Genomic DNA, 121,896 nt, shown 5'->3' with positions numbered 1-121,896 from the left:
TTGCCCAGGGCCACCAAAATTCTAAAGACGTCACTGCAATGTTTGTGATAATATCATCAAAATAAATAGTAAAAACCGGACCACCGGACTATGACACTGTCCCACAATCAGCTAAGACAACTACCCACACACTGTCCTTTTAGACCAGCCCTTGGGGCACTGCCTGATTGCCTTGTAGGCCAGTGTTTCCCAAACTGTAGGTCTGGTAGAACCAATTTTTGGTGGGTTGTGAAAGTCCAATCAATAAAAAAAGATGCCTGTAAAATCTATATTTATCTGGTAACATTCACTGCACTTCAAAGACAGATGTCAAATGCCAGGCTTAGTCTTCTGACAAATTTCGGGCTATTTTTATAGCATGGGGTTTGATGTTTACAAACTCCTCTCACTTTGTAGTCAGAGAAAGAAAAGTAAAGTGAGTTATGTGACAATCTTGCTGGGTAATAGGGAGTGTGAGAGGAAAGGCTGTAGGATGTAATTTTTTATAACGCAACAAAATGTAAATACCTGTAGAGAGCTAGAAAATTAAAAACGAAGCACTTTGTTTTGTAATTCTGAAGTATGATGGAAACAAAGCTTTTAATAGGATCAAAACTAATCAAGACACTTTACTTGGTGATGCACAATTGATAAATATTCACTGAAATCTACTTTCCACACATTATCATGTGTGTGCAACATAATTTTAACCTACTGCAGCTGCCCCCCCCCCCCCCCCAGCACCGTGGGGGATGCGGGGGCTGTGTTACGCCCCTGCCAGACACAGTGAGCCATGTTGTTTGCCACAGTATAAACCATGTTGCTTTCAGACCCACACTGCTGTCACGAGCTGTGTTAGCCTCATTTTGCATTTTTTAAGATTATAAATACTCGCAAGCAACGTGCACAAACATCCGCTCTTTTTTTTGTAAATTCAGCCTTCTTATCAAAAATAATGTCTTCTTCTAATCTCGGTTCACGGTGCCAGGTATTGTCTGTGGAGAAGAGCCGGACACATATTTCCTGGTTTTACCAGATATGCATTACATTTTGACAAAACAGATTTTTTTTTCATATCCGCGTTTCCCCAATCCCTTAGCATTTAAGATAAACAGGAGGTACGTTGGGTTTTAATCAATCTTTGACGCTCCTTCCAGCAGTGAGGCAGAGGGGAGCAAAGCCTAAGGCTGTTGCCTTGGAACGCTATTACAGACTGTAAACCAGAGCCCGTGAGTACTCTTGGGTTTAAAACTCTCACTGTGTCACGCTTTATTTACGCCAGTTATGATACTTTAAATTCGTATAGCATGAAACAGCCACTAATGTTGCAATATAGCGCTCACACTATCTGCAGTGAGGGATTGCAGAAGGAGCTGAATGCTTGCTAGGCAATGTGTGTTGTTGTAGAGTGACCTAAGTGGGGAGAGTCTGGCGGGGCATGTGAGGTCTTGACATCATCTGGTCGTGGGTCAAAGATCATACATTTGCTGTGATCATGGTATGCGTAGAGATGTGTGTAGAGGTATTTGAGACGATTAGTGCAACTTTCATCCATGTGCATGTTAAGGGTGTGTAAAATTTGCATTTGAGTAATTTCACGAAATTTCAGTAAAGCTAAGCGAAATTTCCAAAATGCAAGTTTTTAGTGTTAAGTGCGTCTGCCTGTCAGAAATTGACGTGAGAATGACCTTTGAGCTAAAAAAAAAAATAGTGCAAGAAGCACAAGTACTGTGAACAAGAGTCACTCAGGTTTTACATTTTCCCGTTGTTCTCATGCTCCCCGTAGGATTCTTTACCCGCACATCTTCCAGTTATGCCATGTGGTATAATGGCATAATTTCACGTAAAAAAAATAATGCGAAATGCAATGAAATGTAATTGAAATTTTATTTTACCTGGGCCTTATTGATGTGCCACATACCTGCGCGAAAGATCTGTGTGAGTGGTAGCTTCAGCCTGCTCCTTTTAGTGCTCTGGTCCAATCTGAGGAGTTGGTGCCCCCCCTCTACGGATCCGTGTGCTCCACAAACGACAGGAAAAACACACATCAAGAAATGTACAGACATCTTGAGTGGATGGGCTTATGAGATCCCGACATAATGGTGACGGTGCCACCTTGGACAATCCATTGACTCCTAAATAGAAGATGTATGTTCCCACATAGAGACAGAGCGAAGGTGCAGTCCAAGGCCGCTGTTGACACATCCGTAGATGTTCTTCTGCTTCACCCAGAAGCTGTGACATTGCAACCCCAAGAAATTAATCAATGATCCAGGATAATGGACTTTTGATTTGACGAAGATAAGATTAAGGTGCAATCCAAGGAAAAACTAGTGACAGGCTTCAAGAAGAGGTCTTGGGGTCAACCCGGATGCGGATTTGATGTAAGACAAGGAAACCTATAAATTCCTCAGTAAAGATTTTGGAGGGACACCAAAAGTGTAGAAGGCCCCTACTAACCAGTGCTGGTGAGATTTAGGAACACTTGTGAAAGGAATGTATTTAAATAAACAGAAAAATAGCGAGCCTTGGGGGGAAGGTCAAGTTAAAATCGAGAGGGTAAAAAAGCCAAATCACATTGAACAATGCCATTCACTCTTACAAGTAGCAGAGATGCCTCATGTGTGGCTGAGGCACCATTTTGCAATTCAAGGAGACACAGTCACTATATGCACAAGTAGAGCAAGCATAAAGATATGCTGGCCCATTCTATGCCTGAATATTTTGAGCACACTTTCAGCTAGCTTTGTATTGCATGAACGTATTTCCCCTTGTCCCAACCAACCCCCCGCCATCCCTATATCCTTAAACTGCAGGTTTAAAACTACCCGCATCCCCACTGCTCGAGGTGCCTGTCGCCCCCGCATCCCCCAATAGTGAACCTTACCAAACTTTAATGTGCAGGTACTCCATCCAATCCCCAATGGAAGGAGCGTTGTGAAGATGGTAGGGTATGTGGCAGAGCAACAATGGAACAAGTCTATTTTGCACTAAATGTTTTGCTTATTAAGCAATGAACCTAAGTGATTTTGGTCTACTTTTCACAAATTAAAGATGGAATAAAATACTTAAGCCCTGGAATCCATTTTTAAGTAAATACCAAAAATATTGGAGCTGAATTTGCTGCATTTTGCTCAATGCTTTCTGTATGACTGAAACAACTATTTTCTCCTTGTGATGTAAACAGCAAAAATGCCGCTCAGTTGTCATTGTGTATACCAACGCTTCATGTTTTTATAAAAATTCAGCACAACAACTATACATTAGTATTGAATTCATCAGTGGAGTAGCTTATTTTTCCGACAATTTACAGGTCGCTTTTTAAACGCTCTAATTAACCCTCAATGTTCTTTACCTAACGTTAAATGATGTTCTGTTGAAGTGAAGATTTTGCTATTTTGCCACCATTTGTTCTTAATTTTATCGAGGATAATTCTAACACCCCTTGTGGAGTTAAGACTTGATTGATACAAAGAAATGCTATGTAATATTTTATTAGTACCCCTTCATAACACCTGGTCCTGTAGCCAATTTATATTAACATTTTAAATTAAAATGCCACAATGGTAAATCCACCGCTCCGATTTGCTTTTTGTTTTTTGCAGAACAAAAATAATGGCCAATTACATTTTTGCTGAAAATCACTGTTGCTGAAAAGTGCTCCCATTGTATTGTCTGAAGAACATTTGGCAAAACAATCCCCCACCAATAGTATTGGGATCTGTAAATATGGAGACCGATTCAAAAAATGCATTTGTGACATGTAATGGAGTATTTCAACAGTACTTTCATGTACTACAAAATGCTATTCATAAATCTACAGCTGGACCTCTCCTATCTTTTCTGTGTGGAGACGTCCAATAAAGAGGCAGAGATCTCTACACACAAAGGTAAACGTTTACATAGTTAATGTGGGAGGGACAAGAAAGAGAAAATGGGGAAAACGTACTAAATGGGAAGGATTCAGAGAAATTTACGGAAGGTTTAGAGAGGGACATGCTAATACAAACACCCACAAAAGGTTAAGGCGATTCCAATTCATAAACTACACCTCTAAAGATACTACTGCCCTAGATATGTAAAAACAACTATCTGATGGTGTTGCCCTGACGCTGTGGCGAACTCTGGGACCCATTTAAAACTTATCTGCAGCTCCTTGCTGTAGCTCTGGCTGCTCCTGGACCCATTTTCTCCCACCGTCGCCTTGCTGAAATCGCGGCCGCCGAGTGGAGACAACTACACACCCCAGCCTCCCCTGCTCCGGTGGGCCAATCAGGTGACGTTATTCACGCGCCCGGAGGCGCTTTAAATTTCTGCATACCTCCGGGGAAGCGGGTGTTGCCCTGACGCTGTGGCGAACTCTGGGACCCATTTAAAACTTATCTGCAGCTCCTTGCTGTAGCTCTGGCTGCTCCTGGACCCATTTTCTCCCGCCGTCGCCTTGCTGAAATCGCGGCCGCCGAGTGGAGACAACTACACACCCCAGCCTCCCCTGCTCCGGTGGGCCAATCAGGTGACGTTATTCACGCGCCCGGAGGCGCTTTAAATTTCTGCATACCTCCGGGGGAGCGGGTGTTGCCCTGACGCTGTGGCGAACTCTGGGACCCATTTAAAACTTATCTGCAGCTCCTTGCTGTAGCTCTGGCTGCTCCTGGACCCATTTTCTCCCGCCGTCGCCTTGCTGAAATCGCGGCCGCCGAGTGGAGACAACTACACACCCCAGCCTCCCCTGCTCCGGTGGGCCAATCAGGTGACGTTATTCACGCGCCCGGAGGCGCTTTAAATTTCTGCATACCTCCGGGGGAGCGGGTGTTGCCCTGACGCTGTGGCGAACTCTGGGACCCATTTAAAACTTATCTGCAGCTCCTTGCTGTAGCTCTGGCTGCTCCTGGACCCATTTTCTCCCGCCGTCGCCTTGCTGAAATCGCGGCCGCCGAGTGGAGACAACTACACACCCCAGCCTCCCCTGCTCCGGTGGGCCAATCAGGTGACGTTATTCACGCGCCCGGAGGCGTTTTAAATTTCTGCATACCTCCGGGGGAGCGGGTGTTGCCCTGACGCTGTGGCGAACTCTGGGACCCATTTAAAACTTATCTGCAGCTCCTTGCTGTAGCTCTAGCTGCTCCTGGACCCATTTTCTCCCGCCGTCGCCTTGCTGAAATCGCGGCCGCCGAGTGGAGACAACTACACACCCCAGCCTCCCCTGCTCCAGTGGGCCAATCAGGTGACGTTATTCACGCGCCCGGAGGCGCTTTAAATTTCTGCATACCTCCGGGGGAGCGGGTGTTGCCCTGACGCTGTGGCGAACTCTGGGACCCATTTAAAACTTATCTGCAGCTCCTTGCTGTAGCTCTGGCTGCTCCTGGACCCATTTTCTCCCGCCGTCGCCTTGCTGAAATCGCGGCCGCCGAGTGGAGACAACTACACACCCCAGCCTCCCCTGCTCCGGTGGGCCAATCAGGTGACGTTATTCACGCGCCCGGAGGCGCTTTAAATTTCTGCATACCTCCCGCGTCGCGGGACAGCGCGCGGGCAGTGCCGGGCTAAGCCCGGGCAAAGGGCGGGCCCTCTGTGGCCCTCAGAGGCTCGAGGAGACTGGACTGGGCCTATCTATTTATCGATTGTGTTAAAATATTTTTTATTATTTGTATTATATTTTTCTGGTGTGCACATTCTCCTTGTGATTAGGAACCCTTCGTCACTCTCCCTCAAATATTTCATCTTTTTTTAATTTTAACATATATTTATTGTATTCTTTTGGGGTTATAGTACTTTGTTATATAAAGATGTCAGCCAAAAAACTACGGTCCGGGAGAGTAATAGGGGATAGGGTCTGTATAATGTCAAAACCCATTTCCCCTAGCAACAGATCTTCTAGTAATTTGCTACTAAAGGGTCAGTCCCTGCTGCCTCAATTTTGGGAGAAGACGGTATCTAGCAGGGGGAAAAAAGATCAGTCAGACATCCCTCCTCCTGAAGATCCCTTCCCACCGCCATCCGATAGGTCAGGAAATAATGGGGATGTTTCTTTTTATCCTAAGACTGGGCAGCAAACCAATGCGCCTGCCGTCTCTGCAGAGTTTCCCCTTGCTGACCCCATTGGAGGTCCACAATTAATGACGGACAGTAAGGGAGTTTCTCAGTTGTCAAGTATTGACCTGGAGCTCTGTGGTCGATACTTAGCTGACGGTCCTTTGAATTTACCTGAAGTGATTAAACCCCCGACTGGTGTGTCTTCCTCTGGTCTCTTTCTTTTTAGTAGTACCCCTTCTCTAAAATTGCCAGATATTTTTTCTCAGTCTAATTTTTCCATGAGTCCACTGCTTAATTTATCTGACACTGGTCATAAGGGTCTACTCGGTTATGATAAAGTGGAAAAACCGATTTCTGAATCCTTGATCGCATTGGAACATCTGCTGGCATCCATCCTACAGTTATTGAGTAAATTTGTGGGAAGTTCCGATTGCATTCTGGAATCAGTCACCCAGATACTAAAAGCTTTAGTGTTAAAAGCTCCGGAAAAGGTTCCTGATGTTGTTTCTAAAGTAAGCCCTCTGGGGCATGAGTTGGGTAGCGTGCTCTTAAATGAAAATGAAAACTCAGTTCAAAATAAGCCCCCTGTAGCTCCCATTTTACCCGTATCTAATTGCGCAAAGCTTTGCGACCTTGAAATTGAAGAAGAAATCATTGAGGTTGCTGCTCCAAATCTTGAAAGAGAACTATTTTCAATCTTTTTACCTGAATCAAAGGGATCAGGGGGGGTTGAAAAGGGAAAAATTAGAAAACAAAGAAAGAATCTAGGAAAAAAGAGGAAACCAATCCGTAGATTCAGAAAGAAAAAGCAGAAACAAATCATTTTTGAGGATTCCCAGGTCTTAGACTCTAAGTTCCAAATGACGGGAGAATTAATGTGCAAGGAGGTGGTTTCCCATTCTTCTGATATCTTAAAGCTCTCAGTCCCGGGCACAGAAATTATTTCTGATTGCCCTGGGAATGGTCCCCCATCGGATGTAGGGAGATGGGCAACTCCCCTGCCCGAGGTAGAATCGCCTGGGCGGTCTGTAGCTCTTGATCCTTTTGCCCCCGTTTTTCCTGCTTTGGATGTGGGAGAGGTACGGCCCCAGCATTTGCCCTCAAAAATTCCTGAAGTCTATGTAGATACATTTACAGTAGATTTTTTACCCTTATTTGATTCAGACTTATCCCTAAATAGAGCATGGCTACTCAAATATTTTAAGGATATTGAGAGCCTAAAATTGATTCAATCTAATGATATTGATTTAGTCTCTATATTGGGAACAGCGTCCGCTCCCTTTGTTAGGGTAAAATTCTATTCTAAACTTATATTAAACCTTATTCTACAACAGGCCGAGAGTTTTCAGTGTAGGGGAATTGATGTTTTACCTGTTCTCCCCTTTGGGAGAAATTGTTTCCCTCCAAATAGACTTTCTCAGCAGGGCAATGGTCAAGATACTCTCTTTTCCCTATATGATGAATTAAAGATTTCTGTTTCAAAAAATACACGCCGGGTGACTCAGGTAAAGCCAGTTTCGCTTACCCAGAATATTCCCCCAAACAATGAAAATTCTCAGTAGAATTGGTTGCCTGGGGTTTTGTCTACTAAAACTTTAGACAATCCTAAGCTTTTTCAACATCTTTAGCAATAGTTTAAAAGTAATCTCTTGGAATGCTGCTGGTATTCATAATAATGCTGAGAAATTACAGTATTTATTCTCTATGAAAGCTAGCATTATTTGCCTCCAAGAGACCTGGTGTTCTAGTAGTTTATATGCAGGAAAAGACTATTTTGTCCTCGAGGCAAGGGCATTACCTTCAAAGAAAGGGCATGCAAAAGGTGGTCTTGCGTGCCTCTTGTCAAATAGATTGAAATGGAATTTTACACATTATGTTGATCCAAAGAATCTCTTTCAGGCAGTGACCCTCTGCTCGCAATCAAGTTGGGGTACCAATACTTCATTAGTAATAATAAATGTATATATTCCCCCGGATGAATGTTTTAATATTTTATTGAAGCAAGTCTTTTCATACATTAAACAGCTAAAAAAGCTAGATCCATCCCCCCATGTACTGTTAGTTGGCGATTTTAATTGTAAGGTTTCCAACACTAGTTTAGAGTTATTCAGAAATAAATGTAAAGAAGAAGCCTACCTTATCCCTCAGATTCTCTTCCCTAATAAAATTAAAACTAATAAAAGAGGGAAGTTGTTATTGGAAGAACTTTCTGCAACTGAGGGGATAATAGTGAATGGTAGGCTTCCCTCCGATTTTCCTGCTAACTATACTCATAGATCCCCCTTCAGTCAGTCAATCTTGGATTATGTAATTATTGACTATGATGTCTTTTCTCTAGTAAAAGATCTGGTAGTCTTACCGACATTATTTAGTGATCACAACGTGATCACTATAGATTTGTCTTTATTTTTTCCAAATTCTGACTCATGGCATCTTAATAGCGATATATTTAATTTTCATAAGAATACTGGAAGATGTTTCTGGAATTTTAAAGCCAGGAAGGGTCTGAAGTGTATTTTAGGAAAAACTATCCTAGAATTGATCTATTGGCAGGGTTCTGAACTGACTCATTTCGAGGATTTTATGAAGGAGGTTATTCGAGTTGCTAATAGATCCTCCTTTTCCAAAAAGAGGAGCTTTGTTCCCAGTTCGCTGATCCCTTTAAATAAGGCAATAAACAGGTTAGTGCGGGAACAATTTCTGTGTAGATCTACTGAATTAAAAAACAAAATATATTTGTTAAAAAGAAGGAGAAGTCGCATCAAGAAGAAACTTAAAAAGGAAAAAGAGGATTCTCTTTGGATCAGATTAAGGGAGGCGGTTGTTCATGGCAATACTAGAAAATGTTGGTCTCTCATCGGAGAGGGTTGTGGAGCTAGAGTCAGCCCTCATCCTATTCCTATTGCCGAATCATTATGGGTGTCGTTTATCTCCGCCCTTTATTCTGGGAATGGCGTAACATTTGAAGGTGAGTGCTCCTTAGAAGCTCCGAGAGATGTTGAGCTTTCTATTGAAGCCCCTTCAGAGAAAACCATTGAAATGGCTATTAAGGATATGCGTTCCTCTGGAGCTATGGGGCCCGATGAACTTCCCATTTCGATACTAAAGTTAGATCCTGTTCTATGGAGTAAAATCCTCTTTCCTTTATTTAGTGCTTGCTTTTCAAGTAAGACTGTGCCATCCTCTTGGAAGGGGAGCATTTTGGTGCCCCTGTTCAAGAAGGGCGATAGGAATAATCCAATGAACTATCGTCAGATAGCTCTCCTTGATGCTATTGGAAAAGTCTTTTCCAAATGCCTTCTAGCTTTAATCACTGATTGGGTCGAGGCGAATCAGATTTTGCCTCTTGAACAAACGGGCTACCGCAAAGGGCATAGTACTTTGGATAACCTTACAGCCCTGCAGGTTATCCTGGACAAATACGTAAGAGTTCGGGGTGGAGGAGTCTATGCGGCTTTTATTGATTTCTCTACAGCATTCGACAAAGTGGATCGTCCTCTGCTGTGGAGAAAGCTAGCTATATTAGGTATGCCCCCTCTTCTATTAGACCTAGTACGATCTCTACATTCGGACACTTGGTGTCGAGTGTTACAGGGTGGAGAAAGGGGACTCTCGTGTGCTATTCGCTCCACTAATGGTTTAAAACAAGGTTGTCTTCTGGCTCCTCTGTTGTTCTCCCTGTATATTGCTGATCTTCCAAACTCGCTCGCATCTTGTGTTGGTATAGCCCCGGTAGTGGGGGGTTATACTATAGCCTGCCTTTTATATGCTGACGATATTTTAATTTTAGATTTAACTCCTAAAGGCTTAGCTAATCGTCTGCAGGCTTTACATGATTTTGCTGAGTCCCACTTTTTGAAGATAAATGCCTCAAAAAGTAAAATTATGTGCATCACAGGGAGGAAAAAATCCAAATCTGAGAATTATGGTTGGTCAGTAGGTGGGCAGAAATTAGAAGTGGTTAAATCATATACCTTTTTAGGAAGAATTGTTTCAGCAAACCTGAGCGAGAGGCAACACATTGATAACAACTCTCGTAAAGCCCTGTCTCAAGGCAAAAGCTTGAGTTCTCTTTATTCCGCTACAGGGAGAAGACATTTTGCTCTTTTATTAGAGGTTTATAAGGCAAAAATCCCCTCAACCCTCCTATACGGAATAGAATTGATGGATTTAAAACACTGGGGCTTCCTTCATATGATTGAAGGAAAATTATTAAGGTCTTTAACCACCCTGAATTCTGCTTGCTCTACAGCTGCTCTTAGACTAGAATTTGGTCTGCGTAGCAGTTGGGTACAGGGCCTGTCTGCATTAGTACGTTGGGTCGCCAGCCTTGCCAGAGGAGAAATGGGGACTTTGAGATCCCTTCTCAAGAGAGAATTATTGGGAAGTTTTAAAGAGCACTCTCAAATTGTTAAGAATTTCAGAAAGGCAGTGGCACTTCTTGAATTAGATGAGAGTTCTATTTTTATTATTCCTTCTTCCCAACTAAAATCTCTTTTGAAGCAGGCTTCTTGGTCTCTTTGCTTCAGGAGGGATAACGAATCCATGATAGCTAAGAAGCGAAGTGCCCTACTGTGTAATACTTACTCTAGGAAGTTTGTTCAACCTTATGTATTTTGGAATTTAACACATGGTATTCGGAGATTTTGGTTTCTTTTGAGGCAAGATTTATTGCCGCTTAATTCCCTCTTGGCTAAATGGTATGGGTCTTCCCCCCTATGTAATCTCTGTAATATGTCAGCACAGGATCGTACTCATGTATTGTTTATTTGTCCTGCTTTACGTTTACTTCGTTTAAGGTGGTTAAAATCAATTTGTCTACAATTAGGAATCCTTGATGCGAATTCCTTTTTAAAAGCTTTATATACCCCTCCCAATGAAATGTTTTGCTTCAATATTTTTAACTTTTTTAAAGGTTTTTTAGATATTTATTGATGAAATGAGGAGGATTGTGTCATAGTATGCCCTTTTTGATGGAGAATGTTGTAATTGTTTATTTTTTCTTTTTATGATGGAATATGTATATGTATTTTGTGTATTTTGTTTGTGTGGCCCTCTTTGTAGTGCCAAAACATAATAAATAAATTGAATTGAATTGAATGTAAAAACAAATGTAAATGGTCTCCAACCCATCCTTAAAGTAAATCAGTAACCACACATGGCCAGTGACAAGTGCTGCAAAACACTTCCAAAGAAAACAATTGAGGCAGGAAAATAAATGACACACCTATAGACCTAGGGGTCGATTACGATACAGTTGGGAAAGGCTCAGAACGGCATTCGGTTCGTCGGAATCCAGTGGCAGCTCCTTGAGGGAGTGCTACAGGGCGGTGGGGCGGGCAGGGGAGGAGCAGGGTTGGGGGTAGTAAACTCCGGCATACGGCCGAATGTAGTCTCCAATCTAAAACATTCTGACCATCAAAGGCAACATACACCTTACCTCATATACATGTCTTAGAAACTTAGAGTTGTGGTAAAATATCCTAACGTATCTATTCTCTTCGAAATATACCCACAAACATTAATTTAACATTAGGCTCCATCTATTGTTTTTTCCAATGCTGACTGAAATACACATCAGAAACAATATTAAAAGTGTACTGAAATCCACCATAACATCCACTTTCTTGCTTCCTATTTAAATTATACATTTGGGAGGTTTATAATGGTTTTCCGCCAAATGATAATAGCATCTGAAATATCCACACTAATTTCTTGCTCTGCGTTGGTAGATCTGGTTTCTAGATTGGAATCCACATGAATACTCTATTCTATGACACACTCCTCAAACTCACCCACATAATCTTCAACCTTACTTCATTGAGGAACCTCAACTTTCAATCCAAGAACCATGTTGTCATTAGAATCTTCAAGAACAGCCAAGTCAAGTCAAGTCAAGAGATACTTTATTTCGAATTTAGTATATAAATTCATAAAAAGTCACATACATACAAAATTAAAAATCACAGACCAGTTAAAAAGAAGTAAAGTACCATTGACAATTTAGCAATCCATATCCGCTCTTGATTTCATAGTAGATTTTAAAAAACGGACAATAAAATATATACAGTCCATATGCAATAATTGTAAGAACATTAAAGCAGGTTTAACCTGGGTAAACTTCATTTTCTTCAGCATTGGTGTCAGGTAAGTTTTCCTTGGGACAGAGTAAAAGTTGCAAAAAAACATAAAATGTGTTAAGTTTTGTGGAGACTGCCCATCACACCCACATACCGGTGACATCTGTCCCCGGTGACTCATTTTAGGTCTAGCCAGTAGGAGATGAAATGTATTGCATCTAAATCTAGTTAATAAAATTTTTTCATGGGTTGTGAGAGTAGTCAGTAGGTAGGGTTCAGCAGTATGGGTGGTTATTAGGGCTATATGTGATCGGACACTGGGTTTAGTAAGCTCAATCTCTTCCCTTCCCTGTGTCCTATAATTCAAAAAGAGGGATTTGACCATTTGAATATCTTTTTTGTGGATCTCTTCAGGTTTGGAAAACAAGGAACCCCTTCCTATTGATTCGAATCCCTGTTTGATATAAGAAAACCACGGGATCCGTGCCTTGTTCTCCAGAGCCAGACAATCCCTAAGTATTTCATGGGTCAAGGGTATGTCTTGGTTAAGCCAACATTGAAGCCAGAAGGTCATGGGACTCATTGCTAACTGGTCAGCTATATAAGGTACACCAAGTTCTTCGTGGACCACCAAGTTAGAAGTACTTGATGGAACACATAAGAGTCTTTTTAAGAACTTGTTTTCCTCGACCTGTAAGGGGTTTATCTCAGCACGTCCCCATAACTCGCTACCATAGGTAGCTATGGCAACGCTTTTTGCTCTATATACATTAAGCATGGCCCCTGTTGGTTTCTTCCCTATTTTGGAGGCAAAGTTAAAGATTGCTGCATTTGCCCGGACCATCTCCCCCCTTTTTTTGTGTATGACGGCATCCCACTTTAATTTGTCGTCGAATAATACTCCCAGATAAGAGAAAACCCTAGTATTGGGTATTAAATCTCCCCCTGTTTTGAAAATAAAGGTCCTCCCTGGTCGTTTGCCCAAGCTCATGATATAGGACTTTGTACTGTTTATTTTCAGGTCTAGCTTGGTCATAAACCCGTGGAAGGAGTTTAGTAGGGTCTGGAGCCCATTTTCAGTTCTAGACAAAAGTACAGCATCATCCGCGTACAGCAGGACAGGGATACCCCTTCCCGCTGCACGCGGAAAATCTGCACCAGTCTCTACCAGGGTCCTCTCAAGATCGTTGATATAGAAGTTAAATAAAAATGGAGCCATAATACAACCCTGCCTAACACCTTTCCTGATGGGAAAGTCAGATGTAACTTTTAAATCCTTCACGTACCTGACATTTGCTCGTGTTGAAGAATGCAGATCCCGTAAAAAGTTGATCAGCCCCACGTCAACCCCTCTCGCCTCCATGGCCACCCAAAGCTTTGATCTATTGACACAATCAAAAGCTGATGAGAGGTCCATGAAGGCGAGATGGAGCGAACCAGTTTTCACCACAGTGTATTTATTGAGTAATAGGTACAGGTTAAGACACTGTGTAGTGGTCGAGCTTCCTGCGTGGAAACCGTACTGGCAGTCTGTTAAGATCTTGTTTTCAACCGCCCAATCCTTCAGCCTGGTTAGAATGGCACGCCCCATTACCTTCACGACCGAGTCTATAAGTGATATTGGTCTATAGCAGCTCGTGTCGTTTCTATCCCCTTTTTTAAATACCGGCACTATGGTGGATAATGCCCAGCTACTTAAACAGCCTTCTGTGGCTGCCGCATTAAATACCGGGCAAAGAATAGTTGCCCAAAAATGGGGATCTGATTTATATAGATCTGAGGGAATCCCATCAGGCCCTGGAGCTTTATTACTGGTCAGGCCCATTATTCCATCCAAAATCTCCGATTCAGTGAATGTTATGGCAGGCGTGGCTCTACAGCTCACTCTACTATCATTAAGATCAATCGAGCAGTCAAACATTGTTTTGAAATGATTGATCCAGTCACTTTCTCCAATGTGAGCCACCAGTCCATCACCTCCCACTTGTTGAAATAAGGGACCATTTACAATCTTCCAGAATCTTGTACTGTCTTTTAATTTGCTGCTATCTATTAATTCTTCCCAGGCCTCTTCTTTTAATGACGATTTACGTAACGCTAGGGTATCCCTGTACGACTTCCTCAAATTGCGTACCGCTACAGGGTCTCTGGGCTTTTTTGTAAGTGCTTCTTTTAGTAGTCTAGCAGCTTTTGATCAGTTTTTATCAAACCATTTGGGGCCATAGTTACCATTTTGACCAGAGTTTGTTAACAGTAGTTCAGATACTTTTGTGGATAAACTGCCAAAAGCATCAAGGATGGATCTTGCCGTTGTTCCTACGGTTTTACAGGTGTCAATTTCTTCCAGGCAATGGATCTTTACGTTTTCGTTAAAAATGCTGGGCAATATTTGGGTCCACTTTAACCTCCTTTTCCCATCAGTGGGTCTTAATACTCCTATGGTTGATTTAGAGCCTATAGAATCAAACAATATACCACCAAGGTAAACCGACAACGGATTATGGTCGCTAAATTCATTAATTAAGATAGTAAAATCCCCTAAATGGGGAGTTAAGGCAGATGAAATTAAGATATAATCAATAAAAGTACCAGTCCCTTTGCCTATGAAGGTAGGAGTGGTATACAGTGTGGACGGGCTCATGTGAGACATAACTGACCCCATATCAAATTCACACAGCAAGTCATTTAATTCATCACCGTGTGTTGTGTGCTCAAAGTGAAAACCAGATATTAGTGGGCAGCCTAAATTTGCTAGACAAGTGATAGAGGGATTCCCACATGGGTGAATATTGAAGTCCCCTGTGATAATCAGATTATGTAGGATATTGGCCATGTATTTTCTTATAAATGTGGCCAGGGACTTGATATTTCCTCCTTCTTCTACTGTAGAAGGGGAATTGTAAAAATGTATTATCCCCCACTCTGCGTGTCCCTTCCTTAGAGTAATTGCTAGGATTCCGGGATGAGGATGAGTAATCATACGCACCTCGCATTTAATGTCTAATGAGACATATGTTACGAGACCTCCCTTGGGCCTGCCACTGGCCGAAGGAGAGGCCGAAAGAAAAAAGGTCTGATAACCATCTAGATAGTAATTATTATCCATATCCCATGTTTCCTGCAAGTTAATGATCCTATACTGGGTAACAAACGCAATCCAGCGAGGATCGTTACTCTTCCTGGCCAGCCCAGCAATATTCCAGGATAGAATGTTCTTTTTATGGGCCGAAAAATTATCAGTTACATTTTCTCTACTTTGTGCCTGTATAGGAATTTGGGAATCTATTTTGTCTGGAGCCTGAGAAGTTAGCCAGTCACACTCCTCGATGTCTGATAGAGGCTGAAATCTATTCCTTATCTCTAATCCTTGAGGAAGAGGGGGGTTAACCCTGTTCCACAAATGTGGAAGTCGATTATTTGATTGGCCAAAAAAATTCTGTCTTGTGATGTCCCTTAATTGTGTAGAATCTTTCCTATTATTATCAAGTCTGTGTGACCACGGTTCCTAAGGATAGAAGTATCTAAGGGACAAAATCTCTATGTTAGAGCCGGAACCCGAATAGCCCATTTGAAATTCCTGTAGGATTTTTTTGGTGGTGTGTGGGTTATCGAAGTTCAAAACAATACAATCACCGTCATAAGATTTAGTCCTTTTGCCTATCCATTTAATTCTACGGGCCATAATTATGAATCTATTAACATCCTGCCCCCTATATATATTGTTACTAAACCATTGATTCAGTTTGTTTTTAAGTTGATCAAAGTCTTCTGTGACCCCTTCCTTCAGCTGGGGGACATTACCTAGGATCACAGTATAAGGTGCGGACTCCCATGGTAGATCAATCGAATGGGGTCCCTGCGGATGATAATCGGGAGGTGTCCGTTCCTGGCTGATCATAAAATTATCAGTGGTACTATGGTGTTTATTAGATTCCTATGGTCCCTGAATAGGTCTAGCTTCAGTCAATGAAGGAGGTTGAACGGCTATGTTAGTTGGAACCTCACTTCTCACTACCGAATCAATCTTATGAGCCTTAGAATTGCCACTTGAAGATACCTCTTCACTGGTATTTGGAGCAATATCTACTCTGCTGTCAGATTTCCCCCCACTGTTCCTCTCTATAGTTGCTAGTCTGTCCTCTATACTTATAAGCTTTTTTAGGATCGGATCCAAAAGCTTTTGCAGTAGCCTTTCTAGAGTTTCAGAGTAGCCCTCGTGTATCTGATTACCCTCAATAACTTTCTTAGTTACCTGTCCCACCCCGATATTGTTGGAAAGGTCAGTAATTACATTGCCTGTTACCCCGCCCTCATTTCCATGTGCACCCACTGGCTTGTATTCCCTTTTTCCCTTCTTTCTGGGGTTTGGTGCCTTGGCTGTTTTATTTTTACCCTGTTTTCCCCTGGTGATCATCCCTTTATCCACAGTTGCTGCTTCCTCAACCTCAGGTATATCCGTCTCCTCATGAGACATCGATATAATAGGCGAGGACCCCTCAGTAGCACCTAAATCTGATAATAAGAGGAGTTCTGGTGTAGCTGATAGCCTGTTCGTAGAGTTAAGGGGTTCTAAAGAAAGTCTGCGTTCTGTATCCAGGATCTCCTGAGTCAGTACTGAGTTAGCCCTTGATAAAAATGCATCCAGGGTATCCACCACCCTATTACCCAAGGTACCCTTGGCTTTGTTCATTTTGATTACAGGGAGCAAACGTTTCGAACAACGGAATTTAAGGGTACAAAAATGATCAATATATGGGCTAACAGTCCAGCACAGATGAAAACAGTACCTTTAATTATTGTTGGATCTCTTCAATGGCACTCATGTAAGACACTCCAGCCAAATAACGTGGCCCAGCCCAGCCTATTCCGGGCTATGACGGGCAAGGACGGGCCCGCCCTTGGCCCGGGCTTCGCCCGGGCGCTGCCCGCGCGCGTCCCGCGCTGCGGGAGGCGCTCCGATGATTTAAATGCCTCCAGGTGCAGTTGTCCGGCGCGTCACCCTCGCAGGGGCCTCTGGGGGCTGTAGTTGTTTTAGAGCGAGTGCCGTTCCCCTCACGGCAGCGCTACTGCTGGTAGGTGGCAGAATCAGGGTGGGGGCCACAGGACTTGAAGTGCAGCCTGCCGGTGGGCTTATGGTGATGCGTGAAACCTCCGGTGCCTCTGAAGCGCGTCCCGCACTGCGGGAGGCGCTCCGATGATTTAAATGCCTCCAGGTGCAGTTGACCGGCGCGTGACCCTCGCAGGGGCCTCTGGGGGCTGTAGTTGTTTTAGAGCGAGTGCCGTTCCCCTCACGGCAGCGCTACTGCTGGTAGGTGGCAGAATCAGGGTGGGGGCCACAGGACTTGAAGTGCAGCCTGCCGGTGGGCTTATGATGATGCGTGAAACCTCCGGTGCCTCTGAAGCGCGTCCCGCACTGCGGAAGGCGCTCCGATGATTTAAATGCCTCCAGGTGCAGTTGACCGGCGCGTCACCCTCGCAGGGGCCTCTGGGGGCTGTAGTTGTTTTAGAGCGAGTGCCGTTCCCCTCACGGCAGCGCTACTGCTGGTAGGTGGCAGAATCAGGGTGGGGGCCACAGGACTTGAAGTGCAGCCTGCCGGTGGGCTTATGGTGATGCGTGAAACCTCCGGTGCCTCTGAAGCGCAAGAACAGCCTTTTCCTGCTCAAATAAACTTTCTAAGCTCTTAAATACCACTTCTTACACACATACACATAGGAGAAATTACCTAGTTGACCTCTTTTAAAGCATTAGTGGTTGTAACAAGGCATTGCTTTCAGGACAATACATGAAATTTGGAACCACAGAAAGTACACATATTTTTTAAATCAGTATAGGTCAGTGCTCTGTGGCAGGCCCTTGAAAGTGACCCCTTCTCGAATTATGGTAAATATATGAAGTCTTCACTACAAGAAACACATACAAGACTTTTGGCATCTAAACTTACAGTACACAGCGTTCTGCAGTTCCATCAATAAATCTGCTAGATTGCACTCCCTTATTGACGATAAGTATAAATTCACTGCTCGATCCCACGCTTGGATGACATTACAATCGTATGACACCTTAAAACAAGTAGCATTGCTTAGCACGACCTACCCAGCACATCTAAAGGGTAAACTGTTGCCCATCAGGCTTGGGGTCCTGCCATCTCTGGCTGATCAAACAATATGGAAACACAAAGGCTCTAAATTGTGCAGATTATGTGATGCCCCAAAGTAACATTATGCATCAGGTTTGCATATATCCAGCGTTAGAGAAGCAACGGAATTTACTGCTGAAATCCCTATTCGACAAACAGGGGATTCGAACTTGTCGGTTGGCCATTATAAAGTGTCTCAATTCTACAGATCCCCAGATTAATTGTAAACTATTGTGATTCCCGGCACCACATTGAAAATTAACCTCTGGAACAGTATAAACTGCTGAGACTTTGGGTGAGTTCGCCGCGCATTCGAGCTTCAGCAACCAAGTTACCAAGACGTCTAACACATTCTGGCACTTCAGGTTCAACTGGTTGAGCAAGAGATGATATTTTTCTAGGTACTTTTATTCTATAAAGATTGTCCAGTTTTTTCTTTTTTTATTTTCTAAATGTATACTAAGAATCTTTTAAATGTGGTTAAAATCAACTTTTAGTGCTTTTCAGCACTTTACCAACAGGCACAAAGGGGCATATCAGCAACGAGGCGATATAAAATTATCGCCGCTTTTACGTCCGTTTTCGGGAGAAAAGCGGCGATAATTTTATTGCCTAATTAGCAAGGTCACGCTATCACGTGAAACCTTGCATTAGCGTCCGGATTCTTAACGCCCAGCTTTGCATCTCTAATGAGATGCAAAGTGGGCGTTCCTGACCTGACATGACTGGAGAAACGTCGCTAAGCGACATTTCTCCTATCATCAAGCCCCACGCTATGAAGCATAGCGGCAAGAAAAGTAGCGATAACCCCTGTTTCCCTACTTTCCTTATGCCTGCTTCAGGACTGACTGAGCAATGATATCCTATGGAAGGTGGATATCATGGCTAAGTATGTGAGGCCCTATCATCATGCTAACGCCAAACTTCGTGAGATTATCGCTGGGTTTCCAGCGATAATCTCACGTTTGGCAGTTAGCGCTAGGATCTTTATCGCTTTTGAGATAAGCGTTGCTAATAGCACGCTATCTCAGCGATAAAAATCGACGCTAGCCGGCGATAATTATCCTAGCGCTAAGTGCGCTTAGCTGTAATTATCGCCGGTTGTTGCTGATATACCCCTAAATCGGGTGGCCCTCTTGACATAGAGCATATTACGACTTCAATCCAAGCTGACTCCTGTGGACTTCTACATTTATTTTAAATATTTTATTGCTGAGCATATCCTGGAATTGTACAGTTTTAAACACTAGTCAGGCTTAGCCAAAATGAAATAGAAATGCATCGTATGCCATTCGGCGTTGTTTTAATGTGTTTATCCTTTTGCATTTTTGAACATGCAATGGTTTTAATTAACTATGCATGACAAGCAAATAAATAAATAACTATAGGGTACATTCGAATTTTTGCCCTTGTATCTGTCTGTTTTAAATTCATGAGAATTATTCCAAGAGACGGCTACCACTTCACTGTTCACTGAATCCACATTCAGGGTTTTAAAAGAAGCAATTTGTTGCTCAATACCCTCGACAGTGGCAAATGGTTTCCAGTAATTTGGGATTACGAGAACCCAAAAGCGGCTCCTGAATCTTCTCGTTGGAGCACTGGCGTAATGAAACTTGGAGGGGCCTCCCTGCAAGGTGCGTGGAGGGGCCCCCTCTGAGCTCAGTCAGGAGCTCTCCGGCCAGAGTGCTGTGCTGAGGGGCCCCCCTGGAGCTTGGGGCCCCCCCGCACCGTGGGCGCTACGGGGGCCTGTGTTACGCCTCTGTGTTGGAGCATCTATTGATTATCTGATCCCTGATATACATATCCTTATTGGCACTAAGTCACATTTATCAGCCAGAACCCTGAGTGGCCTGCATATGAATCTATTAACTCATTAACAAGTTGGTGACATGCCTAAAAATTCAATCTCTCTATAAGTATCTGGTGGTCTTCTGTAAAAGGTACTTTACACTTATCCATGGCCTCTGTAAAGCAATCATAATCTCTATGAACAACTTCTTGCAGAACTGGCAGAGTAGGCATATGTTAAAAATTATTTTCATCCCTGATAGCAAGTAAATTCAATAACATGAACTTTTCTGTTAGAGTCAAAAGAGTTGCTGTCAGGAGCAAGCATTTAATTTTTAGCCAAGCTAATGCACTTTTCCCATATCACAGAGGGTGTTCTGGGCTCACTGAGAAATGTATGGTTCACGAGCACTCTGTGCTGCAAACAGACCAAAGAAAAATGCAGATACATTGTTTTGTGGTTAAATAAAGGAAGAACATTCAGAGCATTGACTGTGGCTCTGGAAGAAAGACTACTTGCAAAGATACAGCAGAACACTGAGATTGGCCTCACACAATGCTGAGAATGGTCAAATAATGATCTTATTTAAAAGGAAATGGCACAAAAATGTGCCTGTAAAAGTGTGGTGCAGGCAAGATTTTCTTTAAAAGTTTCTGTATCCACCACAAATGTTTGACAGAGAAGACCAGCAGGTGAATCCAATGCTAAGCAAGGGAGGAGAGAAAAAAGCTAGGATACATCCACCTATCTAAACATGTCCCACCAAAAGGTATCCTATTATACAAGGTATAAGGCTTGGCCCTAACAAGTCAAAATTATTTCATATTTGTTTGTTAGACCCATACACATTCTATTGGTGGCATACTTTATCATCGGGTCTCATCCTGGTCCCTAAAATCCAGGATGTGCTTGACCATGTTCCTGAGAGCACTTTGGATAGTCTCCAGTTGCGGTCTTCGAATAAGATTAACTCAGAACACAGAGGTATCCCTTTATTTGTGGTGTTCCTGGTATGATTAAAATATAAAGGAGAGGGACTATGGAGATAATACATACAAGTGGACATGTTTCAGTCCTAAATTATAATGGACACATGGGCCCCAGGCTTTCATCAGGACTGGATGAGCTATATGCCACGTAAAAATGTCATTTACAGATGTCAGTTAACCTAACACTATCCTGTCAGGACAAATGCACAACATGTTACATAAATAGCATGCAATGGGCAGAGTCACCCTTTGCCCCCTGGGACCTGTAAGCGATTAAAAACAATGGACTTGTGATGGGTCAAGCTTTGTACACAGTCGTGCACGTCCGTAATCACACCATCACTTAGCAAAACAGCACCTTTAAGAACTCTATGTGAATATTTGATGTTGGAACCAACCAACACAAGAGCTTCACAGACATACACACCACACAATCAAATACGAACATGTGTTTTGATGTTATCTGTAATCAATGATCTGTGAAACATGTAGGATGCAGTATCATATTCAATAATCACACACAAGCAACCTACCCTGGGTTGTCAGGCTAATATGCTACATGGGAGGAGTGGGGGCATGCCCCAGTATTTAAACACTAAATTGGTTAGGTCAGAAGACACGTAGTGGAGAGAAAGATAAGGCAGAATAAGATAAGGCAGAATAATAAACAGTTAGCCAGAACTTGTACCTTCCACCATGCCCCTATCTCAGAATCCATCCATTCTACCTATTTCATCAAGGGTGTCAGATCACCTGTAACACCTACTTGGGCCTCGTCGCTTCCCCGACGATAACAGGGAATGGAAAAGCCAGTCGTTTTAACCCCGTGGTCAGAAAAACGCGGGAGATTATAAACGCCATCATGCTATTGTGCTTCATGGGAAATTAAGTCCGAGTGAAATGCGCTGAACGGCAAGTGTGCAGGAGACAAAAAATTAAATCTATGTTACTACACATGTACATAGATATTCTCTATTAAAGAAATTCCGACTTGAAAGTGTCAACAGGTACTCAATGCATAATGTGATGGCGCGTGACACGGTATATCGATAGCCACTATGCCTTGGTATACTGTGTTGTCATGCTAGTGCGAGTTCGCACATGCGCATTACCTCAACTGGGCTTCAGAAATTGAGCACACCTGTCTGGAAGGCCATCGTTGGACTTCACTGAGCATTCCGCTGCGTGGCCTTCACTGTGGGAGAAACCATGGAGCAGGTGGGGGTGCGAAGAAAGCAGTCCTTGCTGGTCGATGGGCAGGGCTTGAGTCAGTGGCGCAGAATCTGCCCAGAGTTGCTCCTTAATGCTGAGTACGCAGGCAAAGGCAGTGCCGGGTCTGAGACGAGGCTGAAAGAGAAGCAGTGATGAAGGGGATATAGATAGCTAGAGATGGCACAGCAATTCTGATAATAAAACAGGTGCGACAATGCTCAGGAGCTGGGCAATGTCCAGTGGGCTCTAGAGAGGAAGATACTACGGGAATCAACTCATTGCAAAAATGTGGTATGAATGACAACATATATAAAGTAAGGCAGACATTAAGCACAGCAAATAAAAGCAGCAAGGTTAAATGCCACAAAGTATCTTGTTAATGGTCAGATCTAACAGCCTTCTTTCTGGAACCACAAATCTCTGGAGGTTTGCTAGATATGCCTTCCGCCTGCGATGGTTTTGTGGATCAGCATTTGTTGAGTTATGGCTATGAGGAAAATAGGGCTCCACTCGATTTTGATTCATGCACGCAATGCGAGGACCAAGGTGCCTTTATAGTTTAATGTCCTGATTGCCTGAGTGCATGTCCCGCGTATGCCCATGAGCCAAGCAAATTGTCCCTTAGATACCACAAGAACTGATTAAACCTATGGAGATGTCACTGAGAGGGTCTTGCTTGGCATAGTTTGACTCGATCAGGCAAGGAAGACCTTTCTGAAGAGCTGCTCCTTACATCCATGTTTTCTGCCTGTCATTTCGATTAGGATGTATGTCTGGACTTGTCCTGTTTTCAATGTGACACTTTTTTCAGGTATACATGTGTTTGTCTTGCAGTGTCTTTGTCAGTCTGCGTGCATGTGCTGTTCAAATGGCCAATTGCCCCAGTTTTGCGGCCCCTGATGGCCATTGCCAAAGCTGTGTCGACATGTGGCAGGATGTTACTGCAACATGAGCAAAGTTCAGCTCCTCACTGAATACTTTCCAGGACATAACTATTGAATATGGCCAATGTAATGCATTGCAATTCATGTTCCACGGCTTTTAATAATCTTACTGTTATGCATATCTTTTATGATCTTATTGATCGAAATAAAGATTTTTGAATGAATGAATATGGCATAACACGTCACCGGCACTCTCTTGCTTCCTGTGGCGAGTGATCACTTCTGCCTGACCAGCAGCTCTTTCAATATAAAGAATATATTCTATTTTTTTATGAAGTGTGAGGACTCGCACCCAGTGGCCATCCAAAATGTCATTTCTCCCCTCACAGTGTTTGATGAAGTGGCCTGACATGCTATGCTCCACAATGTGTATTTGCAAACCTCTCAGACACTTCTGATTTTCAATGCCCAGCGCATCAGTATGGGTCTCGAAGTCCTTAACCTCTTCAGTGCCCATGACGAGATAGTCTCGTCATGGAGCACGGTCGCGCTGTGCCCATGACGAGACTAACTCGTCATGAACCCCACCCACTAATGTAACGCCCGGCACAGGAGGGGGAAAGGGCGTGGCACAGAAGGGGTTAATCCAGCAGAACCATCGCAGAATTATCAATGGTGAAAAGTGGAGGGACACACAGGGCTAATATTCAGAGCCAACAAGAGACGTGAGCAAAGGAGCAGCTGAAGCAGAATGTAACATCATTAGACTTACTGTACAAATGTACGTTTCCATGTGAGTCTTGTGTGAGTTAAGATCGCCCTCTGATCACATCTCACTATGCAGCAAAAAACTAAGCAGCTGCAGGAGAGGTGAAGTGCCTGTGGACCAGTGGCGGCTCCCCTGCTATGGTGGAGGAGAGTTGCCCCATTCCTTTCAAGCAGTGTGAGAGGAGGAAACATAAAATGATAATAACTTTCAGTTATTATCATATTATGTTTGTGCTGCTTTGCGGGCAGGCGGGTGGGCGTGGCTACTCTGCTCTCGGAGCAGGGCAGGGGAGGAGAGGTTTGCCCACGCCTAAGTTCGCAATGACTCTTTGGTCGACCCTCTGGGGCTGCCCAAACCAGTCATGCACACTTTCCTCGTTCTCCATGCAGGCTGCATTACAACCTGCATGGAGAACATGCCCAGGCCCCAATTCCCTGGTTGAGCGTCAAACCAGGGCGCTGAAAACCAATCACAAAGCTGCATTGCAGTGTTGTGATTGGTCAGGGAAGCCTGGGTGCCTACCAATCACAACTCTGCATTGCAGCATTGTGATTGGTCAGTGGGGTCTGGCTGTGCTTTCTGTTCCTCAACGAGAGCAGGAGCAGAAACACAGGACCCGGAGGGAAGGTAAGCGAATAACATTTTTAAAAAAAATTCTGCTCATCCTCAGGCGACCTCCCATCTCTGCAGTCCCCCCCCCCCCCCCACCCCAGGGCCCGCCCTGACACTCGCGAGCCTTGCCAGCCGCCACTGCTGTGGACTCATGGAGAGGGACTGCCTCTTCACCAGGGGAATGTTGAAGACACAAAAGATGTTGAGTGCAGGAACACAAACGGTATGTTTTAACCTTGTTCAGTTGAACCTCCAAATACAGGGTGATAAATTAGGAACCTTTAACTTGAATGACTCCAATTGCATTCACAGTGTTATGTGGCCTCAAATAAATGAAGTACTTCAGCCGAGGCAGTGAGCTGGTTCCATGTTAGGCTATTACTGACTTCATATCCGGTCGTCTCTGAGCGGGCACATTGAAAGTGTCATCGAGCACGTCAAAAGTGATGCTCTGCCCAGGAGACATTACAGGTTTTAGTTTTTGATCTCTCTACTATAAGTATGCATGTCGCACATCATTCAGAGCGGTCTCTGGACAGACAGGGGCAACTGGTTCACAACATTGGTGGTTGATGTTGTTTGCTTTTGGTGTCCTGGGATCCGTCCTCTTATGGGTTTGCAAACTGGGCCAGGTAATTTAATTATTTACGCACTTTGCTCAAGAAGTGACGGCAAGCAGTCATAGGTTTTCAGGGAGGCATTTAGGAAGGAGAGACTCAGAACTCAACAGTCAATTAATGGGTACAATAATTGACTGTTCAGCCCAGTGCTTCTCTTAATTAAAAAAAAAAAAGGAACTTTATTAATACAACAAAAGTAAATCATGCACACTAGGGTTTCAGCTAGAGGGTTCTACAATGTAAACTACTGGGTCCTAGCCTACTTCTACAGTTTACACACCACCAACAACGTGAATCCAGTAGGAATGAAAAGAGGCATGATCGGGCACTCACGAACTTGTAGTTCAGTTAGTTATGTGTCTTGAGTAAAAATAATCATCTTTCTTGTGACTCATTATTCTCTAATGAGTGCGAGATTAACTTTCTGAGTCCACGACATAGTCCATCAGTCTATCATTTCAAGCCTCATGTTACCTAATCGCTGAGATGCAATTTAGCATGGAGCTTTCTGGTGTGCACTTGGTGGTTGGATGGTCCTTGCCTCAGCCAGTGGGATCAAGGCTGTGGGTAACAGCCCCATCTCTTACATCTCACTGCTGGAGAATAACAGCACAAAGGGCCTCAGCAGGCACCCCATGTTTTCAGCAGTTGTGGCTTCCAGGTCAGTGGGAAACCTCCACTACCACAGTGTTGATAGGCTTTTCAGGCCATGTAGAACATCAGGGGCAGCAGAACTGGTCCCTCTGGTAATGTTGCAGTCATGTTGAATGGGCGGGTATCACATGGAGGTTGCCAATACATCACACAATTCATCGAATGAACCACACAGGAAGGTTTGGCTACACCTCACCCCCACTGCCTCTGGATGACACCAGTTACACTCCTGGTCTTATCAGCTCTTGGGTTGCTCGACACTGTGGAAACACAGCTGTTCTTCACCTCTGGACTGTCTGTCCTCCTGCAATGCGAGGCACACTCCCTTCTCTGAGCAGCCAGACAGACTTCTAGGCATTAGGCAGACTCATAGCTCTCCAGCAATTTACTTAGACTTCAGGTGATGTTCTCTCATCTCCTGAACGCTGGTAGTCAGGCAGACACCATCCCTGAATCATAGCAGCTCTTCAGGGACACTGCAGAGCACCCCCTTCCTTTGAGCTGAAATATTATGGGATGGTTTGGGTCATACATGTATATGTATTTGCATATAGCATACGTTGATTCACTGCTCGACGTCTAGAAGCCAGATTGGGGTGGTTCCTTTTCAAATAACTTTTTCTGGCTACAGTGCAGTCACAGACTTTGTGGGAGGTGGTGGCTTTCACAGCAAATATTTAATATGCCAGCTCCAGGGAAGAGTCTTCAAACCAGTAGCCCAATGCAGTAGGAAAACTCTGAACCTGGCTATCATCAGCATTCCAGAAGCATCACTTAGGGGAAGATAGAACAGACAGGCCCTTCTAAAAAACCTTTCTCCTCTAACAACAGGATCTGCTGACTAACTCACCTCATCTACTATCAACCAATGGGCATTGCTGAGGAATGGCTTATCAGCAATACCCTGCTAAAAGCCATCATGTCATTTCTATGGGTAGACCTGTCTCCATCCCTCACACTTAAATTTCTGTGTGTCCTCCCTTCACCTCAAGGTCTATAGGCAAGACATGTCCACTCTCTGGAGAAGCTATACTCGAACCTTCATTTTGTGCCAGTGACAACTGAAAATTGATCCAGCTGATCTCAGCACCATACTCTCACCACATCACATACTACCAACCATGTCTCGCACACTCATATTCGACATGCAAACAGGATGTCAGATCAAGGGTTTGGTTACTACATATCAATGGAACTTTATAGGAATGGCTCATTATGCACCACACTCCACCAGAACCAGGAGCAAGATGTGTTCAGGACTGCAATGCACAAACACGTAGGCTGCTGTTGCAACTTTATGTTAACAAGGCAGGACATGGACAGTAGTCCTTCAACCTAGAGGTCAAGCTTGGTGTGTCCTTCCTGGTCAGAGAAAGGGTTCTGGGAATCAGAATTATTAGACACGAGCCTGGACCTCAAAGCAAAGGCTAGATTGAAGTGTTAGCTGCCCCAAAGAAAAACTCATTATACCAGTTTTACATGCAATCGTGTTGCTCAGGTTAGGAGACATTCCTACCCCAACAATGCTATAATGTCTTTCCTCTTTTATGAGCAGCTTTATGTGTGAGAATTATTGCTTTAAATTTGAACCTAAAACCCATGTTTGCTAAAGTTTTAAACATTGAGATGCTTCAGATACAGGAGTGGGAGCTCTATGTGATTAGCAAATTCACTGGGACAATCAATCTTTCTGGGCGTTTCTTCAAGGCAAGCCTCCTCTGTTTTTTACCAGATTTCCACTTACAGTGATATCAACCAGTTTGGTCGCAGCAATGAGAAGGAGTAGTGCATGGCATGGGGTCACTTAGCTTTCTCAGCTGAATACTGTGACAAAGGAGCAGATTCCTGGCTGGATATTCAGAATAATGATGTCCCTTTCATGAAGTATATTGGACCGGGTTGCTAAATGATATTAGAACATTGGAATGTTGAGGCTCCATTGATGACAATGGAGTGCTCTGCACTTCTAATGGCTGGTTGAAGACCCGAGCATCAACATTCCAATGTTATTTCACAGCTGTTGCTGTGAACAAAGGCCTCACGGAGCCCAAAGGGATTTCAACGCTCTCAGGCTCTGTGAGGCCTTTGATTTACTAATTACAACATTCTACTCTCTAGAGGTGGAATGTTCTAATAGCCTTACAGCCCTCCGTAGCAGGCTATACCTTCCATAAAAGGCTGCTCCCTTGTGAAATGGGCTCGCTTTCGGTTCAGGTTGTTAACACTGGAGCGGGTTTTTAATGGCTGGTATAGCCCGCTATGTATGGCTTCAAGGCTATATTGACAACCACTGGAAGGTCCTTAGAGAATGATGTACAGCGAAGAGATCTTTGTTTTGTCGCATGTGACTCCCAGTACCAACCAACCATACTAAACAATCTGCCCTCCTTGCAATAAATAGCTCATTTAGGGGGGAAAGTATGCAAACACAACATCATCATGACCCAGCTACATGGCTTTTTTGGCAAACAGAATCTTGAGATAATGTTTCAACTTCATAATTAATTGCCTATGGAAAATACCTCTAGCAACTAAAGGGAATTTAGTTTACATGATGTGTGGCGTTGGTTGTGTGTGGGGGACTGGCGCTCAATTTTGGGGACTGAGATGAATTTAAAATATCTTTTTTATTTAGGAAAATCTGAACACATAAAACGCATGGATTATCGCCACCAATATTCTGTTTCATTTTTTTTTACATTTCTCTCCTCCCGATGTCTTTCTTGTATGATGAGATGCAGAGAGACTTCTTTTGATCAAGAAGTGTAGGTTTCCATGTTGATGGATAAACGGATGAACGTTTGAGAAAGAAACAAGTTAATTTATCTAGCTGTATGTTTGGTGAAGTAGATCCATTTCTTAATGTGTAAAAAAGAAACAGTAAATGCAGAGACTTATCTTTGTTTGACTCTTTCATGCTTGCCTTTCTGCCTTTTACTCTCTTGTTCTGCTTGGGTCAAAGGCTGATGATGAAAAATAAGTCCTGGTTCTCAAAAATGAGTGCCACTGCCTGTCATCTGCAAGAACTAACACTAATTAAAGTCATACTAGAACACGACATTGCTGTGCTTAATTTATAAAACAGAAGTTCCAGGGCCCTCGTTGGGAGGCTCCTGCAGCTTGCATCACACATTGCCCCTGCCAGCGCTTCCAATGGCAGTACCAACACAATTACTAATCATCACACTCTTAACAGAGTGACAATTCGGCCTACTCTAGGCCCCCAAAGCTATACGAAAGGCTTGGGCGGCAGTCAATAGTCATATTTAACAGCGCCACCATGTGGCAGACTGATACAAGCCCAGGTGTTGACAATTAAGTGCCTGTACTGAGCACTGGAAACCACCGGCTCAAATTAAGCACTGCGACATTGTGATGAACGTGCGATAATGACTGTGATATGACCATGTATAACGCGTAGATGAGTTCAGGCATTGAGTTTGTCATGCATCTGATCTTGGATGTAAGGTTGTAGTTACATCATCATGCTCCAAAAGGTCCCTTTGATGAATTTGATGAATTTGCAATTTCTTTGATTCCTTGCAGGTCTATTAGGATAAACCAACCATGAATGTTTTGCTTTCCATTTATATCTTCACGTTGGGAGTCTCACGCTTCACAGCAGCCATGACTGACCCAAAGAGTAACTTAGAAAGCACAAACAGCTGCCCAGTGATTGCATGCGGCACCCCTGGAAACAACGGCCTACCTGGCAGAGACGGGAGAGATGGCAAGGAAGGTGCCAAAGGAGAGAAAGGAGAACCAGGTACTGCATGTCAAGATGCTCCTTTCATTTTGTCCACACATATGGTCTACTTTTCAACATAATCTGCTCATCGAGATGTGAATACCTACAAGATGCCACAGTGCTTCCAAAACTACTTTTTACTGAAAGGTGGTAGGTTTCACTGCTAATAAAATCTTTGGCTTTTCAGGCGTCAAATAAATGATGAAGCAGTAGCCACAGCATTAAATATGGCACTATGACATTTAACAAATAAAAATGTGACATTAGATACATCATCCAACAGTTCTTCTCACACAAGTTCGAAATCAAAATGTTTATTTACGAAGCAAGTTGCATTATTGCATTTGAAGATTTGGAGGGAGAATCAGATAACTGTACTTTTGTACATGTTGCAAAATTAGAAACGATCAGTTTTAAAAACAGACTTGGGGCAGGGGTTTGTGACGTTAATGGAGGTTTAACGCCATGCCAACTGGTTCATATTCCATCCCACCAATCAGAAGCAAACGTTTGCAAGATGTTCCAAGTCAAAATGGCAGGTTCTGAGGTGACCAAACTCTAGTGCCACCAGCATTGAAAAACATGGCAGTAGAGAGCATTCAAAGACGGCTAACCATTGCAGACTTCCATAATGACATTCATCATTTGTGCCTGGATAGCAGAGCTTTAGGACAACCATGTAGCTGCCTTTAGCGATTATAGCTGGACTATGTATTCATTATGGCTTATACCCGGGTGACCATCATATCAAAGTCGCTCGTTTGATTGTCTTATTTATTTTAACCAAGACTAGGAAACTCCACATAATCAAGGAAATAACAAATATCTTATTCTTGTTAATTCGAACCCTTCAACTGCCATTCATATGTGAATGGGTACTGATCAGTTCTTCAAGGTCCATAACATGTATTAATAATAAATACATGCCAGATTGTTTATTGTTTGCTTTGAGTAATTACTTTTATGTTGCTTAATTTCTGCAACCCACTTTGTTGACCATCATTTTTCAGGTGACTTTGTTTACAGATGCATGAACATTGAAGGGAACTACACACAGAATTTGAAGGCACTTTTAGGAGAATGTGTTCCTTTTTATTCCATAGCTTGCTAATAGACAGTTGGCCTGTTGTCCGGATTACGACCTCCAGTGGATTTTGACCTCCAGTGCTAGATCATTCTAGATTAAAGGAGGAAATCATTGGATTAAGCACTTACATATTCTTTTATATCACTTTAAATTCCTGAATACCTCCAGCAAAACTGTCAGCTTTAGGGTAGTCTTCTCCCAAGCAAGTTATCTTACTCCTTCATCATTGCTGATCTTGTTTTTGTTGGCTTTAGTACTCTGTTCACTTTACCACTCTCAACCAGTGCTAAAATGTGAGTGGTCATACATAAAACATGGTAACATTTTCTTACATCCAATTGGCACATTTCATTTACTTGCAAGTTCCTAGTATAGTGTTACTACATGTATCCACGTAGTATACATTGAATGCTACTACTGGGCCTGCAGCACATATTGTAATACCCACTTAAGTTGCCCTTCAATCATGTCTCAGGCCTGCCACGGCAGTCTGTCTGTGCAGTTTTAAACTGTCATTCCAACCTGGCAAAATAAATAAACAATTTTCCAGGCCTAAACCTTTCATTTTGATACATATAAGTCATCCCTAGGGTAGATCCTAAACAGCTCTTAGGGAAAGGTGCGTGTATTTAGAAAAGTTGGACATGTACTATTAAGTTTTACATGTCCTGGTAGTGAAAAATACCTAAATTCGTTTTTCAATATGGCGAGGCCTACCTCTCCCATGAAATAACACTGGGTTCCTTATTACATTTAATAAGTGACAACCTACAATTAGAAGCAGGTAGTAATGTCGAATTTGGTATCTAAAGAATTGTAATTTAAAACCCTCTTCAATGGTAACGTTAGATTTTATGTCACAATCCTGAAAAAGCCACTGTTAGAAATTTGGCATTTTCTTGTCCTAACAATTTGGTGCCTGTATTCTGGTCCACATGACTAAGTGTAACTGGCTGCTGGTCTTTGTGTATTGCTCACAGACTGTGATAAAAAGGGGGAATAGGTGTTGGCAAGATGGGCCTTGGTTGACTTGATGGGAAGGAGTTGTCATCTACCACATTTGCACATCAGGGAGACTCTGTCCAAACACACTCACAAAACGTTTGACACTAATCTTTTGTGCCCCCAGATAAGCTGGGGCTAGGGCAGAGAGACAGGAAATTTCTCACAAAAGGGGGTGGAAACCTCCAGATCCTTCTCCTACTTTAAAGTAGGTATTAATAGTGGACCCTCAGACACAACTCTTCAGTCCACCTCTGGACCTGTGGAATACTCAGAAGGACTATTGTGCTGATCTGCAAGAAGGGCTGCTACTCTGCTGCCCTGCTGCCAGAGTGAGAAGGACTGGACCTACATCTAGAACTCAGTACCACCAGAGTAACTCCAAGGGCAATCTGCCTGGCCTCCTCATCAGACCAACAGGGACTGAGAAGGCTCCACACACCTTGAACCCAACAACTGGACTGGCCCCTTAACAATGTTTTTGGAGCACACATGCACTTCTATGATTCAATTATGTATGTAGGAAACAAAAATCAACACAATTCAGTTGTTCTCTTCTTTAATGTCATCAAATTCCAATCCCTTACGCCAACGCGTTTCGCCGTGGTAGGGATAACCTACGGCTTCTCAGGGCTGGAAATAATACAAAGTAAGCATTTGTAATCACATCCTGTAGCACCTTCTATAAGTGCCATAGAGCCCATATTTTGACAACCTCATGCAAAGGACCATTCAAGCCTACAGCCAGTGCAACAGATTTCTACACAAGCCCAAATTAAAATGGTCGTCCCTTCCTTATTTTAACACATAATTTAAAGTCACATTTAATACATAACAAGAAGTTCAACATTTCACTTATTCCTTACATCCAGTTCATTGTGATATTGTGGTCATACTATTAAGTCCCATGCCTAAACCAAAGTGTTTTTATGTCTATATAGCCCACGTGAATAATATATAAGAACACGTCATATGACACCGGTACCTTAGAGTTTCTCAAATACGTTTCTGTTAAATCAGAGCAAAATAAAGTCTCTTGTTATTCCAGAGTGCGTGAGGCAAAGGTTTATCAGTGCAAAATACTTAATCAATAACCCCCACATTTTTAACAATAACTCCTACCTCATTAAGGGCATATATCTGTCTTACATCCAATTACTTTATTCCTTTTAAAATCGAAATTTTCCGTGATAAGATCAAGCTCCAAATCTAGATAAACAAGTAACATTCTGTTTAGTGCATTACATTTTAAACCTTACTAGCCAAAATTAAAGTCAATCAGATGATCAAATTGCCATTCCCTTACCTTCCAAAATTAATAGTTATGGCGTAACTTGATCCCAAGTCCGTTATGTAAGTGTCTCATCGACCAAAATTGCTGTAATCTCCAGTCCGCTCATAAATATTGTTCAAAATCTGAAACACAAACCCAAAACAACCAGATTTTGGAGGCTGCCCTCACTAATTAACGTAAGGCAATGTATTTCATAATTAAAGGTTGAAGTATCCCTACCGTTTTATTTCAAAACCCAATACAGCCCAGTGAAATGTCAAGCCGCCATCACTTTCTCTCCCGACTCCTAGCGGGAAGAATAGATACTGAAAGGTCAAGTTACCGTTACAGTATCATGTTAAGGAATTAAAAAGCAACTGAAGAAAAAGAGTTGAGGAACCCCTCTTTTCCTCTTACCTCTCTGTGTCTCTGTATCTCTGTGGGCATTGTGGGATGTGCAAGTGTGCCAAAGATAAAACTAAGCAATTTCAGATTAACAATGGCAAAGTATATGACATACTAACTAATATAACCTGCAGTACCAAATATGTCATTTATATAATTGAATGTAAATGTACCAAAATATATGTAGGAAGTACTATACGAATGTTAAAAGAACATATGAGTGAATATTTAAGAGCAATTAAATAGAATGACATACGGTATCCCATTGCAGAGCACGTACACAATTGCACAACCCAGGATGACAAAAAAGTTTTAGATTCTTTGGAATTGAGCATATTAAAACTGACCCACGGGGTGGAAATAGAGAACTCATGTTGCGGAGGCACGAGGCAAGGTGGATCATGCGTTTAAGAGCCGTAGAAGACGGCTTAAACTTCGATCAGGAACTACAATACTTTTTGGGAGAGTGAACAAGGTTGATTATGAATAATGACATTAAACAGATTACATATTGATTCTGGTGACATTGAGACTTACACTCTAATTAGCAGAATTTATAGAATAGTGTGCTACTGCATGGCGGTTTAAACAATCTGATAAATAATGAGCATTAAAATAAGGGAGCTTTTGATTGTGTAATGTGATCAACGCACGATTTGCTTGGAATCAATGAGTAGCAGATGTAAAAAGTTATATGGCGGTCTGCGAGATGAAGCTATGGCATTTGGTTATAAAATATTGAATATGCTGCCCATTTCCTAAATTGGTTGTAGAGAATTGATGATCGTTTATAAGTGAGGTGGAGTTACCTACAATTATGGAACAGGTCGCAGACAATTTGTAATCATTGGTGCATGAGGTGAAGTTACCCATAATTATGGATCGCTAGAAATGTTGTTATCAAAGATCTTTATATATATAAAAGGATTCATTTGGAATGAGGAACCAATTAACATTATAATGGTTCTAATGGAACTGTCTACAGACTACCATGAATGCGTTTGAACACTAGGTTTAGATCGCTCTGAAAACAAATGGGGGCTGGATGAGTCCGCTTTTAGTTTCTGATAAAGATTATTTTACCATGAACCCGGAAGACGGCTGGTCCTCGCTTGTACTCGTGTGCAGAGATACAGAGACACGAAGAGGTAAGAGGAAATAGGGGTTCCTCAACTCTTTTTCTTTAGTTGCACTTTAATTCATTAACATGATACCGTAACGGTAACTTGACCTTTCGGTATCTATTCTTCCCGCTAGGAGTCGGGAGAGAAAGTGACGGCGGCTTGACATTTCACTGGGTTGTATTGGGTTTTGAAATAAAACGGTAGGGATACTTCAACCTTTAATTATGAAATACATTGCCTTACGATAATTAGTGAGGGCAGCTTCCAAAATCTGGTTGTTTTGGGTTTGTGTTTCAGATTTTGAACAATATTTATAAGCGGACTGGACATTACAGCAATTTTGGTCGATGAGACACTTACATAGCGGACTTGGGATCAAGTTACGCCATAAGTATTAATTTTGGAAGGTAAGGGAATGGCGATTTGATAGTCTGATTGACTTTAATTTCAGCTAGTAAGGTTTAAAATTTAAGGCACTAAACAGAATGTTACTTGTTTATCTAGATTTGGAGCTTGTTCTTATCACGGAAAATGTTGGTTTTAAAAGGAATAAAGTAATTGGATGTAAGACGGATATATGCCCTTAATGAGGTAGGAGTTATTGTTGAAAATGTGGGGGTTATTGATTAAGGTTTTTGCACTGATAAACCTTTGCCTCGCGCACTCTGGAATAACAAGAGACTTTATTTTGCTCTGATTTAACAGAAACGTATTTGAGAAACTCTAAGGTACCGGCGTCATATGACGTGTTCTTATATATTATTCACGTGGGCTATATAGACATAAAAACACTTTGGTTTAGGCATGGGACTTAATAGTATGACCACAATATCACAATGAACTGGATGTAAGGAATAAGTGAAATGTTGAACTTCTTGTTATGTATTAAATGTGACTTTAAATTATGTGTTAAAATAAGGAAGGGACGACCATTTTAATTTGGGCTTGTGTAGAAATCTGTTGCACTGGCTGTAGGCTTGAATTGTCCTTTGCATGAGGTTGTCAAAACATGGGCTCTATGGCACTTATGCAAAGTGCTACAGGATGTGATTACAAATGCTTACTTTGTATTATTTCCAGCCATGAGGAAGCCGTAGGTTATCCCTACCACGGCAAAACGCGTTGGCGTAAGGGATTGGAATTTGATGACATTAAAGAAGAGAACAACAAGAGCCCAACTGAATTTTGTTGATTGTTGTTTCTTACATACATAATTGAATCATAGAAGTGCATGTGTGCTCCAAAAACATTGTTAAAGTATTGTTCAATAGTTTGATTGAGTTTATGGAAGTAGGGTGTTCTCTTCACCCTGTTTTGGATGCACCAGGAGTTATCATTATTCTTTGCAGTGAATTAAGTGTAAATTACTATATGAGCGCCAGTATATCCTGTACACCCAACAGTATTTATTGGGAACTGGACTCGCCCCCATGGAGCCATTCCAGTCCTAGACCATAGGAAGTGGGTCTGAAGGTGCTTATCCAGCCCAGCTGTTGTCCCTTTGGGCAGAACCAATGAAGCACAACACATCGTTTCACAGCCTCACTTCAGAACTGCTGGAGCGAGATTCATCTCCAATGAAGGATCTCACTGCTCCTCTGAACTTCCGCTGCATGACACAACTCGATGCAGGACCTCACATCACAGCCCCGCAGCTCCTCTGAGCCACCCCTGCACAATGCGCCTCGACGCAGGCCCTCTCGTTGCAGCCCCACAGCCCATTGGAATCACTACGCTTGGCAACTCAGATTTAAGTGAGTTTGTTCAGCAAGCCTAACCTGGTTCCTGCACCAGCCCGTGCTCCACTGCGGTCGGCCTGAACTTGTTATTTTGTCCCGGACCAGCAAAACCACAGTTGCTGTTTCTGCATCCAAGCAATGTTTTCACTGAAATCTTTAAAATTACATATCTCTGGTTCAACTAATTGAATTTTTGTCGTTTTGGTGTCAAATAATTTATTATATTTTACTCTATGATTCTAAATTGGTGTGTGAATTTACTGTTTGAGATACTACATAAATACTTTACACATTGCTTCTAAGTTAAGCCTGACTGCTTCGTGCTGAACTACAAGAGGGTTAGGCACAGGTTAAAATGGGTTTTGCTTGCGTTACCACCCTAACAAGAATTGTGGTTGCTGCTAGTGTAGGGTTTCATTCAACTCAACCAGTAACCCAATTTCCTACAAAAACGAAATATATTTATGTCAAACTTTTTTAAAGAAAGAAACACACCTTTATTTTTGGGTGAATTAAAAGCCTATGTTGGGCACCCATAGGTAATATTTTCCAGATCAGTACATATAAAATCTTTGGCTTTGCATTCTATTGGTAAATTGGAAATCCTTTTGAAAGAATGCATCCAGGAGAAAATACATGCAGTCGGTGTGTCTTAGCACTGTATTTGAGTGATTGGGTAACACTTTTATAACCACACGCACCGGTGAAAAACTTGTCAATAGGAGGCAAAAAGCTGCTGGGCCTGGAGGTGGGCCATGCACATCCAAACCCCTGGCAGGAGTCAGTAGTATTCACACATCTGCACAACAACTTACTGAAACAGGCTCCACGTGAGTCCAAAATCAGTATGGAAATGAGAGCCATGTGTAAAGGCAGAACATTTCCATTCAGCACAGACCCAGCACTGTAACCAGAGCTTGAAGACATGCCATTCAAATAACTATACATGCATTGTGGGCCTTGCAGTTTGATGGTCCATGTGCAAAAGAAAATACAACTCTTCCTACTGTTTAGAGATGACATATACCTATCCAGAAAGAAGACAGAGATGCACCTATCAAAATGTATGAACTCCATGAATGACACACAAACAAATTAGTGTGATGCCATCCAGATATAATACTAACTACTGCCTTGTCATATAGAGAGCACAATAAAAGAGGAGGAAGATAAAGGCAACATGCAGTCCAAAGATGAGACAGTAGACATGAGCACATATTCACTACAGCATCCATGACCACACCACATGGAAAATATACTTCACCCCTAGTTAAAAGTGTGAAGGGTAGGCCAGAATCACCACAATGACGATCACCGCTTCAAGGACACAAACGCCACTGATGTTATGTTTCCAGCATCAGAGGCAAATGAGGATGCCGAGGGCTGTCATCAAGGCATGGGCCATGAGGCTAGAATGTGGTATAGTGAATCAGAGAGATACACCATCCATAAGGTTCTTCGTGTTTAAGTGGGATCTATGCTACCTGTGCAGCATCATTAGTTGCTGGCTAAACGTAAGAGAGATGAAGCAAGGAGAGGACCATCAAAGAGGGCTTTCTGGTGGTCCCAGAAAGACACCAGCCACTAGCCACACAAGACCTCTAATCAAGACACTTTGCTTGGTGATGTGAAAGTGATAAATATTCACTATAATCCGATTTCCACACATATTTATTTCTGCGCGCCATATGTTTTATCAGTAAAACTGGATGTTTGTGCAAATTTAGTGGCCATTTCAATGGAAAAGTTGCTGTCTGTAAATAACAGTGCGTTACAAAACCAGTGCTCCGAAATGCACACTAGGCTACATACTGCACCCTAACCGCTCTCCTGCCGAACAGGCGTGGCAAATTTGCTCTACTTTTTTTTGTATGACGTTTAAGTCTTTCACAATCCTGATGACTTCAGTGATGCAACAATAATGGCAGCAACCCCATTCTGAAGATTGCTCCAGCACCACTGCAATGGTGGTGCTGCAAAACGTTCATGAAGCAGACACAGACTGCTGACAGCACTCCTGTAGCATCCACAGAAGTGGCAGTTAGATTGGGGGCGAGGGGCTGACGTGATCCCATATCTCATGAATATTAATTTGCTTTGGGCTGCAAAGGGGCTAAATGAGGGCTTGGGCCCCCTTGAAGTTTTGGGGACCCACTGCGCTGCAGGGACCTGTGTTACGCCCCTGGCAGTAAGGAGAGCGTGAAGGTGCTATTGCTGAATCAGGAGCAGAGAGGATAGGAGTACACAAGGACAAAAAAATACAGAAGAAGTAAGAAAAACAGAAAAAATATGTAATAAATGACATTTGTTTAATGTGTTGAATTTACTCTCAGTTTAATAATGAAGGAGTAGTATTTAGGACCGGTTAATATTTTTTTTCCATTATATATGCGATTCTTAAATAAACAGAAAGGAGTTGGTTAAAATTCTACCTCATATTAAAAATGGTGTTGGTTATTCTTTTTTGTATGAACTTCCCTTTCCTGCTCTTAGGCATTCTTGTACCTCTGTGTGTATGATGGGAGCAAAGAGGAAGCTTTCATCCTCAAAGTCATCATTGTCTGGGCCTATTTGTAGGCCACTTGTGTGGTCGGGTAATACAAGGCAGAGCACAGACAGTGGTTTTACAGCAGATCTAAAGCACTTATAGTAATGCTCCCCAACTTTTGTGAAGACACTAGAATCAGTATTGCAGGAAGACTCTACCACAGAACGTGTTTTTTGTGTACAAGGTTGCACCTCTCCATTAGTGACTGTAGATGCAGGTATGGTGTCAGGCACAATTGGAGATTGGCATACACACAGTCACCTACAAGTTAAATTCTTTCATTAGACATGTATTTTATCTCTTAATGCATCATATTAAGAGGTTGCAGCATGATCAATTACCTATTAATCACCAATCTATGAGCTCTTCTCTTGCCGCGGCAGTCTCGCCAATCATATTGCAGTCTCAAGACCACCACAACCCCGCCAGGGAATGGCAGTTGTCTGGTGACTGCGACAGGGCAATGGTGGTCCGACTGACCACCAACACTGCGCTGCGTGAGTCTGGTGGTCCGTGGACTGCCAGACTTGTAATCAAGCCCTATGTCCGTGATTGCCTTCCTTAAAGGAAAAGGGTTTGCACTAAAAATAGAAATGTTTTCTTTTTATTCTGTTGTTTGTTTTGAGTGTTGGCAGTGGATCTGTGAACCACTACTTACTCCTGAACATTTTTCTTTTTAATTCAAAAAGAACACCTAACCTGAATTAAATAGCTCACTGGAAAAGATGGGTTTCAAGCATTTTGTAACCTTTACTACCAAGATAAGTTTCTTTATCACAGTGGAAATTCATTCCATCACTGAAATTCAATGGCCTGGAACATCTATCTTTCTAATGCCTCCCTCTTAAAACTATAAGAGTAAAGCCACTCGTTATCCTTCATACTTAAGTTATGACTAGGAATACTAGGCTTCAGTTTGCTATTATAGCGATCTTAGCCCACAATGGAAGGTTTTATGAATCATCACTAGGGCCTAGAACATCTTACTGCCTGCAATAAGATGTCATCACAGCCTTCAGATAGTTGAGCAGATGTGTTCCTCACCACTAGAGTGCTCCAAGGGAGATAGTTCCTACACAGATCTGAGCTGTAAAAATCAACAACTCCTTTTACCTACAACAGTTGGAAGTAGTACTGGAGAAATATTTTAATTACAAGGTCTGTAAATTGAAAAACTGAAGAAAAATGTAAATAATAATTGGAAAACAAACAATTCAGCACATTTTCCTAAAAACAGCATAAGCAGTAGTAATAATTGCAAGACCAAAAGAGAAGATCTTTAGTACCTGTAACCTAAAAACAATACATTTTTCAGACCTTATTTGAAAGAGACAACAAATAACTAAAGTTTCTACGAGCATGGTATCACTACAATCTCCATCCCATTACAACCTCAAAATATCCGTTATAATACAAGTATCCCTCACATGTGCCGTACACTAAAAGCAAAGTACACACTAACCTGTTTCTAATGTCAGTTAACAAATACATCTCCAAACAATAATTTACATTTAACATTACTAAAACAAACTTTAGCCAAGCTAATTAATTTAAACACATATAAAATTAAAGTTTCCTTACCTGATTCAATGAAATAGGATCCTGGCACCACATCTCTCGATGTCCACTGCACAATTACATAAATAAAAAGCTTAAAACAAAATATTAAAATCTCTGTGACGTATATAAAAGTTTTAAAAATACAAACAATATTTAATAATAAGTACCTCAACTGTATTTTGAATAATTCAGTGACAAAAGAAAATATGTTAATGTTTTTTCTATTCATACTGGAGTTAATTTTGATGTTTAAAATATATATTTTTTTTTTGTAGCGAGGATTGAATTACTTTTTACCTTTCTGACTTCAGTCCCACAAACATTGGACAAAGTGCATAAATGGCAATGGCGCATTAAACCATTATAACTCCAGGTCACAAACATTGGGCAGAGTGTGAAAACGAGGTGATAAAGTGCTACGTTAACACGTTAACTCCTGTTTCACATGCATTGGGGGACGTACAAGCATTGTTTTGGGTGGGGGGAGTTAAACTTTTCTATTCTAAGAACTGTCCCACAAAAATGAGGAAAGTCCATAAAAGAGGAGGGAGGGGGCAATTCACTATTCTAATTCCAGCTCCACTGACACTGTAGAACTTGCAAAAATTGAGGAGATCAAATTTACTATTCTAATTCCTGTCATCCATACATTAGGGTTAATGGCAAAGATTTGGGAAAGGGGTTACAATATGCAAGTCTGACATCAGTCCCACAAACATTGGAAAACATGCCTAATTTGGGAAGGGGTCAGATACTATTTTAACATCAATCCCACAGACATTGAGAAAAAAACAAATTTTGTGGCTGGAGACATGAAAACAAATTCTCTTAAATCATAAGCCAAATACAATTTTCAAAACATTTTGCAGCACAGATAATAGTTTTTCACACAAAATCAGAAGCACAAAATGTTTATCAAAATACTTTTTAAAACCAAAACCTAAAAACAAAAGTTTGAATAAGGAATGTAAAAACATTATGTTGATAAAAAATGTGATTAAAAAATTAAAAGTAACAAAACACAGCAATTACATTTGAAACCTCACACAAAATACAATTACTCCAGCAGTAAAACACTACCCACAGAATCCTCAATCGAGCACCAAACAGCTGGTAATCAAAGAATATGCCCCAAGATAAATTAATCACAGTACCTAAAACATAACTAAATTAATTTAATGAAATAAAAAAAGAATACAAAATTACATATTACGTAAGAGAGAATTACAACATTTACGCCCACCCCAGTTATGTTTTGTTGAACCTTTGCGAAATTCAGTGGGAAGTTACACAACGCTTTGCAAACAATCTATTTTGATCTCACCCTGATTATAGAGATGTAACTCAGCTATCCCTAAATTACCTCTACCTTTTCAAAATATCAGTACTAGATTGTCCAGTGACCTAGACACACCAAATATTTAGCATCATTAGATAAGGTGAGCTCATTAAAATGCAATTGATACTCCATCTACAAATTGCCATTACACTAACAGTATTTTAACTGTTTTTGTTTCAGGTTTGCAAGGATTGAGGGGTATCCAAGGTCCCCCAGGAAAGGCTGGGCCTCAAGGAAACCCCGGTTCCAGAGGTGCAGCAGGCCAGAAAGGAGACCTTGGGCTACCTGGGCAAAAGGGAGAGAAAGGGGATTTCACTAGTTTAGGTAAGTGTCCTCCAATTATAAAGCACAGCATCAACATGTGGAATGGTTGTGTCCTAGAGATAGGTGTGAAATTGTACGCAATGAAAGGTCAAAGTGGTTGTGTTCTCATCAGGGTTATGTTTGTACTACTACAACCAAGTATAATCGATGTGGAATAGTTGCTTCTTAATCAAGGATGGATGTTCAATTGTAGTTTAGAAAGGTTGTATTTTCTTTTGGGATACTGTGTAGTACATTGGTTATGATTGCTTGTGGACAGTTTTAAGCATATACAGTGGAATATCACAACGTAATTTAGTTATGTATTGAGCAAACACAGTTTGGTGGAAACGGGAGGCATATCCAACCCACGTAGAACATTTTTGATGGATGCTAGCTATTCATGATAACTGCCTCTCATGAGGAGGCCTGGCAAGGTACTGTACAAGCACTGTGCAGTGGGAGAGCATTTTATGAATGAATAAATGAAATCATTAATTTAAACTTATTTGTTATTTACCTAGTTGCATGTATTTTAATTGCTTTCTATAGTGGTTTCTTTTGACCAGAAGCCACTTTGCAGCACTTCTGGTTTGACATCTATTCAGTTGTTTTTTTCAGCTAATTACCAGCAAGTTTTCAGAAGTAGGCAGACAACGGAGATGAGGGTGTTTTTGTCTCTGTAAGCTGTTCTGCAAAGGTGGATTTACAGACTTTCAGGGTGTCGGAAGTTATCTCCCTTAGAAGGGGAAATGTCCCAAGTGGAATTAGGGTAGTTGTAGAATGTTTCTGTGAGGAAGTTTAGACTCACAACTCTTTTGAAGACTGTACATTTTGGTTGATTCCTCTGATCTAGTCAGAGCTTGTTCCACAGGGGCACCAAATCATTTGCCTGTGTTGGTCTTCCAGCTAATTATATTTCCTTTTCTTAATGTTATGTTCTTTTTCGGTATGTAGTGTGGTGTCAACTGCTGCTTCTTTCACTGCACACATAGAGCAAGCAGACGCAAATAAAATCTGACTACAATAGGGTTTTTGTGCATCATGATTTTAAAAAGTAGACTGAGTAACAGTCTGTGCTATATCTGGAAAGGAAATCACTGTATATAGAACAGAAACCACTGACAGGAATTAAAGTCCATATAGCATACATGAAGACTTTAGGCCTAATTTATAATTTGGTGGACAGAACATTGTTCCGCCAGGAGAATGGAGCAAATTACTCCAACTCCATGGCAGAGGGATCGCCCGCCAAATTTATAGATGATCCCCAAGCAAGCCGTAATTTATAATGCATTGGCAGGATCCATTGCGACATCGGAGAAATTATAGTGGTGATCAAGTAGGTCCTTCTGTAGCTAAACATATAGTCCCCTACATCTAAATTGGACAGGCGGATCATTATGTTGAGGGTAGGTATCATCTGTCACCGTTGCGATGGAGTATACATACCACCAACATTTAAACTAGTTAGCCGAAGACCTGAGCACACAAACATGTGCAAGATTTCCAATTTCATTAATTATTTCAAAACATATATGGGCAATCTTGGCCGTCTTTATTTTTGTTTCTTTATTTAGCCAACACGTATTTCGTTGTGCAAGGATTATCACATGACTTCTTCAGGGCTTCTTGGTTTATTGGCTATTCAAAATATTCAACCTGGCTTCTTGTTCTACTTTCGTACCGGTGCAGTTCCAGTTTGGGGGTCGATTCCGATCCTGGATTTTTTTTTCCCGTACGAATCGTATCCGTATTTTTTTTACATACGAATTGTACATCTCCCGTACAAACGGCGAAGTACGATTCGTACGTGGAAACTACATACGAATCGCCTCAGGAACAGTCTACGAGACGTCCCCGGACAGTTTTACTTACAACTCGTAAAACTGAAGTCCGAGCGCGCAAGTACGATCCGTACCGCCCGTCCGTAAACACAAACGCATGGAAAAGGCCCCGTACGGAGCGAACTTTGTACGACCCCTACCCCGAGTACACTTGCGCCCGGGGTACGAGTCATACGGCCCCCCCAGCCTCCCACCCCTCCCACGTACATCCGCACCGTACCCCCCACCCCCCATATGTACGGACCGTACCCCAGGCATACCCCAATCCTCGCCTATGTACGGTCCGTACATACGCGAGGATTGGGTACGCCTGGGGTACGGTCCGTACATACGCGGGTGGGGGGTACGCCTGGGGTACGGTGCGGACATACGCGGGTGGGGGGTACGCCTGGGGTACGGTGCGGACATACGCGGGTGGGGGGTATGCCTGGGGTACGGTCCGTACATACGCGGGTGGGGGTACGCCTGGGGTACGGTGCGGACATACGTGGGTGGGGGGTACACCTGGGGTACGGTGCGGACATACGTGGGTGGGGGGTACGCCTGGGGTACGGTCCGTACATACGCGGGTGGGGGGTATGCCTGGGGTACGGTGCGGACATACGCGGGTGGGGGTATGCCTGGGGTATGGTGCGGACATACGCGGGTGGGGGTACACCTGGGGTATGGTCCATACATACGCGGGTGGGTGGTACGCCTGGGGTAAAGTGCGGACATACGCGGGTGGGGGTTACGCCTGGGGTATGGTGCTGACATACGCGGGTGGGGGGTACGGTCCGTACATATGGGGGTGGGGGGTACGGTCCATACGTACAGGGGGTGGAGGGTACAGTCCGTACATATGCCATGTTGGGGTACGCACCTTACATGATGACACGTACGATGTGGGTGATGGCGTGTACGTCACGTAGCGGGCCCCCTTTTCCTCGTGCATTGCAGCGTACTTAGCTTTTCCGGCACTTTTTGGCTCCCGTAAAAATATAGCCGTGCGGAGTGCTGTAGGTACGAATTGTACTTGCTGGTTAGTAAAACGCTGCCTGACTCGGTGCGGACGTCGCGTACGCGCTGTCCAGGGTCAGAATTGTATGTATTTTTTTGCCGTATGGTGTTTTTTATGATTCATACGTAAATGGTATTTCTGTACGAATCGTACTTGCTGGTTTGTACGCTGGAATTCCCGGGTACGAGTCGTACGGAGAAAATGCTCCGTACGACCATTCGTACCTGGGTTTTACAGGAGCGGAATAGGCACCTTGGTCTTATAGTCCTTATTTGTCGTTTGTCCGTCTTGATCATTTTAACTACATTTGCGCGATGTACCATATCAGGTGATACACATTTCTGCAGGCAATTATTCGTTTAATCCGACCGTCGTTTTATATTCTGTAAAGCGGAACATTTATAATAGGCTCTTAGGGCCTTTATTTTTTATTTTTTTAAATCCTGAAATGTGATTGTAAATAAAAAATTAATTCTCCCCTTGCCATGGGGTCTCCCATGACCTGGGAATCATTATTACCCTGTGACAGCCCTGCACCAAACTGCAAAATGCATTGGCAGGAACCGTCGTGATGGTGGTTCCTGTCAATTCAGTATTAATGATCGGCTGCTTGGCGGTCATTTATACATTTTGTCGGTGATCCCTCTCCCATGGGGACAGAGTAATGGCAGATTTCCTTTGAACAAATGCTATATTCCTTTAAAAGTAGGCCATTGTTCTATGACAGACTCCTGATCCAGGCATTATAGTTAAAGAAATGTCTCAAACTTAGAGCTCTAATCAAAGAAGAACGTGAGAGTATAGCAGGATGAGATTATTTCTTTTATACAATTATTTTGGGTGCAGTGAAGTTGTTTGGAGCACTTCATGGTGCAACGACATTACAGCAGTGTCCGAGAAGAACCCCTAGCTGATCTCCATGCTTTGCTCACCATAAGTGCTCTAGAGAAAGATATTTTCAACTTCTTTCTTTCCTGGATTTGTCCATAGCCAATTTCACCAAATGACTGACTTTTCTTTGATACACAAGCTATTGGAGAGGATTGCAACAGGTTATCAAAAAAGTTAATTCGATGTCTGGTAAAACTTTCAAGCCTTTATGACTAGAGGGGAAGAGGTTACCTTCATGCATCAAACACATGCTTTTCCTGGAAGGTACTTAATGTTTGCATTAGAAACTTCCTTGTTTTTTAAGTATTGCTGGAGATGTTTCCACATTATTCATATTCAGTCCGTCATGAAATTGACCTGCTATAATTGAAAGGGAATTTTTGTCAATAAAATGCTCAGCGAGGGATTAAAGGAGCTCTGCGCCCAGAGTAAGTTCTGGCTGTACTCATATAGCTGTCACATTTCATTGGATATTCTCTCAGGTACATTGGTGTGTTTCCTAAGATGACCCAGTCAGAAATGTTGCCTAAATAGACAGCACTAAAGAAGTAATCGTGACTATATTAAAATGCATTCGTGAAAGTTTATCCTGCAATTCACTGCCTGCTGTCACGGGTTTTCTGGAATGGACATGGGTGCCTGCAATGAGCATTTGCAAACAAAAGGGCATATCATCAAGGCGATGCGATAAAATTATCGCCGCTTTAGCGTTAATTTTATTGCCCTATCAGCATGGACACGCTAACGCGTGAATCCATGCCTTAGCGCCTGTTTCCTGAACGCCCAGCTTTGCATCTCTAATGAGATGCAAAGTGGGCGTTCCTCCCCAAAATAACTGGAGAAATGTCGCTAACCGACATTTCTCCAATTATCAATGGGCACGCTAGCAAGCATAGCGATAAAAAAAGTAGCGTTAACCGCGGTTATCTCTACTTTCCTTACGCCTGCTTTTAGTTTGACTTAGCCATGATATCCAATGGAAGGTGGATATCATGGTTAAGTCTGCCCTGCCCTATCAACAACGTAGCTCCAAACGTTGTGCGATTATCGCTGGAATCCCAACGATAATTGCACATTTGGCAGCTAACTCGGTTATTTTTATCGCTCTGGAGATAAGCGTCGCTGATAGCGCGCTATCTCTGTGATAAAAACAAGCGATAGCCGGCGATAATTATCCTAGCGCTTAGCGATAATTATCGCCGGTTGTTGATTATATGCCCCAAAGCTTGCTGTGGTTATCTCCTAACCCACAGTGAGAAAAAAAAGTCACAAACACCTCATACTGAAAAAGCATATTATGACATGGAGCTCCAAGTGAAAATGCATGTTATTATGACAATAGGTTCTTTAAAGGATCTTCCACAGAAAGTCTAGAAAACCTTTAGATGACTTAATAAATACCTATGGAATCTGCTCAATGTGACATGTCAGCCTGGTAGAAAATCTGCAAAAATAACAGAGTCTAAAGAGAACGCTACCCATAATAAGGGCAAAAGTTCAGGAAAAGTTATCCCATAGGAAATCACTTCTGCCTATATAACAAATTACAAATTGATTTTACTACTTTTACTTGCAGATGCTACCTATCATGCTTAGCAATAGATGTGGTCAATCAAACCTCAAAATAGCACTAGTTAATTTACTGTTGAAAAAATATACATGAGGATCATTAGGACCATTCATATTTTATGCCAATCTGCAACTCTGCTTTATACAACTCAAAGCTCCTTGAACATGGGCTAAGAGGATAGTTGAAATCACTCACTAATAATCTATTAGATGAACTACAAAGGTGACTACAGACATCATGGATGACTTAGGTGGGTGGGAATGTGACTGTGGTATCAGAGCACAGATCTCACTGTATCTAATAGCTGCTTCCAATGTTTATAATGGCATCTCTGATGTTGGCTTTCGCTACCTAGCTTGTTCAGTATTGCCCACTTGGTTAGCTTGGTTGACTTGAATTCTTCATGGAGGAGCCAGACCTCTAGCCATATCCACATTTAATCTTGTATGATAACACCAGACGGTGGGATTTGCTGGGAGCATTACTGTGACCTCTGCTATTTAGCTTCTATATGCACCTTTAATGGAGCATATGTGAAACATCTAGTATTCTTTGTTACTACTACAAAGATGATTTGTAGGTGATATTTAAAAATCTCACCTATATAATTAAGGATCAAGGCCAGACTTTCGGCCTGTTTCCTTTTACTTCACAAATTGACAGTATTAAATTAGTTGAAACATAAGGCTTTTGAAACCGAATTCATGGTGGTTGGGTATTTCCAGGTATCTGGCCAGCAGAGATTTTGTTAGTAGACTTAGGACCTTCTCGTGTATCAGTGCTGAAAGTGAAGAACGTTGGAGTCTGGAAGGACTCCAGACTTAGTTGTATGTCAGTTGCATATCAGAATATTGAGTTCAAATATATTGTCATAATAAATAATACTAGATATCAAAATATCCTGAGTCTGAAGGTAACTATATGTAGATATCCAGAGCCTTGTTATGCTTAACTCCACATCTTTGAGCATTGAAAATATATATATAGTTTACTAGGTAGTTATAGTTAGGACCATGTTTCCATAGATAAGTGTTTTTTTACTTGCCTATATCTTTGTTTGATGAATCTTCACGAAATTTTCCCCAAAAGCTGTGCAAGTACTTCTTGTAGTGCTTGGTAAGTTTTGATGCAATCCATCAAGCAGGGGCCGAGAAAAAGGGGCTGAAAATAAGTATATTTCCCATCTTAATGCCCTTTGGAGCTTTAGACACAATTGCAGCCTGAATCGCTGGACAGAATTGCACCAATTTTGGCAGAAAGCTAGCTTTTGGCACACAGATTGTGCTTTTTGTTATTTGGATATCTGTGGCCACAGCTAATATGTGAATAATAATGAGCTCGTGTGGAAAAATGCAGAGCTCTGATTGGCTGCCAACAATTCAACCAGGAAGGGTTGGTTGCCATCTTTGGACTCTGCTTCAGACGAGCCCCACAACAAAGTGGGGGGAAAAAGAAAAAGGGGCAGGGTAGGAATACCCTGATCCCCAGGCCTTGGGGTTCCCATGGAACTCCGCCATGTACTAAAAACATTTTTTTTAATCCACAGCAATTTTAGCAAAATATTTGCAAATATAAACGAGCACTGCTTCCGCGCCTGTTTTCATTGTAGTCCCAGGGTGGGCCAGGTCCTGGGGGCATGCAGGGTTTATTAAAAAAAATAGAGGGAGGCACACAGACCCCCCCCCGCGCCCCAGGAACCATTACCTCCCCAGGGATTAAAATAAAATGCTTAGCGGGCCGCACAGACGTTCCGAGACCCGGGGACCAGCCCCTCCTCTGGGCTAAATTAATTATGGTGTGGAGGGTCATGCGGACCCCCCTCCTGTCTCCCATAGAGGGTCACCTCCCATGGCTTTCTTGTTTTTTAAAGAAGGAGGGGGGGCACGCGGCCCCTCCTCCCAGGCCATTCTCTGCCCGAGGACCACCACCTCCCCGGACCAGGCCTGTGGAAGTTCAAGGAAGGGGCTCCCCTCCAGAAGCTAATATTGACCCTGGGGATCGCCATTCCCCCCAGGACTGGCGCCTGCTATGTCCTGGGGTGCACACCCAAGGACAAAGTTGTTTGCTGTGACAGCTCCTTGTATATAATATGGCGTTGTTGCCGGTAAACTGTACAGTCGAGAAAGGCACGAGCCGAAACACGTCCTGTTTCCTTGAACCCGGTGAAATAAAAAACGTGTTTGTCACCATCCATGAGTGTGGCATCTTCCATTCTCTGAGAGTATGAGCTTGATTGATTCCGTGGACCCACCACCCCGTCTTTGACTGCACCCGCCCCTGAGTGCTCACGTACGTCCATGGTGGACCTGAGCCTGGATATATAAATATATATGACAACGTGATTGTACGCCAATCAGACAAAGGCGGGAATATTGTCCTGTGTATGTAGAAGAAGCACTAACCCATTTGAATGACCGATCATGTTATAAAAGGATTGATTGGAAAGTGGTCAAAACAGCATGGAGTGATTTTTTCACCAAATTATTATCATGAAAAAGTGCAGGGCTGCTCAGTGTTGATGAATTTAAATTTTTAAAAGTGAACCATCCAGTCATCCCGGTTTTCTATCTAATTCCAAAAATCCACAAGGATGCAACCAAACCCCCTGGTAGGCCAATTATTTCGGCTAGAAGCAGCATCATGGAGAAAACGTCACTATATATTGACTACTTTTTACAAGAACATGTGAAGCGGTTGCCTTCCTATTTACAGGAAATGAGGGACTTCCTGAGGAAAATTGAGAACATAGAATGGCAGGAGGACTACTTACTGATCACTCTTGACGTAACTGCCCTGTATACCAGTATACATCATCGAGACGGGATAAAGGCAGTTGAACATTTTCTGAGAACTCAACCACTTTGTATGATGAATCACAGTAAAATGATTCTGGAAATTATTTCCATCTGTTTAAACAATAACTACTTCTTGTTTCAGAACTTAATCTTTCAACAGATGAGAGGCGTGGCAATGGGGGCTTCCTTTTCCCCAAGCTATGCTTGTTTAAATATGGGCATGTGGGAAGAACAAGTCCTCAATACCCGATTCATGAAAGTCATGTCTGAGAATATTATCGTTCGGTATCGTTAGATTGACGATTTATTCTTAATCTGGAAGGGTTGAGAACCAGCGGCAGTGAATTTTATTCAGGAAATTAATGTTAACCAACTGAATTTACAATTCACAGCCCAGATAAGTCAGAAATCCGTCAACTTCCTAGACGTAGAAGTCTTTATTCTGAATGGTAGTCTTGAGACCAAACTGCATCGCAAAGCAACAGCCGGGTACACGGTGCTTCATGCCACCAGCCACCATCCCGAACATCTCATCCGCAGTATACCCTACGGTGAGACGCTGCGCATCAGGCGAATTTGCAGTTTAGATGACGATTGTTGGTCAGCCCAAGGCGAAAGCAAAATGAGATTTTAAGCAAGGGGTTACACATCAGCAGTGATTGACAAGGCAAATTTGAAAACCAGAGCCATACCTAGACCTAAAGCCTTGTGCCACAGTGCTGATACCAAGATAGACAACACTCTCCCCACAACCTCAACAGACCCACCGAGACTAATAATAACATTTAGTCGCCAACAGGGAGTCCTACACAACATTTTCAAGAAAAGCTGGGCACTTATACAGAATGACCAGGTGATAGGTGACTTAATGACAGATGCCCCTAATATCACCTTTCGGAAAGCTCGCTCCATGAGTGACATGCTTGTGAAAAGCAGTCCAGAAATTGGCACTAAGAGTAACTGGCTGCAAACCACTAAAGGGTTTATCATATGTTCCACCTGCAAAGCCTGTAAACTAGGAAAAAGTACCACGACATACAGGTCCCCGTTTTCTGAAGTTCCCCAAAAAATAACTAAGAAGATAACCTGCAACACTGATTTTGTAGTGTATGTGCTGGAGTGTACGTGTGGCCTGCAATATATTGGTAGCACCAAGTTGCAGACTCACAAACGTATACTCCAGCACATGAGGGCCATCAGCAACCAAGATGCTTCTTACCCAGTAGCTAGGCATTTTAAAGATATTCATGACAGTAGCTTGGAACATCTCAGCTACTTCGTCATTCATACCATCCCACCGCTTAGACGTGGGGGGATCGGGAAGCACTACTGAGGAAACTAGAGACACAATACATTCTCGAGCTTGATTCTAAGACACCGAATGGACTGAATTCAAGCAAAGATTTTTTTACGTGTCTGTGAGTCAGGTCTCAATGCAGTTTACTGTAACAGCTTCAGTGCATATACCATTAAAACCAGTCAAACTAGATGTCATGCCTTCTCGAGACATGTACAGAATATTTTGTTATCAAGTAATTTTATCAATACAATATTTTTAATTTTAGCACGAGCACTTTTTCAGGCAACAGTCATAGGATTCACACACTGAGAACAATAAAATATGAAAATTAATGATGACGTTATGGAAATCAACCCATCTTAAGATGAGATTTTAGACATTTATGTTGTAATAAATTTCTAAGGGTTCCTGATTTCTTGATCACTATATTTATTCTTTAAAGAGGATAATTTTAGGATTTTTCTATCATTTTTTAACATTTATGATGATATTAAATAAATGTTTTAGCAGAATTTTAGGCAAATAGTATACAGAGGGTTTAATCGATGTATGACCTTTCTGAACAATGTTCCTTCAGTAGTTCAATGATTTAATGAACATGATACAATTTTTTGTCCTAATCATGCCTAGATTACCTTTAAGCTGATCGTTCCCCTTTTTTCTTTTTTTTGTTGTTGTTTTTTTTTGTAACCCTGGGTGGCCTAGGCTATATAGCAATATATCAAAGTAGCATATATGCAAGCAAATTCTTCCAAGAGGTCAACCACATTTACATCTAGGTACCATTGGGACAATTATTCGAATAAGGAATACCATGGTAAATGATTTAGGTACAACACACAGTGACACAGGCAAACCCTAACCCGGTCTAGTATGATTTATTTCTTATGGTACCATACACCCATTAGGGTTTTATTAGATATCTCTGTACACAGGTCCCATTGGCAAAATGGACGAAATCTAGACACTACCTGTCTTTTTAGGCAGTGATTTACCTCCATGTCACACGGGTTAGTAGTTTTATTTAATTAATGTCTGCCATTGCTGTATAACTCATATTGATTATACAGTTGAACATATTGTTGCTGCTATTTTTCCGAAGTCAATTATACACTAAACGCATTGGTGCTCAAAAATTGTGGATACATAACATGTAAGATTTTAGCTTAATGATGTTTTTACCAGATCTGATTTTTTAAGGCAGAGGCCGTAAATACACAGACCCATATTTATATATTTTTATGCAGTTATAGATTTGTTAGATATTTTATCGGTTTGCTCCCTTTAACCTGGATGTATTCCTCACAAGAAATTTGTTTACAGCCATTTATGCAAACATGCTACGAATATGGGCCATCATAAGTTCATAAATGTTCAGTACTTTTTGCATTAGGCAGTTACATGTATGGTACAACATTATGTTGTGTGATGTTTTCTATGTCTGTTGGCCTTTCCGGGCACGTGATATTGCACTGGCACTTTAAAAATCAGGCTTCCCCTAACAGCGTCATGTGATCAAGGTCTCGAGTGGGCCGAAACGCGTCATGCGTAGGTGCGTTACTGTTGGACTGAATAAAGTATTGCACTAATTGATGGGTCCGTGTTCGTCTTTGCATGAGGATTAAGCGATTATATACATATACATGAGAGAGAGAGAGAGAGAGAGAGAGAGAGAGAGAAAGAGAGAGAGAGAGAGAGAGAGAGAGAGAGAGAGAGAGAGATGTACTCAACAAAAGAAAGGTTAAAGTGACTTCAATTGTATGGATGCAAAAGTATTACAATTTCACATTTGAATTCCACAATTTATTTCCCCAAAATATTTCTTGCCCTACTGAATGAGCTGAAATGTGTAAATCTTCGTTTTGAACCTATAAGGGCTACATTGATACTATCTTACTGCTAACAAACACTTGTGATTGCATATAAACATCATATTTACAAAAACACCGTGTCCTAATCATATATTTTTATCCACAGATCTTGACCTACTTAAGAGACAAATGAGTGCTATGAATTTACTGCTGAATGTATTGCGGGATGCCTCCACCAAGCTGAAGAAAGGTGAAAATAGTACTTAAAATCGGAGACTGTTCCATGTATTTCATTTATTTAGTTTTAGCAATATTCAGTAAAATACAGGGTGCACGATCACTAAATCATTTCTTGATATATTCAAAAAACATTTTGTTATTCAGTATACTTTTTCCAACTCGAAAAATAGATTCTGCAACTCATACTGAATCACAATTTTGAAGGGTAGTGAAATAGGTATTCCTTTCAATTTCTGAGTCGGTTTGTTATGTATTAATGGTTTGTGTATAAAATTTCTGTCTCAAACTACTGATCTGTTACAGACTCCCAAGTTGGGTTGGTAACTGATCGCGCAACAAACACAGCCCACTCATGTACATCATAGCAGAAAAGGCCACTTTATTTAGGACAGTTGAAGTTTTACCCAATCGCATAACTATATACAGTATGACATCATGAAATAAATTGCATTTCCCCCAAACCCCCCAAACTTTATTCCAACAATTCAATCAAAACTTAATTTAATACACCCCATTTCATTGTTTACCCCAACTTCTCTCTTCTCTCTTCCCCACCCCCCTTGTTCAGACATTTCCCCCCACCCCTATGAGTGGGTAAGACTGCTCCTGACTTACCCCCCGCCTTAAATGACAACAGGAAAAATTGGGAAACTTCAATGCCGTCCTAGAGTGGCAAGCAACTGTATCCGATTTTTATAGATAGATATATCTTCAGAGGCGGAATAGATGCACTATGTATTGATTTGACTACCGCCCCTGTGCTACCTATTTGTATTTTTGACTAAATCTATTCTTTATTATCAGCATTATCTAATTTTTGCATCAGTTTGGCATACCTTTCCAGACCATTATGATTAGGTTTTTTTCGGACGTTTTGAGACTTAATCTGTTGATATTATTAGTCTGTCTTCCATTTTCACTGCATTTTGGTGTTGTCCCTCTATTTATTTTGTCGTCATAATGCGATGCATCATGTGATCAAGCTCCCTGCGTGGAGCGAAACGCGTCATGGAGGACACTGGTCCTGTGATTTATTGACATTTATTTTGGGAAAAATAAACTACCTGCTTCACCCACTTCTTGCTGTTGTGGGACCCTGTCATTTTTCTCGGAGGAAGAGAGGTCCGTACCTTCATTTCTGCTGAAGTAAAGAGCAGAGAGAGATTGTTTCTACATATATATATATATATCTATATGCCGTAGAGAATGCACCATCCCGTCTAAAGTGGGAGCCACTGAGGTTGATATCCAACGGCCTCTCTATGTGGGGCACGAACATTTGGATCTAGGAAGCGCCCACCTGCCGGGGCTCATCTACGGGCCTCGCACGCACCAACAGAATATTCACAAGCAATTGTTCAGGACCACATCTCCCAGAACACTCAGCGTTGACTCATGCAGAGCGGTCCATAGAGGGCACGCTATCTTTGTGTATTTAACCGGGAGAGACTGGACTAAGCTTGTTTTCCTTTCCCACAAGCCTTTGAAGAAGAAAGATAATTTCGAAACGCGTCGGCAGAAGTGGGAGATGGCTGTGAAAGGGAGCAGGCTGGTGTCTTCCGTACCACTAATAAAGGGCTTAATGTTCGTGTTCGAGTGATTCTTAATCTTTTGGTGCAAGCAGGAGCAGGATATTTTTGCGGCGGCCATGCCGTAGAGAATGCACCATCCCGTCTAAAGTGGGAGCCACTGAGGTTGATATCCAACGGCCTCTCTATGTGGGGCACGAACATTTGGATCTAGGAAGCGCCCACCTGCCGGGGCTCATCTACGGGCCTCGCACGCACCAACAGAATATTCACAAGCAATTGTTCAGGACCACTTCTCCCAGAACACTCAGCGTTGACTCATGCAGAGCAGTCCATAGAGGGCGCGCTATCTTTGTGTATTTAACCGGGAGAGACTGGACTAAGCTTGTTTTCCTTTCCCACAAGCCTTTGAAGAAGAAAGATAATTTCGAAACGCGTCGGCAGAAGTGGGAGATGGCTGTGAAAGGGAGCAGGCTGGTGTCTTCCGTACCACTAATAAAGGGCTTAATGTTCGTGTTCGAGTGATTCTTAATCTTTTGGTGCAAGCAGGAGCAGGATATTTTTGCGGCGGCCATGCCGTAGAGAATGCACCATCCCGTCTAAAGTGGGAGCCACTGAGGTTGATATCCAACGGCCTCTCTATGTGGGGCACGAACATTTGGATCTAGGAAGCGCCCACCTGCCGGGGCTCATCTACGGGCCTCGCACGCACCAACAGAATATTCACAAGCAATTGTTCAGGACCACATCTCCCAGAACACTCAGCGTTGACTCATGCAGAGCGGTCCATAGAGGGCGCGCTATCTTTGTGTATTTAACCGGGAGAGACTGGACTAAGCTTGTTTTCCTTTCCCACAAGCCTTTGAAGAAGAAAGATAATTTCGAAACGCGTCGGCAGAAGTGGGAGATGGCTGTGAAAGGGAGCAGGCTGGTGTCTTCCGTACCACTAATAAAGGGCTTAATGTTCGTGTTCGAGTGATTCTTAATCTTTTGGTGCAAGCAGGAGCAGGATATTTTTGCGGCGGCCATGCCGTAGAGAATGCACCATCCCGTCTAAAGTGGGAGCCACTGAGGTTGATATCCAACGGCCTCTCTATGTGGGGCACGAACATTTGGATCTAGGAAGCGCCCACCTGCCGGGGCTCATCTACGGGCCTCGCACGCACCAACAGAATATCCACAAGCAATTGTTCAGGACCACATCTCCCAGAACACTCAGCGTTGACTCATGCAGAGCGGTCCATAGAGGGCGCGCTATCTTTGTGTATTTAACCGGGAGAGACTGGACTAAGCTTGTTTTCCTTTCCCACAAGCCTTTGAAGAAGAAAGATAATTTCGAAACGCGTCGGCAGAAGTGGGAGATGGCTGTGAAAGGGAGCAGGCTGGTGTCTTCTGTACCACTAATAAAGGGCTTAATGTTCGTGTTCGAGTGATTCTTAATCTTTTGGTGCAAGCAGGAGCAGGATATTTTTGCGGCGGCCATGCCGTAGAGAATGCACCATCCCGTCTAAAGTGGGAGCCACTGAGGTTGATATCCAACGGCCTCTCTATGTGGGGCACGAACATTTGGATCTAGGAAGCGCCCACCTGCCGGGGCTCATCTACGGGCCTCGCACGCACCAACAGAATATTCACAAGCAATTGTTCAGGACCACATCTCCCAGAACACTCAGCGTTGACTCATGCAGAGCGGTCCATAGAGGGCGCGCTATCTTTGTGTATTTAACCGGGAGAGACTGGACTAAGCTTGTTTTCCTTTCCCACAAGCCTTTGAAGAAGAAAGATAATTTCGAAACGCGTCGGCAGAAGTGGGAGATGGCTGTGAAAGGGAGCAGGCTGGTGTCTTCCGTACCACTAATAAAGGGCTTAATGTTCGTGTTCGAGTGATTCTTAATCTTTTGGTGCAAGCAGGAGCAGGATATTTTTGCGGCGGCCATGCCGTAGAGAATGCACCATCCCGTCTAAAGTGGGAGCCACTGAGGTTGATATCCAACGGCCTCTCTATGTGGGGCACGAACATTTGGATCTAGGAAGCGCCCACCTGCCGGGGCTCATCTACGGGCCTCGCACGCACCAACAGAATATTCACAAGCAATTGTTCAGGACCACATCTCCCAGAACACTCAGCGTTGACTCATGCAGAGCGGTCCATAGAGGGCGCGCTATCTTTGTGTATTTAACCGGGAGAGACTGGACTAAGCTTGTTTTCCTTTCCCACAAGCCTTTGAAGAAGAAAGATAATTTCGAAACGCGTCGGCAGAAGTGGGAGATGGCTGTGAAAGGGAGCAGGCTGGTGTCTTCCGTACCACTAATAAAGGGCTTAATGTTCGTGTTCGAGTGATTCTTAATCTTTTGGTGCAAGCAGGAGCAGGATATATATATATATATATATATATATATATATATATATATATATATATATATATATATATATATATATATATATATATATATATATATATATATATATTCACTTAAAAACCATAGGTTTCACTCATGTTATAGTTAGGTGGATATTTCACTCGTAAAAAACCAATGAAATTCCCCCGTTATAGTTAGTTCAGATAACTATAACTCGCGCGCCCGCAATGCACTGCTGATGACGTCACATATTACATCACTCATGACATGGTCAGTGATATCACTCATGACATCACTGATGACATCATCCTTGTGATAGAGTGGCAGTCGCGCGAGTTATAGTTATCTGAACTAACTATAACGGGGGAATTTCATTGGTTTTTTACGAGTGAAATATCCACCTAACTATAACATGTGTGAAACCTATTGTTTTTTAAGTGAATTTGCAAGGTTTTTTAAATGCTAATTCCTAACTATAACGTGTATGAAACCTATGGTTTTTTCAGTGAATTTGTACGTTTTTTTAAATGCTAAGTTATGTATGTATCCTTCAGGGACCCCCTGACAAAGGCTAGGGGGTCAGGAACTCTCTACCCTGCCCCCTTTTCACGTTCGTCACCTTCCTTTTTCACTCTCGCACTGAAAACAAACAAAATGGCGGCCGACACTTCCTGATTTCGACCGATTCGAACGTTGACTAACATGTAACCACCAATCAGAATTACGCTCGCACACGTTAGGGTGCTCGCACGGTGCGCGCATGGTGCGCGCACGGTACGCGCTTATAGATATTTATATGCTTTTAAATGCTATCTTCTCAGGAACTACTGAACAGATTGACACCAGACCTGCAAAAGGCACTTCCCTGACCTGAGGACTACCTCTCTGCCAAATTTCAAGTAATTCTGTTGAGCCGTTCGGGCTGTACCTTCGACTAAAGGTCCTATGGGAAAATGCATGGGGAAAACGCGTTTTGGGACCCCCCTTTTTTCTCGGCCCCCACTTGACGAATCGCCCCGAGACTTTCAGGGTAGGAGCTGAGCGGAGCACCCCATTAGTTTTGAAAATTTCGCGAGGATTCGTCAACCGGCGCCAAAGTTATTCAAAATAGAATTTTCAGATTTCCTATGGAAACACGGTCCTAACTATAACTATCTACTGGCGACCGCCAGTAGATAATATATATATATATATATATACAACTAAGGGAGGGAGGGTGGGACAATGGGAAAAAACAGCTGCGACACACTCCGGGCACCTGCGCCGCAAACGTCCTCCCGCTAGCCTGCTTCTGACTACGCCTCCTGAATCCCTTTCCCTGCCTAATTACCTACACCTGCCCTTCGCACGGCCGCCCTAATTGCGCGAAACAGCCCAGGCGGAGACCAGCTCGCGCCCTGCTCCACCTGGGTTCCCATTCGGCAGCAAAGTCAGCAAAGTGTAACGTGCTGAATTAATATTAATTAGACAGGCCATTCTGCAGTTTTCCTGCAATTCTTTAGCTGGTGAATCGAGTTATTAGTCTGTTTGCAAAATAAAATAGTGAAAGCAAAAGGTAGGTGAACAATTTTATAATGATTTTTGTGATCAGTTTGTACATACCTCTTATCGCAAATTCACAAAAATTAATTTGCCTTTTGGTTTTTGCAGGTATGAAATTACGCACGCGCAAACCCCTTGCTGGATTACAAGCTTTGTGATGTATACAGTTTAATTTCATCACAAACCCCGGCGAACTTTGCACATCAAAATCAGAGAAGTTGTTTCAAATCGAAATAAAACTGGTTATATTCAAATTGTAAATCAGTTACACTTCAGCATGCATATAGAGATTTCCATGCCGTAGGGCGAATTTTTACAGATTATCATTAGATTGGCTTTATTGGTTAAAGTGAAACCCCGCTAGAGAACTGAAGCCTAGAGGGCTACTTTTAGTTGGGCTGGATGGAGGGATCATCTACTACCGATTGTGGACTAAAGCCATGTTGGAACATCAATAATTAGCTTCTAGAGAGGTATATAATTTGCACTACCAAATGCTCCTGGACAAACTCAGACTCACGTTTTTCACTCTGTACAATATGGGACTGGCATGAGCACATTTTCCAGGGCTACTTATAGATCCCAGCCCACTACTGTTACAAATATCACAAAGTTTCGACATGTTAGTGTCCTGATTTAAAATATTTTTTTTAAGTTACACTTCTACTTGGAAAATATCATTAAATGCTGAAGTACAGTTGCTTTATGGGTTGAAGACTTAAATAGTCAAACTCAACCTTGAATCAGCTTCACTTAGAAGGGCTTTGAAACACAGCATTTACCCTTTGCCACTTATTTATTTCTCTAAAATGATCAAGTGCATTATAGAGTAATTTGATGAGCAATAGCTTGGTGGATGTCATCAGTGGCATCATCAATGATGTCCTTTGAGAAGTCATCAGTGATGTCATTTAACTTGTCATGAGTGATGTAACGTGAGTTCACAGGCAGTGCATGGCGGGGTGCAAGGTATAGTCATCTAACTGAACTATAACTGGCAAAGTTCATAGTTTTTTTTGGGTTATCAAGCACTCGTTTTTAACTCATTTCAACACCTAACTATACATTACATTAACCATTCTCTTTTTGAACCAAATTTCTAGGGTTTAATAATGTAAGCTAAGATCTTATTACTATACTGCTGCCCGTGACCCCCACAGCCTGCCCTATGTTCTCCATGTGCCTACCCCTGTCCCTCCTTCCTTCCTTGGTCTATTTTACTGACCCTGTCCATGCTGGCCTGTTCACCATGGTCAAATTGCCGCCCCTTCCCCTCTTTTGCCTGCTTTCTGTCCACCATTTGCATGCCCCTGCCCCATTCCTCCAGCCCTCTAGGCCTCTATACACAGCTACTGGCCCTGCACATGCTAGCATTCCCTATGTGGTCAGCTGGCTGCCTCTGATCCTGCACCCCTCCTCCATCCCTTTGTTTTCTTTATACATGCCCCTGCCCCTTCATGCTATCCATGGTCTTTTGTGCTGCCCATTCTCAGTAGTCAGCATGCTGCCGTCTTTTATCTACCCTTCTTTTTCCAAATCTGTATGCTTCTCCCTCCCACACTCCTGCCCTGAGTGGTCTTTTGATACTGCCCCTCCTGTTTGCCCTTTGTGCTTAGCCTTCTGCCCCTACCCACAGCGTCCGTGACCTCTGTTGCTTGAGTCCATGCCCCTGCTCTATGCCTCCTGCATGGTCTGATGTGCTGTTAGTGCCCCTCATGCTTCCCATCCTTGACTAGCCCTTGTCCCCTCCACTTGCCCTAGTTGTACAATTCCATGCCCTTCATGGTCTATTGAGTATCCACTGCCTCTCCTGCCTGCGAGGTCTGTTGTGCTGCTGTGTACCTCCCGCTTGCCCTTTGTGCTTAACTTGCTTCCATCTGCCTGCCTTCGGTGGAAGGAATTCATGCCCTTGCCCCATCCCTGGTGCATTGTCTGATGTGCTGTCACTGCCCCTCCTGCTTACCCTTCTTGGTTAGCATATTGTCCCTGTCCATGCCCTTTCCCCTGTCCGAGTCCATGTCCTTGCCTCCCTCCTACCCTCCATGGCCCGGTGATCTGCCAATTTCCCTCCTGCCTGCCCTTTGTGGGCCATTGTGCTGCCATTGCCTTCCCACCTACCCAGAATGGTCAGTTGCTGTCACTGTTCCTGCCCTCTATATCCATCATCTGAGTTCATACCTATATCCCCTCTCTTCTGCCCTCCATGGTCCTTTGTGCAGCTCCTCCCTCCTGCCCTCCATGGTCTGTTGCTGCCATTGACACTCCTGTCTGGCCTACGTGATTTGTTGCTCCTCCTGCCTACTATAGATGCTCAGCTTGCGGCCCCTGCTCCTGCCCTCTTCCCCCTGCCCTCTGTTCTCTCAGACCAGTCCCTACATTCTCCTTTCTACCCACTCTATGGTCCTTTTGCATGTCCCAACGCCCCTCTATTGCTCATCATGGTCCAATGTGCTGCCTCTAACCCTCCAGCCAGCCATAAGTGGTCTGTTACTCTGGCACTGTCCATCCCACTGCTCTGCATTGTCAATTTACTGCCCCTGATTCCTCCCTCATCCCTTCTGTTGTCAGTGGGCTTTCCCCTGTGCCTCCATTGTGCTTCCACTGCCACCCCATCTGCCCTCCATGATCAACTTGCTGCTCCAGCCCCTTCCCAATTTCCTTCATATGCAGTTCCTGCCCACTCCCTCCTGCCCTCCATGCTCTGTTGTACTGCCACTGTCCCTCCTGCTTGCCCTACATATTCTGTTTGCTGCCCTTGTGGCTGTGCCCCCTACCACCCATTGTCCTTGTGCATGCCCCGGTCACCTTTCTCCATATATCAATGGTTTGTTGTGCTATCACTGCCCCTTCCATCTGCCATTTGTGGACATCTTGTTGCTCCTGCCACTGCCCCTTCCCTCTCCCCCTAACTGTCAAAAACAGGCTTTCCCTACAATGCATTTCAAATGGTACCATGTCCAGAGTCTTATAAAAGCTGCTATAACATGTCCATTTTATGGGTAGTCAGATGCCCTGGGGTCAGGGTGAGCTCACCCTGTCCTCTTATATATTTCTTTTAATTCATTTTCAGGACACAGGTGTGATTTCCATTTTTGCTCCCATAGGCCGAAATGGTTAAAAGCGTTTACACCAAATTTAACTTAAAAGATTAACTTTTCACAGAAAGTGTGCTTTTTTTGCTTGGTGAAAATCCATTAGGTTGGTTTTGAGATATTAATTTGTTTTTTTTAAAACAAATAGAACAGACTTTAAACGGTTGGCACTTTTATATATCTCTGCCATTTAAACTCGTTAATCAATCCAGTCAATCAAATTTTCTAATTTTAACTTAAGACAATGTGATTAGCTGGATTAGGGCTGAAAATGTTGAAACTCACAAGTCAACTATGGCTCACGACTTTATCACTGAGCAAAAACAAAATGGACACAGCTATCTGCGGCAAACCCCAAATGTAGCCAACCACAGGGCATCGATGAGGAGGACCCACATACCTGGAAAATCAAAAGCTACCATTAATAAAGTGCCGTTTTTGGTGCACAACTCACATGCTAAAGTGGCTTTGAAAGCTTCTTTTAGGTGCTAGGTTCAACTGCCATTTTGCTCCTGACTTGTGAGTTATTTGTGACTCGGGAGTTGTAGGCATTGTAATTAACAAAAAACAGAAACAATGCCGAACACACTAAAATAAGTGCCTGGCTTAGCTTTAAAGGTAGGAGGTAGGGGTCCATTGTATACAGCATGGGTTGGGCAGCCACTGCAGACGAGGTTCAAGGCTTGTCTTCAAGTAACCCATGCTGTTCCTGCCTGAAGGTCTTGCACACTATGGGGCCGATTCCGATTTAGGACGGAAGGGCTCCGAACGATGGTTGGAGCCCTTCCGACCGAATCGGAACGTCTCGGCCGGATTCCTTTCTGACTGAGCCATTCTGATGGGCTCGGTCGGAAAGGAATCCGACTCGGAATTCCGGATGGCGGACGACAGGCTCAGAGAGCCCGTCCGCCGTCCGGAAATCCCTCAGTACTCCCCCGGCTGCCTCTTTACGACCGAGAGAGTACGATGGCAGTTTTTCACTGCCTTTTCGTGCCGGTCTTTCCGGTCCGAAAAGGCAGTCGGAAACTGTCTTTGGGGCCCCCAGTTGCCCACATGGGTGCGAGGCTGCCGAATGGCTGCCTGGGGGCACCTATGGTGCCCCTCTGTGGATCCCTGCACCCGGTGGCAGGCACCTTGGGGTGCCGGCCACAGGGTGCAGGGATGAACTTCACCCCTGCTTTTCACAATGCAAGCATGCATTCCGCTAGAATGCAAGCTTGCATTGTGAAGTATACGAGTGCGACAGAACAGGGTTCGGTCGCATCGTACTCGCAGGGCCGTAACCGACGACAGCAGGTCGGTTGGTTACGGGTCCTGACCGATGTCGGACGGACCTGAGTCCGTCCGACATCGGAATCGGCCCCTCTGAGTTGGGGAACCATCACAGATTGGGCGTAGGTTCTAGCCACAAAAATAGATTAGCCACCTTCACCTCCTCTCACATCCAGGCAATAAACCGAAGACCCCCGAATGCTCCCCACATGCTTTAAATTAAATAAGAAATAAAAAGAGATTCATTTTACCCGAACACCCAAAATGTAGGCCAGATTCTTTGGTAATGAGACAGGTACCAAGGTCCCTGGGTGCCAATACTAGGGTCAGAGAACAGTAATTCCTGAAGAGGATTCACAGACAGGGCAAGCTTCATGCCAAATACCACAAACCCAGGGCGAGCTTTACCAACCGATCTATCAGCATTGGGCGCTCATGGTCATGAACTTGTAACTGCCCCTGGAAGGAGAGGCATAGGTTAGTGAAGCTTGCCCTCAATTCACAGGTCCTAGGTTTGTGGTACCACACAAGGATCCACAAATTAGATAAAACAATAAAAAAAACATGGTCTGGCCAAGGATCAAGCTCCTATGTGTAGTGGGGTTTGAGAATCTATTGCAGGTCGCACATAGACATGGCCAGATGCCAGGACTTGTGGCCATCCCATGCTGTGCATTGAAGTAAGTTACAAAGGAAACATGGAATTCACTGAAAAAACCACAATTAAAAACTAAATATATCTCAGAATCATATGCGCAAAACTCCTGAAATTCGCCAGTTAGGCTTAGCAACAGACACAATACACAAGATAATGTGCATCAACCATAATTAAAACTGTATATTGCCAATAAAGCAGAAACAAAAGAGAGCTATCAAGAGAAAAATATGAGTTATGGTGCAAGTTAGGGCATGCGATGTGCTCATTGCCAATGATAGGTTTCAAATTGTAGTGGTTTTGCCTGTTTGAGCAAGAGCCATACCTCTGTTTTTGGCTGTGGTTCTGTTGCTAACTATGAATATACCTATATATGCATGGATTGCAACCTCAGCTCTAATTGGGAAATAAATATATTCTCATTAAAGTTATGAGTTTAGGAGTACTATAATATAGCCTTATAGCCCGCCGTAGCGGGCTATACCGGCTATTAAAGGCCCGCTGCAGCGTTAAAGGCCCGAGCCGAAGGCGAGGGACTTTAACAAAAGCAGCGGGACTTTAATAGCGGTATAGCCCTGCTACGAAGGGCTATAAGGCTATTAGAACATTCTGCCACTAGAGGGCAGAATGTTCTAATAAATGAAACAAAGGCTTCTCGAAGCTCGAGGGGATTTAAATCCCCTCGAGCTTCGAGAGGCTTTTGTAAAACATTGGAATGTTGCTCTGCGGGCCTTTACCGGCCCGTAGAAGCATGGAGCACTCCATTGTCTACAATGGAGTGCTCCACATTCCAATGTTCTAATATCACTTATTGTTACAGCATTCCTGTTCCATTAATATGCATTGCCATTGATAATTTGACCACATGTGTTACTTATTGTATTGTGACTTGATGATGACTCCGTATTTCATGGCTGCACCTCTTTGTGGGTTTATCTTAAAAAAAAAAAAACAATATTCAGATCAATCTGTCATGTTCCCATTACATGGCAAGCCAGCTGGAATTGAGCAATTTCGCAGCGAGTGCTTGGGCCGCACCAGCAGAAAAACTAGATCTGAAGGGTGGGCTGCAGCTGGAGCAGCAGAGGTGGCTCTGATGCGGGGCCAGCTTTGGCCCTGCTGGCGCCCGGTGAAACAATGTTTGTTGGCACCCCCCAATGACCACCCCCACCATGGATTTCCTCACTACCACCCTTTAACAATGCCCCTCAAATGTCCATAACCACTCTCTTTCAGATGCATTTAATTCGTTTTATAGCTCCACTCACACCAGTGTAGGGTGTAAGAGCACTTTACAGAATACAGACACACAACACAAAGACATTCAAACATACATGCATAAATCAGTGTATAGGAAATGTTACATAAGACAGAGGACTACAGGATGTGGGAGTCACATGTTATCTATACTGGTAGGCAGTATAGTTTGAGTGTTTGGCCTGGAGAAGCACAAACTCAAAATTGAAAACATAACACTAGGGCTGGGGGTTCTCTTCAATAATAAGAATTGAGTTCTACTCAAATAAACCCTTTTTGCAACACTAGGATAATGAAAGACTGGGGAACAAATCATAATGCTCTAAACTAGTAAACAGTCTAAATAGCGAGTTTAAACTATCGAGTGGACAGAATATTGACTGTCAAAAATATAGTGGTACAGCATATCGATATTCAGGTAAGAAGTATCGTTGGTCATAATATCGAAGTCAGTAATATTGACCGTCATAATATCGTTGTTGAAACTATCATTTTTTTTAGGGTTTTAAATGTTAGTATATGTATTAAAAGTATATATTATTTTTGTAATGTATTTTATGTTCAAATATTTTTGCGTATTTTAGCTCTGTAGCGGGTTGTGGGTTTATAGGGGAATAGGGTGGGAAGCAATTTAATTATCATATGTTAATTAGGATTTTTTTAAATTAATTATTATATGTTAATTAATTTTTGCGTGATTTTATTCTGTAGTGGGTTGTGGGTTTATAGGAGAATAGGGTGGAAAGTAATTTGGTTTCAATTATTTTAATTAAAACATTAGGTAATTAATATTTTTGTATTTAATAATTGATATTGTTAAAGGTGTTAATTAATTAATTATTAAATAATTATACATGTATTGATAATAATTAATAATTTATTGGCAAATCTGTTAATTGTGTTAAAGTTATTAATTAGTTATTAATTTGATATTAATAATTAATTTGTTGATATGTTAATTGTGTACTTTTTTTAGGAGTGTGTTGAGGGTTGATAGGAGAGTAGGGTGGGAAGTAATTTAGGGCCCGATTAGAATCGCGGGCAGACTTCAATCCGCCCACCACCCTAGCGGTGCTGGGACAGACCGCCAGCGGTGCAGCAGTCCCGCACCACTGATTAGGATGCCACCGCCACCCTGGTGGTCGCATTCTGTATATTTAACATTGTGGAGGGTGCTGCTGTAAGCAGCACCCGCCGCAGTGCCAAAATGGCATGCTGTACTTTGCCATGCACAACGTGGCAATATAGGGGGGTACCAATTCCCGCCGGCCTTTCCATGGCGGCATCGCCGCCATGGAATGGTCTTGACCTCAATGCATCCTAATATGGATGGCGGTGCCAGCTAGGCACCACCACCATATTAGGGGCCAATTCCGGCCGGGCAGCAATTGTAACGATTGCCGACCTGCGGAAAAACAGCAGACGCACTTTGCGTCCTCCGTAAAACCCCCGCCATAGTAATATGGTGGGGGTTTCACTCGTTACGATGTCGTGACGGTCGCCACCGCCGGCTCGGTGGTGGCGAATGTCATGACATCTTAATGAGCCCCTTAATTATTATTTTTTTTTAAATGTATTTATATATAATATTTTTTTTAGGTTATTTTATAGTGTTAATTGTGTGAAATAATTTATATTTGATGGTTATTAATTGTATCTTTAATTGTTATTACTTAAGTAATTAATTGATAATGAATTATGTTAATTGATTAATATTTTACAATTAATGGTGACGTTTATAGGGGAATATGGTGGGAGATAAATTAATTTTTTAAAATTCATAATTGTTAATTTTATTTATTTATTTATTTATTTAGATGGTTTTGTATAGCGCGAACAAGACCGTTGTGGGTATCAGAGCGCTTCACATATTAGACATAGGAAAAAATGTGTACATATAAATACAGTGTTATGTGTATACAAGGTACATAATACTGAGAAATGCAAATAGCTATAGTTCAAGTGAATTTGGACATGAGAATCGATTTCACTTTTTTTTAAAAAGCCATTGATGGATTGAGTCTCGTTTCTGGGGGTAGGGCATTCCATATCCTGGGGGCCATTCCTGAGAAGGTACGATTGTACGTTTTTTTCTTGGAGAAACGTTGCGGTTTCAGTAAAAGCTTGTTAGAACTCCTGGTAGATCTGTTACCACCTGATAATACCAGTTTTTCGGCTAGGTACCTAGGGGTTTTGTGGTGTAGTGCCTTATGAGTCATACAGGCGATTTTTAACTGGATCCTGGCCTCAAAAGGTAGCCAGTTTAGGACATGTAGGTCAGGGGAGATGTGGCAGTTTCTTTTAGTGCCTGTAACGAGTCTGGCGGCTGTATTGATTGATGCTCTGAGAGGGGCGGTCGTTGCCTTGGGGAGACCACAGAGAGCGACGCTCCCATAGTCAACTCTGGGAATTACTAGGGATTGAACTGCCTGTTTGAAGTCCATTGCGGGAATGAAGGGTTTCAATTTTCTCAGTGTGTTGATCTGAAAGTTTGCTCCTTTTGTTGCAGCGCTGATGTGCTTCTGCATGTTTAGCTAATTATCCAGGGTTATTCCTAGAGATTTAGCGGAGTCAATGATGAAAGGTTGACCGTCGAGTGCAGTTAGGTGCTTCATCCACTCACGGATGGTCGTTGTTTGGTTGGGGGGAGCGATTAGGAGGAATTCTGTTTTTAGTGTGTTTAGCTTTAGATGATTCTTAGCTAGCCATGTCTGTGTCTTTTGGAGCGATGAGTTCAGGGACTTAATGTCGTCAAGAGATTGGATCTTAATGTAGAGTTGTGTGTCATTTGCGTACATGTGATATTGGATATTTTCGAGGCTGAGAAGCTCTGTGAGTGGTTCCATAAACTGATTGAAGAGTGTCGGGGAGAGGGAAGAGCCCTGGGGAACTCCCAAGGTGACTGGGGTAGGGTTGGATAAAGATTGGTTGATCTTGAATCTTTGTGTTCTGTTTTGGAGGAAGGAAGTGAACCAGTTTAACACTGTTCCGGATATCCCCATTCTAAGCTTCAGGAGGTTCAGTAGATTGTCATGTTTGACAGTGTCGAACGCTGAAGAGAGGTCAAGTAGGATTAGCAAGCATGCTTTGTTTTGGTCCAGTATTTGTAACGTGTCATCAATTATGTGGGTCATAGCTGATTCGGTACTATGCCCTGATCGAAAGCCTGATTGGAATTGGTCGAGCAGGTTGAAGTGGTCTATGTGCTTACTAAGCTGCATGTAGACACATTTGTCGAGTAGTTTGGCCAAGGTTGAGATATTGGATATTGGGCGATAGTTGTTTAGGTCTGATGGGTCCGCTGAAACTTTCTTAAGGATGGGGGTTACCTGACCGGCTTTGAGGATGTGAGGAATGGTTCCTTGCAAGAGAGAGGAATTTATGATTCTAGCCCATAGGGGCACTAGCAGTGGCATGAAGGTTTTTGAGTGGGATGCTGGAAGGGGGTCTGTGAAATGATTGGAAGGATTCAGAGTGGTGAGCGTGTTTAGGATAGTTTTTTCGGTGTAGAGGTTGAAGGTAGTCCAGGAGGCATTGTTCTTGAGGTTGTGTATTATGGGACAGTTAAGCGGGGTACTTGGTGAGGACTGTGAGGGGATTGTGTGTGTATCGGTAATGGATAATAGATCATTAAGTAGGTCTGTCTTTAATTTGTCAGTCTTTGTTGTGAAAAAGGAGGCAAGATCCTCACAGTTGGGGAATGAATCTGGATCGGCTTGGGGGGAGTGGGGGCCACCCTTAGACTGAGTATTGATTATTTCGAACAATTTTTTGGGGCGATTCTTGGCTTGGTCTAGTTGTACACCTATGAAATCAGCTTTTGAGCGTTGAATCCTTCTGTAGTAGGCATTTCTGATACATCTTAGTAGTTTGAGGTGGGCAGTGGATGGGGCTGTTCTCCATTGTCTTTCAATCGCTCTCAGTGCTCTTCTGTCTTCATTTAGTCTACCATCATACCAGGGGTTTGAATTCTTTTTGATGACTCTTTTTAATTGTAATGGGGCTAAGGTGTCAAGAACCCTGTTCATAGAGTTAAACTAGTGATTGGCCAGATCCTGTACATCGTTTGATCCATCCGGAGCTGGCGTGAGGATGCGACTAGCAGATGCAAGGTCGGCCGGATTAATGTTTTCTAGGTTCCTCTTCCAGATTTTCATTCTCGTCGGTTGGTCAGAGAGTAGTTTAACTACTTCCTTGATATGGAAAGTGATAATGTAGTGGTCAGACCAGTCGCATGGGAGAATCGATTCTAGCTGGGTAGAGTCTGCTTTGGAAATTACTAGATCAAGGATTGAGCCTTTTCCGTGGGTGGGGCTGTCACATATTTGGGACAAGTTGAGGTCGGATAGGAAAAGTTTGAAGCTATTGACCTCTGGATCGTCAGGATCGTTCCAGTGGAGGTTGAAGTCACCCAGGAAGATCTGTGTATTTTGTTGTCCTACATTTGTCGCTATGATGTCCATCATGTGCTCGATGAAGGTGAGGTTGTTGCCCGGAGGATGGTAGATAGAGTGTAGTGAGCAAAGTGGCTTGTTATTGCTCGTAAAGTGTAGGCAGAGGTATTCACATGATGAGAGCACCGGGGTGTTTGCGCGTCTTACCGAAAGGTTGTTCCTATGGATGAATTAATGTTAATTATATTGCAGGAGTGGGAATACTAAATGAATCCCCTATGCTATCCAACACTTTCCCTACTGTTACACTTGGTGGAGTGGGAATAGTAAATTATTCCCACCCGCTATCCAACACTTTCCCTACTCTTGCACTCACAGGAGTGGGAATAGTAATTTTTACCCACCCGCTAGCCAACACTTTCCCTACTGTTGCACTCGGTGGAGTGGGAGTAGTAATTTTTACATATCCGCTATCCAAAAGTTTCCCTACTATTACACTCATTGGAGTGGGAATAGTAATTTTTACCCACCCGTTATCCAACACTTTCCCTACTGTTACACTTGTTGGAGTGGGAATAGTAATTTTTACCCTCCCACTATCCAACACTTTCCCTACTGTTGCACTCACTGGAGTGGGAATAGTAATTTTTACCCTCCTGACATCGAGCACTTTCCCTACTGTTACACTTGGTGGTGTGGGAATAGAAAATTATTCCCACACGCTATCCAACACTTTCCCTACTGTTGCACTTGCTGAAGTGGGAATAGTAATTTTTACCCACCCGCTTTCCATCACTTTCCATACTGTTGCACTCACTGGAGTGGGAATAGTAATTTTTACACTCCCGCTATCCAACACTTTCCTTACTGTTACACTTGGTGGAGTGGGAATAGTAAATTATTCCCACCCGCTATCCAACACTTTCCCTACTCTTGCACTCACTGGAGTGGGAATAGTAATTTTTACCCACCCGCTAGCCAACACTTTCCCTACTGTTGCACTCGGTGGAGTGGGAGTAGTAATTTTTACATATCCGCTATCCAAAAGTTTCCCTACTATTACACTCATTGGAGTGGGAATAGTAATTTTTACCCACCCGTTATCCAACACTTTCCCTACTGTTACACTTGTTGGAGTGGGAATAGTAATTTTTACCCTCCCACTATCCAACACTTTCCCTACTGTTGCACTCACTGGAGTGGGAATAGTAATTTTTACCCTCCTGCCATCGAGCACTTTCCCTACTGTTACACTTGGTGGTGTGGGAATAGTAAATTATTCCCATACGCTATCCAACACTTTCCCTACTGTTGCACTTGCTGAAGTGGGAATTGTAATTTTTACCCACCCGCTTTCCATCACTTTCCCTACTGTTGCACTCACTGGAGTGGGAATAGTAATTTTTACACTCCCGCTATCCAACACTTTCCTTACTGTTACACTTGGTGGTGTGGGAATAGTAAATTATTCCCACTTGCTATCCAACACTTTCCCTACTGATGCACTCTCTGGAGTGGAAATAGTAATTTTTACCCACCCACTATCCAACTCTTTCCCTACTGTTACACTTGTTGGAGTCGGAATATTAATTTTATCCCCTACGCTATGCAATGTTTTCCTTAATGTTATAATTAATGTAGTGTGAAAAAGTATTTAAAAAAATAATAATAATTTTAATAATTTAATATATTATCTATAAAATTATTTTTTATATTTATATTACAGGGTTATTTAGATATATATGTAATTATTATTTAAAATTATGGTTTTAACATTTTATAATTGCATTTAATAATTAATTATTAATTTTATTACGTTGATATATATATTGGAAAAAAATATGCATGTTTAATATTCTTTTCCTTTACGTTTATTATTTATTAAAAAATTTTTTTAAATAGATAATTCTAACTAGGTTTTATTTAATTATATTTATAATGTTATTATTTTTATATTATTGTTAAGACATTTAAGAAAATATATATTTTAATCAACTATATTTTTAAGAACGATATTTTGGTTTCGATATTTTGGTACTTACCTTTATGGAGATAGGAAGTTGATATTTTGTCCATCGATATTTTGGACACGATATTCTACTACCTCGATATTATGACTGACGATATTATGTCAGTGATCCCTCTAAACTATGCCTTGCTGTTTGCATGCAGCTCTTTTATGACAGTTAATTGCTCACTGTCCTAAGTTAGAATTCTAACTTAGACGCTTCAAGTAACTAAATGATCTCTCTGACACAAGCAGTACCCAGTGACCCATTTACATTATATGCACTTTGTGATGTGCATAGTACATATTCTTTGCAACAGTTATTTTAACCCTCTGTGCCACCTTATGAGGAGTCAAAACTTCTACTAGACAAAACTGCAATCTCTCTCCAGAAAGAACATTAATCACCGGAGTTATTTCGAAATTTTTATTGTTGAACGAAACTTGCTGGAGGCCATCCCGAAGCAGCAGGTGTTTTTAGAACCATAAAACACATGCAAACACAGCGCCCCCACCCGAAGTTAATGCCCAGTGCAGTGGCACCAGTGCCACCACCCTAGAGCCGGCCCTGCTCTGATGCCCAAAAGGTTTGGTATCCTACCTACCAAACCTTATATGTCCCCCATTCTCTTTCTCGCAATAATTAATGCCTATATCTCTTCTTTCTTTCAGCCATCCTGTTAAACAATGGAAGGAGTGTAGGAGAAAAGTTATTTGTGACCAATCATCGCGAACTCAACTATGAAGCAGCAAAAGTGATGTGTACAAATGCAGGAGGTTCCCTCGCCTCACCCAGGAATGCTGCAGAGAATGATGCTATCAAGGAAATACTTGCCCAGACGGAGAAAATAGCTTTTCTAGGGATAAATGACCTCCGCACCGAAGGCAGTTTCAGATACCCTAGCGGAGAGGCAATCAGCTACTCCAACTGGAGTCCAAGAGAACCAAATGATGAAAACGGGATTGAGGACTGTGTGGAGATGTACAGCAGTGGCAAATGGAATGACAAGTCGTGTGGGGAGAGACGACTGGTTATTTGTGAATTTTAAATTCTATTTTTTCTGTCATTTATTTCTGCAAAGAAAGAATATTTTACTAATTTGTCAAACTTTCAATTGTTCATTTTACTCTCATTCAAACTTTACGAAATTAACCATTTGAAGGTTATTCATACCTGCTGCTACAATACTACTAACAGCAGAAATGTAAAGATTTCCGTTTCTGCCAATAACAATAAAAAGAAATCATAGATAAATATGCCTATCTATTTTTGTTTTCACATTTTTGGGTGTCAATTAAAAATCATCATTCCCTTCAGTAAAGTATGTGTTTTTGTATACCAAGAGTTGTGATAATGGACTTAACTCCTAGGGGTCAGAAATTGCACCTAAGTAGAACTTAACTTAACTGCATGGGAATCGTACTCGTAAAATGTACGCATTGGAGTGCAATGGGAATCTATAACTCTCACAAGTTTCCTTGCGTACTCATGGAATCCTTTATAAATAGAGCTATAGTATGGACCACAGAAAATGTAACTTTGGATTTTTTTGTTTATTGCAAGTTTAAAATAATGGACAAGTGCACAATTATGGCCCCAGTGATTAGTACTTAATAGTACATTTGTAGCCCTTACCTTAATTTGAACTCCTGCACTTCAAACCAATCAGCCTCTAGGATCTATATTGAAGCAGGAGGGTGGTTGCATGAACCAAAGAGACCTGTGAAGGAGACTTTAAATTCCTTGTGTAAACTTCATTCTCAAGAGGAACTTTTATACTGACATAAGTATGACGAGTTTTTAGACCAGGCATCTCCCCAATCCTGTCAATGATTCATAGTTCCTTGCCTATGAATAGATATAGTGCATCTGAATTTGAGTGATAACATAGAGGGCATTCCTGAGGGTTATCTGGGCATTTGTAATGATCTTGTTGATCAGCCTGACTACTTGTAAGCGGTTTCCATTTCTTCCCAGATATTTGTTACACAACTCTGATCATTCAAACTTTGTATATTACTGGAACAATCCAGTCACCTGTCTCCAAATTCAGAATCCAGTCACCAGTCTCAGCCCTTACGCAGGAGTAGGTTTGGGAACACCTTCATAGACCATAGGGACTTCCTTTAGATTATTCAATTTATTTGGGATGACATTTTCTAAAATATCAGCACCACGTATTATTAGGGGTGACCTTCTAATTTCACCTGTCCCTCAATATATTTACATAGAACATAAGCTTCATGCAGGTGGTAAAACGTAAGAATCTCCTTCGGACCCGAGTTTCTATTACAGGAAAATGTAATAACTTAAGTATGAAGAATTTATCTACTGAAATGTTCAACTTCTCCAACATCACCACATTTTAACAGGATCTGTATCATCTAGTTTTTGAGCACATGGTAAAAACTACAGGTCATCAATGCAGCTAACCTTGCCAGGTAGAAATAGGTTAAGGGTGAGTGGTGCAAGGGTGCAAGGGTGCCTCTCTGCTTAATATTCTTTTTCACTTTAAACATGGTTATTTCCCCATAGAGAGTAATGTCAATTTTCTTCAATTGTACAAGCACAGGCAAACCTAAGTACGCCCCATAGGGCAGTATATTTAGGTAAGATCAAGTACCAGTTCACAGAAACATGATCCTGGGAAAGCTTTAGCAATCCTGTGTAACGGTGGTACTCTTTACCAGCATATACCGTTTTTTGGCAAGGTTTTAAATACTTACTAATTCCTCTAAAAACAATGCAGGCTTACTGTGGATTCCATTTTCTAATATGACTCTTTCTAAGAGGATCATACCAGTCCATTCCAAAAGCAGTTTTCCAGAAACATCTAACAAAAACATTGGGAGAAAATATGTGTTGTTCTTCCCTTTTAGACAGCAATCATTGATCTGCTGCTACTTGAGTTTAGGATAATATTTATACCCACAATGAGCATTGCTACCTCTCCCAATGTAGGAATCAATTGAGCTGGATGCAACACCTAGAAGTACATATGAACCAAATGAACAGTGCCTGCTGACCCTTCTGCACAGCTCTAATCTATCTTAGGAATTGCCATTTGTTAAGGTGAGGCAAAACTGCATCTTGCGAATTTCAAGGTTTATCTTCTCAGTACTGAATAATACATTTGTTAAGTCCTCTGTTTAAAGGCCCTTCATGACCATTTTCCAAAGTGTGAGAAAGTCTTTATCCTGGACTGAAATGTATACTCTGTCCTAAGGGGTTTAACTCGTTCCGTGCTCATGACGGAACCACGCCGTCATGAGCCACGGTTGCCGTGTGCTCATGACGGAGTGGTTCCGTCATGCTGCGGCCGTTGGCGTCCGCGCCGCCCACGCGGCGCTAATTCCCCGCCTGTGCGGGCGATTAGCACTGTGGGCGGAGTCATGACGGAACCACTCCGTCATGAGCACAGCCCAACCGTGGCTCATGACGGAGTGGCTCCGTCATGAGCACCGCGCCACCGCGCTGCCCCCCCGCACCCCCAGCGCTGCGGCGGAATTTCCGCCGCAGCGAAGGGGTTAATTGTATCTAGCTTGCATCTCACACTCATGTGCTGTTTTATTACCTGACAAGCTATTCCCTTACTAAGGGTTCTATTAGAATGGCGGTCAGAAAATCACCCGACCGCCATGGTAGCGGGAAAAGCCCGCCCGCAAGGACTGCGGCATAACCGCCGGTCCAATTAGGATGCTCCGCAGGCGAAATCCGACCCGGCGGTCGGATTCTGGTGATTAACATTGTGGCTGTTGCTGTTGCCAGCAGCACCACCGCAGTGTGAAAAGGAGCATGTCATGCATGTCACTGCACTGTGTGGTAGGCGCTGCACAGTGCCTGCCACGTGGTACAGGGACATGTAGGGGGGTACCATGGGTACCCCCAGTGCATCCTCACACCCCCAACACATTGGGGCCCGCAATGGCCCCCAGAATATGTCTCTGCATGCCTTTTCATGGCGGTTCCACTGCAGCGGAAAGGCTGGCTAACATCGACATCATAATCATGCTGTGGTGCTTGGCCCTGATCCGCAACAATTGTAGCGGTCCAGCTCCACCTGCCAGGCAAGCGGGCAGACTGCAACCGTCGGAAAAGTGGCCGGCGGAAAATCACAACGCGGCGGTCATGACCACGATGCTAATCGGAGCCGCGGTTTTCCGGGTTTCTATGGTGGGCGGATGGCCACCGCCGGTCTGGCGGTTGCACTGCCAGATCGGCGGCGGCCATCCGCCCGCCATCCTAATAGACCCCTTAGATCTTATAAAGGGTCTACGTAGTTCCTATGTAGCTGTAGATCTTATATAGTTTGCCCAACCTTCATTTATTATCTGTGCATAATAATATAACCCTGCCATCCCCAGAGGAGTTCGCCTGAACCTATCACCTGTGTAGATGCGGGTGCTATGAACTCACTAGTAATGTATATCTTGTTTGAGAGGGTTAATTATCCCTCTCAAACAATGTTTGAGAGAAAGATTATGAAAAAATGTGTCACACGTAATTTTTACCACACTATTTTCAAAATGTATTGGCTTTTACAGGTGGTGTGCAAGAGAACCTTCTCAAATAACCCAATGCAAGATTATTTGCCTGGAGAAGCAAATCGTGCAGGTACATTTAGGAAAATTGTGTTTTGAAGGATGGCTGAGTCAAGTATCCCAAAACTCATTCAGCTCTGAAAGCAGCCAGCTGTTCTCCAGCCTCAGGTTGTTTTCTTTCCCAAATTGCCAATCCAATCTAGATAACTGGTGCATACACTGAAGAGGTTTGGTACAGTCAACTGTGCATTCACCCAACCTGCACCAACATTGCTAACATGAACACATAGTTTTCTTCTTTCAAGGACATATTGTCAATCATTTGAAAACCACAAAATGTTGATTTTTCAGGCCAAAAATTAGAGCTATTTTCATTTCCAATTGGGGTATTAAGTTAGTAGTTAGGTGAAGAAGAAAACACACATGTAATCCCTTGTTATGCAAAACAAACTTCCATCAATAGTAAAGGATTATCCAAACTGAATTATTACAGTACGGATGGTTACTTTATTGTACCTTACAGCCTATTTAATATATCGTTTCACACTGGTGAAATGTGCCAGGTCCACAGGAGGCAGGAGAATTTAATTTATAAAATGTTGTAATTTTATAGTCATGAGGGAATAAGATTTCTACATTGATGTTCACACAATGCAAGAAGACCTTTACCTTAAAACAGTCTAATATCAAGTGTAACAGTATTTTTTATGTGCACACATGAACAGAAGTAGCATGCATATGGAATTTAAAGCACTACCACAATTTTAAACAGTAACTTAGAAAAGAAGAAAAGAAAACAGGAAGGAAACAGAACGAGGAAGTTAGTCGAGGCTTTGTGTTGCGTTCATCAAATTAGGATCACTCTGAGAGGCATATTTTCAAGCCCCTATCGCCACAAGAGTGTCACTTTTTATGACGCTCCAGTTGCATAGCAGCATTTCCCATATTTACATGGTGGTACTAAGCATTTAGCGTGCCTTAACGCCTCCTTGTAAATATGCCCCTTTACGCCGAAGTCCTCTGCAGCAAAGAGGGTTGCATTGGGAGTTGCAGTGGGCGCTCCACCGCAACACCCATTGCTTCTTGACGCTGCCCTAGATTTACAACGCTGGGGTAGCACCAAAAACTAACACCAGGGAAAACCTGGTTTTAAGATTGTAATACTAGAAGAAATTATTCATTTATTCTCGTTTTTTGCTCTTTCTATGTGTGTTGTGTTCTGCAGCACTCATAGAAAGAGCAAATCACTAAAACTGATTGTTTATGTGCAGGAAGGTGTCGCTTCCTGCACATAAACAATCTCCCCTGCATTGCAGGCACCATTGCAACATGGAGGCAGGGTGCGTGCGCTGTCGCTAGGCAGCTTTTTTAGCGCGATCGCTACAGGAAACACAGGCGTATGACGTATTCTTGTGAATAAAGTGCATGTCTGTAATTTTAAAAAAGCTCAGCGTTTCAAAATTTGGCATAGTACCAGGCTTAATGTTTTGTAAATATGCTCCTGAATATTTTTTATAACCGTGTTGATCCATACATCTTTAATTGTATTTGTGAATTTTCACAAATGTAATCCAAATACCAATACATTTATGAAAATGACCCCCTAGGTAGCAACAATGGTTTCTTTGGAATGATCAGACATTTTAACATCAATCTGCTTCTTCATACATATTAGAACACATATTAGTTATGTGCCTACTGGGTTTGTAAGCAATCAATAAAAATATGTTTGTAATTTTATTATGCAGTGGGCATTATTGAAATGTTTAATGGGCTAATTATACCACAAAATAAAATTTCCAAAAATGTTTGTCTTTCATTGGTATTGTTGCAAATGACAGCACAGTGGGGAAAGAACTTTATGATTGATGAGCATGTGCTTTGCAACCTGCAGATCACATATCCAACATACTGTTACGATGAAAAGTAGTGAAAATGTTAACAAGCATTGGTAAAGTCAACAGATCCATCTTTAATGTGCTAACGTATGAAAAAACAGGCGTACACAAATGTTGTTTGCATGCATGATCACACTCAAGGCACACCAATAAGCTTCCACTGTTTTTATGTGTGTTCCAATAGAAATCAAAGTATATTGTTTATGTTGGTTTGATGGTTTCCTACATATAATTCGGTTATTATGGGGAAGAAAGTACTATATTAACGACCAGAGAGACCAGACCAGACAGTTATGTATCCCCACTATTTCTATAAAGTTTGTGACACAGCAGATATTTAAAACGTTTGAATGGTGGATGCACATCTTAGATTATCCCTATTCCCTCAAAAAAACAAGCCAACAAATGAAAATTGCTTCAGGCCAATCCCTCAGGCTTAGGAATCATCAAGGCCTAACAGAGAGCTTGCTCGCTTCTCCTTCGCACTTGCTGTTTAACACCTATGGGCAACATGTACAAAGCTTTTTTGAGGTCGCAATCAGCTCATCTTCAAAAAAGCTTTTTTGATGTACAAAAGTCAAATCGCGCATCAGTAACTTTGCTATACCCTACTTAGTTGGATTTGCATGTATTCCAGCCCTGTTGCCTCTAGCTGCTCAGCCAGACTGTGAATTGGTTACGGAATGTTGGTGTGTCTGTGATGCGTGGAATGCATGGGTGCCTGAGTGGATGAGTGGTGACAGTTAGAGATGGGCTGAGCAGCTAGGCAGGCTGCTCCTGGTGGGGCTGGTACCACACTAGGCTGGCTGGAGTCAAGAGTGATGTAATCTGGACATAAGACTAAATAAAGAAGACTTAAATATACATCCTGGCTCCTGGTATCTACCTTCATAGGACACAACAAACTTGTTACCAAATCACAATTTGGGTTTGCAATTCAGTATTTGAAAGGAACATGTTTAGGGCATCCCCATGGACTAACTGCGTATTCTTAACAGGCTAAATTTTAATTTAATCAAGATCCTATCATTTTGCATGTATAATTAATAATATATTTTCCACAGATATTGCGATATACCCTATATGTCATACTATGGTTTCTATTGCTTGTTTGAGCTACATATTTGTCGCAACACGTTTGTATTTATTTAAATTACCTAGAACTTAACAAACACTAAAAAACAGATAGTCCAAAAGCAACAACAAACCACAGAATATTGGCAAACTAATTCCCCTTCTGCCTGACTGTTAACAAACTCAGAAATTCTAATTGTTCACCTTACAGGCGATACAGGTAAGTAGAGAGAGGAAAAAGGTATTAGAAACAAGCTATGGAAAAGCTAGGAGGTCTGGGGTTGGTCGCCAGCCTTTTGATTTAAGCAGTTCCTGTTTTCTTCTTTCATGGATTTTGCAAAGTGTTATTGTTGGGGAAGATGCCATACCCTCATCATTCAAGATAGCACTGAGTAAAGTAAAAGATATTTTTTTAGTCAAAAATAGCACACATTCCCATAGTAGTCCCTGGCACTAAAGAGTACTACATTGTGTGTGGATGTACTCATGAAAGGGAAGCACGTTGTTTCTCACAGTGAAGTAGGACAATGGCGGAAGTGGCCTCTACTTGGAATAAAAATGTGAATGACACAATAGACTAATGGATGAAGTCTTGCAGAAAACCCCTGTTGATAACTTTGTTACATAAATAGTTTTTGTAAAATCAAAAGTTCAAACTAACAAATAAAGTAAAATAAGCCACTCAGTCTGGTGCTGGCTGCTAGCTTCTTGCATTTGTTAATGCTTTTATGCAATAGTTTTTATAAAACTGACAGAGGGCTGGATAGATTGATAGATAGATAGATAGATAGATAGATAGATAGATAGATAGATAGATAGATAGATAGATAGATAGATAGATAGATAGATAGATAGATAGATAGATAGATAGATAGATAGATAGATAGATAGATAGATAGATAGATATATAGATAGATAGATAGATCATATTCAATTTGTTATATAATAGCTAAATGCCTATATAAGCAGACATACAAGTGCACTGAACCAAAGTAGATCTCTGACCATGTGATAATGTCTCTGTCTGTTCTGTTTCTGATCTGTGCATACCAATATTTTGTTTGTTAGCACTTCAGACGTATGACCCAGGTGGTGCCCCACACATACACTGTACATTGTGCGGGATATTTCAAATGATTGCTTAACCTTTGTATATGATGTGAAGGTGCTGGAATATATGTTAGGTTTGTGGTTTTCACAATATTACGATTCTGTAAACCAAGGTTGGTGCTCTATTGTGTGTATGACATGTTCTGTTTTACTCTTGCTGAAGAGAAGTGTTACATGTCATGTATGCCTGGCTTGGCGTGGACCCTCATTACTGTCATCATTTTCCTGCACATTGTACACTTGTTGCTTGAATGAAATGCTAATAAAGAAATGTTTATACTAAAAAGAGTGTAAACTAGAAAGAAATGCAAGCAGGATGTTCAATTTAAATTGTTTTACAAATATGGTTGTAGTCCTCAATTAAAATATATACAGGAGTGCAGTTATTAATTAATTTCATTGTATGTATTCTAAAAAGAGAATCACTCTATAAAGAATAGATTCAAATGGACACAATCAGGCATACTGTGAAAAAGCAGCAAGCAGAAAACAAGCATAGGTCTGGCGTTTGCCAACAGTCTTTTAGCAATTATTGTATTGTTTTGTCATGGTTTCTGCAAAACTTTATTGTTTAGTAAACTGCTAGGCCCTCATGAAACCTAAAAAACTAAAAATAATGGCTACACTAAAAAGTGTTTTCTTGTCTCAAATAAGTACACATTATCACTGTGGTACATCTGGCACTGAAGGGAACATTCAATTGTGTGGATGTGCTCCTTGTGAAAGGGCAGCGTGCCGTAACATATTGAAGTAAGTCAATAGCTGAAGTGGGCTGACATTGCCCGGAGATAGACGGTGGAGTGGGTGGAAGAAAAATGTCAATGTCACAATCACAGACTAATGGGTGAAGTCTGGTTGAAAACCCTTTATAAGCAACTGTGTTAAATTTTGTAAAATCAAAAGTTCTTGGCTAACACAAAACCAAAAAATAATATTTCTGACATTGGTTGCGAACCTCGCCTTTGAGAAAGAAGGCAAGAAAGAATTAAAGAAAGAAGGCAAAGAAGGAAAAGAAGAAGGAAAGCAAAGCAAACAAAAAAGGCAGGATGACAGAAAAAAAGGAACGACAAAGTGCAAAAAAGGAATAGAGGCAAAAAGTAAAGAAGGAATGGAGGGAAGCAAAAGGATGGGAGAAGGCAAAAGGGAACTAAAGCAAGAAAGAAGGAACGAGGAAAAAGAAAGAATTAAAAAAAGAAAGAAAGTTGGAAAGAAAGAAAGAAAGAAAGAAAGAAAGAAAGAAAGAAAGAAAGAAAGAAAGAAAGAAAGAAAGAATACATAGAGAAAAATTTAAGAAAGATGGCAACTGAAAATAAGAATGAACGAAAGAAGTGAAGCTGGAAAGAAAAAAGGAAAGAAGGTAAAAAGAATGAAAAAGGGTAAGAAGGCAAAAAGAATGAAAGAAGAAGGAAAGAATGCAAAAAATAGAAAAGACAGCAAAAAGAAACAAACAAATGAAAAGGAAAAAAGTAAAGAAGGCAAGAAAGATGGAAGAAAGTAAAGAAGGAAATAAAAACCAATGAAGGCAAAAAAGAAATGAAGGAAAGAAGGGCAACATTAAGGAAAGGAGGCAAAAAGAAAGAAGGAGGGAAAAAAGAAGGAAACAAAAAAGGAAAGTAGGCAAAAAAGTAAAAGAAAGATAGGAAGAAGAAAATAAGGCACATGAAAAAAGAAGAAAAAGTTAGCAAGAAGGAAAGATGAGAAAGAAGAAGGGATGAATGAAGGGGAAAAAATGAAAGGAAAGAAGGCAAAAAAGAACAAAAAAGAAAAAATAGGAAGAATGTAGGAAGATAAAAAGGAAAGGAAAGAAGAAAACCAAGCAGGAAAAAAGGCAACATAGGTAAAAAAGAAAAAAGAAGGAAAGAAGGTGAAAAGGAAAAACAGAAAAAAAGAAGGAAAGAAAGAAAAAAGAAAGAGAGAGAGAGAAAGAGAAAAGAATGAAAGAAATAAAGAAAGACAGAAAGCAAGGAAGAAAAAAGAAAACGAAAGAAAAAAGGAAACAAAGAAGATGGAAAGAAAGAAGGAAAAAGAGTTCACAGTATAAAATATTGGATACTAAAACCTAAATTACATCCCACCTATGTTTAAGTAGAACTGTTACAAGTGTACTGCAAATTAAACGCCATAAAATTTGATTTTCTTCCTGGGCAAAGTTTATCAAAGGATGTTGGTGAACCGGAGTCCAGGAACACAATATGGCATGCTGTGAAATAGCAGCAATCCACTTCAAAAGGAATTTACAACAGCATTGGAAGGAGACATGATCTCTTAAAGCTGGAATGTACCCTGTGCTCACTTTGAATGCATCCTACTATAGCATCATGCAACAATGGCACTAAAGGGAACTTCTTCTTGCGATGTGCACCTTGTGAAAGAGCAAAATCAGTCCCTGAAATTGAGGTTAACCAAAGGCTTAAGTAGGCTGAACCATTGCTCCATGCTGTATGCTGTAGTGAATGGAAGCAAATGGGAATGACACAACAGACCAAAGGGTGAAGGGAGGCGGCTGAAAAACACCTTAAAGTAAGTATATTATACATATTACTTTAGTAATATCCAAAGGTCTTGGCTGACGCCAAACCTAAACAGACGGCTTCAAAAGGAATTGACAACATCATTAGCATGAGGCAGGAACCATGAAGCTGGAATGTGTGTCCTGTACTGTGAGAAGCTGATCGAAAGTGTCCTGCTGTCATATCAGACTCTAAACACAAAGGCAGTAACTAAAGTAATAATTAAGTACAAACAAAAACACTGGCACTGAAGAGAACTACCTTTCGTGTGAATGTGCTTCTTGTGAAAGAGCAAAGTGCAATCAAAGTGAGGTCAGCTAGAGTCTGAAATAGGTTGACTCACTGTCCCTTGCTGACTGCTGTAGTGAGTGTGAGCACAATGTGAATCACACAACAAAAGACCAATGGCTGCAGAGAGCTGGTTGAAGTCCCCTTTTTCCGGTAATTCCTCGCACTCCTGCCTGTGTCATTTGTAATGCATACACTTCTAAAACGTTCACAAGCAGTGACCTTAGACCTGAAATTCAGTTATACTGGGAGTTCCAGGAGAACCTTATCATGTGAAGCGGCGCCTATTAATAATTGTGCTAGGAAGACATCAGGACCAAGCTGATAAGAGATTGGGGCCTGTTGGCAACTAAAAAACAAAATACTATTATCAGCCCAAATATTAGATTCAGTAGGTTTCTTTCTGCTTAGCTGCACGTGGAGTGAATTGACTGTCTGGTGATATTTTCTTTTTGAAATGCTCTCTTTATTTTTTTCCTTCTTCCTTCTTGTTTGCTAAAATGTGATTTTTTTTGTCTTATTTTTTTACTTTTTTACAAACAACAGAGTTTTATTGTTAAAGCTCAAAAATGCAATATTTTCCAGAGTCTAACGCATGCAGGGATATGGTGAGAGAGTGAAGAGAGGAGTCGTTCCTCAGCTATGCTTCACTGCTGAGGCAGGCTCACCCAAACTCTCTAGGAGCCTTGCTATTTCAAGAAATCGATTAGAATACATCCCGAAACAAAATTCTTGGCCAGAAAAAACAGTGGTAACATGTAAACAGGTGGAGCAACTTTGGCAATTAAAACTACTTCATCAGGCCTTCAAAAGAGCTTTGAACAAACAAGTGAAGCATCTCTCGTGGCACAAAGATAAAACCAAGGTCAGACTTCGCAATCATGAATGGATGATCATCAATACATACAAGGGCCCAACTGGACATTCATACATGGATGCCTTCCTAAGAAACCACGTAAAAGTGCTCCACGCAAGGTTTGGGCTACTTCCTTCACTTGACGCTGTTCCAAAGTGGCACCAATATTCAGAGCACAAGGGGTGCAGTCTGTGCCTGTGCCCCTGGGAGGACTTCCTGCACTTATTATGCATAGGTAAAGATCTATTACATTGGCCTAAATTGTACCTCCGAAATATCTTCACCGCCCACAGAATCGGGTCCTGTAGCCAAGAAATGTTGTTCTGCCTGAAGATGTCGACTTCTCAAAATGATGGCATGCTTTGCAAAATTTCTCTCATAAGCAGACTCTCTTAGTGAAAGGTCCTCAAACATACACGTGGCATTCCAGAATGAAGCCTGATCACAACCCCTCGCGCATGATCGACCCCCTCCCTCTCTCTTGTATGGAACTAGAACTTGATATCTTCCAAAAGCACCGCACTTGAAACCAACCCATACTACAAAGCACTCCAAAGAAATTAAGCATCCTGACCCAGGCTCCAACACAAAGGGTATCCCTTGGGAATTTACCCCGTCAGATCCTGCTGGGTCCCGGCAGCCAATTTCCTACCCGCCCCACACCCTCCCCAGTTGGGCGGTTACATCCATGTGGATTTTTTTTTAACAATCAGTTTTCCCGGTGAGACTTTCTTTGCCTACCTGGAATTTGTGAGCTATATTAGCTTGAGAGCACTTCTGGACTAAGTAATATGGCTCCTTATTATGAATGAATTCGCCAAAGTTAAAAAGTGTTTGATTTGATTTGTCAACTGCACACATGTTTGAATCCGGGTGAGGGCGGTGCAGCCTATTATAGTTCTCGAGATCGAAGCACTGCTAACATGAAAGTGGGCAACCATGACACCAACTCTTTATAGCATTTAGCAACTTCAAACATCCCCATTAAGTGCACTATGAAAAGCAGGTTGTAGTTAGGACTATTGGGCCTGATTTATGAAGGTTGTCCTATGACTTAAAAGGGCCTTCAGACTTTCTTAACAGTGAACAATCATTCTTTAGCCAGTCCCCATATTTCGCTGCTATAATGACAATATTGTAGGGATGTGAGCAATCCGAGATCTGGAAGAAAACACTGACCAGGCTTAATGGATTTAATGGTCCTCATAGCAGAAGACATAAGACAACTTTCATGTGCAAACTGCATCTATTTCCTAGTATGTCACTGAATTCAAAGCTAGGAACTTAGGCCTGTGGGTTACTGCACCTGCTGCACCAATATATGAGAAGTACAGATTTCACAACAATTCTGAGTTTATAAAATGAACAGCATTGTGTTGGATCACATTTTTTGTGGATTCTGCGTGAACCAAACACAGTACAAATGTATCAGATTCAAAGGGCGCCTTGCTTATATCATTTGTACTTACTGTAAAGTTTCAATACATACATCTGTGTTAGAAATTGGGTTAACTGGTTGATTGGGGTGTGGGCCCTGGTCGAGAAGCATCCACAATCCTTGTCAGGGTAAGGCACAACCAAAGCCCAAATGTACCAGTGATCAACCCAGCCGCGGTCTGTGCAGTAACAGCGTTGGGCAGTGGGGCCAGGTGGGGGCATTTCAAGGGACGATGCAGAGGGAAAATTAAATAAATAATGAATTTTCCCTCTGCATCATCTGTCGGAATCCCCCCCCACCTGAACCACTGCCCCACCTCTGTTACCTGCACGGACCGCGGCTGGCTCAACCTTCTGGTAGCTTGGCATGGAGCAGCCAGGTTTAACTTAGAGGCAATGTGTGCAGTAGCGGCCCGTCCCCAGTCAAAGTGCCGGGGCGGGCCGTGCCGGAGGAGGGAGAGGGACGTGGGTAGGGGGATTCAGGGGAGAAAAAACGAAAGTAAATAAATATAAAAACGAATGCCGTCTCCCGCCGCATTGCGGTCTTTCTGTATCTTGGCACAGGCTCCCAGACTGCACTGTGGCCAATCCCGACGCTGCATGAAAGCAACATCAGGATTGACCTGAGCGCCAGCAAAATGCACTCCCAGGCAGACTGGAAGCCTGTGCCTGCTCTCTCCAGCCCCAGAAACGTAGCTGGGGCAGGAGAGAGCTTCACCGTGCATAAGGGTTTGGCCAGTCTGAGTTGGCCGGCCAAACCCTCATGCGCGGGAGTGCTCACCACACCCCCACCAGCAGTGTCATCACCTGGACCCACACCCAAGACGTGTCAGAGCCCTGGGGGTGGGTCCAGGGGATTTAAAAAAAAAATTATAATCTAACAGGTTTAATACCCATTTTATTATTGCTTTTAGTTGCTGCTGGTGGAGGGGGGGGGGCTGCTCTCCTCCGCTCTAATGGAGCAGCCGCTGCTGAATGTGCAAAGTATTTGTGCAACACTTCAAACTGTAAACAGTGAAAACACCACACAAAATGACCCCACACCAAGTTAGAAAAATAGATTCTATTTTAATAAATAAAAAATGACATAAATGACAAAAATCCAATCAGTAGGAATTTTTCAAGGATAATCTGTAAAATAGCACCTAAAAGCATAAAGGGCCAACCTGGGATGTCTGGTCACGCTGGAATGGGTCAGAAGTTCAAGCCGACTGCAATGGATCGTGGATCGGAAATAGTCCCAGATTAGTTCAGCTGAAGGTTTACCTTAGGTTTTGTGGGAAGAGTCCTGTTTGTGTTGAAGAGGACTGCAGGGAGCAAGGAGACTGCAGCTGGAGGCTGTCAGCTTGTTGTGAAGAGCAGGATGGGCATTGTGAATGGGCAGGCTGGTGTTTCGCTCTGGCGGTTCTCTGGGCAGCGAATGCTGTTGTGCGAAGAGATTGGCTGGTGCGACTCTCGCCAATTTTCAGTGTGAGCGGCATAGTTCCAGTGAAAAAAAGCAGGGTTATGAAAAGCCCAAAAGCTTGAATAAGAGCCTGCTGAACAACACCAAGATTGCTGAACCACACCAAGATTACAACACCTGACGGACACGTCTAGGAGTCAGGAACGCATTGAAGATGGTTCCAGGAGCTATGGGGTGCCTGTATGTCCCTGAGGCTCAAATCAGGAGGCCAGCAGACTAGCCCTTTGAGTCACTCCGCGGTCCTGGGTTCAAGATGGAGTCGCAGGCTTCTTCCACAGGCAAGTGGCAGCAGGCAGCAGGTCAAGACAGAAAGACAGCAACTCCTTTCAGCAGTACAGCAACAGTTGTTTATTAATGTAATGTACATTAAAATGAGTAATAACTGACAGCCAAGCCATTCTTATGGCTCTGGGTGCCTAGAATAGTCTGAACTGTCAAAGCTTTAGGAGTGTGATGGTTAGTAGTTGTGTTGGTGCAGTCATTGGCAGTGCTAGCAGGGGCAATGGTTGATGCCAGCTGTAGTGGACTCCTGGCATGGGCCTTCACACTTATTATTTTACAAATTAAGCATTGAAGCCATCTGATCTACTAGAGTCAAATGATTTGTAGATTTAGGCAAACGTATGCCACTTACCCGTTCTGTGTCCCTTGCTAAGTCTGCTGCTCGCCTGGGAATCGAAGACGCTGACTTCCAATCACGTGCCTCTTTATGAAGCCCAACAGTGGAGCGCTAGAAATAACATCAGCGCAACCATCTGGGTATATGGGAAAATGTAATCCCGTTATAAAGCCCAAGAGTGGCGAGCAAGAAAAGAAAATATTGCTGGAAACTTTAGTTTTCATATGATCACTTTAGCCTCCTTGACCCGGCAATTTAATTGTGTCTTTGAGGAGAAGGGTTCCCCATGGGTCAGTTCAGTGGCTCGGGAGAGTATAGACAGAGGTTTCCAACTGTGTTCAGAGAGGCTTAGAACTGACATGTGCCCATGCAGGAGAGGGCGATTGTCCACGTTCGATCGCCTAAGCAGGGAAGTCCATCAAGGTATTGATTAATCTACCCCGAGTTTAGGCTGGCGGGGGGTTATGTTGGAAATGGCTCTCTATGCAGGGGCATCCCCAAACGTTTTACTTTTAATCCTCTTATTTTTGCTGAATTCTTTCTTGTTGGCCTTAGGACTCTGGGCACTTTACTACTGCTAAACAGTGCTAAAGTGCTTGTGCGCTCTCCTTTAATTGTAATATTAGCTTATACCCAATTGGCATATTTAATTTACTAATACATTCCTTGTAAAGTGCACTACATCTGTCCAGGCCATGTAAATTAAATGCTACTAGTGGACCTGCAGGGCTGATTGGACCACCCACTTAAGTAGCCCTTTAAGCATGTCTCAGGCCTGCCATTGCAGAGCCGGTATGCACAGTTTTGAACTGTCATGTTGACCAGACAAAATTAACCTTTTGCCAGGCCTAAACCCTTAATTTTTATACTTTTTATACAAATAAATCACCTCTAAGGTAGGCCATGTACTGCCTAGAGGGCAGGGTGCAATGTATTTAAAGGGTTGGACATATACGTTTAAGTTTTACATGTCCTGGTAGTGAAAAATTCATTTTTCACTACTGCAAGGCCTATCTCTCCCATAGGATAACACCGGAGTTGCCTTATTACATTTTATAAATGTAATTTCCAAATGAAAAGAGAAACTAGTTCATATGGTGTCTCTAGAATCCTAATTTTAAATCCTAGCTTATGATGTAGTCAGATTTTAAATTACTATTCTGAAAATGGCACTTTTAGGAAGCTGGCATTTTCTTGCCTTAGCCATTTGGTGCTTGCAGACTGTCTCTGGTCACATGACTGGGTGTAGTTGGCAGTTGGGCTTTGTGTATTCCTCCTAGACAGCCAAAACGATGGGAGCTTAACTGTGAATAAATTGGCCATCACTGGCAGGATAGGAGGGAGGAGCTGGGGGCATTCTCACTTAAACTTGAATAGGCTGTGTTCTGTCTCCATACAATTGGATGCCTCTGAATTGAAACTATTTATGGAACAGTGACTTGTGGATTGGATTGCTCCTAGGAGGCATGTCTAACTTTTCTCTGTTGAAAGGGCACTCAGAGTGCCATGGGGAGAGGATGTGGTCTGACGGCTAGATTGCTGTCTTTGGTGCTGGAAACCAAGGTTTGAGCCTCAGGGTCGCGTCCACATCCTGTGATTCTGGGCAAATCACTTAATCTCCCCGTGCCTGAATGTGTCCTTGAGTAACGTAACCAGTGCTCATCTAAAGCGCTCCTATACCTTCGGGTTGAGTTCGCGCAATATAAATCTGCATTAAAAATAAAAATATACACCTCAGAGACCAGGGCTTCGTCCCGGGCAAAGAATGGCATAATAAGTAAATTAGAAGGATAAGGACAATGTTCTGCAACTGGCAAGAAAAAATGACCCATATGAGGTGGAGGAGAGCATAGTCTTTTTACACCCCATTTTATATATTTGCCAATTTCGAGCATAGTCAATATTGACATGTTTTAGGGGACAGCTGACATGTACTGGGGCCACTTCGCTGAGTCCCAATGCAGAGAGTCAAGAAACCAGAAACAACAAATACATCTCATATGCTTCACAATTAATACTTGACTACACAACATTAACAAAGCTATGCTGGTGGGTCTGTTTACTCTCCAGCATGTTTGCGGGGCAGCCCAGCTGCAGCATGTTATGAACTTATAATTCCAATGGCCCTGCTCTTCCTCTCCAACTCCCTCTCCCATTTTACTGCCCTAAGGCCAAACTTAGGTTGTAGGCTTAGGCTGGAAGCATCTTGCAGATGGAACACAGTTCGTGAAAAACAGCTATCCCATCCTCCGTATTACAGTAGACAGTGCATAGAAGAATATGATGAACTGTAGTGCAGTGAACAGGATATTATATTTGTCACAGAGGAAAATTAGTCCATATGGAGGTAATATATAGAGACTGGGCTAGAGAGAGATTTAGCTGTGGAATGGTTGCGTGTCACACTAATCATGTGCAACTCTTTTTCTTCTTCATCACATTGATTGATGGGAGGAAAAATATTAGAACCATCAATCCCAATGGAAGACATGAGATATAACTTAAGATGGGCAGATAAAGTTGGCACAGACATCACATGTCTGAGATAGATTTTACATGTTTTAGGTAGGCTGGGACCGAAAAACAGAACGATGAATTGAGCACTAGTAGGCGATGGAGTGGGCACTGGGAAACACAGCTTGTCTTTAGTTTATGGTTTGTACATTGCAGATTGGGCCCTGGTTGATGGGCAAGATGTCTGGCTGGCTTAATCAATACAGTATTGTCAATAAGAAAGCAAGGTGACTTACCAATTGTCCCTACCTACACTGGGACTTCTCCTCTCCCTGGACTGCCTGAACCTCCACCGACATCCCTGCTGAGAGGGCACTGCTTGTGGTCTATGTGCCTGGTGAAAAACATAATGCACCCCTTTTAGATAGTATTAATTTTGCACAATGTACAACAGCAATACCTCAGTACAGTTAGGTTATCTATCTATCAGTATCTTCTGAAAGTAATCACTTTGGGAGGTTTAGTTATTGCTTGACAACATTAAAAAAATAGGTAACCATTAAGTAAACCAAGAACTTATTCCCCTAGTGGAGGGATAGGAAGGAATTGGAAATAGGAGGATTCAGAAATAAGGGAAGGGCATAAGGTAAGGCTACGAATGGATAAGGGGTAGAAGGGAATGCAAAAGACATATGGTGTTGTTTGTGGTATCTAATTTCTGCTACGCTGCACTGTCATGGAAGGTGCTAGTATAAGCCAACATTGGGGGTCCCGACCATGACCATGATGACCACTTTGTCTCTGCCCCTGTATTTTTTGACTATTCGATCAAGAAAACCATCATCACTTTGGTGCCTAGAGTACTACTTGGGCCTGGCTGCGTGCTCTTCTCTACATTACCAAAAATCTTTTCCCCTCTTAGTACTAACTAACAAGACATGTAAGAGGGTCAAGGGGTAGATTACAAAAAGAGGGAGCAGATGAAAGATACAGACAGGAGAAAGTCAAGCGCCGAAATAGGAGATACATAAAAAAAAACAGGGCAATGCAGGGATAGCAAACACAATTTAACATGAAAATAATTAGTGTGTATACTAATGATTTTAGTAGTGAGGAATGAAAATTACTTATAGGGGGCAGCAGAACCATCAGCCGTGGCCGCGGCACTGGTAGTGGTGGAACCAGTCACACCTGCTGCGGCGCTGGTGGCAGCCAGGCCAGATGTCCTCTTGCCCTTGGTTGCTTAAGAAAGAAGATAAAAAAACAATGATTGGTGGTACTTTTTAAATAAGATAGCCTATTCCTTGTTTAATAAACCTTTGTAACAGTGAGTGACATCGTGAGTTGACAATCATGCCTTAAATCAGTCCAAGCGAGCACCTGCCTAGCTCAAAATGGAACAGAATCCTGGCAATATATATCATTCACTTGACTTCCACTCTGCTCCTCTGATCCTAACTTCCTACATCCTCCCCATCAGGATGGCACCATACACCACTACTCTATCAAGGGTTTGCATTGCCTGTGCTCCTAAGGATTATTTTTGCACAGGAAAGCGGCCCTCCCTGAACAAAATCCAGCGGGCTGTGCCATGTGGCGTGGCACCCTTGCACCCTCATGGCGCAAGGGTGACTGCATTGGCACACTGGGCAGCACTCGGTGTGGCAGCGATGGTAGAGGGCAGGAATGAGACATCGTAATAAGTAAATACCACATTGCTGCCCTCTCCCTTTCAGGCAGTGCAGCAAGTCTTGGAGTCGGGGTGGGTCTGAGTTCTGATGGCCACCAGGAGTCGTTCTGAGGGAGGTGTGTCTGCAGAAGATCAGTACTTTAGTTTTTCCCTTGTTGTGCTGCAGGCTTTTGTTCTTCATCCAGGCTGAGACGTTCTTCATCCAGTTGTGGAAGTTAGTCTTTATCGTGATGGGGTCCGGTGAGAGTGAGAAGAACAGTTGGGTGTCATTGGCATAGGAGACGATGTTGATGCAGTGGATTTTGACGATGTCTACGAGTGGTGTCATGTAGATGTTGAAGAGGGATGGACTGAGGGATGAGCCTTTATGGATGTTGCAGATGGTGTGCTTGGGTAGAGAGGTGAATGGAATGAGGTGGATTCTTTTTGCTGCGCCTGTGAGAAAGGATGACATCCATTTGAGCACGTCATCTATGATCCTGATCTGGTGCAGTCGATCGATGAGTGTGTGGTGAGAGACGTGTCTAAGGTTGCGGAGAGGTCGAGCAGGATCAGGGCGCTGATTCTCCTCTGTCAAGTAGGGTGTGGGTGTCATCTGTTGCGGTGATCAGGACTGTCTCGGTGCTGTGAAAGGCTCTGAATCTTGATTGGGAAGGGTCTAACAGGTTGTTTCTCCCCAGGTGTTCAGTGAGTTGGAGGTTGATGGCCTTCTACAGGACTTTGCTGGCAAATGGAAGCAGTGAGATGGGATGGTGGTTCTAGACTCCCTGGGGTTTGTAGAGGGTTTATTGAGGACCGGTCTGACCTCTGCGTGTTTCCAGGCATCCAGAAAGGTAGCTGTGGTGATAGAGATGTTGAGGATGGTGGTGAGTTGGAGGCTGATCTCGTCTCTTCCGAGGTTGAAAAGTCAGGGGAGACATGGGTTGGTGGGTGCTCCCGAGTGGATGGAGTTCATTAGAGTATTTGCTTTTGGTGTACTCTGCTGTTCCCATTTTTTGAGCGGGTGGTCAGCGGCAGTGGTCAGTGAGATTCCGTGGAGGTTGGTGGGTTGAGGATTGAAGTTTCTGTTGATGGTTGCTCTTTTTTTGTTGAAGTGGTCTGTAAGGGCATCGAGGAACGGAAAGAGTTTTCAATGTCTGATGGGCAGGTGAGCTCTCTGATAATGGTGAAGAGTTCCTTGGTTTGGTTGGCACTGGTCTCAAACCAGTGTGTCACAGCTTCCAATTTATGGCTCTGAGTTGGTGGTGGTAGTTGTTGAGGGCCAACTTAAACGTGGCTCGGTTCCTGTTGTTCCTGATAGGTTGCCACCTTCTTTCTAGTTGTTTGCATCTGAGTTTCGACGTGCTGAGTCAAGGGGTTTGGTTAGTGCTGGTCTCGATCCAGTGTGTCAGGGACTCTTTTTTCACAGCTTTTCAGCTGGTTGTGGTAGTTGTTGAGGGTCTGTGTTGTTTCACTATTTTCTTTCCAGTTGTTTGCATCTCCGTTTCAACATGCTAGGTTCTAGGGTGTACCAACCGTCTTATTGGGTGGATCTGTGCATTCTGGCTTGTTTGTTGAGCTTGACATGGTCAGCAGCGCTAGTGATCCAGGCGATGAAGTTCTCTACTGTTTGGTTCAGGTCTGTGATAACGTTGGGCTGGTTGATGCTGAGGGCGTCGGTCCGTTGGTGCTTAGTGACCTTGCTCCAGCTGCAGAAGGGGGCTGTGGCTGTAAGGGTATGGTGAAGTGTACGATACAGTGGTACGACCAGGTGAACTCCGAGGTGTGGCTTTACTTGATTCTGTTACTGGACATGAAGATGGGGACCAGCATGTGTCCTGTTTTTTGTGTGGGGTCTGTGGCCAGCTGCTTGAGGTTGATGTAGTCCAATCGTTCCAAGCAGTCCGTGAAGTTGGTGTCAGTGTTGTCATCCAGGTGGAAGTTGAGGTCTCTTAACCACAAAAAGTACTCCTCTGGTACGCAAAATCATATATTTGATTTGCTACAGGTGAACCTACTATAGTGACGTTGGGAAGTCCCTATGTGAAGCCACTGGTGGTAACCAACTAGGAGGTGGGGAAGGAAGTCATTTCTTTTGTTTTGTTTACCCTCACATACCCTAGTGGTATCGGGCTTCATCATCATGTCACCCTGACGCCTAGAAGTCAGGGTGGGCTCAACCGATTTTCAGGGAGCTCTTAGTGCTAGATTGGCCAGGGGGGATTAAAGATTAAAAGTCCACAGGCAGATCCCAGTTTCCCTTTATTCTTTGATCTGTCAGGGGTATTAAAAATAAGTGCTTGGGTCATTCAGGATATTATGGTCCTAAGACCCTAGTGCCAACATGTTTCAGTCTGCTTGTGCCCCTAAAGGGTGCTGGACTTTCTTCAGGGCTAGAAGTGGCGGCCTCCCTGGAATATATAACATGCACTGGGAATTTCCCTCTACTGTTATTTCAACAAAGGGCAGGTAGCTGGTCCTTTCCTGGACACGGCTAATTAGACATATCAGTTACTCCATCTGAAAGAGAAAACAAACGAGACCATACAGAGTGTATTATTAATAACACCTGTAGTGACCTGTGCGTTTTTAACAAGTACACCAAGAGCACACCTCTTTCAACAAACCAAATGGTGTGTGAAAAATACTTTTGATATAAAAAGATTAACCACATTGAACTAGGTGGTTCCAACTAGTGAAGTGGCAACATATGTCGCATGCTGTCCATATCCTTCTTCATGTGAACATACAATCATTGTGCAGCAAACAGTGTCATTCACTCAAACTAACGCATCGCCATAAAATTCGCCGTAATCTTATATTTACATATATACACATGCACATTCTCTTTCTAACAGCATCCTTCTGTGTTTCTTACCCCAGTTTAAGAGGAGTAGTGTCTCACATGCGAGCTCATGTAAACGGGGTAGCTTTATAGTCAAACACTGTGATATACGTTGATCCAGTGTAACCCATAGATTTGGGGGGTCACATATGAGGGAGACAAACAATGACCACAACGGAGATAGGAAATGGGAAAACGGGGACAAAGTCAGAGCCACGATTAGTGTCATGTGTCAATTACCTAGGACGCAAGCGTTTTTTGCACGTACCTGCCATCCGGCATGATAGACAAATATACTTACACCGCCAAAGGTCCTGAAAAGCAGCACGAACCGGCAAACGGGCATGCTTCCACCCATTCGTGGAGTTCCACGGATTCTTGAGCAGTTTTTTTGTAACCCTGCGGATTTCCAACGTTAAAAACTCCAAGGTTTCCGTCAAGGTCTAGTTTCTATGCTGTGTGCAAATGCACCAATCCTTAATGACACTTGTGTAGCCATTAGCATCTACTGAGTCAGTTCGGTTAGGTTATTAAACTTCATTCAGCTAGTTGAAACGGCCATGAAAGTGCATTAACATAAAAATTCCCATAAAAAATTACATCTTAATAAAATATATCTGTTACTTGTATCCATTAGATAAAATCCATACAAAAGGCTTTTCCTTACATGGATGGCTTTCGAAATAAAAAAGGTCATATTGTAACACACAGAGTTCGCTTAGTGCAATCATGTATTTCATAGCAGCTTTATATGATGGAATGGTATGTAAAACAAAGGTGTGTTTTAGATAAAAACTCCTAAATTTCTAATAAAATTTACAAAACAGTAAAAAGTGCATCATGCTTTGCTTACTTCGTCCATCACATGGACATGGGATCTGAACAGAAGGACAAGACTTCATGATTTGGAAAGCCACTAAACGATGCACATTACCACATCTCAGTCTTACCCAAACAAAACAATGTTGCATACTTGTTACACCAGATAGATAGTGGTAACCACCATCCTCTATCTCATATGACATGTATGAAATGACTGAGGATTTTGTATTATTAGCAGACAATCTCTGTGAAATGAAATGAAATGAAAAGACCAGTTGTTAAGCGCGATTGCTACCCTCAGGCTTCCTAGCGCTACAGACAAAACACGTGTAGATGAACGGTTGGAGGCTATTCTGGTTTCTTAAAAAGCAGGGTTTTTAAGTGTGTGTGGAAAGGGAGTAATTTGTGCTCTGATCGCAGATGGAGGGGAATGGAGTTCCAGAGCTTAGCCGAGTTATAGGAGAACGAACGGCCCCCACATCTGACTTTCTGAATCCTGGGCACCGTGGCGAGGAAGAAAGATGCTGATCTAAACTGTCTGTTTGGGTGATAGGGGGTTATCAGTGATTGATTGATGATGGCGCCCGTTTTCCAGAAGGCTCGGTGGGCGATGCACAGTGCCTTAAATTCAATTCTTTCCCTGATTGGGAGCCAGTGAAGGCTCTTTAACCTGGGTTTAACTGGGAGTCGACGGGGAATCTGAAGGAGGGTTCGGGCTGCACAGTTTTGGATGATCTGAAGCTTGTGCAAAGTGGCCTGAGGGCCCCTAAGTAAAGGGCGTTCTCAAAATCCAGACGAGACAGAATGAGACCCTGGACCATAATCTGCCTCGCATGGAAGGGCAGTAAGGGGAGGATTTTCTGTAGAAGCCTGGGTAGACCAAAACAGGTGGCTGAGAGTTTAGCTGCTTGACAATTACAGTTAAGGGACTTATCCAACCAGATGCCCAGGCTCTTGATTGTGTCCTTAGGCGTGGGAGCAGGTCCAAGGCAGGTAGGCCGCAGTGAATCGATGGTGAGATTGGGGGAGTTGCCTAAGAGCATCAGCTCAGTTTTGTCTCTGTTCAGCTTGAGACAGGACGATGTCATCCATTTGTTCACTGCTTCTAAGCAGTACCTCAAGCAATTAGGCGCGGTGTGCAGTTGGTTGAGAGCCACCACTAGCTGAGTGTCGTCCGCGTAGGTGATAATGTTTACCCTGAAGGGGCGGACAATCTCAGCTAGTGGGCTCATATATATATTAAATAACGTAGGGCTCAAAGAAGAGCCCTGCGGCACAACGCAGCCAAGAGGCTTGCTGGGGGAGGTTAATTCACCCTCAAAAACCTGGAAGGAGCGGTCTGAAAGGAAAGATTCAAACCAGGCAATTGCCTTTCCTGAAACTCCTAAGCTGGTAAGTCGGTGCAGTAGGATGTTGTGACTTACAGTGTCGAAGGCGCCACTTAGGTCTAGAAGGATGATTGCTGCGGAGCCTCCTTGGTCCAGGATTTTCCTGGCCTCCTCCATCACTGCAACTAAGGCGGTTTCGGTTTCATGCATGGGATGGAATCCCGTCTGGGTGGGGTCGAGCAGGTGGTTGGACTCTATTAACTCTGCCAATACTATGTTGGCATGTTTCTCAAGGATCTTACTTAGCCAAGGCAGCAGTGAGATTGGTCGGTAGATACTGGGGTTATCTTGATCTAAGTTTGGTTTTTTGAGGAAGGCTTTAACCATGGCCCGCTTCCAGGGAAGCGGGACAGTGCTGGCAGATAGAGAGGCTTTAAGCAGATCAAGGATGGTGGGTAGGATGTGGCCGGTGACTGGGAGCAGGGTACGCGGGGGTGCCAGGTCATTGGGGGAGCCGGATTTCACCTGATGCATAATGGATTCTAGCATGGTGGGTTCAAGAAGGGGGAGTGATTCGAGTGTGGCTAAGGACTGGGGCCCTAATTCAGATGATTTGGGGAGCGGAGTCTGAGTAGGGGGGAAGGAGGAATAAATGGTTTGTATTTTATGGAAGCAGTATTCTGCCAGGTTGTTGCAGCAAGTTTGTGCATTAAGGGAGTTTGGAGGTTTTTCTGAAAGCTTAAGGAGGGTTTTTGCGATGCGATATATTTCCTTGGGCCTAGAGGCAGCTGCGTTAATCTTTGTTTCGAAAAAGGTCGATTGCGCGATTTAAATTTAGTTTTTGTACGTTTTTATCGCTGCTCTATATGCAATTTTACTGGAGGGAGAATAATCCAGTCGCTATTTCCTCTCCAATTTTTTGCAGTTACGTTTCCTTTCCCGTAGTCCAGAGGAATACCAGGGAGCTGTCCCGGTATTGCGCTTGGGTTCGGTGCGTTTCATGGGGAGTACAGAGTCTAGTGAATTAGAAATCCATCTATTGTAGTTCTCATTGGCTAGAGTAGGGTTAGAGTTGTTGGGTGGTCTAGAGATTTCGAGAGCCGCTAACCATCCAGCTTGGTGGGGTTTTGACCAGTTTCGTTCCCTGGGAATAACTGTGGAGATGGAAGAGTAGGGGTCTGGAGTAACCCAGGAAAGGGGAATCAGGAAGTGGTCCGTCCATGGAAGAGGGGATGGATTTCCCACTAGGAGATCTGTGCAGTTACTAAAAACGGGATCAAGAAGATGACCTTTGGTGTGGATAGGTTTAGGCACTAGTTGTTTAAATTGTAGTGCGGAGAGGCTGGTGGTAATTTCTAGGGCGGTACAGTCCGTAGTGTCATCAAAATGGATGTTAAAATCCCCTAAGAGTGTAAAATTAGATGGGCTACATGCTAGGTTAGCAATGGTGGATGGAAGGGTGTTAGAAAATTGTCCCAGAGTTCCGAATGAGCGATATAGAAGCATCCCCGAAAAGGTGCTAGTGGGGGAAAAGTCAATGGCGAAAGAGAGACTTTCGCAGTCTGGTATCGGATTGGGGGAGCTGCGACACCCATAACAGTCCTTATAGATGACTGCTAAGCCACCTCCTCTTCCCGTTGTGCTGTCTTCACGTAATATTTAATATCCTTGAGGGAGAGCCTGGATGAGATCAGGTTCTGATTCTACATGGAGCCAGGTCTCTGTCAGAAATAAAACATCTGGGTTTAGCTCTTCTAAAAGCATGAAAATTTCTATAGTATGTTTAGAGAGTGACCTACAATTCAAGAGGTACATGCTTCGCTGCGTTTTTTTGGTTGGAAGGACAGAATGGAGCTGAAATCCGCAGTGTGAGCAGGTGCTGTGTTGATCTGCTAGGTTCCAAGAAAAATGGCATGGAGCAGAGGCTTTTCCTCTTAATTTGAGCAGAGTTACGGCTATAGCTCCTAATATGGGAAGAAAAACGGGCAGGGGTCGTGGCCCCTGGCCCCAGTGGGCCGCAGATGGGCGCAGATGGGCTTGCCTTTGGCGCGCATGACGGCGCGCCGGGGGCGCGCCCGCTGCGCGCGTCCGCTGCACGAAGTGTATGGCATCAGGCTTTTATGCAGCAGTTAGCAGTGTGATCGGCCAATGGCGCTGCGCCCTCCTCCCCTCTAGCCCGGAAGTGGTCTGATGTGCTGCGTCTCATTCCACATCAATCGGGAAGATTCCCGTGGTGGACGGGGGAGAGTGCGGGGTGCCGGGTGTCAGAGAGTGCAGAAGAGCGTGTAAGTTAAAATTTCCTATTTTAGGGGTTTTCTAAAGATTGTGGCGATTTAAAAAAAAAAATAAGCAACACAGTGAAATTCAAAGTTAAAAATACCGTGAGAGAGCAAAAAACTGTTCTGCTACAACGCGCATCCGCTGCACGAAGTGTATGGCATCAGGCTTTTATGCAGCAGTTAGCAGTGTGATCAGCCAATGGTGCTGCGCCCTCCTCTCCTCTAGCCCGGAAGTGGTCTGATGTGCTGCGTCTCCCTGTGCCTGTCCATATCTGTACTGGAAAAAAGTATCTTTGATTGTCTTCTTAGTTGGTGAGAGCACCTGTACATGGTCTGACGATATGGGCAAATTAAACAACATACTAAAGGAAGAGTTAATATACGATAACCATGGGACACTTGAAGCCTTATTAAAGACAAAGGGCCTCATGTAGGTAGCTAAATATCGGTCGGTAACGGCCGAAATTCGGTAAATATCCCGTTACCGACCGGTATTTAGTCAAGTGAGATGTAGGAGGCCAAAAACCATTTTCGGTAAATATGAATCGGTAAATACCGATTCATATTTACCGAATTCTAAAATACCGCTTCATATTTACCGAATACATATTTTCCGATTCGGTAAATATGAAGTGGTAAATATGAAGTGGTAAAACGGGAAAAGATATGTAGGTAAATTCGGTAATTAAGAAATCCATGAAATTCGGTAATTAAGAGTCGGTAATTAACACAGATTGAAAGCAGGTGGTAAGCATCAACAGTGCATATAAGCAATCCCAAAATGCAACAGCGTGGACAACATGGCCGCTCTGTATGTCATTGCAAGGCGCCTACGTCTACAGGCAGCAGGACTGAGGATTTGGAGACGGGAGGAACGCATTTACAGACAGCGAATCACACTCTTTCAACTGACTGACGCTGAGATACATGAAAGATACAGGCTACACCCCCAAACCATCATGGACCTGATAAGGGACCTGCACCCACTCCTGGACCAGCCAACAAGAAGGGCGCATGCCATACCACCACATGTGCAGGTTCTCTGCAGCCTACACCTACTCACATCTGGCAGTTACCAGGGGGTGACAGCTGCGGTGGGCGGTGTATCCCAGAGTTGCCTGTCCCGTTTCTTCAGGAAGTTCCTGGATGCCATGATGCAGAGAATGCACCACTACATCAGCTTCCCAAACACACAGGCTGAACTGCAGAAAACTAAAACTGACTTTTATCACATGGCACAGTTCCCCCATGTCATTGGCTGTATTGATGGCACACACATCCCAATCTGTCCACCAGCTGCCACAGAGCACATCTACAGGAACAGAAAGTCCACCCACTCCATCAATGTGCAGGTAATCTGCGATGCAGGGAACATCATCACTGATATTGTTGCGAAGTTCCCTGGGAGCACCCATGACTCCTACATCTTCCAGAACAGTGGGATCTACACACGACTGCTTGCGGGAGAATTTGGAGAAGGATACCTGCTAGGTAAGTAACAGTGACGCTCCATAGTACTCAGTGCAAATCATAGTGTATTGAGGCATGTGACTGATGTTTCCCTTTTACTAGGCGACAGTGCATATGCCGTGCGGTCATTCATCCTCACTCCCTACCTACACCCATCAACCCAGAGTGAGAGACGATATAATGTGGCACACAAATCTACACGCAATGTGGTGGAGCGCACGTTCGGACTATTGAAGAGCAGGTTCCGCTGCCTCCATAAAAGCGGAGGTGCACGCCAGTACACACCCATCCTCTGCTGCAAGATAATTGCCACTTGTGCAATGCTGCACAACCTTGCCACGAAGAGAGGTACAGAGGTCGAAATTACATATATTGAGGACAATGATGATGAGTCTGCACAGCCAGAGGCCAACGCAGCAGGAGTGCCAACAGCAACAGATGGGAGAGTGAGACGGGCAGAGATCACATGCAACTATTTCTGAATGAGTAAGGGGACACAGCCAGTAGTCGGATGCCATAGCGTAGTTTAATCAGGCAGCACTACGCCACGACACAAAGTGAAACCTATTCCATCAACATTAAGAAATAAACTTATGTCAGTTAAGGGTTACTTCACCCAATAGTGTCTTTGTTTTTCCTGACGCATTAATGTTTGCGCCCACGCGCACCAGTGTGGGATGGCATTGAGTGAGCGTCCTCACTGGCTGGGGTACCAGTGGCACCACCTTGCCGCCTGCTGCTCCGACGTGTGTCTGGGACAGGGGGGGTTATGCTGCTCCTGCTGGTCGTGTCTTCTGTGTCACCAGCATCCAAAGTGCCAGTTGTTGCAGACTGGCTGGTGAGCAGCACTTCTAGTTCACTCGTGACCCTCACCATCCCCCTGGACACATCTGTGCTGCAGTGCGTAAGGCCCTCCTGCATTGCCACAGAGCGCCTGCAGAGCAGCGAAGTGGCAGTCGCCAGCCGGTTCACTGCCCTTGAGGTCAGATCCTTTCTCTGATGTCCCCTGCGCCGTGCTGCCCTGTCCTCATCATACTTTGAGCACAGCAGCATGATGGACTGGGACATGTCCCGCATGCCCGCTGCCATCTCAGCCATTCCCCCTGCCATGGCGCTGATGCCCTTGTCAATGTTTACAAAAGTCTCATTGAGGCCACGCATTTGTCGCTGTACGGACACCATTGCCCTTGCCTGGATGCGTTGGATTTTCACCATGGTGGCCTCAAGCCCTGAGGATACTCCATGGCCCAGCCCTAGGGGAGGTGGACTCTGCGGCCGTGCCCTGCGGCGCCGTCTGCCACCTGTGTGTGCTCCCTCAGAGTCGGAAGGCACACTGGCATGGGTTACAGCCTGGGGTACAGTGGACGTTTCCGCCCCCCTCGAGTCTTCAGACGATGAGTCTGTCACATCCAACCTGGCAGCAGGACGCCTCCTCAACCTGTGCAATGCAGGTGGTGAAGATGGTGGTGACACCTGCAGGAGTGGGGATGCTGGCTTGAGCGGCGATGCTGGCTGGGGTGGTGTGACTGCCTGTGGTGCCGTTCCCTGGGCAGCACTGGTGGTGGCCTTCTCCGCGCTGTGTTTGTGGTGTGCCCTCTCTCCCTTGTCATGGGCAGTTCTGTGCGCTGTAGTGCCTGTGGACAGAAAAGCGACATCAGCTAAGTGTACCTGAAGCATTGATTTGCTGACATGACAAAACATTTTCTAAACAGTATCTCAATGTCCTCTGCCTGCTTCTCGCTACTGTGTGTCACATGCCCTGTTATTCTGTGCTAATCGTATCATGTTTGGGCTTTCAGGGACTACATCTCCCATGATGCATTGCTAGCATGCACTAACACCTGTACTGGAGTGGGATTCTCATTGCACATTTGGGGAGTTGGGATAGGGGTAGGGGGGGCACATTGCTGTGCAAGCGTCTTACCTTGTTTGGAGGTGCCTCTGCCGGAGCTGTCAGCGTCCCCAATCCCCACGATGCTTTCTGGCTCAATGGTGGTCTCCACTAGCTACTCCAGTTCTGTCAGGGCTGGTGCCCTGTTGCCTCCACCTCCTGTCCGGCTGGCCTCTTTTTTCAATTCTGCCACCTTCCTCTTCGTGATGATACGGATGTCGTACCACCGCTTCTTGAGGACATCGATGTCCCGGGGGGTCACTCCCATGGCATTCACCTGTGCCTGGATTCCAAGCCAGATCTTACGTTTCTCTGACTCAGGCACTTGCTGTGACTGTTTGCCAAAAAGCTTCTGGTGCTGCTTCACGACCTCCTCCACCAGTACTTGCAGCTCCTTTTGGCTGAATTTCAGCTTTCGCTTCCTCTCCCCTCCTTCTCTCTCTGTGTCCTGGCTGGCCATTGTTGCAGTTTCCAGGGCTGAATCAGGCAGTTGCTCTGTTCCTCTCCTCAGCACTCCCAGCCTCTCCAGAGTCTGCTGATTGTGTGCACCTGCCTGGGTGTGGCCACTTCCTGGTTGGGTGGGGTTTAGGTAGCACAGGATTGGCTGATTAATCAAGTCATGTGTTTTTGAACTACCGATTCGGTATTTACCGATTCGGTAATTACCGATTCGGTAAATACCACTTCGGTATTTACCGAATCGGTAAATTCCGATTCATGTTTACCGAATATTACCGAATCGGTAATGTTTACCAATTGTTGACCTACATATAACTTACCGATTCTTAAATACCGATTCGGTAAAATTCGGTATTTATGAATCGGTAAAAATTATTTACCTACATATGGCCCTAAACAATTTAAAATGATTGATCTGGTAAAACGAATATCCTTTTTTGCCCATAGTGACAGCCATAATAGCAAAGGTCTAACCAAAAGTATATCTTCTAGATACTGCAGGCCGACCTCCTGATACCTACCAAGTCCAAGTGTCCACTACAGCTCTGAGGTAAATGTTATCCAGAGCCAAAGAGGTGAGTTGTCATTGTGTTTGGTTGTGTTTCATAATTGGTTAAAGATCAGTCATGCTGGAAAGCCCCCATTAAGATTGAAATAGATGAATACATTGTATACTAATTGGATGCTATATCCTGTTATGGATCTGTATGGTGCATTATGCACTTAGGTGAGTGTGCTGCATCCTTATGACATATAATTCATTCTGTTGTTTTGTTCAGGTGACAGACAGTAGCCGGATTTATGGATGGAAGGCATTTTATGTGCATGATAGTGCTAAGAGAGGTGCCATGCCCAATGTGTGGCACTGTTGTAGTGTAAAATAGAGATATAAATTCATATGGGTGTGTCATTGAAGAATCAACACTTAGCCATCAATATCTAACCTGATGAAGTAAGTTGCTGCATTTAATGATTATTTGTTGTACAATGTAAGTTCTATAGAAAAAAGTAAAATTGAGAATTTGTAACTTAGAAAAACAGGATAGAAAAAAATACAGATGGATTTCATTTGTTAGCTCCAAAACATAAATAAATAGTTATTTGGGATGATTCTCGAGCTACTAAACAGATATTTATATTTCCAAATGCCTGTAAGTATTAGATCAATTGCCAGTTTGACAAAAGTTGTCCACACGATACACAGTTGGGTGTAACGCATTCTATGTTTTTTCAAATATGCTTTATTAATGTTTTCATATAAATACATATAACAGACAGAGAAGCCACATCATACAGTGCATATGGAGTGCACACAAATATTCTGCACCATCAGAAACCTTACAAAAATATTTATCTGGTGAAAAGATAAGAGCACAATGAACCTTTACCCTTGGCTCATAACATTTCATTCCCACCCCTGGGAACTGTGTCCCAATTCACAAAATGGTGGCTGCAACATTCTTCTCAGTTTGCAACCGGCCAATCACTGCATTGCTGTTGGCGCTCTATCTATCTATCTATCTATCTATCTATCTATCTATCTATCTATCTATCTATCTATCTATCTATCTATCTATCTATCTATCTATCTATCTATCTATCTATCTATCTATCTATCTATCTATCTATCTATCTATCTATCTATCTATCTATCTATCTATCTATCTATCTATCTTTATATATTACCCAGTGGCAGTCACCACTGGGTAGTTATAGTTTGGTCAGCTGTTCCATACGAAAAGCGATTTTTGTGTTGCCAGTAAATTTAGCCCCGTTTGACAAATCTCCATGAAACTTTCCAAAAAGGTGCTACTTTTTGACTAGTTTGTGCATGTAAAGTTTTGCGGTGATCCATTAAACGGGGGCCAAGAAAAAAGGGGGTCCCAAAACGCAAAATACCCATGCACTTTCCATAGACGTCTTTAAGAAGAACTACATCTAAAACTGCAGGATGGAATTACACCAAATATTGCAGATATTCGCCTACAGATTGTGCTTTTTGCCATTTGGGGTAAATACGTTCTGTAGTGTTTGAGGAATTAAGTGTAAATAAAATTGATATATGGATGGTTGGGGCAGAGAGAGTCTGTCCCAAAACGAATGCCCTGATATGGAGAGCTTTCATCTGTATCAAACCCTAACGTCACCGAACCTACATTGAGAAACGAAGTTGATATGAGCAGAGAACTGGGTACTTTAAACAGTATCCACTCCATAGAAAGAGTTTAATCTGTACCACACTGTTTGCAGACAGTGAAACTCTCATGAGAAATACACTACTATTATTAAAAAGTATTTACTAAGAACAGTGTACATTCTATGCAACACTTGGATAAAAGAGAATATTCGCTTAAAAATAAGAAATGTCTGAAGGTGCTAAAGATTATGCTAGCTGCAGCCTCGTACTGTGGGTAAAACATTACAGATATTCCATCCTCTGAAGAAAAACAAGTTAATGTTGTCACTGACATATTCTCCTAACTATAATGTTGCTTTAACCTTTGTTCTTTTTCAGTGAATTTAAAAAAATTAAAAAAGATCTTTTTATCACACCTATCATGTTACTTTATCCTTAGTTTTTTTCTGTGAATTTCATGGTTTCTTTTAATGTAAAGTAATATTTTATTACCATACGTAAAGCCAATCCCTGCAGTGCAGGATCTCCCTCTGTGCGGTCCCCCTCTCTGAGACTATTAGGCCCTGAGGACCCTATCCCCAGAGCCAATACTTTTTATCTAAAGGGGAGTGGGGCTGCACAGCCCCCTCTCTGAGCCTTGTTGGGCCCTAGGGACCCGATCCCCGAGGCCCACTGCTATAATAACAGGGTAGGGGAGCTCTGTGGTCCCCTTCCCTAAGCCTTTCTAGAACCTGGTGATCCCATCCCCAGGTTTTTTTTTAATATTATAGGGGAAGGGGCCACGTGGGCTATAGAAGCTCAGAGAGGGGGGCCAAGGACCACGTAGCCCCCTCCCCTTTATTATTTTAATCTGCACCAGGGATGGGGTTGAAGCGGCCTCCGGAGGCTCGAGGAGGGGTGCCGCGCAGGCCCCCTCTTTTTATATACAAATGTCTGCTCCGAAGATGGGTTCCCAGGGCCTTTAATGTAATGAAATACAAGGGGATCGCTAGGCAGGAGCAGGTGCTAAAATACAAAATGGACACATGCTTGCACACTACGACATGCCCTCATGGACAATGTTACATCTCAAGCCCACTCCCTATCAAACTTCATGATAGCAGGTGACCTGAACATTCATCTCGATGACCCTGCAGATCCGGTAGCTACCGACCTGATCTCTGATCTGGGGGCACTTGACATCCGCCTCCTTAATTCCGGAGCGACCCACATCAAGGGACACCTACTGGACCCAGTGTTCACCAGCTCTCCTTCAATACAAATGAACGAGGCCCTTCCCCTTCCTTGGACAGACCACTTCCTAGTCTCCTTCAGATTACCAGGAACATTTAAGAAACCTCAAAAATCTCCCACCTACATCAAGGACAGGACCTGGTCCAGACTCCCCACTGAAGAATGGGCCAGGATCCTAAAATCTACCACCCCGGTATACGCTGAAGACCCGGCTGCTGCCGATAAAAAATTTAGAGAGTGGATCACCACCTCCCTGAACACAGTGCTCCCACTTAGAACCAGGGAGGACAAAAACGGTAAACCCGGCTCTGCCCTGTGGTACACCCCGGACCTCCGACTGCTCCGCAAAAACTGCAAAAAAGCCGAACGGCTTTGGAGAAAAGACTGGCAGCACGCCAGTAAGGAAGCTTACCACAACACAGTCAAACTTTATAAAGAGGCTATCAGGCACGCCAAAGCTTCCCATTATGACGCACGGATAAAAGAGTCCTCCAATTCCGCCAGGGAATCCTTTTTAATTGTAAAAGAGCTGCTCAAAGTTCCTAACACCCCTCCCGCCACCACCCCCCGGGTTGACCGAAGTAATGAACTAGCCTCTTACTTCAATGACAAAATCTCTCGCATCCTGGCTTCCCTCCCAACACCTAGCACCCATAGCCACCTAGCAAGCCATGCATCCCCCTGCCTCACCGAAAGCAATTTATGCCCCACTTTTGCGACATTCCGGCCAGTAACCTGCATAGAGGTAGAGCGAACTCTGACTAAAATGAAAAGCGGATCCCCTCTGGACCCAGCACCCATCAGATTCCTAAAAACCGTGGCCCCTGTCATCGTTCCCACGGTCATGGAGCTTATCAACAGCTCGCTTGCCTAGGGATCTGTCCCTGACAGCTGGAAAAGCGCGGTGGTAAAGGCACTTTTAAAAAAAAACCAGCTTGATCCAGCGGACATGTCAAATTATCGTCCAATATCACTACTCCCCGGAATCAGCAAGGTAGCCGAGAAATTGGTCAATGAACAATTATCTCAGTACCTTGAGACTAACAACATACTACGGCGATCCCAGACTGGATTCCGCCCGGGTCATGGTACAGTCACCGCCCTTCTTGCCGTTATCGAGGAGGCAAGGCGCATCCTGGACTCAGGAGGGTCAGTGGCAGTGATCCTCCTGGACCTCAGCGCAGCCTTCGACACAGTCAACCACCGTGTCCTCCTCCATCGACTCGCAGCAGCAGGGCTCACCGGGACGGCACTCAGTTGGATTGAATCCTTCCTTACTGGGCGCACGTTCCAGGTATGGGACGACAATCACCACTCGTCCATCCTTCCCCTTACAAGCGGGGTCCCTCAGGGTTCTTCCCTGAGCCCGACGCTTTTCAACGCATATATGGCCCCCCTTGAGGACGTGGTGACACCATTTGACATAAAAATAGTAAGCTACGCTGACGACACCCAACTGGTCGTCTCCCTATCCCAACTTGTCGACCACCCAGAGAACCTGACCAACTGCCTCACAGACATCCACAGCTGGATGAGTGACTCATCGCTAAAATTAAATGGGTCAAAGACGGAAGTGATGCTCCTGGGGAAACAATGGACAACCATCCCTCCAGCACTCTGGCCCGACGTATTCAGAGAAATCCCCCCCCCGAAGCGTGAAATCAAGACCCTCGGCGTATGGCTCGAACCAGAGCTTTCTATGAAGACGCAAGCAGCCAAAACCTCGGGCACCTGTTTCGGGCTCATGCGCACGACTCGCAAAATTCTCCCCCTACTGCCACCTGCCTCCAGGAAATTGCTTATCCAGGGGCTAGTTCTGTCTCGCCTGGACTATAGCAACATGGTCTACCTGGGAGCCCCTGAGGCCACCCTGACAAAACTACAGCGAACACAGAACGCTGCAGCACGTCTGATCACCAATCTTCCACCAAGAATGTCCGCCAGACCTGCCCTCAGGGACCTGCACTGGCTTCCGGTGCGCCAAAGGGTGCATTTCAGAGCCATGTGTACGACACATAAGCTGATCAACGGAGCTGGTCCCGCGATACTCAGCAACATGATCACTCACTATAAAGCACCCAGATCTCTACGATCTGAGAATGAGCACCTGGCTAACATCTCCAGATTCAAAAAGACACGCACAGGAGGACGTCGCTTTTCTGTCCAAGCAGCCACGGGATGGAACGCTCTTCCACGTTCACTGAGACTTGAACCCAACTACATGGTATTTCGAAAAAAACTGAAAACACACCTATTTCCCAATTAAACGCCCCTCCTCCCCTTTCCCCCTCTACTGGATTTCAACTTTTATAGCGCGGGGATGCCCTTGCGTCACCAGGCGCTTTATAAATCGCTAAATAATAAATTTTTGCTGTTTTTTTTTACCTCAAACAGCATCCCCAGTGTCATTTTTCTAACGCAACGTGAGCAAGAAGCATCTTGAATAATTCAGCATACTCTTGTGAAATTTCAGGGTATTTCCGCGTGATCACGCTAAGCAGAACTATGCAAGTTATGCCCACCCTAGTCTATTTTTTTTTTTTATTATTATTTTTTTATTGAGCAGAGAAAGGAAGACACATTATACATGGTTTCAAGCATTACATGTTAAATAGCAACGGAATATATGCAAAACAGGAGAAAAAGGAAAAGAAGATTAATTCTATTATATCATACAATGCATCAAAATTCAAATCCATGGCAAACTATAGAGCCACTCCATTCATCTTTTAAAGTCTCAGGATAAAGTGCAAATGCAATAACAGCAAATCATGACTTCATAAAATAGAGTACGAATGCAATGAAGATTAATTTCACCTAAAGTGCAAATGCAATATCAACGCAAAAATTCTATCGATGAAATGAACCATTTTTGGGTCCTATAGTGTAAAGAGTAAAAAGATTAAAGTGCAAGAGCAGATAACAACCAATAAATACATTATAGATTCACATCCAGGGAATGCAAGACATGGCTTCATGGAATAAAATGCAACTGATAATGCTCAAGAAGATTAATTCCACATAAAGTGCAGATGCAGTATCAACACGTAATTCTATCAATGAAAAAAGCCATACCTGGGTCCTATGGTGCAAAGAGTGAAATAGTTAAAGTGCAAGTGCAGCTGACAATCAATAAATACATTATAGATTCCCCGTAAGGGAATACTACCTTTCCCCCCCCCCACCCCCCCCCCATGGCTCACTCCCGGGCGAACTTTTTTTTTTTTCCCCCCCCCCTACTCTTTTTAAAAAGTTATCGAGAACCAATAGATCCAAAGCTATCCTTAATTACGAGTAGTTCTCTAAACGCCTTCCAATTTTTATCAAATTTCATTATTCCCCCAACTCTCCTAGCATAGGCCTCTTCAAATTTAAAGGTCTTTTTCATTTTATTGAACCAAGCTAGATGATTTGGTATCTTCTTTGATTTCCAATTTTGGAGTATCAGAGAGCGGGCCACCATACAGGAGATTGCTATAAGAGCTTTATCCGCGCTGGATAAAGTAGCTTCCTCCCTCACACCCCTCACACCTCCAAATAGTGCGATTTCACCTTGAGGAGAGAAACACTTGCCCAAGGCAGTACCCAAATCGCTAAAGATTTCTCCCCAAAACTGGTCCAATAAAGGACAAGAGTAAAAAATATGATGCCAGCCACCTTCATCCTCCTGCTGACACCGAAAACACCTATTTGGAGATTCGGGGATTTTTTTCTGTATTCTGGAGGGTGTCCAATAAACAAGCCACCTTGATAGAAAGGACATTCTTTTAAAGTTGGCAGCACGTAGGGATCTATAGCCCAAGAGACAGATTTCCTCCCACTCCTGGAGATTAATCCTACAGCCCGTCTCCCGAGCTATTTTTTCCAAATGGTTTAATACAGCCCTGTCCTGGACCTGAATCCTCAATAAAGAGTACCACTTACCCAACCCACAACAATTAGAGGCATATAAATCAATCATGATTTTTTGTGGAGTATTTAAAATGCCTGCCGTATTCGAAATAACATGGACTATCCGAAGATACTCAAGAAACGTGGGTTTTCTGTGGCCTTCAGCTCTTGAGGTAATTTCCTGCCAGGACAAGACTCTATTTTGAACAATAAAGTGCTTGAGTAGAAAGAAACCAGATTCCTCCCATATATCAGTATGTCTAGATTGAAGGTGCAAACCGATGTTATTACACTCCCTCAATGTAACATATTGAAAGCCAGAAGAACTAGCTTTCTTGAAAGCTGCCTGCAGCCTAAAAGATAAATCTCGAAGAGACTTATAGCGGGTCCTTTTAGGTAATTTAGATGTTTTTGGAAAAAAAGAAGATTGAACACCTGCTTCTAAGATCATTTTATCCAAAAAAAAACAATCAAAATTATGCTTGTAAAATAATGTAGAGACGACAAAATTTAACAAAGCAGCCTCGTAATAGATTCGTACCTGCGGGAGCGCTAGCCCCCCTTGAATTATGGGAAGTTGCAGGATAGATAATTTAACTCTGGGGGCTTTTTTGGCCCAGATAAATTCCCTAAACAAGGTATCTAATTCATTAAAATATACTTGATTGATACGTATAGGGACATTTAAAAATAAAAATATTAAAAGGGGAAGGATAGACATCTTGATCATAGAGAATCTCCCTAGTAGACTTTTTATCTTCTGCTTAGTCCTCAGATAATTCAATTCAAATAATTTATGATACTGATTCGTAACATAGATACCCAAATATCTTATGGGCTCTAGTCTCTTAGCTTGAGCCCTGAACTTGATAGGAAACAAGTTAGGGTCCGAATTAAAAACGAGTATCTCAGTTTTTTTTTCATTTATTTTGTAGCCACCGATCTGTTGGAACTGAGAAAATTCAGAAAAAACTCGATCTAGATTCTCTTTCTCCGGGGTTAGATATAAAATAATATCATCAGCAAATAGCTTAACTTTTGACATAGCAGGTACTGGAGGAATAATAGCAGCATTATTTCGAATTTTTAAAACCAAAGGTTCGATAAAAAAGTGAACAGTAGGGGGGACAGTGGGCATCCCTGCCTCGTTCCCCGTTTTATTGCCACCTCCCCTATTTGTTCTTGGTTAATGACCACCTTGGCACTCGCGTTATGATATATATTTCGAAGCATATTAATTACTTGTTGTGGAACGCCAAAGTGATCTAAAGTAAGAAATAATGTTTGCCAATTCACGAGGACAAAGGCTTTTTCCGCGTCGACCATTATAACTGCCGCGGGAATTTTATTGGTACTAAAAAAGTCTAGGGCGTGTATTAAAAATTGCGTATTCATAGCCATAGATCGACCTGCGATAAATCCTGTTTGATCCCTGTGAATTATTTCTTGAGCCATAGGGAGAAAACGCAAGGCCCACAGCTTCATCAGAATTTTATAATCGGAGTTTAGTAGGCTTATTGGTCTGAACCAATTAACATCTTCCGGGTTTTTATCTTTTTTTACAAATGATATTATAATGGACTCTTTAAACTCGCTTGGTACCGTTCCACCCTTTCTAATATTGTTAAAAAGTCTCTTTAATGGGAGTGCCAGTTCTTTCATAAAAACCTTATAAAATTCCAGAGGAAACCCATCCTGACCACACGCCTTACCCCCAGCCATTGATTTAATTGCTTTTATTATTTCTACCTCCCCTATATCTGCGTCCAACTCTCTAACTTTATTCTCCGGAAGCCTGGGAGGGTCTATATCTGAGAGATAGATCCGGATTTGTTCATTACTAGTGGGATATTCTGTTGAATACAGCTGGCCATAATGTTGAAGAAATATCCGTGCAATATTATCTCTATCCACTGTAACATCATCAGAGGACGGATCCTTAAGAGCGAGAATCAAAGAGGATTCTGTTTTTTTTCTCGTGGAGCTAGTAGCTTTCCAATCAGCTGGCTCTCCTCATAAATTTTTTGTTGGAAGATTTTAGAATTAGAAATTTCCTCTAGGATAAAAAATTCCCTTAATGCTGAACTAGCCTCATTATAATGGTTAGCCTGAAGCTGAATCATTAAGGCATACTCTTGATTAACCTTATTCTGTAGATCTGCTATTTTCAGTCTCCGCGTTTTCGACTGGCTGGCCATCATAGCTATTATTTGGCCCCGAGCTGCAGCCTTGAAGCCGCCCCAGATGGCAAATGGGGGAGCAGTATTATCATTAAGCATAAAATATTGCTGGATCCATTCTCTAAACCCCAAAATCCATTCTGTGTTCTGGAGGAGAAGGCGATCCATCTGCCATCTGGGTCGTTGCCTGAGCCCCTGCCCCAAGACTAGAGATATCCCAACAAATGCATGGTCTGAAAAGGGATTAGCACAGATCCATGCATTCGGGACTTGTAATAACCTAGATATTAAAAAATAATCTATCCGGGAGGCTGAGTGGAACCGATGGGAGTAGAAAGTAAAAAAGTCTGTATCTTGGTGGAGTTGCCGCCAAGAGTCTACCAACAAAAATTCCTCTTGAATTGCTCTCATTATTTTTTTTGTATTTGGTTTTAGTTGTTTCTTATTTTTATTAGTAGTATCCTTCCTTGTGTCTAAGATAAAGTTGAAGTCTCCTCCAAAAATAGTTTGACCGGGAGAGACAATCAGCATTTCATATATCTGGTTCAGGGGTATAACATTATCAGTAATTGGGCCATAATAGTTTATAAAGTTTAGTCTTATACCCTTGACTACAGTTGTTACCCAAATCCATCTCCCGGGAGTGTCTCTATGAACCTGCAAAAACTCCCAATCTATTTTGCTAGAAAAATAGATTGCAACCCCTCTCATTGCTACCCCGGCTGAGGCAAAAAAAGCTTTAGAGAATTTTTTAGGGATCTATAAATTTGGGGAATTCGTTTTTAAATGTGTTTCCTGCAGAAAAAGAACATGAGGATCCAATGAGGAAGCCCATCTAATAAGTGCGCCATATTTCTTTTTATTCAGTAGACCATTGGTATTTAACAACAAAATCTGTAGTCTAGTGCTTGCCATGTCTAATCATCAGAAATAGCATTTCATAAACCTTTTTCTCTGCTCTTTTTTTCTCTGTGATGACCCTTCCCCTAACCCCGAAAACCCTAAAAACCCACCCCCCCTTGGAAATGTGATCCCCCCTCTCCTGCGACCACGCTGTCCACATTCCCCCCCCCCATCATCAATCCTGGGTGGCATGTTATGCACCCTGTGAAGCGGCCAAAATGGGCCGGCCCCTCCCCTAGCAGGAGAAAAAATACAAAAAACAAAAAGCAATAAAAACCGATGAAGAAAACAAGAACCTTCTATACAAAAAAAAAGAAAGAGAAAAGTGAACTAGGCCCTCTACAGCATCTTTACTCAACAGACCTAAGAATTTCACCACTATGATTCTGTAGAGGGTCTAGACAGCTCCTTCAAAAACATCTGGGCCTCCTCAAGGTCCAAAAACATAAAGAACTTCCTCTTCACCAGGACCCGTAGCTTGGACTGTTGGGCAATCGAAGCCTGGGCACCATGCGCCTTGAATAAATGCAACATCTTAACGAACTCTTTTCTTCTGCGAGCCGCCACCGCAGTCATGTCAGAGAAGATTCGAAATTTCTGAGTCTCGTTTATTGAAAACTGCCGTTGGTGAATAGCTTTCGACAGAATTTTCTCTTTTATTCTGTAGTCGGCAAAGTTGAGGAGAATCGTCCGTGGGAATGGAAAGTTAGGGAAAGGCTGAGCGGGAGCACGATGCGCCCTGGTAATGGAAAGATCCCCCTCGTGTTCCGGCATAACTTGCTGCTTTATAAATAAGTTGACCCACTGGAGAGTTTGAGAACCCTCAATCCCCTCAGGTACCCCAACAATCCGGAGATTGGATCTCCTAGAGTGACTCTCTAATTGTTCGACTTTACTCGCAAGATATCTTCTCTTTTTAACAGCCTCCCTAGACTCTAACAAAACAGAGCTCATTTGATCCTCGATTGTGGATATTCTAGTCTCAGCTTCAGTGACTCTGAGAGGGAGACCATAGATCGCATCCTCGATCTTGTCCAACCATTGATTTAGGATGCTGATCTCGGTTTGTTGCATTCTCTTCATGTCTCTTATTTCTCCCATGATCAAATTCAACATATCCCTAATATCTACTTGGAATGTTCCAGATTTTTCATTACTAAGGTTGGCTAGCAGAGATGGTGACAAGGTCTGGAGGGGCTGGATAGTTATCCCTGGTGTCACAAGATCCCCTTGCGCGACAGAGCCGTCAGCTAGTTTTGCTAGACCCGTTCCAAGGGATACATCAGGGGACTTCTCCTTCCCTATTGTTTTAGTAGATACCCGGGGATAAGAATCCTCCTGGTGAGTAAGATTCTCACAACCAGACAGAGTGACAGGCGAAATCAATCCTGCAGAGCCTGATGGCTGAGGTGGTGAGGACTGCGGGGGGGGCTGAGGGGATTGTGAAGATTTTTTTTTGGTGAAGAGCGGAAATTTTTTGACCTTTTTTGAAGCATTACTTATTACATTAGAGTCATTAGAGTCATGGTTAGTACAAAAGATGGTGGGCATAACCTCCCCCGCGCTACTTTTCTCCTGAGAGACGGATAGGTCAGCCAAAGATGTTCTATTTACACCATTATCCACTATCACCTCCGGGGAGGTAACGTCATCTGAGCTTCCCAGCATACTATGACTCTCTGGTGAGGATAAAACCATACCCCTTTCACTTTTGCGAACCGCTTGGTGCGCCATTTTTGTGAGGGCGCGGCGTGTTTTCTTAATTTTCTGAGCTTCAGCTCTAGAAATTTTACCATCAGCCGCTCCCTCTTTCTGGGGTCTCACCATGTTGCTTGATATGATATGTATTTATTTTTTTAAAAATGTTTTTACTTCTTCTCTGGCTTAGACTCGAAATGTTATTTAATTCTGCCTTCACTCCACAGATTCCCCAACAAAGTCTCAGCACAGCTCTCCCACCACCATTTCCTCCTTACGTGTTTTCAGGAAGACTGTATACAAAATTCGACCGTCTTCAGTTCAAGCCCACCCTAGTCTAGATAATGCACAGGCAATGTTTGCGATACTGGATGAGTCATTGGATAGCTGAAGCAGATGAGATTTTTCAATAGAGTTGTGCATATCTTCATATTGGTGAATCTTGATGCTGTTATCCGTGACTAGAGCACAAAGTGGCTCTATATAGAGGTTGCAGTTGACAGAGGACTTTTTTTTAATCCTGGGGCACTCTGCACATGATAGTTATCTTTTGGGACACTTACAAGTCAAGGTATGACGGCTTCTTCAAATATCTCCTTTAAAAGAATGAATTATCTATCAAGATTTTCTCTATGTTATTATGATGTAACTGTATGTGCATTTGTTTATCAATCCCGGAAATGTATTTTTCTCATAGAATTACAAGCAATTAATTTTCTATCTTTAGATTTCTCCACTCATGCATTGCTCATAGAATCATTAAACTATCCTGTTTAGAACAGAAGTGGGATCACATTTGCTTGCATACATTATTTTCAAATGTCACAGTTTATGCCTTTTTGTAATCAACCTTTATGTTTTTCTGCAATTTTCTGCACCGATTTAAAAGTGTGTTGCCTGATTCTCCAATGGATTTTTAACCCAGAGTCTTAATTGGTTAATAACCCCCCATTATCAATAACCCTCCTCTTATCCTGTCATCAATGAGGACTTGTGTTCCAGTAGATTTGTACTGATGTTTGTATGTCACTGACCTCATTGTTAGTAAAACTAAATGTGTTGCTGTTATAATATACTATAAATAAAAGGCTTAAACGGTCAGTATGCACCTCAGCCCTATCATTATTGGTTTTTTTTGTGGAGCATTCATCTTCTAGTTCACTCACTTTATCAGGATTTTTGGAATGTCTTTCATTGATGCATGTGCCATCAAAATCTTCCATCCACAAAGCTGCTCTTATGTTTGTTTTCCATTTTGCTTTATCTCCTTTTAATCTTTTATTGTTTTTTAAATAGTTTAGCTTCACTTAGTGCATTCTTTACAAAAAAAATATTTGATGAATTTTTCTCTTTGAACACAAAATGTTGCAAAACAGCATATTCATCAATAAAGCTACAAAGGGTAGAGCATACAGAGCCTTTGGTAATTCAGTGGTACAGTACAGTGTCGGTATAAACCCAAGTGTTTTATCTTCTATGAATATAAGCCTCAACAGGATATGACCTTGGCCTTCAGGGGCCATGTGCGACTGACAACTCTGCTTCACCTCAATTCATATCAAGATTATAGTTTTTAAACCAAGGGCCCTACAATTTGCGAATCTTCCTAGGGCAACCTCTTGCCTGATATGTGACCCTCTCAGCAGCCTTAAAGGTCCATGCTCAGATTCCATTCATGAAAGGTGGGTGTTTCAGGGGCTCCCCAGTAGTGCCTTATGTCCTGTTTCACTACTATCCTACCTAAATTTCCAAAGACGAGCTTGCTTCTGAGTAGGTCCACTTATGTGGGCATTCCTAGCAGGATAAATTTAGCAGCCATCGGTAGGTTAACTTTTGGTATCTTGTTAAGTTCCTCTCCTATCTTGTGCCAGTGGGAACATATCTCAGGGCATTGTCAAATTGTGTGTAAGAAGTACCCTGTCCCATTCCCACATCTCAGGCAGTTGGGTGTGGCAGCCCTACCAAGCCTATGAAGGTGAGCCCTAGTATAAAATACTCTGTAGAGAACTTTAAATTGGATAAGTCGCAGGCAGGATTTGATTGCTACCTGTCCGGGCCACCAACCGGTCTGTGAAGTCCAATTCACTCACCACGTTTTCCCATGTTTCTTTCAGTTTCATCAGGGTGTCAGGGCTACTTAGGATAGTCTTATAGGTCCACGATATTGCCTTCTCAGTTAATTCGCCTAAGACGAGCCTCTCTTCAAGTGGGGCATATTCCTGGAGATCCTCTATCACTATCTTTTCCGCCTGCCAGCCATGTTTTAATTGCAGATATTTAAAATATTCAGTAGTGTGTAGACAGTATTCCCGCTGCAGGAAGCTAATAGGGATCAGTGCACCCTTCCTCTATATGGTCCCCTAATTTGGAGATGCCAATCATGTCCCACTTTCTGAAATCATTTAGCTCTCCAAATTCTTTTAGGGGTGTTCCTACCCATAAAGGCGTTTCCCGTAATAGTCTTTTCTCCAATTTCATTGGTTTCTCTGTCCCTTTACATGCTGCTAGAGCCACCTGAGTTGCGGTCAATAAACTATTTGATCCCTTATCCCCGTGAATGTAGTGTAGGTATGAATTAGCCTGAAATTGGGTCCTCTCTAGCGCATAAATTGGGTGATTTCCAGGCTGATATCCCGATTCATTGACCACTATTAGATGTGCTGCCCAGTAATAGGCCCCTATACTAGGGAGTGAAATACCCCCATTATATTGGTGCCTCTGGAGTGTTCCCAATGCCACTCTAGGATGTTTCCCATTCCAAAATAAGGTTTGTGTTTCACTATCGATCCTAGCAAACATATCTTCAGGGATTTTATGATAGGTGTTTTGGTGGACGTACAGAAATGTTGGAAATGAGACCATATTGAACATAGGTGCTCCTCCCAATATCATCAACAGCAGCATTCTCCATCTTTCTACCTCCTCACGGAAATCCTGAGTCACCCTCCGAATATTGTGGTCGAGACTGGTTTCAACGTCAGAGGTCACATGAATACCAAAATATTTAAATCCCACCTGACAATACACAGCTGTCTGGGACAGCTCTGTTCATTAAAGGGACCAGCCGCTGCATATAGGATGGACTTATACCAGTTGATTCAGTATCCTGCTTGTGCTGTAGCTATTCAAGATCTGGAATATAGCTGGGACACCGATGGGTTAGATATATATGAAAGGATATCGTCCACGTATAGCAATATCCGTTTATTGCTTAGGTCATCCTCTGCTATTCTGAATCCCTCTATACTACAGTGGGCCCTGACTATGAGGGCCAAGGCTTCCAACACTGGAGCGTATGTCTTTATTGCATTCTTCTACAAAAATATCTTGGCTCTTTTATTGTATTATTCTGCCTCTTTCTATTGTTTGGTTAGCCTTAAATTTGACAAGTACTCAAATCATTTTTGTCTTCTTGAGACTAAAATCTTATGATTAATGGGTAACCGTGGACCCTATCAGGTGATCTGCCAGTCTGAGGTGCAAAAAGCAAGTGTAAAAACCTGCAGCACTCCCTGCACACTTTTTGTGATTTGGACCCTAGTTGGTTCTAGGTACCCCATAAACTCACAATGTGTGTCAAAAACAGAACTAACAACTCAACACCACATACACAGGTACAGCAATTGAAAGGCGACTATCACAGTGTGATTTGGCTGCTTGGTGAGTTGGTCTTACAGACATTTGGATTGAAGTCCTAGCTATAGGACCAGCTGAAGGCAATGATTAATGGTGTCTGGGCACAATTGAGGTTGGATTCATGCCTGAGGCCATTGTGAAGCAGGAGTTGGCTGCATGGTGTGCTGAGTGCAAACAGGCCTTGTAGCTCATTTCAGTGCCTAAGGTATTGCACAGTAGAAGTTGGCTCAATTTGAGGTAAATGCATGCTCTGCGACTCATCCCCACTCAGAAGCAAAATGGTGGGCACAGTGTGGGGGAGACAAAGAGAGAGAGCAAAAGAGAGAGAGAGAGAGAGAGAGAATGAGTGTGAGAGAAAGAATGAGAGAGAGAGAGAGAGAGAGAGAGAGAGAGAGAGAGAGAGAGAGAGAGAGAGAGAGTTTGGGGAGGAGGGACTCCTCCTCCTGAGAAATAATTTTAAAAAGATTGGCACGTGATGTATTTTAAAGCAAATTATTTCATGAGAAAACAAGGTTTATAAAACAATGGGAACATAAAATCCTGAAATATTAAAAACATTAAAAATTGCTCCATATCTTAATGCAGTGATATGTTAAAAAGTTACTGTAATGCGCAAAATGTACAGCGCAACAACTTCAGGCCTTTTAAAGTGTGTGCTTGCCCAGGGTCTTGCACTACATATGGCATAGACTTTGGAAGAAAATGCTCTAACCAGGTTTAGGGAAGTACCCACAGCTGCTGGCTGCAATCAGTTGTATAGAAATAAGCATAGACAGGTCTTTAAGTGGGATGAAAACAAGTGGGGGCTCTCTAAAAGAGAACATGTAAAATACATTTCTGTGATTCCCATAGTGTGCCACCCAGCCAGAATTTCGGGTTTCTCTCTGAGATGCTATTCCAGATATATAATACAACAATTGACATGCACATTAAACCTGCCAGTACTATTGGCTTTCTCAATGGTTGTTGGGTGTTTAAGATAAAAGAGTTTAATCAAGGTCGGGGGTCACTGTTCCTAAGAAAAGGGTGTAGGTCTTACACGGATCGGAAGGGGGACAGTCACCAAGACTGTTTCTTGTTGCCCTCACGCAATCCCCGAGGTTGTGACCACATTAAGAGTAAACATTCTGTCACAGTTCGACCCTGGGTATCTCATCATTCAGAACCTGCTTATGGGTACAAAGACAGAAAATCTTGTATGTAACATGTTATGGATGTACAAAGCATATGGAGCATTGGCCAAATATCACAAAGGGCACCTATGTTATTACGAATGATAATGCATGCAGGTATGTCATGAGTAGTTCATGACACACATTGTTGTGGGGAGCATTTTTACAAAAAATCTGGCTCATCGTGCATTCGATGTATTTATGTCAGGGATGGATCCTAACCCCTGGTGCACATATGAGCCACCCTTGCGGACTTCTCTGGCAAATAAGGAATCTAGTGCCAGAAATTAAATACTTCTTAATTTAATTGTGTTATCTTGTTTCTCCTCTTTTTGTAGGTTTGACAAGTGGGTACCAAGCGCATAGTGGTGACCTAATATGCTGAAAATGTGGGGCAGCTAATTCAGACGTTCTTGGTCCTGAAGAAGCGCCGCATATCTCTTGTAGACCATAGAGGCGTGCAAAACATGTCTACCTGCACTTTAGCTCACTAGCTTCTTGGGCACATTACCAACCATTTTGGCCTTTTAACCTGACAGGGGAGTTGACCTATTAAAGGCAAATCTGACATCTCCTAGTTCGTTTTAGGCCACTATCAACACACCTTACTCATCATCCCACGTTGGACACCCTCGCACTCATCAGACCGCAACCAAACCAAAAGATCTTCACCAAAGTTACTCTCCGGGGGACCCATAGGGCATTGCAGCGCTGAGACGAGGAACACCCAACTGATGATGAAGCATGACATCCCTAGGGATGTGTGAGGGCAACAAAAAAACAGTCTTGTTGCCTGTCCCCCTTCTGATCTGTCTTAGAACTACACCCTTTCCCTAAGGAACAGTGACCCCCCGACCTTGATTTGATTATAGTTTTGGAGCATGGGCAATGGACCTTTATCCTCTTCCAGTTCCCCTCTCTTTTTTGATACTAAGATAAATGAGTAACAACAAAGATTTGTTATAAATAATTAACACTAAAAATATTTCTATTCTGAAATTGCGAAACTGTGAATTAAATATTATTGAGGCCAGTGAAAGGAGTATTTGCCATCAGGTACGTGCATTTTATGTTAGATATGTATGCCCTTTTTCTTTGCACATCTTGTCCATTAGCACATCTTCAACTTCATCTGTTTCCTCTTTAGGACACTCTTTTCACTCTCCCCTGAATTCTCGCATCTCCTTCACTTCACCACCCCTAAACATACACTGCGCTCAATCACATTTAAGCATTTTACTTTATTTTAGTTTTGCCTTGTAAATATTTTTACATCTGCGCATCCTTTTCACGCACATTTACACAAACTTTCAACACAACATGATGAAATAGCTACCGCTCTTGGGGAATGCAAGATTAAGTAAAACGTGAAATCAAAGAGGAACTAAACTGCTCACATGCATTACCGTAACATTTTTTTACATTCATTGCTCGTAAATCAATCCATGTTTTTGGCATTAATGGTAAGGGCATGAAGATAGGGCCATTTTAATGCCATACAGCATGCAACTGTCTTTACTATGAGCACATATTTTTCCCTTTGCGCCTCACTCAGATATTTGATCAACTTCGCAAGGGAACAAAACCCTGCTCATCTTTCAGATCAATTTTGAGTGGGAACAAATACAACAGCTTCACTTGTTATGGGGCCAGCGACCTGCAGTCAGAGCGTGGTGTGTCACAGCTGGGGCAGTTAGTGTAACCAAGGGTTTCCGCAAAATATATATAACACAAGATTAGCATGATAACATGTACCATTACTGGGCACAAGGCGCCAAATCATAAGTGCAGGCATCCACTCCTACCATGTGACCAATAGGAAAGGCTGGGGTCTAAGTCTGTGAATCATGGACGTCTGCCATCACGCAGAGATGGCCATGTCTGAACTGGGGTGGTGGAGTGAGCTAAAGAATGATGATAGATTTAACCCAGATCAGTTGACTGGGGGTGAGTGTTTGAGTTGCTCAAACGCTCCGTCCATCATCCCCTTTGGTATCGCTTTGTTCGCCCTAAGTTGGCAGGGTATGCCCAGACGTGGGTCCCTTGCTCACTTTGCCACTGGATTCAAGATAGCCTGGCTGATGAGGGTTATGAACCCGAAACCGGTCGCAGGATGCTTGTTTCCGGTCCAGGGAAGACATAGCTTGGCAGTTCGGGCTGGACTGTTCCCATGAGGCACAGGGTCAGACTGATTTGCCTATGGCCATGTCTGCACTGGGGTGGTGGAGTGAGCTAAAGAATGATGATGGATTAAACCCAGATCAGTTGACTGGGGGTGAGAGTTTGATTTGCTCAAATGCTCCGTCCATCATCCCCTTTGGTATCGAGATGCATACTCCAGCATCCAGAACCCTGATGCTGACATGGTTACTAGTCTACAGTGAATACCACCATAGATTACCATGGCAATGAAGGGTTTTAGAAAGGTAAGCCCTGTGTCATTCGTCACATTGCAAAAAGTTGATTTACTACCAGGCTTCTATCTCCTGCTTCTGAGCGCGGCAGGGCAGTCAGTCTGGGACAGTCAGCCCAGACTTAAAGACAAAATGATACAGCGCTGTATTTAGACTGAAGTGC

At 42.9% G+C, this 121,896-nt stretch overlaps 1 protein-coding gene across 1 annotated transcript; it reads left to right on the top strand.

Annotated features, from left to right (window-relative positions):
* Positions 1-1,107: 1,107 nt before the first annotated feature.
* On the top strand, positions 1,108-72,708 carry LOC146867373 (pulmonary surfactant-associated protein D-like). Its single transcript, XM_085604672.1, has 5 exons — positions 1,108-1,208; positions 29,308-29,527; positions 41,767-41,910; positions 53,270-53,353; positions 72,126-72,708. The coding sequence occupies exons 2-5, from the start codon at positions 29,329-29,331 to the stop codon at positions 72,500-72,502; spliced, it is 804 nt and encodes a 267-aa protein (XP_085460798.1). The 5' UTR covers positions 1,108-1,208; positions 29,308-29,328; the 3' UTR covers positions 72,503-72,708.
* Positions 72,709-121,896: the final 49,188 nt, after the last annotated feature.

This window comes from Triturus cristatus, chromosome 1_2 (assembly GCF_964204655.1).
Source record: "Triturus cristatus chromosome 1_2, aTriCri1.1, whole genome shotgun sequence".
Taxonomy (NCBI): Eukaryota; Metazoa; Chordata; class Amphibia; order Caudata; family Salamandridae; genus Triturus; species Triturus cristatus.
Note: the sequence above shows the minus strand (reverse complement) of the source record. Positions and strands in the feature narration are given on the sequence as shown.

Excerpts from the sequence above, each read along its gene's own strand:
- LOC146867373 (XM_085604672.1), top strand. The coding sequence starts at position 29,329 with ATGAATGTTTTGCTTTCCATTTATATCTTCACGTTGGGAGTCTCACGC. Across the intron at positions 29,528-41,766 it reads AGGAGAGAAAGGAGAACCAG|GTTTGCAAGGATTGAGGGGT; the intron begins GTACTGCATGTC and ends TTTTTGTTTCAG. Across the intron at positions 53,354-72,125 it reads CTCCACCAAGCTGAAGAAAG|CCATCCTGTTAAACAATGGA; the intron begins GTGAAAATAGTA and ends TCTTTCTTTCAG.